The sequence below is a fragment of the Schistocerca americana genome, chromosome 5 (assembly GCF_021461395.2).
Source record: "Schistocerca americana isolate TAMUIC-IGC-003095 chromosome 5, iqSchAmer2.1, whole genome shotgun sequence".
Classification (NCBI taxonomy): Eukaryota; Metazoa; Arthropoda; class Insecta; order Orthoptera; family Acrididae; genus Schistocerca; species Schistocerca americana.
The window spans coordinates 639,920,984-640,065,162 of record NC_060123.1 but is presented as its reverse complement, the minus strand read 5'-3'; the positions used below and the strand labels follow the sequence as shown (position 1 = coordinate 640,065,162).

The window sequence follows — 144,179 nt, the reverse complement described above, 5'->3', positions numbered from 1 at the left end:
ATGAATAAACGAAGTGCTCGTCAAAATCAAGTGAAATTGTGCTAAATAACGAAAACAACTTCTGAAACAATACGATTTTCTCATTTACGATACTATGGATCCCAGCTCCTGTAACTCTGGAAGGTTATTATTATTTTAAGTTTGCATGGAGAATGTAGATGGAGGCGACGATCTTCACGACGGTGCTGCTCAACAATAGAGGTACGTGAATGCGTTCATCTCTTTTTCTTCGTGGCCGCCAATGTCAATTTCAGAACCTGCAGCCTTTCTTTTCATTTAATTACGAAGCCCGACTTGTTTCTTTGTCAGGTGAATAAATGCATTTTAACCACAATTCCTTGTTACCCAGCCCACGGGAAATGATAGACTGTACATACATCTATCCTGATCGTACGTTCGCATACATACCGACATAACTATACTTATGAGACATTTCCCTTACCGTATTAAGTTTTATTTTGAAGCCGTGAGGTCTAGGCGCCTTGGGCATAGGTGTGTGAGTTGTCCTTAGCGTAAGTTAGTTTAAGTTAGATTAAGTAGTGTGTAAGCTTAGGGACCGATGACGTCAGCAGTATGGTCCCATAAGACCTCCCCACCAATTTTCAATTTCTTATTTTTAACCACTCACTCGCGAATTGATGTGCCCTCCTATTGTGTGTAGTCAGACCGGCGTATTCCTTAATAACGTTACTTTTATTACTCAGTGGCTTAGTTTCCATAATTAACATTTGCCTCTGTCGCAACGGCGCTTCACGCGAAACATTTATTACTCGACATTCATACGAACTCTCATTTCAAAATTACGACACGGGCTGACTAAGTTTCTAACAATTTTAAAAGGACGGTTATACAGTGAACCTCAGAGAAACCAGTGATACAGATTTTCGTGAATGTTCTTGCATACAATATGGTACTACAGCACAGATTTCAGATGCATGAATAAATGTTACAGTCTCACAATCGACGGTGATGTGCTTTAGGCCCTTGTGATTCTCAGTGGCTAAATGCGTTACTGTATGATAAATGCATAACTTAACATACCATAACTCATTCAGAAACCCACAAAATAGGTTTACTGTCAGTACAACTTTAACGTATACTGATGTCTGACCTAATTTTACTACAGTATCTAGTGAGAGAATTAGCGTATCTGACAAGCGAAAGTCCCCATCTCACACACCGCCCTCCCCCCCCCCCCCCCTCACATTTGGCGGTAAGATGGCCCAGTGGATAGCCTGTCAAAAAATGAACACAGACCAAGCATGAAAAAGGGAAGACGGTGTACTGAACTGTGAAAAAAAGCAAAATACAGTGAACGGTCCAAGCTTAACAACTGCAATGTCAAAACCGTCTGAACAGCCACACCGACGTGGTTCAGTGGCCGCATTGTTAGACTGTAAGCCGAACGAGCTGAGTTCAAAACTCCCTCGTGTCATCTTCTTTTTTACAACATTATGAACTGTCCGTCCGGTGATTGAAATGTCCCTTCTCTTTCTGTAGTCTTGGCCGTTGTCATACTACACACTGGTAATAATAATGGCGTGTGACGAGGGCCTCCAGTCGGGTAGACCGCTCGCCTGGTGCAAGTCTTTCGATTTGACGCCACTTCGGCGACTTGCGCGTCGATGGGGATGAAATGATGATGATCAGGACAACACAACACCCAGTCCGTGAGCGAAGAAAACCCTGACCCAGCCGGGAATCGAACCCGGGCCCTTAGGAGTGACAGTCCGTCGCGCTGACCACTCAGCTACCGGGGACAGACTACACACTGGTTATAGAATATGAGTCATGTGGTAAGAATATGTTACCGTCGCAAATAAATGTGATGAATAGTGAGAGCAGGCGATGTACCACATACACGTCTCGCAGAAATGAAAACGACAAATAAACATATGCTACCGGGGACAGACTACACACTGGTTATAGAATATGAGTCATGTGGTAAGTATATGTTACCGTCGCAAATAAATGTGATGAATAGTGAGAGCAGGCGATGTACCACATACACGTCTCGCAGAAATGAAAACGACAAATAAACATATGTGAAATATGTTACAACAAAGGAATTCAAGAGTCAAAATTTCCAAAATGGAACGCGACTTCACAAACGTTAAAAACACAGGTTTTGACAGAGCACAGAGAAACTGTTGCGTTCATTTGTTCCAGCTTATGTGACAAACAATTATGTTTTCATCATTTCCTTGGGAGCGATCACATCCACATTCGTACGAACACCTAAATCAGGCGAGGAGGTATATCTCACTCACTTACAAGACATTCAAATTACGTTCGGCGTTAAGAGATTCCTATCATATGACTCTATTACTATCACTAATGTCATGTATGAGGAGTCAGATGACTTGTTCAAAATGGTTCAAACGTCTCTGAGCACTATGGGACTTAATATCAGTCCCCTAGAACTTAGAACTACTTAAACCTAACTAACCTAGGGACATCACACACATCCATGCCCAAGGCAGGATTCGTACCTGCGACCGTAGCGGTCCAGACTGAAGCTCCTAGAACCGCACGGCCACACCGGCCGGCCGAGATGACTTGTCACCCTGTCATCAAATACCCTGTCACCAACAACACGTCGGCCCACTGTCAACCTTCATCACAGCCAGCAACGAGACAGCAACTTCCTCATACAGTGGGAGGCGAAGCGGGGACTCAAATTCAGTGGCTTGGAGATGGAGGCTCTGGTCGTCGCTAGAAGACAGGTTCCTGTGGACATGATGCCAGTGAATGTCTGGGGGACAGCACTGTCTTGGGGAACCACTGCTAAATACCTAGGCGTCACTATCGATCTTCAGCTTTATGTGGCTTGATTTGCACAGGGAAACAAAACAACAGTGGTCTTAGTCCATTTTTGCCCAATCCTAAACTGACTTCATTGTCACTCTAGCAAAGCCAGCCAGTATGCTTACAGAGTAGTAGGAGACCCTTCATTTGTTCTTTTTTACACACAATTTCTTCAAGATTCGTGACCCGAATATTTTGTGTCTTTTTGCCATCAACACTGTGCACTGGAAGATTAAATGCGGTGCAGTTTCATCGTCCTTACCACACGATCTAAACTTTTTGTTTTCTTCGTCTCTATCCACCCCCTGCAGGGGTTACCTAAAGTTCACATGGCTACTCATTAATCCTCCTTTGAGTTTAATCTGATTCCTGCTCAAGCCTAGGATTGCACCATTTCTCTTAAAAAATTAACCTAAATCTAATATTCTATGTGCTGCCTACTGATCCAGCACCGTAATTTTGATTTTATCGTCATCTTAGGGATGGCTAGGACGGGTTTGGATCCAACAAATACAGCCATCGCTCCAGTCTTGGCCAACCTGTCAGCTTTTTCATTTCTACCGATTCCTGAGTTACCAGGGACTCACATCAGGTTTACGTGGTTGCTTTCCCATAACCTACCATGGGCTTCATGGCATTATGCAAAGATCTTTAAACTCATCACACAGATTTCAGATATGCTTCGTTGCCCGAGCTGCTGAGATGCTCCAATTCTTGTAGCAGGAACGCATATTCTCAGCTGCGCACACTCTGACAGCCAATATTTCCTCCTGGAATACCATGACTAGCTTCCCCAAGAGACTGCTCTCTCTAATCTAGGCTCTATTCCATATATGCTGCTCGCAGCACCTTCAGTTGTTTTCGACTCGTCAGTAAACCAGACGTCTTGTTCAAAAATGTTCAAATGTGAGTGAAATCTTATGGGACTTAACTGCTAAGGTCATCAGTCCCTACGCTTACACACTACTTAACCTAAATTATCCTAAGGACAAACACACACACCCATGTCCGAGGGAGGAGTCGAACCTCCGCCGGGACCAGCCGCACAGTTCATGACTGCAGCGCCCCAGACCGCTCGGCTAATCCCGCGCGGCATCAGACGTGTCTCCTGCATAATATTGTGGTTCGTTTTTCCATTGCTCCGTACTTCCAATTGTTACTCTGGAAAGTAAATAAAATGTCGTGTGACTAGGGCCTCCCGTCGGGTAGACCGTTAGCCGGGTGCAAGTCTTTCGATTTGACGCCACTTCGGCGACTTGCGATGGAAATGAAATGGTGATGATTAGGACACCACAACACCCAGTCCCTGCGCGGAGAAAATCTCCGACCCTGCCGGGAATCGAATCCGAGCCCTTGGGATTGCCATTCTGTCGTGCTGACCATTCAGCTACCGGGGGCGGACACTCTGGAAAGTTTATTGAAGCAGCTGGAAGTTGGTGTGGAATTCTGGAAATCCTAAAGGTTTCCAGTTGTTCTTAGTTTTTACATGTATGCCTCTGCCGCTGTTTCCATTGTAACCCAAAGGTGTATTGGTAGCATGTCTAGCATGACCTCCACCCTAATTCCGCCTATTAGGCTAAGGAGGCCAGTCTCTGTACTTTCTCAAGCTCCTTAGCAGCCATCTTCTCTTATATTTTATTCCACAATACTGTAGGTCTTACTACAGGGGTGTATATACACTACATACTGCTGGGGTTTCGACCCCAATTTTTGCCATAGGCCCCAGTAGTGCGCATAAGAACGCCCTTTGCCTTGGAATATACACTCTTTATGTAGGGAACCATGATAGCAAATTAGTTAGTTAGTTACATGTTCCATGGATCATTTTGCATGATACATCATGATGATGTGGAATGAGTCATTTTACAATCACATTGCAAATTAATTTGTACACTTGGTTACATTCTGAGCATTTACAAGTATTTTTTTACACAAAGGTATATAGATGCCAGTTAGTAACACGTTACAGTAACGGAAATTCTTCTATTATCATTGAGTAAGTGATCAAAAATTTTTGTTGGAGCATTGTGCACCCCTTTTTGTACTAAAGACAACCTTAATATGGAGTAATGAATATCATTTTTCCTTCTTGTATTGTAATTGCATATGCCAATGCTTATTTTGAACTGTAGTGGACTATTTACAACAAATTTCATGAGGGAATAAATGTACTGTGAAGCAGTAGTCAGAATGCCCAACTCCTTAAACAGAGGTGAACACCACATATTCTTACTGCACGTATTTGCTCAATGAAGACTTTCTTTCTTTAAGATGAGTTACCCCAGAACATTATTCCATCTGACATTACTGAATGAAAATATGTCAGCTTACTGATTTGCACTCTTCAAGATACACAATGACTTTAAGTGCAAATGTGGCTGAACTAAGTTGTTTTAGGAGTTCCAAAATGTGTTTTGCCAATTTAAATTCTCATCAATAAGGGCCCTAAGAATTTTGAAGTTTCCGCTCTATTATTTCCTCACCATGTGTTGCACTTATCGTTGGTGTAGTACCTCTAAATGTGCAGAACTGAATATGTGTCTTTTTAAAACTGAAGGTGAGGCCATTCGCAGAAAACCAATGATACTTTTAAGAACTTTGTTCACCATTTCTTCTGTTTCTGTATGTATGCTTGGTTTGAAAGAAATAATTCTGCTTGTTGTATACTAGACAGAAGATAGTTTACATACATGAGGAACAGTAGTGGACATGAGATTGAATCTTGTGGAGCCTCATATGTGATTTCCCCCAGTCAGAGTTACCTCCCTGGATTATATTGCTTGATACAGCTTTCTGCATGCTTTTGGTTAGATATGGCATTATCCTTTGGTTGGCTATACCACCAGTCCCATAAAACGTCACTTTACTTGGGAGAATGCCGTAATGTCATAGAGAGGTTGCAGAAAATATTAACGGTCGCTATTTTATTATTTAATGCTTGTAAAATCTGGTGAGTGAACGTGTAAATGGCATTCTCAGTAGGGCAACCCTTCTGGGACCCAAACTATTACTTGCTAAGAATACTATTGTTTCTAAGGTGAGGTGCTGTTCTTTAATACATCATCTTCTCAAAAAATTTAGAGAAAGATGTCATCAGTGAAACAGCTCAGTAGTTATTCACATCTCTCTTATCACCTTCCTTAAAGAGGGGTTTAACAACAGCTTTTAAATCTCTCTGGAAAAATGCATCGAGTTAGGGATGCATATCATATTTCTGATAAGATTGGGCTTATTACACGGGAACAAATTTTTAGTACACTATTGGAAACACCATCAAAACCAGGTGAGCTTTAATTTTTGAGAGAATGTATAATTTTCTTAATTTCAGCAGGAAAAGTTGGTGATACACTCAGATGATTGAATTTTATGGAAGTTACACTTTCAACATACTGCTATGACTTTGCTCTTGAACTGTTTGTCCCTATGCTTGCTACTACATTTAAGAAATGATTATTGAATGCATTTGCTACCTGTGACACATCATTTATAGCCCTTCCATTCAGTTCAGTAGCGTTGTTGTCTCGTTCTCTGGGTGGCTGTCCTGTCTCTTATTTCACTAAATTCCATACAGCCTTAACTCTGTTGTTAGAAGTACTGATTTATGACATTATGTGCATGTTACTTGATGTGTAATAACATTTCTTAGCAATTTTGAGTAGTTTTTGTAGTGTGCAACTGCTACAGAATACGTTGTTGTTCTTGCCAAAAGATACAGTTCGCATTTGCTTTCACAAGATACTTCAACCCCTCTAGTGAGCCATGGTTTTATACATGGCTTTTTAATTGTGTCTAGCTGTTTTCAAATAATGATATGAATTTCTCATGAAACAGATTGAGTTTTATGTTAGGATTTGGTTCATTATAAATTACATTCCATGTCACCTCCTGTAAGCTATTCTGTAGGAAATTTGTCCCGGAGTCTTTCATTATTTTAACTGATTCCCACTGATGAGTTTCTGTACTGTAAAGCGCTGTTATTTATCCTAACTAACCATTTGTTACTGAGTAAACATTTCTCTTTTTGCTTTGAGCTTCAACAAAGAAAACATTATCAATTAGTGTCCTACTGTCCTTATCCACCAGTGCTGGAAAGTTAATTACTGAGGCCGATGTGTAGGATCCAAATAAGGTTTCCAGATAGTTTTTCTTATTAGAATCCATTAGAAAATCTACATTGAAATCACCACAGACCATTAACTGTATACTGTTACAATTAAAAGTGAACTATTTTTCAGCATAAATTCACTAGCACACACATCTATGTGCTGATCACTAGAGAATCTACTTATCTCGATGTTTTTAACTTGTATTCTGTCTTAATGTATATAACAATTCCTCCTTTTCCCATGCTATTTCTGTATGTACAAGCTGCAGTAGTGTAATCTCTTACTTGTAGCTTATGTAATCCTGTGGTTATGCAGTGCTCAGACAGGCACAGGATGCTGTCTTTTCAGAGCTCTCGAAATTTTCCAAACAGACAAGAGGCTGCTCTATCTTATTGCTGTTCACATCTAGATACTTCACTACCCCCTCCCCCACGACACCGCAACCCCCCCCCCCCCTCCGGCCTCGCCCCCCCCCCCCCCCATCCCACGCCCTACTTGTAGAAATTTGTCGATGACATTCAGATTCCAGTACATGTCCTGGAGATGATTTTTCGTGAATGATACTACAACAGCATTCCTGGCTCTTAGATCCTGTTTTCTCCAGCATTTATGTACAGTGTTATGAGCGCACTGTGCCATTGTTCTGACGTTATTACTTGCAAATTTGCCAAGTATTGCTATGACTGTATCGTCTGCATGTCCTTGATAAAAGTAATCTCTAGTGAGTAGCTCTCTGATGATTTCATTCGCCACTAGGTTCTACAGTAGTGGAGCCAAAAACCCTCCTTGCAGACACGCTCTTGTGGTGTTGATCACCATTTTCTCATTCATCATGGCGGACTTTACCTTTCGTCTACTCAGCATGGTCTTAACCCACATCCAAACAGCTCCCCTGCGGCTCTAACCATGGATTGGTAGGTCGTATCGCTAAAAGCTCCTTCAATATCCAGGAAGATACAGAGAGTAATTTCCTGAAAGTTTTGATCATTTTCCACTTTCCCAACAAGTTGGTGAAGTGCTGTTTCACAAGATCTGCCTGATCGATGTGCGTGTTCGTTTTCATGCGGAGGAACCTCAGTGTTGCCAGCATGCCACTCTTTAACGTCCTTTTTCTGCCGGATATACTCGCCAGACGAAATTTTGTGACAGACATTTTTTTATCGCTGGCATGTGAGGAGTCGCACTGCGAAACCTGAGTTCGCGAATTCCGCTTCACCCTGTATAAATAATGTTAATATACATTGTGGAAAATAAATCACCGTCATTAAAATAATGTCATTACTTTTTTTCATTAACCTCACTACAGTAGTTTCCAAAGAGGTGTTTTATACTTCTTAAAATCACCCTGTATTGCAAACAAACTGAGAAGAACAACAGTAATATATATATATATATATATATATATATATATATATATATATATATATATATATATATATATATATATATATATAGCTTGGGAGGACACATTCGGAGGCATCAAGGGATCACCATTTTAGTACCGGAGGGAAGCGTCAAGGGTAAAAATCGTAGAGGGAGACCAAGAGGTGAACACACTAAGCAAATTCAGAAAGATGTAGGTTGCGATAGTTATTCGGAGATGAAGAGGCTTGCTCAGGATATAGGGTTGCATGGAGAGCTGCATCAAACCATCTCTGGACTGAAGACCATAACAATGTACAAAATTATTTTCCCTCTATCCTGTCATTTTTTACTTCTAATGTGATTTAAAAATTTATTACGATGTGCAGTCATTGTAGCTCAATCAGTAAGACGGTTTCAGAGGTTTATACAAAATAGAGTAGTCCCATTACGATCTAACCCCCACCTAGGTAAACTACAATGACTGCACCTTTTCTGTAAGAATTTTAAGAAAGAAAACCTCACATAATACAATGAAAAAAAATGTTTTATTTGTTCCCTTTTACAGTTATCAAAGCGGAATTTAATAGGAGGAGGTCCATCAATTTGATATTCTCCATCCAATTCCAACAATAATCGCACTGAGAAATAACCACATCACTCACAAACACTTTCGTTTCCATCACTTAAGATAACAAGTAATACTATCGATCTACACTTATCAGATTTGGCGTCAAGTATAATAGCCTAATTCATTTTCAGCAGCCTCTATGATGACAGCGCGAGCGATAGCTATGACCTAGCTGTAAAGCCCAGTGTATGTCTGTTTTACACCTGGAGGATAGTTGTACATTTCCTGTGTTTGAGAACTGCATATGCAGCTGCTACACAGGATGAGGCAGCGAAGTCAGGCCACCCCAGATAGACCCATGGAGAAGAACACCGCAACACCAAGAAAGAGCTGTGCAACATAAACGAAAGTCGGTAGCCGTGTTCCTACATCTGAAAGAAGATGTCTATTAAAATTTCGACCCAGTCGCATAAGAGTGGTGCTAGTAGCGCCAGTATGGGGATACAAATCAGGTTTGCTTTAAATACACACTGTAACGGTCGTGAGCGTTAGTTATCTATGAGATTGGACACAGTGGGTTGATATTAGTCAAGACTGCCTTTAAGGCGACAAAGGGGTCGTGTAGTAGGGCACGAGAAGCTGGATGTTCCTTCTGCGACAGTTCAGAAACACTTAGCAGGTATGTACATGATTGTGGCAGCTGTGGTCAAGAGAATGTACTGTCGCGAGAAGAACGGGCACCGAACGGCCACGTGGCACTACCTGAGCCATCGTGTTCGGCGTATGGCTCTGGCGCATCATACTGCATCTGCAGCAGTAATTTGAGCAGCACTTGGCACCATAGTGACACGACGAACTGTTACAAATCACTTGCTTCAAGGACAGATCCAAGCCAGATGCCATGTAGTGTGCATTTCAAACAACCGCCATTTATGTCTTCAGTAGTGTCAAGCAAGAGCTCATTGGAGGGCAGCGTCGAGGTCTCTTGTGTTTTCTGAGGAAAGCTGGTTATTCCAGGACCCTGACTGCAAATTTGTACGTCGGTGTGGTGATTCGACCTGATTTGTTGCCATTAATGAACAGCATTCCAGGGTTGTTTTCCAACAGGATAACTCTCGCCCACAAAATGGTTCAAGTGGCTCTGAGCTCTATGGGACTTAACTTCTGAGGCCATTAGTCCCCTAGAACTTAGAACTACTTAAGCCTAACTAACCTAAGGACATCACACACATCCATGCCCGAGGCAGGATTCGAACCTGCGACCGTAGCAGTCGCGCGGTTCCAGACTGTAGCGCCTAGAACCGCTCCGCCACCGCAGCCGGTGGACGAACATGGTCCTGTCGCATGACTCATCACGTAACACATTGTCACACAAGATGTCTGTGACATAATTTTTGCTGTTATTCTTCCCTAAAGCTCTACTACTCTTAACCTGAAGTCCTACCCGATGACTCCCCACACCATACGGCGTCTGTGCCTCTCCAATGAGACCTCACCTAGGCCGCCGCCGTGCTCGCCGACGATGATCATCTAGGGAATACGGGATCACGATTGGTCACTGAGCGCAGTGCGACGCCATTCATGAACAGTCTATGCTTTCCGGTCACGGCATCACACCAAAGGCGGCCGTTTGTGTTGTGATGTTAACAACATCCTACTCAAGGGACGGTAATTCCCCAGTCCAGGTTCTATTAGTCTCCAACCAGTGGTGCAGGATGACACAGAACGTCGCAGCGAGTCTATTACTTGTTCTCGGAAGGCAAGCGCAGATGTGAAGGTGTGACTCTGTGCTTGGACTGCGATAAGGCAATCCTCCTCGTGACGTGTTGAATACCCCATTTCCGCCCGCCATATACTTTAATCAAAACGTTGAGAGTTGTTCCACTGTGGCTGGCCAAGGGAGCCCAGGAACATTGCCACAGTCTTTGAACGAGATAGCAAAGCAACTTCGCGGCGCCTGGCGACAAACAGGGGAGAGTTCGCTCTTGACTACGTTACTGACCGAAGGCCAATGGCGACTGCGGGACAGGACTCCAAGACCTAACCAAATATGGTAGCGGAAGAGCACTGTGTACGTGATCAGTGGCTCGGAATGTTCGGGAAGCAGTCACACGAGCCAAATAAAAAGGGGCTCGTCAGTACTCAAGGTAGAGGAGGGCACCAGAGTCACCAGTAGACACCGTCTCATATCACAGGGCGCCGGTGGCCGATTAGCCTCGGTCCCAGCCGTTCCTGACGAGATGTCTTCTTTGAGCTGCTCATGAGCCATGCTTGCGGATTTTGCCTTCAATTCCACCGCCGGCCGATGTGACCGAGCGGTTCTAGGCGCTTCAGTCCGGAACCGCGCTGTTGCTACGGTCGCAGGTTCGAATCCTGCCTCAGGCAGGGATGTGTGTGATGTCCTTAGTTTAGTTAGGTTTAATTAGTTCTAAGTCTAGGGGACTGATGCCCTCAGATGTTAAGTCCCATAGTGCTCAGAGCCATTTGAACCATTTGAATTCCACCTTCAAACGTAGTTAAGCCATCTAAATCTCTCGTGGCTCCAGAGGATGTAATGTTTCCAAGTAGAAAAGGAATTAGCATATTTCATCAAAATACAAGAGGTATTAGAGGTAAAGTTAGTGAACTGCTAATAGATGTTGACTCTGAAATTATTGGTATATCAGAGCACCACTTAAATAATTTGATAATTCAGAGGCTTCCTCTACCAGGCTCCAGATCAGCTGGCTGTTTCTCAAGGAGTTCCTTGCGGGGTGGGGGAGTGGCTCTGTATGTAAAAAACAGTATTTCATTTGAGACCATAGACGTATCACGACACTGCACTGAACAGATATTTGAAAGTTGTGCAGCATTAGTTGAATTTAGTGAAACTAAACTTCTAATTGCTGTTGTTTATAGGTCCCCTAACTCCGACTTCAGAGCATTTTTGCTTAAGCTAGAGGGGGTTGTTGATTCACTTTGTAGGAAGTACCAGAAAGTAGTTATATGTGGTGACTTCAATATTGATTTTGTACATGATTGTGCAAGAAAAAGGATGTTGGTAGTGCATGGGGGCTTAATTAAATAAATTAGATTGAAAATGATTTATGTAGCTGTATGTCCAATACGCAGTGTCTCGTAATCGGCTGGCCCTGACTAGTATTATTACGCTATCTGACTGCAACAAACAATGTAAGAAGATTTTCGTAAACACAGTTAATTAATTAAGTCCCCAGCAACTATAAAACCTACAAAATCCAAGCACAAATGTAACTGTTCTGTATGTGGAGTGTGACTCAACGTACGCATCTGGCACGGTTCTTTTCCAACAAGACAAGAATTCTTAAATACCAACTATACTGACGTGACAAAAGAAATTTAGAAAAACTATAATTACGCAAGAAAACCAAAATTCACTCTAATACAAGAACACACGCCAGATGCTTTGTTGACTGAACCTGTAGTGACGCATTATTTCAGACACACAATCAATAAAAGAACATTGTATTTTTTTACCTTCATATATATTGACGAAATGCACACAATAACATCTGCTATCTCTCCCATCAAATAACTGCATAAAACATGGAACAACACTCTTTACTACAACATCTTACTCCAACTTCACGACAACCACGAGCTCTTAACACACACTGTCTTCAACGAGCTCTCAACAGGCACTGACTTCTACGATCTCTTCACAAGCACTGACAGCCATGAACTCTAAACACACACTGCCTGCTACGAACTCCCCACAAGCACTGAGGAGGCGGCTTAATAGTACTCTTTGGCGCACTCTCTGGCGCAGTGGCACAGTGTAGCCACCTTTCAGTAGATCTCCTAAATTCATATGATCTGATGCAAACTGTGTTTTTTTTTCAACTAGGGTGCAGGGGAACAGTAGCACAGTCATAGACAATATTTTTATTCATTCTTCATTACAAGATGGGCATTCTGTCAGTAAAAGGGTGAATGGCCTTTCAGACCATGATGCACAAATTTTAACACTAAAAGGTTTTTGTACTCAAACCAACGTCGTATTTAATTACAAACTACGTATGAAAGTTAATCCAACAGTAATAAAGAGTTTTTCAAAACTTGTTAAGGAACAAGAGTCGTAAGATGTTTATAGTGCCGATAATATAGATGATAAATACAATGCTTTCCATAACACATTTCTCATGCTCTTTGAGAGTTGCCTTCCATTAGAACGTTCTAAACGGGGTACTAGTAGTAATGGACAGCCCAGTTGACTGACTAGTGGGATAAGGATATCATGTAGAACAAAGCGGGAATTATATCTAAATGTTAGAAGTAGTCACAACCAAGCTACAGTAGCGCATTACAAACAGTATTGTAAGGTGCTTAAAATGTTATTAGCAAGGCAAAAAGTATGTGGTATGCAAATAGAATAGCTAATTCACAGGATAAAATTAAAGCCATATGGTCAGTTGTGAAGGAAGTGTCTGGTCAGCAGCACAAGGTTGATGATATAAAGTCGGTTCGGAGTAATAATATTTCTGTTACTGATAAATCAGATATATGGACAGTATTTAACAACCATTTTCTGAGCATTGCTGGTCAATTAAATAAAAATTTAGTTTCTACAGGAGACCATATAAATTTCTTAGCAAATGCCTTTCCGAAATTGACATCTGAAAGACTCCTCTGTGATACAGACAAGAGGGAGATTGAGTCAATAATTAAATCACTAAAGACTAAGGACTCTCATGGTTATGATGGAGTGTCTAGAAGAATATTAAAGCACTGTGCCGCACATGTTAGCTCTGTATTTAGCCATATTTGTAATTTTTCCTTTAGGAATGGTCAGTTTCCTGAGCGATTAAAGTACTCAGTAGTAAAGCCACTTTATAAAAAGGGAGAAAGGGATAATGTAGACAATTTTAGACCTATTTCTATGCCATCAGTGTTTGCAAAAGTTATCGAAAATGCTGTGTGTGTAAGGTTAATTGATCATTTTATATCACACGATTTGCTATCAAATGTACAGTTCGGCTTTAGAAGTAGTTTGACAACTGAAAATGCTATATTCTCTTTTCTCTGAGGTACTGGATGGGCTAAACAAAGAGTTTCGAACGCTTGGCGTATTTTTTGATTTAACAAAGGCATTTGACTGTGTTGATCTCACAATATTGCTCTAGAAGTTGGACCATTACGGAATAAGGGGAGTAGCTCACAATTGGTTCACCTCTTACTTTAGCAACAGGCAGCAAAAGGTCATTATTCACAATGCTGATAATTGCTGTGATGTGGGATCCGAGTGGGGTACTTTCAAGTGGGGGGGTGCCCCAGGGATCAGTGTTGGGGCCACTCCTGTTCGCTATTTATATAAATGATATGCCCTCTAGTATTATGGGTAACTCTAAAATATTTCTGTTTGCTGATGACACTAGCTTGCTAGTAAAGAATGTTGTGTGTAACATCGACTCATTTTCAAGTAGTGCAATACATGACCTCAGTTGAGCCGGCCGAAGTGGCCGTGCGGTTAAAGGCGCTGCAGTCTGGAACCGCAAGACCGCTACGGTCGCAGGTTCGAATCCTGCCTCGGGCATGGATGTTTGTGATGTCCTTAGGTTAGTTAGGTTTAACTAGTTCTAAGTTCTAGGGGACTAATGACCTCAGCAGTTGAGTCCCATAGTGCTCAGAGCCATTTGAACCATTTTGAACCTCAGTTGATCGCTTGTAGAAAATAAACTGAGGTTAAATTGAAGTCAGACTCAGTTTTTACAGTTTCTAAAACATAATTCAACAAAACCTGACGTTTTAATCTCACAGAACGGGCATATGGTTAGTGAAACTGAACAGTTCAAATTCCTAGGTGTTCAGATAGATTGTAAGGTGTCGTGGAAAGCCCACGTTCAGGATCTTGTTCAAAGACTTAATACTGCCATTTTCACTATTCTAACGGTATCGAAAGTGAGTGATACTTCGACAGGTAAATTAGTCTATTTTGCTTATTTTCATTCACTTATGTCGTATGGTATTATGTTTTGGGGTAACTCTTCCCATTCTAGAAGGATATTTTTGGCTCAGAAACGGGCGGTTCGGGCAATAAGTGGTGTGAGTCCACAAGCCTCTTGTCGACCTCTGTTCACGAGTCTGGGTATTTTGACATTGGCCTCTCAATATGTATATTCCTTATTGTCGTTTCTTGTTACCAATATTAGTTTATTTCCAACAATAAGCAGCTTTCACTCGGTTAATACTCGGCAGAAATCAAACCTCCATTTCTTGTGCAAAAAGGTGTGAAGTATACTGCTGCATTCATTTTCAATAAGCTGCCACTCGAATTCAAAAATCTTAGCAGTAATCCACGCGCTTTCAAATCGAAACTGAAGAGTTTCCTCATGGGTCACTGCTATTCTGTCGAGGAGTTCCTTGAAAAATTAAGCTGATTCTCATTGTACTGCTGATAGCGTTTGCTTAAATTTATGGACTGATTTTCTTTCAGGTTCATGAACTTTTATTTTTACCTGTTATTACTTTTATGTTGTAAGTTCTTGTACTGACACATTCCATGACCTTGGAGATTTGCTACTCAATTTGGTCCTACGGAACTTGAAATGTAAATAAAATAAATAAATTAAATCAGACCTTGAGTTTGGTAAGATCTGCCATCAACTCCGTGAGGGCAGCTTGACACGTCTTCTGTCTCCGAGCACTCGACTGACACTACTCTTCCACTCTCGCAGACAGACCTCATCTCACAACAATGCTTAGAATCGCGCTCCCATGTTCCGGTCTCAAATTGTTACTTTCGATACCCGAGTGCTTACACAATGCAAAGAATAGCGTTATGTTGGCTATATCGTTTTCATTGTAATGGAGAGTTGACACACTCCTTACATAGCCCCCTTGTCGCTTCTTTAAGAATTTGGACGGGCTTATGTACAAATAGGACAAAAGGCTAAATATTTTTATTTATGAAACATATACATCTATAAACATATAGGTCAGACAGTAAATATTCTTTTTACAAAAAGTACAGTAAAGCATTTCTCGCTTGCTAAAAATATTCAAATATTTAAGCAAAATACATAAAGATGTAGAAGTTTTATTAATGTTAGAAAGATTGTTCATTATTGGCTCAATTATCTTGAGACTATTTTGGGAGCCTTTTAAATTAAGTAATTAGACACTTTTTAATAAATAAAAATTTCAACCCGTAAAGTTTAGAAAAATAACAAGAAAAACATGTAGAGTATTATTGTTTTGTAAAATGGGAATGTTCACTGCACAGGGAGTTTTGTATTGTTTTGCACTTTGCACACCTGTAGAAATATGAGAGGAGGAGCAACGTCATAAACTGTGTGTAGAGGTGTGTTCAGTGTCTACATCACTAACATCTCAACATAGAAACGTAGAGTGTAGTAGAAGCATGCAGCAGTGTGTGCAGTGTTCATCTCACTGACACCTTTACTTGGAGAAACTGCATTTTTGGTGACATAGCGGCTTGTATTGTCAGTGTCCTTTCACTGAGACAGCACTGCGTAATTGTGGCTCTCTAAGCCACTCAAGAACAGGTATTTATTGCAGACATCCATAATTATGACGGACCTGCTTGGTTGCTGCCATCATTAGAAGTGACATCATTGTTGCAAACATTATGCATTCATGTGCATTTCGTAATTTGTTTGTGCCCTGGCAGATCCCAGTTACTTGGCGCTCTATGGACAGAAATACTTATCGTAACAACTTAACAAAAAATGTTGCATATTCCTGTAAACATAAGTAAAGATAGTCAAGTAATTAACTGCACATGCAGCTTATGTGAATGGAAGTTTATAAATTGTTTCATATGAGACACAAACATATTAACATGAATCTAAAATTATTGTACATAAAACTCATATGTGTGGCATTATGAGAACTGTTTGGTTACTAATTAAGATATCTGCTCATGAAGATTATCAAGGTAAACATAAAGTATAAACTGAATATTAAGTAATTCTGCACAGACAGTGTTTCCTTATTATGTATACATTAAACAAAGTGTGCTGCATTGTACAGTGTTATACACAAAAAAATTTATTTCCTAAGAAATGCTTTGCATATTGCAGCATCATATACAAAGTGACACAAAAAATATTATATTGCATGACAAATTCTTTGTATATATATATATATATATATATATATATATATATATATATATATATATATATATATATAGGGTACGCTGCTTGAGGCAGTTATATGCAAGAATGTTAAAAAAAAATATTGGTCTGCACAGGCAGTATTTGGCGCATATTGATTAAAAATCTTAACAATGACATATATTAGTGTTTTACCTAACTAACCTTAATGTCTTAATAATGATATATTGAATAATATATTTACGTTCTAGCTGTTATTTGTATGATCAGAAGTGCACTTTTGCGGGGAATGGAAGCACTATTCTACCATCAATCTAACTACCACAAAACACACAGGAATCTATATTCCACATAAACTGGATCCATCTTTCCACAGGATATGGGTTGTAATAAAGGGGATTGGTATGGTTGGCTTTTTCAAGGTTGTATTCACTATGGAATACTGTTCAATACAGTTTACAGTTACAGCCCTAACAGATATTTACTGCGTGCTGTATCCGTGGGCAGTAATAGAGGAATGTTTCCTCATTTTAACAAAGGAATGTGTACTCATTTGAGTGCATTCTGTACCGTCCGTAATAGCAAAGTTTACAGCAGAAAAGATGTTTTCCAAAGTAGCGAAGTGCTCATAGTTTTTAAGCTACGCATTTTAAGGCCCACATTTTCCTCGTTTTGGTCCATACTCTGATTCTCCAAATATGTAATACTTTTTCTAACGCGCTGAATAAAAAATACCGATTTGCATTCGATCATAATAAACTCCTTGTGAGCAGGTCCACACTTAAGAAGAGCTCAGATGAAATATTTGTCTAAATTTATTCAGGTAACACCACGTGTAAATGACTCATTTACAAAGTTGCAGTTCTTCTGTCTGAAGAGCACTGAAAACTTCAGCAATAGGATAAACAAATAATCTAACTAAGTTACTTTAATATTCAAATGCATGACTTTTAAGATAATAACGAAACAGCAATCCACTGTAAAGGTAATAGTTATTAGATACAACCCTTGATTCAATACACTCAGGGACGCGAGTCACACATTAACACGTATCATTTGTAAGGAGCTAATGGAATTCCTGCTAGGAGACGACGAGTAATTAACTAAATTAAATCTTGGACTTTTGCAACGTTTCAGTTGATTTCTAGCCGCAAAATAATTGAGATACCCATCGCGAAGGCAACTGTTGACATATAATTTACGCCCTTATCAATTAGAACTCTAATCCAATAAACAAAGTGATAAATAAAAGTAATAGACATATTCGTACAACTTCTTTTGTGAAGATTTAAAAGATCAGCTAATTTCATTTCAAGAAAAGGTTGTCAAAACTAATCACTTAAGTGCATTGTAGCTCAGTAGATTCTTGAACTATTTATCAGCGAGGCTCACAAGTGCCCTTTCCTCTGTTTCTGCACGCCATCGGGCATCCTCTACAACACCTGTCGCGTGACGCAGGAAGAACACGTGGCCATGATACATGTACGCATCGTCGTGGAAACACGAACAGCAAAACAAACACGGTGCTGATTGCTATCGCCGGCCGAAGTGACCGTGCGGTTAAAGGCGCTGCAGTCTGGAACCGCAAGACCGCTACGGTCGCAGGTTCGAATCCTGCCTCGGGCATGGATGTTTGTGATGTCCTTAGGTTAGTTAGGTTTAACTAGTTCTAAGTTCTAGGGGACTAATGACCTCAGCAGTTGAGTCCCATAGTGCTCAGAGCCATTTGAACCATTTTTTTGATTGCTATCCGACGTCCAGTGCGGCCCGGTACTAAATATTAGACAGTCTAGTTTCCACAAAATGTATTTTGAGATTAAAACTAATGAAATATATTTATTAAACGGCTACATCTGTACAGGAAGGAGGGGTCGATGAGTCGGTTTACAGACTATTAACCCTAAATCTTAAATAAATAGGGCTGCATGCTGGCAATATGTGGATTAGTTTTTATCCTAGCGTTACCCCATGTCTTCGTGGGGTCGACATGTTAATCTGGATTCGGTAATGGTAATAGTAGAGGGTGCAGGATTCCCCTCCCTGTCGCCACCCTGCCACCCCTCCCCCCTCTCCCCCCCCCCCCCCCCCCCCCCCCCCCTCCGGACGGACGGAACTTGCGTATAGCATCTTTCTGCATCTAGTGTTATCCCACGTGAAATTGTGAGGAAGAGGGTGGTCGTGGCTACCAGCCACCTATACGAGGTCTGTTCAGAAATTTCCCGAACATTCGTAATTTTGCGCCAATAGTGTGTTGGAACACAATGTGGTTGTGGTTGGCATCCCTGCACATGCCTCCATTTAATGGCCAACTGCCGGAGCTTTCATTGTTGTATGTCTGTTAGTTATTGTTCAGTGCTGTATTGGGTAGAACGTTATGTCGCACGGTTTGCGAATTTCCAAATAACCGAGTTAGAGGAGCAACGCGTCGGTATTAAATTTTGCGTGAAACTCAGGGAAACTTTTACGAAGACACACCAAACGATGCAGGGAGCCTACGGTGATGCGTGCTTGAGCCGTACTTGGTGTTAGGAATGGTTCACACGGTTTAAAATGACCGGACGGAAGTTAAAGATGACCCTCGTTCAGAAAGCCCTTCGACGTCTACCGACGACGCTCACGTCAGAAACGATATCGAAATTGGGCGTGCCAGTTGAAGACTGACTGTAAATGAGAGATTGCAATAGAATATAACATTTCAGTTGGATCATGTCACGAAATCCTATGAGAAGGAAACGGCCTGAAATGTGGCGTGACAATCTCTTGCATCACGCTAACGCAACCGGACATTCATCCCTGTTGGTGGGCAACTACTGCACTGCCTCACCCTCCGTACTCTCCAGACTTGGCTCCTGCGGACTTCTTTTTAGTTCCATAAAAGAACGAAGATTTGCAACGATAGACAAAGTAAAAGTAAATTGCAGACGGCGCTCCGCGCGATCCAGCAAGAGGCGTGCCGAGACTGTTTCCGGAAGTGGAAACGGCGTTGAGGGCGGTGTATAAGTTGTGAAGGAGACTATTTGGACAGATTAATAACTAGAAGGTAAATGTAGAAAAATTTTGTGGACAAAGTTTCGGAATTTTTTGTGCAGACCTCGTAAGTTCATTAACGGAGACGAGACAGCGGAGGTAAACTGTCTGAATCACGTGCTAGCGACGTCACATTAGCGGCTGTTGCCAGCAGTAGACACAAGCGCGATTCTTTCAGTACAGGCTGTTATCACCGTGCGGTTTACTGCTAAACTTCTAGGCGAAACTGCAGAAGTGTAATTTGTACATTGTAAATAAGGAAATGTGAGTATAATTATCTACGTTTAACACATGTCTTTTTTGTTTTCGCGTTCTGTCTTCTACTTCTAGGCGCTACATTCTGGAACCGCGCGACTGCTACGGTCGCAGGTTCGAATCTTGCCTCGGGCATGGATGTGTGTGATGTCCTTAGGTTAGTTAGGTTTAAGTAGTTCTAAGTTCTAGGGGACTGATGGCCTCCGAAGTTAAGTCCCATAATGCTCAGAGCCATTTGAACCATTTTTTCTACTTATTTTCTGATTCCCCGAGTGTTAAACATCAAAATGTCAAGTTCTACCGAAACTGCAGCATATGATGGCATTCTCGGTTCACCTAAGAAACGAGTGAAAAGATTAGCATTAAGCTGTTCGGAGAAGAAAATTATCCTGAATGTGTGCAAGACGGTATGTGATTTACATCCAACAATAATAACATCAGAAATCGTTGCTGAAACTGCCCATTCCATTGGGGTCAGCGGCTCGTCGGTATCTCGAGTGCTTTACGAACATAAAGCTAAACTCACCTTGAAATCACCAAAGAAAGACAGAGCCACGCAAAAAAATAATTCAAAATGTTGACGACTTCGACATAAACCTCATCAGGAGGAAAGAGTGCACCAGGTGTTCTTTCGCAGTGAGCTGCCTATCATTGATAAAGTCCTTGCATCTGTTAACGAAGATCTTCATCCGCCGTGTTTCAGAACAACAACATTTCACTATTTACTGAAGGAGATAAATTTCAGGTACGTTAATCGTGGACGTTAAAGCATGCCAATCGAGAAAGAAGAGAACATTCTACGGAGAAGGCGATATTTAAGGACAAAGAAATCAGCACGCCGGTAGGTAGGAAAATTTATTATTTGAACGAGACCTGGCTAAATGAAGGCGATGCGCGGAATAAAATCTGGATAGATGATTCAGTAACAACAGCTACGGAAGCCCGGGTTGTCTACAGGAAACAAAGGGCCTTCTGGGAAAGGAAAACGACTAATAATAACGCATATTGGGAGCGAGACAGGTTTTGCGGACGAGTTTTTGTGGACTTTAGAGTCGGAAAAGACCGGTGGCTATAACGAAGAAACGAACGCCAAGTCTTTCAGATCTTGGTTTCCTAAAGTTCTTCCTTGCCTTGAATATACTAGTGTATGATAATGTACCATACCACTTCTGAACACAAGCTCCAGTAAACAGAATATTATAGACTTACTTTCGTCCAAAAAAATGTTACCCTGACCTGACCTGACCTAGCCTGACCTGACCTGACCTAGCCTGACCTGGTCTGACCTAGCCTGACCTGACCTAGCCTGACCTGATCTGACCTAGCCTGACCTGACCTAGCCTGACCTGATCTGACCTAGCCTGACCTGACCTGACCTAGCTTGACCTGATCTGATCTGGCCTGACCTGACCTAGCCTGACCTGATTTGACCTAGCCTGACCTGGTCTGACCTAGCCTGACCTGACCTGACCTAGCCTGACCTGATCTGATCTAGCCTGACCTGACCTAGCCTGACCTGATCTGACCTAGCCTGACCTGGTCTGACCTATCCTGACCTGACCTAGCCTGACCTGATCTGACCTAGCCTGTCCTGATCTGACCTAGCCTGACCTGACCTACCCTGACCTGACCTGACCTAGCCTGACCTGATCTGATCTAGCCTGACCTGACCTAGCCTGACCTGATCTGACCTAGCCTGACCTGATCTGACATAGCCTGACCTGACCTAGCCTGACCTGATCTGACCTAGCCTGACCTGACCTAGCCTGACCTCATCTGACCTAGTCTGACCTGACCTAGCCTGCCCTGATCTGACCTAGTCTGACCTGACCTAGCCTGACCTAAACTATCTCACATCACAAGACCTGATTTGACCTCACCACACGTCCCCTCACCTCACCTCACCTCACGTCACATCACCCAACCCAACCTAACCCATCCCAACACAACCTGTGTAGTTTAACAGTAACGTATACCTATATTATTTCTCTCCTGATTCGTTTCTGCGGAAAACGCTCAAAAGACTTTACACACACTTGAAACCGTGCGGCTCTGTTCTTAAACGTATGATGATATTCCTTGCGAGATGTGTCCCATATTTCAGTGTATTTTTTCACCTCTTCAATGATCAGTTGCACGTCCAAACCGGCTGCATCCGTAGCAGCCTGCTGCTAAGGCAGGCTGCTGCTAAGGTTGGGAACGCGTGCTCATCTACCTCGACTGCTGTTCCGCGGCGATCGGCGAGATCACTGCGGCGCAGCCAGAGGTTGGCGAGCGCGTTCTCTCGGCTATACTCTGTTCTGTCACAAGAATAAGCCTGATGTAATCAAACACAAACGCGATGATTGGTCAGAAGCCGTAGCATACGTACACTGGTGTTGTTACACTCTGGGAAGTAGGTCGTACTTATGTATTAGATAAACAGTATTACTAAGTTGCTTTAAATGATACTTTAATATATTCTAACGTATTAAAAGCCATCAACGTTTTTCTTAACCGCGCTTTAGCTCTGTAGTTTTTATTTCAAAAGTAGTGTACAATCACAGTATGTGTACTGTTGTGCTCTGATTATCGCGCTGTTAGTCCGCAGTTTGAAAATGGTTGAGGCTGCTTCCTGCTCCGTAGTGACACACGCGTGTGGAACACGGTAAAAAGTGCCGAGAAATAAGTTGTTCTTCATGTTTTTCATGAATTTACAGAAAAAACCGGCTTTGATGTTTTCCGAGGGACTGTATTTAATGCAGCTGAGGTACAGCTACACATGGTAGAGCAAACCAAAGACCGCGATTCATTGGCAGAACACTTAGAAGGTGCAACAAGGCTACCAAAGAGACTGCTTACACCACGCTTGTCCGCCCTATTCTGGAGTATTGCTGTGCGGTGTGGGATCCGCGTCAGGTGGGACTGCCGGATGACATCGAAAAAGTACAAAGAAGGACAGCTCGTTTTGTATTATCGCGAAATAGGGGGGATAGTGTCACAGACATGATACGTGTAGAGGCAATCATTAAAACAAAGTCGTTTTTCGTTGCGACGGGATCTTCTCATGAAATTTCAATCACCAGTTTTCTCCTCCGATTGCGAAAACATTCTGTTGCCACCCACCTCCATATGGAGAAATGATCATCACGATAAAATAAGAGAAATCAGGGCTCACAAAGAAAAATTTAAGTGCTCGTTTTTCCCGCATGCCGTCCGAGAGTGGAACGGTAGAGAGACAGATTGAAGGTGGTTCACTGAACCCTCTGCCAGGCACTTTACTGTGAATAGCAGAGTAATCACGTAGATATAGACGTAGATAGCATGCATTGCGGAACCGGTAGCGTATTAGGCCGTTAAAGCAGTGCAGTTAATAGACCGCTGGTTCAACGTTGGTTTTCGTTCAGTTTGAAATACCTACATCTCGTAATTGTGAAATTTTTCGTGAATAATGTACGGTTCTTGTATCTAATTACATATTGCACGAGGATTTCTGTTTTAATTTCAAATATAAATTGTTAATTATCGATGTTTTATGAAAGATGATTAATAAAGTTTCTTTAAATAAAACATAGCGATTTAATTTTTAGGTCAAAATGGTAATCCAAATACACTTTAGAACGAGATTATCACTCTGCAGCGGAGTGTAAGCTGATGTGAAACTTCCTTGCAGATTAAAATTGTGTGCCGGACCGAGATTCGAACTCGCGGCCTTTGCCTTTCGCGGGCAAGTGCTCTACCATCTGAGCTATCCAAGCACGACTCATCACCCGTCCTCACACCTTTAATTCCGCCAGTACCTCGACTCCTATCTTCCAAACTTCACAGAAGCTCTCCTCTGCCCAAGAAAGGCAGTCACTAGCGTGATTATCTCCCAAGCACTCTGACTGCAAATTTCTACGTCATTCTGGTGATTAGATCCGTTGCGCTGCCATTCATGAACAGCATTCCAGGGGGTGTTTTCCAACAGGATAACGCTCACTCACATACAGCTTTAGTTCCCCAACATGCACTACAGATTTTCGATATGTTGCCTTGGCCTGCTCGATCAGCAGATCTGTCTACAATCGAGCAATCACCGGACGACAACTGCAGCGTGATCCACAACCAACATTAACTGTCGCTGTATTGACCGACCAAGTACAACAGGCTCGTAACTCCATGCCACAAACTGGCATACGGCAGCTGTACAATACAATACATGCACATCTGCGTGCTTAAATTCAACATTCTGGTGATTACAGCGGTTATTAATGCACCAGCATTTCACAGATTTAATGGATTATCTCACGCTTACATTAACCAGTAATCTTGCAATGTTAATCACTTAACATGTAACCTGGACAAAAGTACTTTTGAAATTTCATTACTAGACATTAATTATTTTTTGGTGTTGCGATTTTTTTGCATCAGTGTAAAAGCGTTCCTGAAGAAGAGAAATTGCTTGGTAGAAAGTCTTGTCTGGAGATATTTGTCTGGAGTGTAGCTATAAATGGAAGTGAAATGTGGGCGATAAACAGTTTAGACAAGAAGATAATAGAAGTTTTTGAAATGTGGTGCTACAGAAGAATGGTGAAGATTAGATGGGTAGATCATGTAACTAATGAGGAGGCAATGAACAGAACTGATTAAAAACGAAATTTGTGGCACAACCTGACTAGAAGAAGGGGTCGGTTGATAGGAAACACTCTGAGACATGAAGGGATCAGTATTGGAGTGTAGTCTGGGGGATAAAAAGCATAGAGGAAGACCAAGAGATTCAGAAGGATGTAAGTTGCAGTAGTAATTCGAAGATGAAGACGCCTGCACAGGATAGAGCAGCATGAAAGCAGTCTTGGAACTGAAGACGGCAACAACAACAACAACAACAACAACAACAATAGTTAACACGCTGGCCAAATATTGAAATATATCTACATTTATCTGATCCAGAAAATATGTGGCACAAACACGTCAAACAGTATTTGAAAGGCAGCAATCGGCGCCATTTTACTTTATCCTTTGTATCTTGTGTTCTTTCTAAGTGCCGAATAAAATCGAAAGCTATCTTCCTCGTTAAATATTTCTGACTTTCTCACTATTGATACTATTTTCGTTAAAAAATGTTAATCTGTTTACATTCTTGTTCATGCACTACGTTGACTTTTTCTTAATCCAGATACCGATATTGTAAAATGTAAATACCAGTACCTTTTTGTTCTCAGACATTTCGTCTTTCTTGTGTGAGAACACTAGTAGGAAAAATACCAGGCCTTTGCGGTGTGTACGAAATCAAATAACAAAGTAATTTTTTTTTTTCGGATGTGCTGGCTGCAGTGTATAATCCACCCACGATGTTGTTTGCTGCTGATTTACACGCAAGGAAGTAGTTGATTATGAGCGGAAATTCAGTTGTGTAAAACAGAATTATTAATTAGCCTCACCTCCAGCATCGCAGTACGACGTGTGGTGATTTCCGTTGATTGCGTTGATGTATATTCCTTGGGTTAGTTATATTTACATTAATAAACGGCTCAGGCACTTCGTGGTTCATGGTGCACAGTAGCAGATGAAAATTGCCTGACTGAAGGCTTTCAGGGGCAACAAATATTTTATTTTCATTACGTCTTATAACTACAGACCGAATTCAAGAATTTGAAGTGTGTCATAACCTACTCATTAAGCGGTGTAATGCTAATGGTTTGAGACAATAAGAAAAGAATTATGCGTAGATGTACGTATATGTATGTATGTATTTAACCGGGAACCTACAGACGACGGAGAGGCTTCGTTCCTCCCTCAGTGGTTCACAACCCCCTCAACAAGCCATAGCAGTCCACCCACCCCACCGCCGCCCCACACCGAACCCAGGGTTATTGTGCAGTTCGGCCCCCAGTGCCCCCCAGCCCCCCACACACACACCCCACCCCACCCCACCGGGAACTTCTCTTATCAGACCAGTGCAACCCCAAATGTTTGCATAGAATAATTATGGTGAACACGCATGTGGAATCCGCCGGGCGGATTCTTGCCGGGGACCTGCACGCCTTCTCGCTCGGGAAGCAGCGCGTTAGACCGCGCGGCTAGCAGGGGCGGCTGTTATGGGTAGATACTGAGTATACGTATGTCTCGCAAATATCCAGACTATATTCATCTAATACTTGAAAATAAGAGCGCTTAGTGACTTGCGAGAAACTCTGTGCATATTTCAAATCTTTGCGAAACATTTTCTCAGCAACACTCCCCAAAAAATGATGAAAGGAAAAACGTTTATCGCTTACTATATTTCCGCTGTTGATCCAGTAAAACAGCAGCATCAGGCATGACCTTCTAATTTATTTATTTTAATTTAATTTAATTTATTATTTCCTTACTGCTCACTCCAATTCCAACACATTTTACTGACAGTATTCACATAAACCACTGAATGTACCTGCAAAATTATGCCATTGTACGACACATAGTTCAAGAGATATGACGTCATAAACAGTGGGATGCGTAAAAACTAGCTTTTCTGGCTATACACATCCAGTGTTTGATAGAACTTAATCGCATGTAACAAACTTAAAATGTACAGAATACGAGGTGTCTGAGAAAAGTGTTGAGACTGACAAGACAGCGAGCGATATGGCAACACTGTTTTGTTCCATTCGTTTGTTCATCCCTGGCAGATACTCAGTCCGAGTTTCAGCTCCGTGCAGCCATCACGTGATTTTTGAAAGCGAGCGCCTTCAGTTATCATCGGATCTGTGATATTTCCATACCGGGGCAAAAGATTGATAGCGGCGCCCCCTCCTCCCCCCCCCCCCCTATCCAATTGTTTGAGATAGGACATTCAAAATTTAAGAAAAGTCGATATTTCAAAAGAAAATGTTCATTTTGCAGCGCACATAAATTTGGAATCGTCATATTCTTCCATACAAATTGTGGGAAGTCCCCATTTCTTCTCCTGCCTCATTCTAACAAACAATCTTGTCATCACTAATTCTGTAACTATTCCTGCCATTGTCAGAGCTTATTCTCCGGTTATCTTCACTAACCCCTCCAGTATCACCAGTTTAGTTACCCCGCGTTTATTCTCCGGTTAGGCGTTATTACGTTATCGTACAATGCGTTTTCCGCGCTATTTCGAGAATAGAACTTATGCGGCAGTTAACCGGGGACTGTCCAACTGTCCCTTAGTAGTTCGGCAATCTGACAAAAATTTTCTGTCAAAATTTCATTTTCTTGGATACACCGAGAAGGTAGTATGTAATGTTATCTGTTATTCCTGTTAGTCTTTTATGTCCACTCTGGTAGTCTGAATCTATGGATTTCGCTGATAATTATAACAACGCTGATCAATCACACGCCCAGTCAACCACATAAACAAACAGCGATTGGCATTCACCCGTTCCGGTTTATTCAGCTCAGGTCGTATAGGCCCGTTCTCTTTTGTCTGCGAGAAAGTTTTCATTTCTAGTTGCGACGGGGATTCCCGCAGCAGAGATATCAAAAAAATGGCTCTAAGCACTATAGAACTTAACTGCTGAGGTCATCAGTCCCCTAGAACTTAGAATTACTCAAACCTAACTAACCTAAGGACATCACACACATCCATGCCCCAGGCAGGATTCGAACCTGCGACCGTAGCGGTCGCGCGGTTCCAGACTGTAGCGCCTAGAACCGCTCGGCCACCGCGGCACGCATTCAAAAGTCAACCTAAGATTCGTTCAGAAATCAACTTAGAATGTGTTCAAAAGTGTTCAGAAAACAACAGTGATGCTTTTCGAAATCGTGTAAATCACATGAATAATCGATAAAGTGCGGTGGATGCTAGGCCCTTTGTGAAACAAGGTTTCTTTTCTTTAAGAGTATCATTTGGCGCCCGATGAAATTGCCGCCCGGAGCAAATACCCTGGTTTGTCCCCCCCTCCCCGTAATTCCTAGATCCGGTCCTGCCTTCAGTGAAGCTGTGTTTTTGGTTTTTGTTGTGTGTTACGAAAATGGAACAGTGATTTTTGGGGCAACGTTATGCAATCAAGTTTTGTGTTAAACTTGGGGAATCCGTGAGTGTGACCTTTGAAAAGTTGAAACAGGCCTATGGGGAACATTCTTCATCAAGAGCACACTTTTTTCGCTGGCACAAATCATTTTTGGAAGGCCGAGAACACGCTGAAGATGAGCCTCGCTCAGCGAAATCTTCAAAAATCGACGAAAACTTCGTATGCGTCCGTCCTCTTGTGAAATCAGACCGATGATTAACAGTAAATATGGTGGGTGACCTGTTAAACACTTTCAGAGTACATCAAATTCGAGAATTTGCACACGCTATAGGTTTGTGCCAAAAGGGTACCAAAAAACCTTCCAGCAGACAGGATTGCCAATTACCACAAATTTTTCACTCGTGTGACCACAAGTGATGAACGCTGGAGTACGATCCTAAGAAAAAGCGAGAAAGTGAAGAGTGGCACACTGTAACATCTCCTTGACCGAAAAAAAGCTCGAATGAGCAAATCGAAGATCAAAACAATGCCGATTTGCTTTTTTGTCAGTAAGGGTATCGTACATAAAGAATTTGTGCCTCCAGAACAAACTGTCAACCAAGTCCTTTACAAACATGCCCTTGAAAGGCTCAGCAAAAGGATGAATCGAGTGAGACCGGACATTGCAGACAAGTGAATGCTGCATCATGACAACGCCCCGTGTCACACGGCCACTTTTATCCCGGAATTTTTAAACTCAGAAGGCATGCTCGTAGTTCCACAACCTCTCCATTCACTTGATCTGAGTCACTGTGCCTTTTTTCTTTTCCCGAAACTGAAAAATCATTTTGGGACATTGGGGAACATTGAAAAAATTGTGACCGGCATGTGGAAGGCCATACCAGTTGAAGCCTAAATATTGTTGGTAGAATAGAATAAAAACTTTGACAGACAAGTAATCAGTCTGATTACTTTTCTCACAATCCTCGCAATTTCAAACCTTTTCTAAACTTTTTCTCGCTTACATACTTAACGTCAAATACTTAAGACATTAACTGATTTGTAAAGTAATCAGAAGTTTGAAGCTGTTTTTATACATCAGAGTTACATCGGATTTATAGAAACGCAGGCTTATTGGTTGCTTACTAATTTCTGTATTCCATCTATTGTTATCACATTGGCTCTGAGCACTATGGGACTTAACATCTATGGTCATCGGTCCCCTAGAACTTAGAACTACTTAAACCTAACTAACCCAAGGACAGCACACAACACCCAGTCATCACGAGGCAGAGGAAATCCCTGACCCCGCCGGGAATCGAACCCGGGAACCCGGGCGTGGGAAGCGAGAACGCTACCGCACGACCACGAGCTGCGGACTGTTAACACATTTAGTGGAAAATGAAACACTCCCATGCATGTCTGAGAAGCATGTTGCCACTCATTCACTCATTTAAAAGGTCGCTGTTGAAGTGCCGGTGTAACACTGGAAAACACGTAGGTTTTTTTTTTTTTTTTTTTTTTTTTTTTTTTTTTTTTTTTTTTTTTTGACGTGGTTGGTTAGGGAGAGTGTAAGACTCGCCTTCTCACTCTGTAGTGTACATGCGAGCGAGGAGACGCAATGGTCAGCGCGCTGGATTCGGGAGGACGACGGTTCAAATGCGCATCCAGTCATCCAGATTAACGTTCCATGATTTTCCCAAATCGCTCCAGGCAAATGTCGGGATGGTCCCTTTGGAAATGGCACAGCTGAGATCCTTCCACATCCTTCGTAATCCGAGCTTGTGCTCTAATGACCGCGCTGTCGACGGAACGTTAAACTCTGATCTGCCTTCTACTATTCTTTTATCATCAGTTCTATCTACTACCTCCCCTCCTCATTAGCTATATGATCTACCCATCTAATTTTCAGCATTCTTCTGTAACACCAGATTTCAAAAGCTTCTATTATCTTCTTCTCTAAACTGTTTATCATCCACATTTCACTTCCATCCATAGCTGCACTCCAGACAAATATCTTCAGACAAGACTTCGTAACACTTAAATCTGTAATCGATATTTACAATTTCTACTCATCAGCAGCGCTTTTACACTGATGCAAAAAAGATCGCAACACCAAAAATAATTAATGTAGAGTAATGAAATTTCTAGTTTTGTCAAGGTAACATGTTTAAGTGATTACTTAACAGTGTAAGATCACAGGTTAATGCAAGCGCGAGATAAGCCATCGCAAACGTGAAATGCTTATGCATGAATAACTGCTGTAACCACCAGACTGTTGAATGCGAGCATGCAGACGTGCTTTCATTGTGGTGTATAGGTGCCGGATGTCAGTTTGTAGCATGGAGTTCCAAGTCTGTTGCACTTGATCGGTCAATACAGGGACGGTTAATGCTGGCTGTGGATGATGCTGGACTTGTCGTCCGATGATGCCCCAAATGTGCTCGATTGGAGACAGATCAGCTGATCGAGCGGGGCAAAGCAATCGAAACTCTGCAGAGCATGTTGGTAAACAAAATCGGTATGTGGACGAGCGTTATCCTGTTGGGAAACGCCCCCTGAACTACTGTTCGCGAATGGCAACATAACAGATTGAATCACCAGAATGACGAAGAAATATGCAGTCAGGATGCTTGGGACAACCACGAAAGTGCTCCTGCTGTCATAAGAAACTGCATCCCCCCCCCCCCTCCCAGGCGTATTTATCCCCAGTATGATCTCTTGTTTGAGCCTCTGATATCGATCATTCGCGGGTGGCTTCATTGTCACGTCACTTACTTCGAGGGTCACAATGTCACTATAGAGGTACATGTGTATGCGCGCGCGAGGGGGGGCGGGGGGAGGAGGGGTAAGGGGGCGGCAAACCGGAATATCTGCCCCGGGCGGCAATTTCAGGGATTTCAGGGGGGCGCCAAATTCATATTCTTGAAGAATACGAGCAGAGGCACCACATGTCATTTTAATTTCCACTGTCCTGAATATAGGTTACATTTGTTCCAGTACAAAATACACAGAGCGATATACGGTGACGTGCGATAGAAGAATGCTGGGTGAAGAGGCGTGGCACTGCACTTTGACACACGAAAGACCAAATAAAATGTCTTATATTTCCTCGAACATACATATTTTATATATCAAATTCTTCAGAAAGATGTGGGCTACAAAATGGATATATTTTTGAAAAATCGATTTTTTACGTTTCTGACGTCTTATATCAAACACTCGAGGGAGAGGGAGGGGAGGGGAGTCGCCACTATCAACTTTTTGACACGATTCGGAAATATCGTAGATCCAGGGCTGCGACTATATTTCGTGGCAACCTGCAACCGGATTTCCACAGGCGTGAATTTCTTGCACGTGAATTTCCCCACCACTGCTCGTATAAGTCAACTTGCATGTGGAAACACCTAACTTGCACACTGTCATGCCAACAAACGTGTCAGTTACGATAGTTAAAAGGCGTTCTGTTTTTGTTCACGATGTCACATCCCTCATTACCGCCTACGTGCTTCACCAGCTGCCGCTAGTTGTGTCTGCTCTCAGTCTGCTCTTGTTCGTTCGACAGCACAGACCTAGAATCGTTTGTTTATGTATGTGGAATGTTAGCGTCATGCCAAAATAATGGGCTTAGTCGTCAACTAAGTAAATGAATATTTTCTAAAATTGCAAAATGTTCTTAAACAGTCCAACAGGAATATCATTCTAGCATTCAATAACTCCCTATACTTTGTGACAGACTAACGCACCATCGTTTGGAGTGACGCAGTGCATTAAAAAGTATTGAAACAGTGTTAACTTGCTGAGGTTCATATTACTGCAGAACAGTCTAAACTGTAAAGTACAGTACATTGATGAGTGTAAATATTATCTTGAAATAGACATTTATTTGTGGCTTTAGAGATTTAAACCGACTATTGACCCTCATTTAAATCTTATGTATTTGTTACGTCATCGTCAAGGCAGCGCCTGCGGGCTGGCAGTACATCTAACACCACACCGGACCAAGGTTGTCTATGCCCAAGGCGTAAGCAATGGTAAACATCGGATATTTTGGAAACAGACATTCCGCATACTACTTCCTGCAGAGGGAGTTCGAGATTTCCTGCAGGAAGTATTACTACAGCAACATCTGATTGGCTGGCCAATACTGTTTAAAGGCTAGAACCAGCACCGGGCGTCAGTTTCGCCGAATACCGACCTCAAGGGCGCCTCCACGGAAGACTACGTCTTCGCCATTGGAATAGGACTTGGAATTAAGTGTATGTGTGTTACCTCGGACTCTTGTGGGAAACTTAGAAGTTATCTTTTGTTGCCTCTAGCAGGAAATTCTTACTGGCTTTGTGATTGTGACTTTTAGTTGTTGTTCCGTCATTTCCATGTAGACTCACATAAATAAAAGTTGTGTTGTAAAACTTTCAAATTGTCAGTTACAACACAAGTGGCGACAAGTTTGTGCCTGTGTGTCTTCATCATGACGGAAACAGTGCTTCAGCAGCTGATTCAAAAGAGTGCATGACTTACTACAAGGTTTTCAACAGTTTTGCCAAAAATCTCAGGATACACAGGAAGATTTCTTTACGGAACTCTTGAAAAACCAACCGGTTCCGCCGCCCCCGCCGTTTCCCGCTTTCAACAAGGATACTGAAGATTGGGTAACATATGAGAAGCGGCTCCTGCAGCATTTTCACATCCACCAGGTTGTCCAACAGGTTGCTCGTCGTTCCCACTTTTCGTCCTGGAACCAGTCCAAAGTGTATGTTCTCTTGACGAAACTACAACCTCGACCTCCGGATTCTTTGACTTTCTTCCAGATTTGTGAGGTTCTCATGGCTTACTACCGACGATGGTTCCACATGTTGGCTGCCCGGGTCGAATTCTACCAGTGTCGCAACAAGGCAGGTCAATCTCATCGCCAGTGGGCAGCAGAACGGCAGGGTCTCAGCCGGAAGTGTCACTTAACCACATGGGTCTCCAACGAATCCTACATGGATGAGATGGTCTGCGACCACCTCATCCAGGCCGGCCCTGATGCGACTTTCCGATGCGACGCCCTAACACTCGATGATCCTACTCTGGACCAGATCATTGATCTGGCATTCAAGTATAAAGTCTCTACAGCGGCCGACAAACGTTTGGAATCCTGGCCGGAAGTGGTGTCCCTACGAGACCACGACCCATTGGAGCCCGTCGCATTGCTGGCGGAGGTCGAAGACGTTGCCACCGTTCGTTCCGATGACCAGCGCCGGCCACCAGGTTCAGCACAGTGTCAGCAGGGCAACCGCCCTGTCCAGGACTTTGCACCCTTGGCCAGCTCTGTGGGTCCGGCAGGGACCATCAGTGCACAGAGGCTCCAGTGCTATCAGCCCCTCCGGCTGCCGTACTGCCCAGGATGCTTACATTACCATGCACGGGAAGTGTGCCCTGACAGGTGGGTGTATTGTACATTGTGTACCCATAACAGACCTGTCAGTTCAGTCTGCCACTCTCGGCAGCCTCCTACTCCTCCTTCTTCTCTTCCTCCTCCTCCTCTGACCAAAGACCATTGGGAGCTGCTGCCCATGGACATCAACCAGGTACAGTCTTCGGGTTCTTCCAATCTGATGATCAATGTTCAGGTCGATGGTCGGCCACTGCAAATGCAGGTGGATACCGGAACAGCGGTCTCACTGATAAACTATTCCTCTTGTGTGAAGATAGGGGACCCTGCTTACAATAAGCAAGCAATCGCTCTCTTGGGTCAGTTCATGTCTTTTGACCTGTATAAATCGGTTCGCTGGGAGGTTACCTTCCTTGTGGTCAACAATGCAGCCACTGTGGACCTCTTTGGGTTGGATGCCTTCCATGCCTTTTGCTTCACCATCGACAACAGTGCTCATCTGGTGTCTTCCCGGGCTCCATTTCTGGCAGTCGATATCTTGTGCACAGAATACCAGGACCTCTTCTCACCAGGTGTCGGCTGTGCTCAGGATTTTCAGGTGTCACTCCAGTTGAAACTGTGTGCCCGCCCAAAATATTTCCAGGCTTGGCAGGTTCCTCACGCCCTCCAGCATCACTTACAGGAACTTGACCATCTCACCACAGAAGGAGTCATCACTCTGATCCGTTATAGTTTGTGGGCGACACCCTTGGTCATCCTCAAGAGACTGGATGGGCGTCTTCAGGTTTGTGGCGACTTCAAGGCTACACTAAACCCTCAGCTACAGCTTCAAGACTATCTCCCTCCCTGTCCCGAGGACCTGTTCTCCAAGCTCGCTGGGAGACAATTTTTTCGGACATCGATCTTGCCGAGGGCTACCTCCAAATACCTTTTTATGAGCCTTCTACTCACTTGGCCATCGTCAACACACTGTTTGGGCTGTTCCGGTTGAACCACCTCATGTATGGCATCGCTAGTGCACTGGCCATCTTTCAGCATTACTTGGAACAGCTCTTGCAGGATGTGCCCAGATGTATCAACTACCTCGACAACATCATCACCAGCCATACCACAGATGAACATCTCAGTATTCTGTGACAATTGTTCCTGCGGCTGCAGACTGGGACTGTGGGCCTAAAATGCAACCTTGCTAAATGCTCCTTTTTTCAACCTGCTATCTCCTACCTGGGTCACATCATTTCCCGAAGTGGCATACCTCCACTGCCTCCCATGTCGCCACTATAGAGGCCCTTCCTTGTCCGAGCAATGTCCACCAATTGTGGTCTTTCCTGGGTAAAATTGAGTACTATCAAAAGTTCATTCCCTCCGTCACTCACATTGCGGTGCCCCTCCATTGCCTATGCCGAAAGACCGTGCCTTTTCATTGGTCCCCAGCTTGTGAATCGGCTTTCCGAACCTTAAAGTGGGGGTTGCTCTCGGCAGAGTGTCTCAAGCTGTATACCCACTCTCTTCCCCTTCTCTTGGCTACAGATGCCTCAGACTATGGTGTTGGGGCTGTCCTTTCACATCGTCTATAGGATGGATCAGAACACCCAGTGGTGTACATATCTAAATCCCTTACATAGGCCCAATGCAAGTATTCCCAAACTGAGGAGGAGGCCCTCGCCATCATGTTTGCCGGTACCAAATTCCTCCCGTACCTTTATGGTGCATCTTTTCGTTTAATCACTGACCATAAGCCCCTCGTCGCATTATTTTCACCAGCAGCCCAGTTACCCACGAAAACTTCTCACCACCTGCAGTGATGAGCCCTATTCCTTTCACGTTTTAGGTACACCATCCATTTCTGGCCCACTGCCCAGCATGCCAACACCAATGCCTTGTCTTGGCTCCCCTCTGGCCAGGATTTGGCATTCGATTCATTGGACATAATAATTTTTCAGGTCGATTAAGACATACAGGCGGCGTTAGCGGTATTCCCCATTACAGCTGCGCAGGTGGCCGCCGCGATGACCACAGATCCACTCCTGCAACCGGTGCACCACTATGTTCTCTGTGGCTGGCCGACGCTTCCTCTGCTTCGCGCCCAGGCTGACCTCCGATTCTTTTTCTCTATCTGCCATCAACTGGTGGCCATTGACGGGGTGCTCCTCTGTGAGGAACATGACGCCAGTCCACGAGTCATCGTACCAACTTCCCTGTGGTCATAGATTCACAAACGTCTTACATTAAGGTCACTGGGGTGTTGCCCAGACGAAAACTCTCGCATGTCGCCATGTCTTCTAGGCAGGCAAGATGGTGGACATGGAGCGCATGGTCCGATGTTGTCAGCAGTGTACCCAGGCCCTTCCCGCCCCATGCCAGCTGCTTCCCTCCCATGGGAACACATCCATGTGGATTTTGCGGAACCTGTCCTCGGCACTTGCTAGTTGCTCATCACGGATGCCTACTCCCACTTCCCTTTCATTGTCTGATGCCCCTCTATCACCACGGAGACTACTGTCATGGACTTGTCCAAAATATTTTCAATTGAAGGTCTCCCCATCGCCTTGATCACCTATAACAGCCCGCAATTTCACAGTCAAGAGTTCGTCAAATTCTGCCACGATAATGGTATCCTCCATGTCTTTACCCTGCCTTTTCACCCACAATCCAATGGTGGGGCGGAGGGCCTTATTTGCACATTTAAAACTCAGATGCAGAAGTACACGGAGGACTGTTCTCCGGAAGATGCTCTTACATTATTTCTCAGTTCCTACGGGACCACACTGGTGGGTGACAAGAGTCTAGCTGAACGGCTCCATGGTCGCCAGCCTCAGACCCCACTCCATCTCCTCCTCCCACAGGTGGCACCTCGCGCCCAACACGGCGCTTCCAGATATTCATCCAGCTCCATGGTGTGGGCTCACTGTTTCGGGTCGCAGCCCTGCTGGCTGCCAGGGATCGTTCTCTGGCCCCATGCTTGACAACTGTTCGACGTTCGCCTGGACGCCAGGGTGGTTTCTCTTCACCGCAACCAACTCCATCCACGTTTTCTTGACCAGCCGCAGCCCCAAACGCCGGTTTCTCTCTCTCTCCCGTTGCCGGCCTATTCCGTGGGGCCTATGTTGCTGTCCTATCCTCCGTTAGTGGGGGATCTTCCAGGAAAGGGCCAACAGCTGCCAGTTGCTCCAGACCTGGGGCAACCTTGGAAGCTTTCCTGGGATCCGCTTCCTCGCCCCTCTTCGGCGCCGCCCCAGTTGGACGACGCAGACATTCCCATGCCGCTTGCCCAGCCCACTGTGGCCTCGCAACCACCACCGTTTCGACGTTCCCTCCGCATTGCGCGGAAGGCGGAGCCTCCTTCAGGACGACAGCTCCAGATTGGCCTACGGTACCGGGCTACATTGGTGCTCTCTCCCCCGCAGTCGCCCGTGCCGCTCCAGCTCTTCCAACAAGGCGGGAGGGGTGTTATGCCGTCGCCAAGGTAGCCCCTGCGAGCCAGCAGCACGTCTAACACCTCACCTATGCTCAAAGCGTAAGCAATGGTAAACATCTGATATTTTGGAAACAGCTGTTCCGCATACTACTTCCCGCAGAGGGAGTTCGTGATTTCCTGCAGGAAGTATTACTACACCAACATCTGATTGGCTGGCCAATACTGTTTAAAGGCTAGAACCAGCACCGGGCGTCAGTTCCGCCGAATACCGACCTCAAGGACGCCTCCATGGAAGACTACGTCTTCGCCATTGGAATAGACTTGGAATTAAGTGTATGTGTGTTACCTCGGACTCTTGTGGGAAACTTAGAAGCTATCTTTTGTTGCCCCTAGCAGGAAATTCTTACTGGCTTTGTGATTGCGACTTTAAGTTGTTATTCAGTCATTTCCATGCAGACTCACATAAATACAAGTTGTGTTGTAAAACTTTCAAATTGTCAGTTACACCAGTATTTAACAGTATTCGTCTGGGAGCTATCATTAAGTAATGACTGTTTTGCACAATAGTACAAAGTTTGGCAACAAAATTAGGCACGGTGCCATACTGCTAAAACAAACTTTTGTTTAAAGCACCTGTGAACTATCAGAACATTGACTAGCTTCGAAAATAAAAACCAAGCTGATTTGTTGAGGCAAGAGCCTTACTTTCGAATGTACTTTCAGTGTAAAAATTAAAAATAATGCTCTTCAGAATGCAGTACTTATCGACGGTTCAGATCAATGCTATCATAACTAGCATTTCTTAAACTTTATAGTATGACAAACTGAAAGTTCCAATACTCGTATTTCCTAGAAATCATCCTGGAAACGTTCATTAGCGAATGCTGCTTAGAATGTCCTGTTGGTCCATTGTTACTATGTATTATATAGCAAAAAGTGATCCAAAGGTTATTTTAGAGAAGGAATTATTAATAAATTCATTTTCTGGCAAAGTGTAGTTCGTCGACGCTATTGCTCTGAATCGGCGGTATACCGCAGTGACTACTGAGCCAGATACTTCAGTATTACTTGTAATGTAATGTGAGCTGGGAAAGCTTGTCGCATGCGTGTATTAGACTTTTGTACAGAGCCAGAAATATGGCTCAAAAAGATGTCAAAGCTCATTCGAAAATTATTTTCGATGGAAACTACATCCTCGTCATAAAACTCCCTTATTACCGCCTTTAATGTTCCCAAACGGTTCCTGCGAGACACCCATTTCCATATTCAACATCTGTAGGTACGTGCTTTCTTCATCAAAGTCACCCTAAGCTCTACGGCTACAAGCTGCGCAATTCCCGTACGAATAATTTCATCTGTCGCCATCTTGAAAGTCACGTAAGTATCCTTCCTTCATAATAAGAATAAAGCTGATGTGAAACAACACAAACGCGATGACTGATCAGCAGCCGTAGCATACATGGACTGGTGTGTTGTTACGCCCTTGGAAGTAGGTCTTACTTATGTAGAAGATATCTTGTTACTACGTTTCGGGAAATGAAACTTTAAGATATTCTAATGTGTTAACAGGCATCAACGTTCTCTTTAATCATCCTTTAGCTATGTATTTTTTATTTCAAAAATGGTATACAGTTGCATCTCTGAAGTGTTGTGCTCTGATTATCGCGCTATGAAAACGTAGTATGAAAAAGGCTGACGTTGCTTCCTCCTCGGTAGTGAAAAACGAGTGTGGAACACCGTTATAAAGTGTCGAGAAACAGATTGTCGTCAATGTTTTTCACAATTTTACAGAAATTATCGCCTCTGAAGTTTTCCGAAAATTTTAATGCATAGAGACATTTCAGTACAAGGAATGCATTGTTGAATTGATGGCGTCGTAGAGCCGTCAGGTGCCACCCATAGATCGCTGATTCAGACATCAGTTTGGTCATCATATTTTCTTCATTCAATTTGAAATACGTATATCTTTTAAATCTAAAACTTATCAGATAGGCTATACGCTATGAAAACATATGTAAGCACATTTTTTGTGAAAAATGCACGTCTTCTTGCTTCTAATTACATACTGCACACAATACTCTAGTTTACACTGTAAATATAAACTCTTAAACGTCGATATTTTATAAAAGATTGTTATAAAAGACTGTTAATAAAGATTGTTTAAGTTAATAAAGCATCATAAAAATTAAATTTGTGGGACAAAGATGAAAAATCAGATACTCTTTATTTGGACACAATCTTGTTTTCTTTGTTTTTATATTTCTAAATTTGTATTGTGGTTTGTGTTTTGTAGTGTTGCCGACATAACTTTACCACTAGTTTGTACTATTTTTAATTCTTTAGTTTACTGTATGTGTGTAATTCTCGTTCGTTAACAAGTGGCAATATTATGTTGGCAACACTACAACACACAAACCACAATACATACTCAGAAGTATAAAAATAAACAGAAAAAAGTGGTGTGTGGAAAAGTGTACCGAATAAAACATAAAAAACTGCATAGTTCTGCAGAGCAACTAAAAATTGGACTACAACTATCAGTGTCTAAAGAAGGAAAACATCAACGATGTGCTAGCAAACGGCATTTACCGATGTAGTAGGCATAAATCAAGCTGAAATCAGCGTAAGTAAAAACCAACATATTGTTAACGAAATGTTTTTCGATCTAAAAGCAACTCAAAACGTAAATAACTTGATTACAGACCACTGATGATGTTTTATCTCAAAAACTGAAACGCCTCTCGTGAAAAAAAAACAGGAGTTTTTGTAGTTGCAACGACAGAACGAAAATACTCTCAAGAATTGTTAAGCAACTACGGACAATATGGCCGCACAAATGAAGATTACTTGAAACAGCTATACTTCGCTTCCATGTGAAACGAAATCCAATGAGATTCCACCAAACGCGGAAGAATACGTGGTGTAATGTTTACATCAGGTTTAATCTGGTAATGAACACAGTATGGAGCTTCCAACTCGTGTGGAAACGCTGACATGCATGTAAGAGCAGCAGTGGTTGCGATGGGGCGGCGTTGGGGGGGGGGGGGGGGGTAGTGGTGACGCACGTGTAACTAATTCATACCCAGCTTTACGCCATCGGCAGCGAAATAGCTCTCGACGTGTATGAGTCATACGACTGGGCAGTCTGTCCAGGGTGGCGGTACTCTTGAAAGCTAAGCGATGCACTTCCGCCGCTGGATTCCGCGAACAGTGCGACTGCGGTAGACAGGCCTTATCGCAGCGGACACCGTAGCGGCTGACTCACGCTTCCTTTGATACCTGCTGCCGCTCTTAGTATTTCTTATTTTAGAAAAGGCGGTGGTCTGCTCCTCGCGCTGTCGCTCTCGCCACAGGAGGAATTGTCGCTGCTGGCTCAGCAGCTGTTGCCGCTCTTCTAGCTGACGATTCTGAAGCTGCCACCAGAACAGTATTTCGTATCTCTAGACCCCAAAGCTGAACCTCTGGTGCACGTCCTACCAGGCGAAACTCCATTATAACTAACAAGCAAAAATACCATTTTACAGCAATTTCCTGATTCAAAGACTATAACGCCGCACTTGAGGTTTTTCAACCACATAAAATTTTGTTATAAATCATCATCTTGAGGGTAAAGCTCTTCTGCCCCTGTTTGCTCACTTTTTTTTTTAAGTGCTCAACCTCGAGTAAAACACAATTTTTTACTTTTCTTCTGTTACCTAGACATGTTTCGACGAAATTTCGGCGTCATTAGTAGGCTTTTATTTTCTTTCTGTTAAACAAAAAAAAAAAAATGCTCTTTACTACTTCTATTAATATAAATCCGAGTTTTTAAGGAAGTGTTTACAAATTTGAAAAACAAAATTTGTATATATGCCTTGTTACCGCATTCTGTGATTTTCCAGGTTTTTTTTTGTTTTGCAATACATTTGTTTTTCTTTCACAGTTGTCATCTGCAACCATATAGAATGTAATAAATAAACCTATCCCAAACGACCAGGGTTCACCTACACTTCACACTAATGAGGCAGCTTATATCCATAATTGTCTCAACATATTACTTCCAATAGTGAGCAAGCCAAAGAGTTGTGTCTCTTCTAACATGAACCTATTTTTTATGTTTCAATTTTAAAAGCGATCTCTTTACACCGCTGTTTGTAACAAGTACTAGGTACTACATTCTAAGAGCAACGACGATATTAGGAAAACAATTTTTCACTTTTTTTTTCAAAAAGCACTTTGTACATCCATCACAACTAACTGATTACTTTTTCATTTCTCTGACCATGTTTCTGAAACTAGAAGAAAAAAGCCCTTGAATTAACTCCATTTCCTAATTGATAGTCAGGGATGGTCAAGAATTTGACACGTGAGCCGTGTTCTGGCAGAAGTGCCATTGTGCTCAGGTGAAAGCGCCACATTCAAATAGCAGTGCAGTCTCACTGCATACGACTCGGTTTCATATTTCACAATTCTCAGCAACATAGATCACAAACAAACAAAATTTTTAGTATTATTTATTTCGGGCGCACTGAAGACAAATTTTACCTGGTACAGACTGTCGGCATACGGACGGACGCAGACAATTTCCCAGATTTTCGCACTCAGGATGCCATGTAATCAACACTTATTTATTGTCATAATCGGGAACAGTCTTTGACCCACATATGTTTATCGAAATATTTTATCACGTCTGCAACCACATTATGGAGACGTGGAACCTCCTCCAGAGGAAAACAACGTAGACCTTTCAATCGAACTGATCACCTCACTTCTTTTTTTTTTTTTTTTTACGCGAACTATCGAAGAACACGACACACCTTCTATTAAAGTTAAGACGTATATTGTGATTCACTATTGTAGTCATTCTAATTGTTTTCCATAATTATTCAAAAAGATAAAAGTTATAGAAAAATGCCTTTGTTTATAAAGTATTAGCTGAGTGTAACTCTTCGGTTATGAAACATCAATTATATCCGCCTGCTCTGCCACGGCCGATTTCTCCACCTGCCCCAATCTGCAATTCCGCTTATGTTCTATGTTCCTGGTATGGATTGCTCGTGCAGTCATTCCAACGTTGACTTTCCGCAGGTACGTGGTATGCGATATATTCCCAATAATGCAAGTGGGTCCCTTTCCTCTTTTGTCGATCTGAGACACGCGCTGTGTGAGACCGATCACCTTGAAAAATTCGTCGACAAAGAAGTTCTTGCTGTAGGGAAGAGCTATCGCACCCACTTGTTCAGAGAAGCTATAGAAATACACAAACATGAGAACAGCTTCAACAAAAAGGAATAAAGCCTGATGGTGAACGTATCCTGGATTGTCGTGCTACAGCGAACGACTGCTGCAGAAAGCAAGAAGAGAGCCGCACCGGAAATGACCACGAAAGAGCCCTTGGACGTTGGCGCACCAGGTACATGTAATCTGCAGCCGCAAGCTCAACTCAAGTCCACCACCAACAATGAAGAGTGAAGCTCTGATAATACCAACCACTCGTGTTGGGGAAACGTTAGAAAAATCATCAAACTAACGTCGGCTGAAAAATCCAATAGGCAGTTTATCAACCATTTCCATTTGCACATTCAATGAAACAGTAAACAGTCTCGAAAACAGCTCGAAAACAAATGTAAGATGAGCAATGTCCTCAAAACCTTTAGAAATCTGTCCTTGTAATTCTTTCAAGGTGACAATGAATTCTTCAGACCTCGTGTTTTCTTTAAAACCAATGAGCTTCGGGAAATGGATGGTGTTTCTTGTCAAAATTTGAGCCTTCCACAATGTGATTTTCTTTTCAAATGCATCCCTCATCAAATGTCTTACTACAGTGTTTTACATGCAATATTTTACTATGTGTAGTGGTCAGTCGGTCCACTTAAAATGCGAGGTGTGCAATCCATTGCAGATGTTCTAATTCTCGTTACTCCTTTTCATTTTTCTTCATAAACTCAGAAATAGCGGGTTTAAAATAGAAAAATCGTTCTTGATGTACTGAGCCGTAAATCCCGTGCGTCGATCGTTGTATTTTTTTGCTCTTCATCATCAACTGCATATTCTAATTCCTTCTGCGTGGTGTTTTAATATCGTTCCATAGCAAATCTGCGGTGGACTCTTTCATAGGAGATAACAGCAACCAGCCACTTTTTACAATGGTTTTTATTTATTTCAATAGCGCCATTACCGTTCTAGAACATTATAGGTTCATCTTCAGCCGCCGCAAATGAGGGAAAATTCCTTGGGCTCAGAATGTCAGTTTTCGACAAATTACCATATTATCAAAATGCATTTATTTCTAAATGTACCCCTCATGCCAAGACTGCCGTCTTGGAACCGAGAGAAAATGAGAAGTATTGTTCAATTATTATTGACCAAATCCTGATTCAAGTCACACTGAACGAGCAACATGTATCCTGCATTATATTAACTTCAAGAAAGAAATTGATAAATATGAAACAAATGAACGGCTTTTGGAATTCGTAAAATGTAACCAGAAAACGAGACTTCCTATTGCATATTTAGTTCGATCAACACTTAAGAAACAGTCAGTTCCTATCTTTGAACCCCGGGGACTAGGTTATGATAGCGGAAGTAATGTCAGAGGGTCTTATAGAGCAGCTCAGACACATTTTCTTCTTGTAATCCTCTTGCAAAATTTGTATGTGTCTGTCATAGCCTTAGGTGAAGTACATGCAGCTGAGACTTGTCATGAAACAGATACTTTATCGACGTGATTCAACTTCTTAATGACCTGTTCAGTAGCAGTTCACAACGATGGGAAATTCTGAAACAACATGCTGGAAGTTCTTTGTATAAATAGTGTGATATCCGTAGGAGTATTCGGGTTGTCGATGCAATACCAGTTTCAGCTCACTTGGATAACATTGCCGTTGCTACGGAAACTGTCAGTAAGTTAAATTTGTCAGCTGGAACTCGTTTTGTGGTAAGGATGTTTTGGTTGTGTGAAATCATTCAAGTGTTCAGTTTAGCTAAAGCTGTTAATACCAAATACAGAAGCAAATTCCTACACGTTCGAAATATCACAAGTGATGTTAAGGTAAGACACTTTGAGGGATTATTAAATAACTTATAATGTCTTCGCGAAAATTGTGACACCATTCTCTTTGACCTAAGTTGGTGCCAGCGCAATTAATATCGACCCTGAAATTCCGGAGGTGCGCATTAAGGAGAGGAAATCATTTCATGAGGAAACCAGGAGCGAAGTGACAAATGTGAATTAAGGAAATTTATTCAAGGTAAATGTATTTTATGTTATTATTGACAATGTAGAGTCTAACTTGAAAATCGGATATGAAAATATGAAGATTTTTAGATGAAACATTTGGTTTTTATTGAAATACTCAAAGATAACTGACTATCAGGTCGCTAAACCATTCGTTATTTATTGATGAATACCATAATGATGTCACAACAGATTTAGAAGAAGAAATTAGATATTCGAAAACAATTCATGCTTAAAGAATTGAATGCATTGGTTTGGAACCCTCTAGAACAAGATGCACGAGCTTAAAATTTAGAGCTTATTTGCGAATGTATGTGTAGCTTTGCGCATCTTTTACACCCTTCCTGTGATTGTAGCTGAAGCAAAAAGGTTTTTCAACACTCTGGGTCGTGCTAAAAACTGTCTCGATCAACTATGCATCAACAACGTCTCACAGTTTCGGGGATTTTGACAACTGAATGTAATTTAGCAACACATGTAGACTTTGATGCTGCGATTCAAAATTTGCTAAACAAACGGCTCTCAAAGCACCATATACGCAAGGCCGTTGCACGACCAACTGCCGTTCACATGCGAGTGCGCTTATGTCTGCTTCCTAAAATGTATGGGCACGCCAGGGAACGAACAGCGACAGAACACACCATTACGCAGCGTTACTGGCACCAGACATTTCGCCAGTGTACCGATCCGTATAATACTTAGCATTTTGTTTTAAAGTGAAGTAAAAGTAAATTAAAGCAATTTAAAAAATAAAATTAAATGAAGCGTACTTACATTTGCCAATAATTCATTATTGAGTAACATCTAAAGATGAACTTGGAAGTTTTTCAGTTGTGTCAGTCTCCCTTGTCGTGTAGGTCATGGCTGACCTATTATCTAGTTCCTTAGCTATGGTGGTCTTAGGCTCCTGATAACTGTCTTCGTTAGTACTTTTCAAACCAATTTATTAGTATTCCTTTTGTTTTCCCCTACTGCATGAAAGCATCATAGCGCTGTTATTCTTTCTCAGTAAATTTAACCTTTGCACATTCATTCATGATTCATACGATTCGCATGTTAGGTCTTTCAAAGGCGCAGTGGAAACAGGAGGTATGGATAGCGATTTTTTGTTTTACTACATTCAAAATAATGTTGACTGTAATATAACTTCGTGTCATAGCCTTAGGTGGAGTACGTGCAGCTAAAACTTGTCATGAAGCAGATACTTTTTTCGGAGTTATTCAACAACAAGGTGTATAATAATAACTATTAACAGTTTTATGAAATAACAGAGGGCATGAAATTAAACATTGTCCTTAATAAACAGTAATGCGTCGCTTTGAACGTGCATGGGATGTAAGAAAGTGTATATTGTAATAAAAGTGCTGCCAGGACTGCACTGCAAGACGAGTGAGAAATTTATAGCATGATCTTAGCAAAGGCACGTCACGCAGGTGTGCTACCAACTGATTTCTTCCTATAAAGCTATTATAATTAAATACACTGAAAATTGCAAATATATTTATAAATGTTATTTAAATTTGTAGCTACTGCAATTCCCCCTAATTCTGACTGAAAATGTGTATGGAAATCAGAAACGAGACTGCAGAAAGTGTGCTCGGAAAAAAATTACGTTTTGGAGGCATCAAATATAATTTTTCAGTGTCAGTTCTGTAATTAGGAAGACCCGCCAGTGTAGCCGAGAGCGCTAATGTGCTGCTTCCTGGACTCGGGTAGGCGCGCTGGCCCTGGATAGAATCCGCCGGCGGCCTAACGACGAAGGCCGGTGTCTCAGCCAGCCTGGATGTGCTTTTTAGGCGGTTTTCCACACCCCGCTATGTGAATACCGGGCTGGTCCCCACGTTCTGCCTCAGTTACACGACTCGCAGACATTTGAAGCACGTTCACTCTATTCCATAGCTTACACTAGACGCAGACAGCTGGGGTACACTGATTCAGTCTTGGGGGAGGTATGTGGTGGCGACAGGAAGGGCATCTGGCCAGCCCTCAACATTAACGTGCCATGTCCGTTTAACCATAACAGCAGACCCCGCAAGTTGGGATTGATGTTTGGACAGAAAGAGAGTTCTGTAATTAGGAAGCCTCTCCCCACTTTTATAGGAAAATGATGTTACATATTTTTATACCCAGAACTCAATAAACAATTTTCAAAGAATATATTGTGGCCTGGCCCATACTAAGAAACTACTGTGTTGGTGCATAAGTTTGTAGCGTTTTTCAGCAAGTTTAATAAATACAACAGATACACATAACAGAGAAATAAACACAACAGATACACGTGACAGAGACTTTAGTCATCAATAATACACTGAGGAGCCAAAGAAATTGATACACCTGCCTACTGTGGTATAGCCCCCCTCCCCCCCAGCATTCAGAAGAGCCGCAACACGACGTGGCACGGACTCGACTAATGTCTGAAGTAGTGCTGGAGGGAAGTGACACCATGAATCCTGCAGGGCTATCCATAAACCCGTAAGATTACAAGGAGGTGGAGATCTGTTCTGAACAGCACGTTGCAAGCCATCCCGGATATGCTCAATAATGTTCTTGTCTGAGGAGTTTGGTAGCCATTAGAAGTGATTAAACTCAGAAGAGCGTTCCTGGAGGGGAACTGCATCAATTCTCGACGTTTGAGGTGTCGTATTGTCCTGCTGAAATTGCCCAAGTCCGTCGGAATGTACAATGGACATGAATGGATGCACGTGATCAGCAGGATGCTTACGTACGTGTCACCTGTCACAGTCGTGTCCAGACGTATCAGGGGTTCCCATATCACTTCAATTGCACACGCTGCATGGGGGCTTAATTAAATAAAATGCAAATAAAAATAATTTTAATAACTGTGTGTCCGGTTACGAAGTCTCGTAACCGGTTGGCCCTGAGTAGTGTTAGTACGCAATCTGACTGCTTAGAATAACAACAAAGAATGAAAGGAAATTTCCGTTAACACCATTGATTAATTAAGTCCCCAGCAACTATAAAAGCTACGAAACAACAAAGCGCAAGTGTAACTGTTCTGTGTGTGGAAGCGTGATTCAATGTACACGTATCTGGCACAGTTCTTCCTCAATATGACAAAATATTTTAAACACCATTTTCAATTAAGTAATTAAAAAAACCAGAAATACCATAATTGCACATAGAAACCAGAATTACAGTCTAATACATGAACACAAGCCAGATACTTTGTTGGCTGAACCTGTGACCAAGAGGCATTGTTATTTAGGAAATTGGAAATAAAAAATTATTTGTTACCTTTATATATATTGAAAAATACACTGTGATCATTGCAACATCCACAATCGAACACCATCTGCTGTCTCGCCCAACATAACAACTGCACACGACATACCCTCAACTAGTACTGCTATCGACATCCTCTCAACAAGCACTGCCCACGGCAACCTCTGAACTACTACAGCCCACGGCAACTTCTGAACTACAACTGCCCCAGTGGAGGCGGCACAATAATACTTTTTGGCGCAATCTCTGGCGCTGTAACTCAGTGTAGCCACCTTTCATATGCCCCTCCTCCACGGGCTAGAATTTGATGGTATTTTTGCCAGCATTGGTGGTGAAAGTACCACCAAATTCGTCCAAAAAAATACAGACAAAAATAAAAGATAGTATTAATAAGTAAATATCACATAACTAAATAAATTTTGTCTTTGCACTGACCCTTCAATAACCTAATATGTAAAATACAGTAAGGAATACAAATGCTTGCATACATGTGATTTTACATAATAATTTACACAAGTATCATTCAATCAATGGCACCAGCAATGACGAATAGGTGTAGGTAAGCGTCTCATAACATTTCATAAACAGTAAATACACAAAAAATCAGTTTATACAAATATTCACACAAAAATCTTTTCAATAGTTCAATAAACAAGTAGCACTCCACAGAGTAGTTGACAGTTCCAACAGTAGCACCCAGCAATGGTCAACAGGTGCAAATAGCAGTCTCATAACATTTCATCACCAGTATTTAAAAAGCTCCAACAGTGGCACCCAGAAATGGCGAGCAGGCGCAGACACCAACAAGTGACATTATCTTAGTAGCAGCAGTTCCATCAGTGGCACCCAGCAATGTTGAACAGGTGCATACACCAACAAGTGACATTATTTCAGTAGAAGCAGTTCCATCAGTGGCACCCAGCAATGTTGAACAGGTGCAGACACCAACAAGTGACATCGTCCCATCAGTGGCACCCAGCAATGTTGAACAGGTGCAGGTGCAGGTAACAGTCCATAATATTCACTATCACTAATCAGACAGTTCATCAGAGTTTATCAGCAGAAATTAAACATTTCCAGTGGCACTCATCAATGATGATAGGTGAAAGCACGAATAACAGTTTGAATGCGCACACAATTGCTTTTACAAAATTATTTTCAATGCTCTTACACCAATCATAGAAATTATAATAAACTCACAAATGATATCAGATAATTGTCATATTAACTATTACAAATACACAAATATCAGTAAACCTATAATATTTATGAGTGTCAGTGCAAGCCACAACAAACAAGTAAAATAATATTTAGGAGGTAGGTCGGTACCAATTATTTGGGATTAGGAAAGGAAAACACACAAAACACACTCACTCATCTTTCTAATTGTATAGTGTTAACTGTGTAAATGCACTTCTGTCAAAGATTTGATGTTCAACATGTGCATCAAGTAGTAGTGGCAGCAGTGTATAACAGTCAATAACAGTTAGTCAATGTCATAGTCATCATGTCAAGACCAATGTTTGCCAAGCCAAATCAAATGTACAGTTGCTGAACAACTGTCAGTGTGCCAAGATATGCAAATACTTCCTCCCTCCAAAAAAAAGTATATACTGCTTATTGATTTAACAAAGTGTGTGTGTAGACAATCTTCCTTCCACTTGAGTGTTTTAGTCTGCCATCTTCATCCTCCTTATTCCACATAAACCAACAAAAAAAATATGCTTTTCACTTACTTTACCTCTTATCCACCAAAACTCCAATAATCATCAGCATCACATAATCCTAATACTTCAATAATACCTCTTACGTCGATACATATAAACCTTATCATCAATATCATTTACCTTACCTCTTGTCCACCAAAACTCCAATAATCATCAGCTTCACACAATCTCAATACCTCAATAATACCTCTTCAATACGTTGATACATATAAACCGTATCGCCAATATCATTTCACTTCCATAACAACTCTTTCCTCTAGTCAGTCTCCTCGAACAAGTACAGATAAAATCCTAGTGCAAACTTCAATTCATCATCCCATACAATCCGAAGACACAATGTCCACACACAACCTCTGTGTAATCCATCTGACCCAAATCTTCTACTCATTACGAATTATAAAATACATTTTGGTTACCTTGTCCATCACTAAATAAAAGAAATGCATACATGACCTCTAACAGCCTCTAGTTTGAATAACTTTCAGTAAGTAAGTATGAGTAGGGAGTGTGAATGATCGTAATATTTTACAGTGTGTACACCACTTTAAGAATCATGGCAAAACAGAAGCAAACATGTGGAGTATTTCTTGTGTCAAGTGTCACTTACTATTTCAATTGCTCACGAAGAATGCAGTGTAATAACTGTCAATGGTCTAAATCTAGTGTTGGTATTTCATGTCGTTATCTTCCTTTCTATTAGCATAAATTTATACAGCTTCCATAAAACCTACAGCTCATGGCAGTTCATTTTCTTATCTTAAAATATAAAGCACTGAGCGTAAGCAAAACATGCAATAGCGAGTAAATATACCAGTAGAGAACAGAATGTCAACAAATGGATGTAGCACAATCCCTACAACGAGCCTCTGCCAAGGGAACAATCTATAATCAATACCATAGCGTGACCTAAACTCCATGTTCGTACACCGTATATCAGCATTTCTAAATACCAAATTAAAAAGTAGTTATGACAACAAAACAGAAATGTGTAAATATGCAATCCATACGCAAAGCAGCAAATATATATCTTACATAATAAACAGGTCATTAGCATCATATCAGCATAAGCAAATAAATGTTCATATGTAATCTTAATAAGTAAACATGAAGGCGCAAGCAGATAAATCACAAAGTATAACTTACATACATAACCATATCAGCACAACTAATCAGGTGACAGTTATAATTTAAATAAATAAGCACAGCAGGCACATAATAAAAAAAGTGACATCAGTGAAAAAGCAGTGTAGCCAAGCGATGCATAATGTACATAAGTAACAACCCTGTTCATTAATCAATCATTGTCGAAATAAGTTAAGACAAAGTATAAATCACGTAATCACGAGCAGCAAATTACGTCTAAAGTACGTACCTAAGTGGAAATACGTTACCTGAAAAATAAACTCAATTAATAGTTAACTTTTTAGTTTATTACTTTCTTCTTCGAAATTACATTCTTCCTGAAATTTTCTCGATAGCAAGTCCTCTTAACTTCGGACACACACAGAATTTACCTGAAGTTCTTAAATATTTTATACAACTGTATCCTGAAAAAAACTGACCGTTAATAACATAATTTATCAAGTCACTATAGCTTTATACTGAATTTAATCGGAGAAATTAGACTGTGTATTTGTTTACGGCTGTAAGTGCATTCGCACTGAGCGCTCGATCAGCTGTAGGTACGCGTGACGTAGGAAGTAATTGTTTGCGGTCAACGACTGCCTTGTGCGGCGCACAGACTTGACTGTTGCTTTAAGTATGTGCCGCCGCCAGAACACGGCGCGGTATCCTTGTATTCTCTGCGTGCTCACGTATAACTGCTAGTTTCTCAAAAGTATGTCATTCCACAAAAATTTTAACGTTCGATATATGATGTATTTCCTTAGAGCGCCGAGATTTAAGAGTTTCTACTTAGACAGTGTTATCATGAATAATTTTGCGAACTCTATATGGACCGTTATAAAGCAGAAAAAATTTGCGACACAAGCCTTTTCCTTTGTGAGACAAACGGTGAGACTTAATTAACACCTCTTGACTAACTGACAAGGTTTTTAAACGACCAGGACGTTTAGCTGATTTCTCTCTTCTAGCAGCCGCAGATGCAATAGTTTGTAGAGCCAGGTTGACAACTTCAGAATGCCGCAGTTTCCATGAAGGCGGAAAAGGAACGATTTCAGAAATGCGATTTGTCGGTGTTTTATTTTTTAATGTCAATATAGGCAGTAAAGAAGTTGAATCATTAGGGAGTGCATTCAGAATGTTTTGAAAAATATGAAAATACTAATCCCACGTTCTGTGATTCTGATGACAATAAAGTCGACACAATTTATAGATTTCCTTCATCCATCTCTCTGCCGTGTTAGATTGAGGGTGAAAAAGTGAAATGAAAATTGGTTTAATCTTACGACGCCGTAGAGTATGAAGCCAAATTTTAGAACGAAACTGTAATCCATTATCTGATATAACCTTATCAACATGACCCACTTCTTTAAGAAAATGTTTGATGAAAGCATTAGATATTGAACGAGCTGTTGCTTTGCGTAAAGGTGTAAAACACACATATTTTGATGTCAATTCCACTGCTACCAAAATGTACGCAAAACCATTAGTAGAACGAACCACTGGACCAAACAAATCGACTGCAGCCATCTCCTTTAATTTCGCTGGAATGATAGGAAACAACGGTGCTCTGTGAGAAATAGTTGGCGGCTTAGCCTTTTAACATAATTTGCATTTGGCAAGAACAGATCGAATACGTTTTTCCATATTACTGAAGAAGCAATTTTCTCGTAATTTATGAAAGCATTTTCTGGGACGAAAGTGTGCATAACTGAAATGTGTATACCAAATCAATTTATTAACTCACTCATCAGGAAGGCAAACTAATCAAACAGAGTTGTCGACCGATTTTCGTTTAAAAAGAATATCATTACGAACTAAATAATACTGTCTAATCACTACGCTTTCCTTTCTCCTCCACTTCTCCTTAATGTCCTTCCAGATTGGATCCTTATTTTGCTCCTTAGCGATGTCCTGGAGCGAAGACGAAATAAAATTTTCAAACGCAACACCTTGAATATACATCAAACAATAACTGTTTTCTTTGCAGTCCTCCTCAGCACTTTGTTTCAAACCCATAGGTGCACGTGATAAAGCATCAGCAATAATATTTGAAGAACCCTGCATGGAAACAATACTAAAATCAAATTCCTGTAGATACAGCGCTCATCGTGACAATTTTCCATGTGTTAATTTTGTTGACATAAGAAATTCCAGAGCTCGATGATCGGTGTAAACCTTAGTATGTTTGCCATACAAAAATATACGAAATTTTGTGAAAGCCCAAACAACAGCCAAAGCTTCAAGTTCCGTAATCGAATAATTCTTTTCTGATTTAGAGAGAACACGACTTCCAAATAAAATAGTTTTCTGTACTACAACGCCGTTTTCTTCTATCTCTTGAAATAAGTGTGCACCTAGGCCTTTGTATGATGAGTCCGTCGCCAAACAAAAATCTTTAAATAAATCCGGATGTGAAAGAAGTGGAGCAGCAACTAAAGCATCGCGCAGTTGTTCAAATTCTGATTGAGCTTCCTCATCCCAACACCAATTAGAATTCTTTCCAGATAGTTCACATAAACGAGGTGTGGCCAAATTGTCCAATCTATCAAAGCGTCCAAGAAAATTACAGACACCAAAGAAACTACGAACATCACGTTCTGTTGTAGGAACAGCATAATTACGAATAGCGTCTACTTTCTCTGGATCAGGAAGAATACCTTCTGTAGAAATAATATGACCAAGAAATTTCACCTGAGAACGACCAAATTCAGATTTTTTCAAGTTCACTGTAATGCCAACCCTTGCAAAAATACGTAATAATGAATCCAAAATTTTGTTATGCTCACTCCAAGAACGTTTAGCAATAAGAATATTGTCGACATATGAAGTAATATTGCCACGAAGATAAACAGGTAAAATTTCGTTTTAACCACGAATGAATGCTGCTGAAGATACAGTAAGTCCAAACGGTGATTTCCGAAATCACTTTCGGGTAAAATAGTCATATCCGGTTATTCTTTACCGACTCTCTAGATAGATTGATAGTTGAAGAGTTGTTTTGATAGATACAAAGAATAGTAAAAGAGTAGGCAGCGGTACAGAAAACTAAAAGGGAAATAGCACCACTACAGCTGGGTGCCCTGTGCACGCTACGACACATATTCATTTAGTGTAGCGAATCCCCTGAGGACTTTAATAGCCGCACATAAATTCCAGTTTGTGACTTAGTGGCCAATTTGGTGGACGTGCGTACATAAATTGATCTAACCATGAACATGGATGTATGTCATTCTTAGAATTGCGAAAGATCTTAAATTTCCGAACAGTTAAAAAGTGTTTATAGTCAACGTTTTCGCCTCGTGGCGACAAAGACCTACCGCGTCTGTCCAAGTCCGAATGTCGAATATTGCCAAGTTCGCGCGCCTGGCGCTCTCTTGTTGCATCTCGTAAATGAAATAAATTATTTTCTTCAAAACCCGCTGCTATCTGTGATTCTAAAGTTCTTCTACTGTCTTTTCCCACGATTTCGCTTTCAATTTGTTTGACTTGCTTTCGTAACGCCTCAAATTCCCTTTTAACGCGTTCATTAAATTTTCCCTGATTTTCTACATGTTTATTTATGTTCTGGTACTCTTCGGTTTCTACAAATGGCAATGGAGTTGTATCATCTGAATCTCTGTCCCCATTTAAAGACTTGTCAATTTATCTGAAATCTCCTCAACTCTTTCCGATAACTCACCTATTTGTTTTTTCTGTTTATTTACGTCTTCCGTAAGTGTCGCGACTCGGGTTTCAGTATTGTCACATTTAGTAGTTAACTGTTCACATTGTTACGTTAGGTTATTTATTCTGTCATTTGGTACGGATTCCTCGATTCTTTCAAATATTTCTTCCTTATCATGTGCACGTTGTAAATTTAACTATGAAAATTTTTGTACTATCACGCGATCTCTTTCTTCCTGTACTCTATCCTGTTCTTCTTGTCTGATTTCTATTGAAATTAATCTATTATTGTGAGCATTCAAAATCGGTTGTACTTCTTCTCTAATTTCTTTCTTTAATTTATCTTTCATGTTTTTGAAACATGTCCCGATTCGAAAGTCTAACCGTGTTGCCAGTGTTCCCATCTCTGATTTTAACCGTGTTGCCAATGTTTCCATCTCTGTTTCTAATTCAGATCTTAACTGTGTTTCCATTGTTCCCATACCAGTTTTAATTGTTCCTATTTGTGATCCCAAATTTAATATTGCACTCATCAACTGCTCCATATTAACTGGTTCGAAATTCTTTTCGCCCCTAACATTTCCCGTAAAACTAACTTCCTTCGGCACAGCCGTAAAGCTATCTGTATTCGAAAATATTTCAGAATCTTCTATCGTTAATCTCGTATTCTGTGAATTTTTTGATTGTGAAAAATTTTGAACTGGTTCCGGACTATTTTCCCAGCTTATCAAATTGTTTTCTACTTCATTATACATCATACTGTTCTCCTGTGTTAGCGAGTTCGCCATGTAAACAATTTCGTCATTCTGACTATACATCATTTTTGCCTTTTTCATCGATCGCGTAATCACTTACAAAACATACAAAACTCGCCACTATACGAAAATTACACACAATATAACAGTTTATCACCAACAATCCATTCACACGAAATGCTTCCCGACAAACACCCCTAACAAACAATTAAAACCTTCATAATTGCACAAAATTGTCAACCTGTATACGACTCATCAAAATTTAAATTCCACAAAAATACCATCAGAAGAATGACAAGACAACTAAAATGTTCAATTACAAAATCTATACGTGCAGTATAGACTACAATTACTAAACTACAAATCACCACAACAATCCTACTGTCTGCTATTTTTACTATCAAAAGAATTCCAAGGGACGATCTGAAGCAGCGGTCGCCACGTGCATGGGAGCTCAATTATAATACAATAAAAATAATTTTAGTTGCTGTGTGTCTGGTTGCGAAGTCTCGTAACCGGTTGGCCCTGAATAGTTAGTACGCAATCTGACTGCTTAGAATAAGAATAAAGAATGAAAGGAAATTACCGTTAACACCATTGATTAATTAAGTCCCCAGCAACTATAAAAGCTACGAAACAACAAAGCGCAAGTGTAACTGTTCTGTGTGTGGAAGTGTGATTCAACGTACTCGTGTCTGGCACAGTTCTTCCTCAATATGACAAGATATTTTAAACACCATTTTCAATTAAGTAATTAAAAAAACCAGAAATACCATAATTGCACATAGAAACCAGAATTACAGTCTAATACATGAACACAAGCCAGATACTTTGTTGACTGAACCTGTGACCAAGAGGCATTGTTATTTAGGAAATTGGAAATAAAAAATTTTTTGTTACCTTTATATATATTGACGAAAAATACACTGTGATCATTGCAACATCCACAATCGAACACCATCTGCTGTCTCGCCCAACATAACAACTGCACACGACATACCCTCAACTAGTACTGCTATCGACATCCTCTCAACAAGCACTGCCCACGGCAACCTCTGAACTACTACAGCCCACGGCAACTTCTGAACTACAACTGCCCCAGTGGAGGCGGCACAATAATACTCTTTGGTGCAACCTCTGGCGCTGTGACTCAGTGTAGCCACCTTTCAACGCTCCACACCATTACAGAGCCTCCACTAACTTGAACAGTCCCCTGCTGACATGCAGGGTTCATGGATTCATGAAATTCTCTCCATACCCGTGCAACGGCCTTGCCGCAGTGGATACACCGGTTCCCGTCAGATCACCAAAGTTAAGCGCTGTCGGGCGTGGCCGGCACTTGGATGGGTGACCATCCGGGCCGCCACGCGCTGTTGCCATTTTTCGGGGTGCACTCAGCCTCGTGATACCAACTGAGTAGCTACTCGACCGAATTGTAGCGGCTCCGGTCAAGGAAAAACATCATAACGACCTGGAGAGCTGTGTGCTGACCACATGCCACTCCTATCCGCATCCTCAGCTGAGGATGACACGGCGGTCGGATGGTCCCGATGGGCCACTTGTGGCCTGAAGACGGAGTGCTTTCTCCATACTCGTACACGTCTATCCGCTCAATACACTTTGAAACGAGACTCGTCCGACCAGGCAGCATGTTTCCAGTCATCGACAGTCCAATGTCGATGTTGATGGGTCCAGGTGAGGCATAAACCTTTGTGTCTTGCAGTGCACAAGAGTGTACCTTCGGCTCCAAAAGCCCATATATATATATATATATATATATATATATATATATATATATATATATATATATTGTGTACGTATCTCTGCAATTGAATACGGATGCAGCATGTCTATACCAGTTTACTTGGCGCTTCAGTATAGATTTGTAGATTTAGAAGAAGCTTTTAACAATGTTAAATGGTCTCTAGTTTTTGAAATTAATGAGATAGCGGAGATAAAATAAAGCGTATGAAAGGTTATCTACGACTTTTACAGAAACCACATTCCAGTTATAAGAGTCAAAGAGCATGAAAAGGCATTAGTAGTTGTGGCGGGAATGTGACATGGCTATAGCCTCTTCCGAATGTTATCCGATCTCGACACTGAGCAAGCATTAAAGAAAAGTAAGAAAAAAACTGGAAAAGGACTTAAAGGTCAGGGAGAAGAAATAAAAATTTTGGGGTTTGCCTGTCACATTGTACGAGTGTCGTTTAATAAGTAAGGCAACAATTTTTTTTCTCGGTAAAATTCGGTTGAAAAAATGCGAAATTTGTTGTGAGACATCGTGGAACATTCCCGCTTCGACCCCTGTAGTTTCATGAAGTTCCGACTGGTGGTGGCGCTATACGTAATGTACGGAGGTGCGTTCCAAGCAGAGAGCTGTCATTGGGTTTCCTTTGGTGGAGAATCAGAGCATCGCGGAGACCTGGCAGTGAACAAAAGCACGGCGAGCCGTTGGGCGAGGCGTCTGTCTTCATCACAACAACATCATCGCGTCTGTCATCGCATCGCAACACAAACTTGTCCGGTCTACCGCGTGCTGGGCGGCCGCACATAGCTGTGACTCCTGCAATGTTCGAACGCCGTCACAAGAATGAAAACGAACTTCTCCTTCTCCACGACAACGCAAGGCTGTTCACCTGAGAGTCACAAAGCTTCATGGGATTGTTCTTCCTCATCCACCTTACAGCCCGGGTATCGCACCTTCCGACTTCCATCTGTTTGACCCAATGACGAATACACTCCACAGGAAGCACTACGTGGATGATGGGGCGGTTATTGATGAAGCAAGACATTTTCTACGACATTGACGAATAGAGTGGTACCATGCGGCCATACGAGCCCTCCCAGTAAGGTGGCTTAAGGCCGTCGCATTGAGCGGAGAATAATATTGAAAATAGGGCTTTGTAGCCAAAAGAGTGGGGGAATAATGTCGTTTATTGGAATCCTGAATAAAACCAACACACTTTCAGAAAAAAATGTGCTGCATTACTTGTATGTATTGTATTGTATGTTAACCGGAGATCTAGAAACGACGGAGAGGCTCCGTCCCTGCCGCAGCCGCAGTGGTCCACAACCCCACGACGACTACTGCAGTCCACTTAGCCCCTCCGCCGCCCAACACCGAACCCAGGATTATTGTGCGTTTCGGCCCCCGGCGGACCCCCTAGGGAACGTCTCATTCCAGACGAGTGTAACGCCTATGTTTGCGTGGTAGAGTAATGGTGGTGTACGCGTACGTGGAGAACTTGTTTGCGCAGCAATCGCCGACATACTGTAACTGAGGCGGAATAAGGGGAACCAGCCCGCATTCGCCGAGGCAGATGGAAAACCGCCTAAAAACCATCCACAGACTGGCCGGTTCACCGGACCTCGACACAAATCCGCCGGGCGGATTCTTGCCGGGGACCGACGCTCCTTCCTGCCCGGAAAGCCGTGCGTTAGACCGTACGGCCAACTGAAACACCTCGTAGGCCTAAACCTGTCAGAGATGGCAAAGGACTTGGAAGATCAGTTCAACAGAACGGATAATGTCTTGAAAAGAAACTATAAGCTGAACATCAATAAAAGTAACTCAAGGTAATGCAATGCAGACGAATTAAATAAGGCAGTCTTGAAGGAATTGGATTAAGATATGAGACACTAATAGTGTAGTGGGTGAGATTTATTCTTCGGGCAAGAAAATAGCTGGCGATGGTCGAAATAGAGAGAATATAAAATGCAGAATGCCAACACCAAGGAAAGAATTTCTGTAAGAGATAGATTTGTTCACATCGAATGTAAATTTAAATGTGATGAAGTTGTAAGTGGGCCGCTTCTGTGTTGGCAGCTCTGTGTAGCGCTTTGCATTGGATATCTGACTACGCTTTCTTTGTAAGAGACTCTGTGGCTGGTTGGACTCGTTGTCGGAAGTTAATCTCCAGTAGTGTTGGGCAGTTGGAAGTTAGTCGCCAGCAGTGATGGAGGTACTGTTGGGCAGTTGGAAGTGAACAGCCAGCAGTGATAGATGATGAATGTGAGAAGTTACCATTGATGGAGGGTAGAGGTCTGAAGTGTTAGCGTAGGGTAACGATCTGGAAGTATCCGACTTGGAGACTGAAAATTATTCATAGTTATTTATCTTTGTACTGGATGTCAATGCCGATTTATATTCTAGTTTCAACTGGATGTCACATTATGAAGGTAAAAAATAGATTATTTGGTTTGCAACAAAATCTTTCCTTTGCTAACCACATGCCTATTACTAGTTAGTGGATTTAGTAGTTAGAATCTTTTATTTAGCTGGCAATATCGACGCTCGCTCCATTGCAGTAGTTCGCGTAATGAAGATTTTTGTGAGGTAAGGCCGGCCGGTGTGGCCGTGTGGTTCTAGGCGCTTCAGTCTGGAACCGCAGGTTCGAGTCCTGCTTCGGGCATGGATGTGTGTAATGTCCTTAGGTTAGTTAGGTTTAATTAGTCCTAAGTTCTAGGCGACTGATGACCTCAGAAGTTAAGTCGCATAGTGCTCAGAGCCATTTGAACCATTTTTTTTTTTTTTTTTTTTTTTGTGAGGTAAGTGCTTTTTATTCAGGACCATTCTTTTGTATTAGTTATTTGATGTTAGGTTGTAATTTTTTTTGAGCAGTCAGATTGCGTTGCGCTAGAATATTGTGAGTCAGTGTTGACGTGATAAGAAAAATTAAAAAGAAAGTAGGCTCAGTATGTTCAGTTTTACTCAGCTGTTTCAGAATAAAATAACGTAGAAGTTTCATCTTCTCAGTCACTCAGCAATTTAAGTACAAATTCACGCATTTAAATAAAGAAGTTTCAAAGTCTTTCTAAAAGGTATTTGCCTAAGTTGCACCTTCTACATATGTGAAATATGGACGATGAACAGATGAGACTGGAAGAGAACAGAAGGTTTTGGAATGCACTGTTGCTGAAGAATGTTGAAGATTATATTGATAGCTCGGGTAACTAATGACGAGGTATTGATTCCAAATGGGGAGAAAAGTAATTTATGCCACAACGGTTTCGTTGGTAGGACACATCCTGAAGTAACAAAGAATCATCGGTTTGCTGGTAATAGAGGGAACAAGTGCGGGGGATAAAAACTGAAAAGACAGAGCAGGGCCTGCAGGTGGATGTAGGGTGCAACTGGCAATTTGTCAGCAGAAGCGCACAAAGCGACACAAAGGGTTGTGGACGCAGCAGCTGGTTCAATTTGGCTCACGCGCAGGTTCGAAAATGGAGCGGCACAAACCGGCACGTAGCATCATTTACTGTGATGTGGCATCATTTAAAAAAAGATAAGGGAAAACCGTTGACAATGCCAGCGTTAAAAAGTGGGGAAACGAATGATTGAGATAAATTTTTCAGTGAACCGCTTGCAGGCAATGACAAGCAGTTCGAAATTTGTTACTGAATGTCATTCGAGGTTTTTCATAGAGAGGTAAGCAATATCTCTGCAGTTTTTGGCAACTCTTGCTTTCTTAATGACTAACTGTTTTAAATAACCAAGCAAAGCAAACGGATGATAACGTCAGAAAAATCATGAAACAAACGTCGGCCGAAGAACACGAGACAGAAGTCGACAGGCAAAGTTTGCCAACAAGTGGTCATGAACACCTTAACAATTGTTTATAAGAGAAAGTGTTGCACCATGAGGCACCCGTCCTATATTTATCACATTTTATAGAGATACTAATTACGGAACGGATATTAAATGAATAGATATTCGTTCCATTAGAAACTAATACTGTTCATCGACACCAGTATGTAGTGTGGCCCCCACAGACACGAATGCACTCTTTTATTCGTTGTGACACGGAATGAAACTGTTGAATTCAGTTTCGTAAACAACGGTAAGGAGAGGTAGGCTACAGAGTGGAGAGGCAGCTGTCGTTGTAGGAAAGCTGGGCAGGAGCAGATGTGATTAGCGAACAAGTTAAGCTCTCAGAGTCAACAAGAAAGAGACTCTCTGAACAAAAGCACGACCTATGGTGTTGAAGCTACGACTAGGCGGCGTCTGCGTAGCTTCACGTAGTGGCTCCGAGTGCAAGTGGGCGAATAGCTACTGCCGTCCATTCTATATTGCCGAAGCAAAGGCTGCTCATAGTCCATATCCGCTGCAGACGTAGCTCAGCAAGAGTGCACCATTGGATCCGCCAGATCCCGCACAACCGCTGTTGGTGTCAGATGGAAACTTATATTTCCATTGCCAACTGTGACTCCCATGGGGTGGTACTGATATGTGATACCTCACAAACGACCTCCCACTCTCTTCTTTCCACACTCGAAACACATGCTGCATGACGTCATGAAGACTGCTAATTGGAGGTTGGTATGACATTCTGTCTTCCCACCGCATCCCAGATGGTGACAAATTAGATTTGGCAGTTCAGTCAAATATATGTGCCTTCCTCAAAGCGTTTGTGGTGTGAACTTGTAATGGTACTTGAATTACGTAACCATTATGGTACCTCACCTGAACCTCTCGATACCAGTAATACTCTACTGTGTTTCTGTTAACTACTTAACATATTTCTGAGACAACATTCAGATTTGATTTCATTTTTGATACATCGATATGTTTATATTGCAATGATATTATTCTTATGCGTATTATTTCTTTTGTCACTATGATATTTGACGTACTTGTAACTCTGATTTTTGGGCGTGTAAGCGATAGTTAGTTAGTTGTTAAGTTGTTAGAGAGTCGGACCTTGAGAAAGTCAAGTCTTGGACGTCATGTTGGAAAGGCGCGTATTGTAGTCAGCTTATAAAATGTGACTCTTAACAGTTACTGTGAGGAAGACGTTTTCAAGTATGTTTTGTATTGTGAAGTGATGTTTTGTGTTTACATGATATTGCAATAAAAGCAATTAAAAGGAAGTGTAACTTAAATTCGGAGTGCTGATTATTTTTTTACATCACCATTGTCCATCAAAAGTGTAATCTTCAAGGATGGTTTGTGAAGCGCATCTACAAAACTTTTGAATATAGCAGAATAAAACCTAGGTCTCTTTGCATCCGAGCTTGGAATCATAACTACATGGATTTTCAACGATTGAGCCATGATTTTACGACGAGACCAGCGTGGGAAACACAAAAAGATGAGTGCCTAGTTTTTTGATTATTACATGAAATGACTTTATTAACTGTGCTCTAATGACACCTGCCACATAATATGACTGTTGTTGCCCGAAAATGCAGTATTTAGCAGCGTGAGCAACACCACAATCATTATTAAAATGCTGACCTTTGTTGTGGTAGGGTTGTTAGAAACTTCAGTCTGGGGTATTGCATTATCCTGCTGAAATTTGCCATGTACTACCCTGGTCATGAAGGTATGACCGTAGGGTTTGGAATTCCTGCCACAGTATTGTGAGCACTCAGCCTTCCTTCAAAAATTACCAAAACAGTCCTGTTATTACATCCATTAGCTCCATAATCAATGATTTGAAGCATCTTGAGTAATAACCGCCTGGATGCTCTTGCAAATAATTTATTTAATGAGCGACTTCGAAACCTAGGACCCACATCATCAGGTTGAATTACTAAATTAGTAAAAAGGTTTCCTACTATTGTGGGCCAATTATAGTTTCAATCAATAGTGGTAAATAGAACAAATTATTTATGTGGTGAATCACAACATTAAAGTTGCAACACGGACGGGATTTAACATTCCTTGACTATGAATAAATGACGCAATTAGCGGATCGCAAGTACGCGGAAAATATGACTCTACAGTTCCTCAATCCTCCCAACGTAAAGCGATAAAAGACCAATAATGAACATCCAGCCAAAAGTTAAAAATACCTACCATGAACGAATCCAGAATGGGCGACAGTACGCCAAACATTACCGGTTAACCATTACACATAGGGACACAATCCATCCAGAGTTCCTAAAAATTTATGAAAATGTGGGAAGAATCAACAAGAACCGACTTGTAATTAAAAGTGTATAAAGACGATAACTGAGCAGAAATTTTGTGTGAAAATTACATATCATAAAAGCAGCACACCGTAATGCATGGAGATGCAGACAGGAAAGTGCCCACCTATGGACTGAGCGATAAACATTGTAGATGGCAAAAATGGGGTCAACGTAGGCGCTGTGGGGCAATATAGCGTATAGAAATTCGTATGGCGTGGTCACATTCGTAGGCAAAAAAAGTTAGATTCCTTTCTGTCTACGAATGTGCACGGCAGGCAAATTTCTGTAGGTCATACTGCCCCACCGCGCATGTGTAGACCCGATTTCCGCCACCTACACGGTTTATCGCTCAGTGCCTCTGCTATATTTATGGCATGTCATTTTCACACAGGTTTCTCCATCAGTTACCGTCTCCATACGGTTTTTATTACTACTCATTAATTTATAGGTACTCTGGATGGATTGTGCCCCTATATCCAAAGGTTAAACAGTTTTGATTATGTGGAGGTGATACTCGATTTCATGGAGTTTGTAGATTACGCCGTCGTGTCATACTCGCTCGAAGGCCTTCTCTATATCTCAGAAGACCGCTCCTTACAGATTTGCTCAACGACTTGGGTGGCCTGAGTTGTTATGCCACGTCCAGCACGAAAGCCAAACTGTTTGGGGATGGTGCGAGGATTAAGCGTTCCAGGATTTTACTCAGGAAGCTTAGGAGGGATAGTGGTCTATAATTTTTTGGGAAGGGAGGATTTTTTCTCAGTTTTGGAATGGTGATGACTTTGGTTGTCTTCCAGGGTGTAAGTAATGTAAATTGAGACAGGAATTGTAGATGAAGTAAAGGATGGCTGAGGGTGGAAGATTTTTGAGTCGAAGTGGCTTAACGCCATCGGGACCGAGTGAATTGGAGTTGCCGAACCCATTGATGGCTGAGCTGACCATTTTGGAAGAGAACTGGCGTTCGAGAAATTTACTATTGCTTCGGCTTTGTCAGGGGTCGCGTAGACTATGCCGTTTTCGCCATGAAGTGCTTGAATGGTTTTTGGTAGTTCTCGCCGGGATTTTACAATCCGCCAGAACTTTTGCGGGTTGTGCTGCGTTTCGTGAAGCGTTTGCACCCAACGCGCGCTTCTGTATTCAGTCAGGTGGTTCCTGACTTCTTGGGCAAGACTGTTGAGGATCCTCCTGTCTACTGGATCCCTGTAAGTCTGCCAGCGTGTCCTGAAATGTCGCTTGGATCTCAGTAGTTGCTGTATTTCGTCGGGAAGGTTGTCGTCTGTTGTGGTGCGTCGGCCTCGTCGTTGACCTCTTATAACATTCATTTAGTGCACTAGTGAAGTGCTCCACTTTTTCATCGTTTTGCCTTCTGTTGTTCATGCTTGGAAGATGGTCGATGTGGAGACCTACTAGGTGTACATAACTCTCCCAGTCGGTCGAGAAGGTTGCGCTTTTCCCGATGTGGTTGGCACCAGCTATTTCCAGGCAGACTGTAATACGATTAGCCGAGTTCGTTTATTGTCCTTGGATCATACGCCCACGGGAAGTTTTTTACTGGAAATATGTCTAGTATATCAGGGCGATAGTGTTGGGCCGGCCGCTGTGGCCGAGCGGTTCTAGACGCTTCCGTCCGGAACCGCGCTGTTGCTACGGTCGCCGGTTCGAGTCCTGCCTCGAGCATGAAAGTGTGTGATGTCCTTGGGTTAGTTAGGTTTAAGTAGTTCTAAGTCTAGGGGACTGATGACCTCAGATGTTAAGTCTCATAGTGCTTACAGTCATTTGAACAATTTTTTGATAATGTTGGTTGCGGTGGTAGTATGTTGCCTCTTCTGTTACTAAGATGGTGACATCGTTCCTTGCCTCTATCAGGATGTGCAAGATTCTGCCACTTGCGTTTCCCGTTCGACAACCCCATTCCATGTGTTTCGAGTTTAGGTTCCCTCCAATAATCACTCTCTGACCTAAACCTAATAGTGCTTCTACATCTTTTTTTTTTTTTGTTTATTTGGCCTTTGAGTGTGTACTCAATTTAGCCATCGGCAACACATAGTGACAATGTACACATAATTGAAGAAACAAATACAGAAATGCACATTTACAAGAATAAAAAGCTTAACTGTTACAGTTTTGTACATAATGTTTTAAAAATTGAATTGAATTGAATTGGAAAATAATTAAAAGTGTCTTGGCTTACAATTCACACCAATTCTGAAATATCTTCATCAGCAAGACATATTTATAATTTACGTACACCATTAAAACCTACAGATTGTAACCACTACTCTTGATGAAGTTAACTATCACTTTATATAGACGAACGTCTTTAGTATTCAAAAGAAAAGAAGCTGATTGAGGAAAATGGTAGCCCATACTCAGCAATGTCTTCAGAAAGACCAACCGTTCACGGTCAAATTTGGGGCACATAAATAAGATGTGGTTGACATCAGCTTCCGACTCAGGATCACACTCACATGCTGGTGCACTGTAAACGTTGATCTGATGTAGATGTTGTGGGAAAGAGGCATGATTGAAGCGGAGTCTTATGATGGTTGAAATCGTGGATCGGTCCAGATGTGTCCTTATGAACCACGGCTGTGAAGGAATCCGAGGTTGTAGCACTGCGTAATAACAGCCTTTTGTCTGTTGAGAAACGTTCCACATTTCCTGCCATTGTTGTCTTGCGTGATCCTTGACTTCACGTAAGTAGTCTGTATAAGGAAGGTGCAGATCCAGGACGGTGCGTAAGGTTGCCACTTGTTTGGCTAATGCATCAGCTTCATCATTATAGAGGATACCAGAGTGGGAAGGTACCCACAACAAATGGATCATCTACTGGGGAAATAGTCCCACAGGGAGATTGGCAGGCTGCCACTAATATGACAGTCGACCTGTTTACTTCTATTTCTGTCCCAGTGGCCTCGATTCTCCCTACTGGGGGAATGTCTATGAACTGCTCTCTACGGACGACCTGGCCCAACCGCCCGACTGCGAGCTACTACTACTACTACTACTGCTGCCGACACGGCTCTCTGGTCTGCGATTCTATTGAAGTTATGGGGTAACCTATTTTTGACTAGTACTAGCGTCCCTCCTTGGGGACAGTTTACCCTATAGTTTGTATACATAATGTAGTTTCTAATTCTAAGGTTGTTGCTGGGCTTAAGGTGAGTCTCTCCTATTAGCCCGATGTCAACCCCATGGTCATCTAAGAAAGTTCTAGGGAGTATTTCTGGTGTAAGATGCCATCGGCAAAAAAAAATGGTTCAAATGGCTCTGAGCACTATGGGACTCAACTTCTGAGGTCATTAGTCCCCTAGAACTTAGAACTGCTTAAACCTAACTAACCTAAGGACATCACACACATCCATGCCCGAGGCAGGATTCGAACCTGCGACCGTAGCGGTCTCGCGGTTCCAAACTGCAGCGCCCAGAACCGCGCGGTCACTTCGGCCGGCTTGCCATCGGCATTCCAGTTTATTATGGCAAGGGAGTCCTTAAGATTAGGGTCCATTACAGAATGACATCACTGCTGAGGCAATAATCGAGAATTTCGACAGGTTGTCTGGGGCAGTCAGTAGCTGCTCCACCGTAGTTTTCACCGTGGTGACTATTTTGCTGATGTTGAAGTTGCCTAGCAGAGGGGCAATGTCGTGAAAGTGGTTGAGCTTGGCCGCTCCATCTGGTTGCGTGATTGTGCGTTCTGTCTGCTGGGGGGGGGGGGGGGGAGGGGGGGGGAGCAGTGGTGGGGATGGTGGCGGCGGGTTGGGCAGCAGATTGCCCTGCAGATGCCACTTGTTGTACTGATATCTGTTTCTCAGCAGCGGATAGTTATGCGCAACCCAGCCACAAAGCGCCGAGTAAACTGACTGCAACGAGAAATAAGGGTAGCAGTAGAAAAACACGAGAACCAAGTTTGGGCGGATAAGATCGCGCTGCTACAGATAAGACCAATCAGCCTGAAAGATGACGAAGTCTCTACTAAGGAAGAGACAGAAGTTACCCCCACTACACGTGGGCAACAATATTGTCAGCGAACCAGACTCCAAAGCTAATGCCCTGACAGATGCATTCGAAAAAAATTTCTCGCCCATAAACAACCCTTCCGACGCAGCCCACATTCGTCTAGTTAACGGGTGCCTTCCAAGATTCATCGCCGGCCGAGCTGAAGACGACCACATCCAACCGATTTCCACAGCAGAAGTAACAAAACAGCTCGAAGAACTAAATGGAAAAAAAGCAGGAGGGCCAGGCTCCTAACAAATGAGCTGCTGAAGCAACTGCCACCCACCGCAGCACCACTAATAGCGGCGGCTTTCAATGGGATCTTGGCAACAGGCGACTTCCCCCTCACATGGAAATATGCTGAAGTCGTCGCCATACCGAAGGCAGGAAAGGACCCTCGATCGCCAGCAAATTACAGACCAATCAGTCTCTTACCTGCTATATCGAAACTCTTTGAACGTCTGTACATAAAGAGACTTCAGCAGCATGTGGAAACAGAACACCTGATACCAGACGTCCAGTTCGGCTTTCGCCGAGGCCACTCCACCACCCAGCAGCTATTACGCCTAGTTGAGGAAGCATTAGGCGCCATGGAAAGGAAGGAATTCTTCGGGGCTGTATTTCTGGATGTCTCACGCGCCTTTGATTGCGTGTGGCACGAGGGCTTCCTGTATAAACTTCTAGATAGGGGGTCCCCGTGTCACATGCGACACTCCTGAAAAGCTACCTCGAAAACAGGACATTTCATGTCAGCACGCAAGATGGTACATCGTCCACCAGACTCATCATAGCGGGAGTACCTCAGGGCAGTGGGACCACTGTTATACACATTGTACACATCTGACCTGCCAGAACACACCTGTCTCTACATGCCGATGACACGGCCATCTACTCCCGGCGTATGAATGCTGCACACCTCCAGGCAAAACTGCAACAAGCGTGTAATACGCTGAGCGAATCGGCAACGAATTGGCGATTGTCCTTCAATGCCACGAAGACGCAGGCAATAGCTATTTGCAGAAGACCTTTTCCACCTAACATCCAGCCCATCGAGATAAGGGGCACTCCAGTCCCAAACAGCGAAATACCTGGGTGTGACCGTCGACAGGCGTCTGACATGGCGTCCCCATACAGAGAACATCCGAGAGAAAGCCAGGAGAAGATTGGTAGTGCTTTATTCACTACTAAATCCATCATCGACACTACCATCAAGACTGGGGGTGATATTGTACCTTACATTGGTGCGGCCAATCCTAGACTACGCTGCTGTTGTGTGGCTCAATGCTGCTCCAACCCACATACAATGACTACAAAAGATTTCAAAACCGTGCTCTGAAAAGGGCACTCCACCCGCCACACCGGTTCCCAACGAACGAGCTTCACCAGCTCGCAGGGGTTCCCTACCTGAGGGACCGATTCAGAACCACTGCCGAAGCCTTCTACAAAAGAACACAAAACTCAGAAAACAACCTTGTACGAGAACTTGGACACAGGGTCCACTACCAGGTCTCCACCAGATGGCCAGACGACCTACGAGAATAACAAGACCATACACCTCGTGTACATATATTTTAAAAATAAAAAAATAAATAAATAAAATAAAAGATGTATGAATGTGTGTGAATGTGTTTACCGTAAGATGTATAAATGTGTGCAATGTACAGGGTGTTTCAAAAATGACCAGTATATTTGAAACGGCAATAAAAACTAAACGAGCAGCGATAGAAATACACCGTTTGTTGCAATATGCTTGGGACAACAGTACATTTTCAGGCGGACAAACTTTCGAAATTACAGTAGTTACAATTTTCAACAACAGATGGCGCTGCAAGTGATGTGAAAGATATAGAAGACAACGCAGTCTGTGGGTGCGCCATTCTGTACGTCGTCTTTCTGCTGTAAGCGTGTGCTGTTCACAACGTGCAAGTGTGCTGTAGACAACATGGTTTATTCCTTAGAGCAGAGGATTTTTCTGGTGTTGGAATTCCACCGCCTAGAACACAGTGTTGTTGCAACAAGACGAAGTTTTCAACGGAGGTTTAATGTAACCAAAGGACCGAAAAGCGATGCAATAAAGGATCTGTTTGAACAATTTCAACGGACTGGGAACGTGACGGATGAACGTGCTGGAAAGATAGGGCGACCGCGTACGGCAACCACAGAGGGCAACGCGCAGCTAGTGCAGCAGGTGATCCAACAGCGGCCTCGGGTTTCCATTCGCCGTGTTGCAGCTGCGGTCCAAATGACGCCAACGTCCACGTATCGTCTCATGCGCCAGAGTTTACACCTCTATCCATACAAAATTCAAACGCGGCAACCCCTCAGCGCCGCTACCATTGCTGCACGAGAGACATTCGCTAACGATATGGTGCACAGGATTGATGACGGCGATATGCATGTGGGCAGCTTATTTTTACCTGGATGGCTTCGTCAATAAACAGAACTGGCGCATATGGGGAACCGAAAAGCCCCATGTTGCAGTCCCATCGTCCCTGCATCCTCAAAAAGTACTGGTCTGGGCCGCCATTTCTTCCAAAGGAATCATTGGCCCATTTTTCAGATCCGAAACGATTACTGCATCACGCTATCTGGACATTCTTCGTGAATCTGTGGCGGTACAAACTGCCTTAGACGACACTGCGAACACCTCGTGGTTTATGCAAGATGGAGCCCGGCCACATCGCACGGCCGACGTCTTTAATTTCCTGAATGAATATTTCGATGATCGTGTGATTGCTTTGGGCTATCCGAAACACACAGGAGGCGGCGTGGATTGGCCTCCCTATTCGCCAGACATGAACCCCTGTGACTTCTTTCTGTGGGGACACTTGAAAGACCAGGTGTACCGCCAGAATCCAGAAACAATTGAACAGCTGAAGCAGTACATCTCATCTGCATGTGAAGCCATTCCGCCAGACACGTTGTCAAAGGTTTCGGGTAATTTCATTCAAAGACTACGCCATATTATTGCTACGCATGGTGGATATGTGGAAAATATCGTACTATAGAGTTTCCCAGACCGCAGCGCCATCTGTTGTTGAAAATTCTAACTACTGTAATTTCGAAAGTTTGTCTGCCTGAAAATGTACTGTTGTCCCAAGCATATTGCAACGAACGGTGTATTTCTATCGCTGTTCGTTCAGTTTTTATTGCCGTTTCAAATATACCGGTCATTTTTGAAACACCCTGTATATATCGTGTGAATGTGTGAGCGAATGGAACAAAAATCCAGCCAGTGTCTTGAAATCATTTTAATGTAGGAAAAAAATAAGCCCACCAAAAAGCCAATGTTTTATTTCCAATATATGTTATTATTGAAGGCGTAGCCGCAAGGCTTGTACTTCTATCTTTCAGACTGGGCAAACCAAGATTCCTCAACAACTCCTGCAGCGTGGATAGTTTTGCGCATTACTAGCAGGGGCTGGTCTGGGTGCAGCATCCGCTTTCGATCTCTGTTTGGCTACATGGACTTTGCCATTTCGATCCAGGATGGACATTGTACCTGGCTGTGTGCGTTCCTTTGCAGTTCACGCACTTAGGAGGGCCTGCTGTCGCTTTCAGGCAAAGGCTGTTGAGATGGTTGCCGCCGCGTTTTACACAGCGGGGGTCTGAGTGGCAGTTTCGTGAACTGTGGTAGAACCTTTGGCACCAGGAGCACTGGGTCGGGCAGTTTCTTTTTTCTGTATGATTCCACGGTTACCTTATGGAACAGGAGGTGTGTGACTTTGTAGACATCTGCAAAATTGTCGTCCTTGACGATGTTTGCGACGAATACAGGTGTTCTAAATTTGTTCTCTGATTTGACTTTTTCCGCTGCCTCGGCTTCGTGCATCTTGACGACGACCTGGACGTTGAATCCTAATTCTTTTGGTTCTTGCTGGATGTCTGCCTCCTTGCCACGGGAGGAAGCTTTTTGATCTCCACCTTGAGGATTTTGTTGGCCTCGAGATCATAGGTGTGATGTTGCATGCTTCTGTTTTCCATGCTTTTCAGTACAAATCTAAAGTCCTCTGGGTTGTATAGCTGGTATTTCACTGTGTCACCTCTGTAAATGCACACTACTTTGCCCTTTAGGGACGGCTTGATGTCTTCAAGGAACTTTAGATATCCCTCAGTTTGGTAGCTTTTAACTGGGGGAATGCTTTTTGCTTTGTGTTGCCCCGTAAGGGGGAGCATCAGCGGCATCTAGTGTGAGTCCTGCGAATTTGTTGGACGTAGTCACGGAATAATCCATGTTGATATCCTCCGTGTCGGAAAGAGGCAGGAGCAAGGCTGCTTCTTCTTCGGTATTGACCTGGCAGACGATTCCTGTGATCGTTATGGTAGCCCAGAGGCTGCCACACCTGGGTAGAGTGGGAAACTGTTGAGGAGCAGTTTGGTTAGACGTCAGGCGAGAGGCAAGTCCGCCAGACACCACGTCGGGAACGTCATATGCACCTTGGTTAACACCGCAGCAGCATCACTGACATGTGTGGAGCGGCCTTTATATGCTCCGTTACCTGCACTGCCGAACTAGGGACCGACCACAGACAAACATTACGAATGTCTGTGGAACCGGTAACATGGTGTATTATCTGTGACACACGACACCACACAATTATTAGGGCTCGACGAGTTGCTTACAAAATACAACCAGAAATTATTCAGAGAAGGAGAATAAAGTTCGAGAAGTTATCTGTGAACATTTCTATGGACCGTGGGCTTTTCAAACAATGACAGCCTTCATCTGTGAATCACAACAAGAATTAATCATAAATTAAACAAGTGAACAGTACAATTTATCCTGTATAAATGCTAATTTCTATTTATTCATCTGCTGTAACTACAGTCGCAAATGAAATAAAACAATTATGCCAATTGAAAGCTTTCATGATCTCGTGTTTGTACTGTGACAACTGTTGCAAGAAAAATAAATACTGGACAGCTGACCTGATCTTATTTGTCACTACTGAGAATTGCTACAACTGGAGTACACATTTCTGTTTGCCGTCCTGACACCCTGATCTGTAGTTCCCTCTCCATTTGTGGACAACGGATACCAAAAGTTACCTGATCAATCCGAAACTTCATTTGTTCAAAGTGCGAGATGGTACTTTCATACACATCCTCCAGCTCACTTCTGCATGTTTTGTCATTTGCTTTTGTTCAGCTCTTTGCTGAAATTCGTTCGGAGAGAACTGAACTACGTCGGTGTCGGTAAGAACTGACGTGTTTTGCGCAATACCGCCCTTAAGCGGCTACCATCCACCCAATATTTGTTGCGCAATACTGAGTACTGCGCAATAAAATCGACTGTCTGAGATCGTTATTGGCAGTTTGCACAGCACATGCCCCTTCAGTATATTGTGTAATATATTGCAAAAAATAAAGTGTATCGTTGATATTGCGCAAGACACGGCAGTTCCTGACGACGCCGAGAGAAATTCAATTCGCTCCAAACGAAATTTCGCGAAGACGTGAAAAAAGTAAAGCCTAGTTTACACGACGACATTGGGTTGCGCCACTCGTTGTGTGGAATGAGTTGCGCAATTGGTTTCATATTTGACTATAGACACGGCGAACCCAGTATACACTTCAGTTTCGTCGTTTTTTGGGTTCCTGAGTCGTGTCAGTCAGGAATGAAAGTTTTGGCAGCTGCACGTCACATGAGTTGTGCTGGAGATAAAGCTTGTTACGTGGAATCGCTGCATAAGAAAAAAATAAGAAACGTGTATCGATTCGTGACTGGATGAAGAAAAAACATCAGCTTGGTTGCTCAGCATCCTTGCTGAAATAATTTATAATGGAAGACCTAAGAAGTTCTTTTAATTATAATGTCACCAGAACTGTTCACGTTTCTTCTAAATAGAGTTAATTATGCGATAAGGCATAAAGATAGTGTAACGCATGAACCACTGCCGCCAGAACTGAAATTACATATCACATTGCGTGCATGACAATCGAGAACACTCAGCATGCTATAAGAAGCGGTTTTAGCTGCTGATGGCGCTTTTTCATTTACATCAATAATTATTAACATTAACAGTAACAGTTAGTAACATTGACAGCAGTAACTATTCGAAGCAGGCCGCATTAGAAGAGAATGGTTTGCAAACTACTTCAGTGGCAATATTTCAAAATTCAAATATACGTCAATGGGGAGCACTGTTGCGACGTTTTAAATAGATAAATATTGAATAAAGAATGCAGCTTCTTAATTTCTGTAGCCTTCCCTCCTGTCAACAATACCCCTTTTCAACAAAAAAAAAAAAAAAAAAAAAAAAAAAGAGTCGACCATCTCGAACGATGGGATTTTAGTCTTGTAGACGAGAGCATTTCCACAGCTACAATTAAATTTGCTTGTATTTTTCTTAATTCAGTTGTGTATGTGTTCCTACTTCAATAAATTTTGCCCTGCAGATATTGTCAAAACCATCTGTGTTCTGATCACACATGAGGGTAATCAATTGGAAGATGGTTGTTGCAGAATTTTTTTGTAAATCAGCGTCACTGAAATCAGCGGCACTGAAATCCCACAAACACCTATGCAAAGCATAGATATCCAAAAAGCGAACATTATTCTCCATTCCCCACTTCATATTTCAGTTTGTCTACACTCTGCGAACACACATAACCTCAAAACCCATGCAACTAGTGTCGTCGCCAAAGTTGGAACACGCCGAAAGTGTTTAGTTACACGTATGAGCTGCACAGCCGCGCAGCGCGCATGCGCAGTGCTTGTTGGCGCAGTTGCCTGCAACCTAGTGTCGTCATATAAACTAGGCTTAAGTGACACAAGTTCGGGACGTGAGCTGGAAGCTGTATACACTGAGAGAAAAAAAAATCCCAACACCAAGAAGGTATTGTGCGAGATAAATGTAAGTTGTTAGGCGTGTTTCTGCATCTGAATGATGATGTCTATTCAGATTTCGCGTTAGTCGCATTAGAGTGGCGTTAGTAGCGCCACTATGAGGATCCAAATCACGTTTGACTTAAATGCATGCCTTAACGGTCGTGAGCGTTAGTTATCTTTGAGATTGGACGTGTTGAGGTAATGTTAGTCAAGAATGCCTCTCAGGCGACAAAGATGCAATTATCAACAAGTCACTTAGTTTGAACGAGGTCATTTAATGGGGTACGAGAAGATGGATATTCCTTCTGCGATACTGCAAAAAGATGTGGCAGGAATGTAGCCACTGTGTATGACTGCTGGCAGTGGTGCTCACGAGAATGTACGGTAGCAAGAAGAATGTGCTCAGGTGAGGGAATACCATGGTGGTCGGCATATGACTCTGGCTCTTCGACTGAGCAGCAGTTCGCACCTCAGTAACACAACGAACTATTACAAAGCAGTTACTTCGAGGACAGTTCCGAGCCAGATGCCCTGTAGCGTGCATCCCACTGACCCTAAACCACCGTCAATATATTGCGACTTCAGTGGTGCCAAGCGAGAGCTCATTGGAGGGCAGGGTGGACGTCTGTTGTGTTTTTTGAAGAAAGCCGCTCCTGCCTCGGGGCCAGTGAGGGCCGTGTGTTGGTTAAGAGGAGGCCAGGTGAGCGACTGCAACCAACCTATCAGCAGCCTAGCCACATTGGACCTACACCTGGAGTCTGGGATGCGATTTTGTATCACGACAGGAGCACTCTGACTGCAAATCTGCGCGTCAGCCTGTTGATTCGAGCTGTTGTGCTGCCGTTCATGAACAGCATTTGAGGTGGAGTTTTCCAACGGGATAACGCTCGCCCACATACTGCTGTTGTAACCCAACATGTTATACATAGTGTAGACATGTTAGCTTGGCCTGCTCGATCATCAGATCTGTCCCCAATCGAGCACGTATGGACCAACAGACATGGAACTACATCCAACAAACTGACATGGTGCACCTGCACAATGTATGCACTTTTCCATGCTTGCAGTCAACATTCTGGTTGTATCGCCGGTTATTAATGTACTAGAATTTCACATTTTCAATGGCTTTTCTCAAGCTTACATTAACCAGTGGTATTACAACGTTACCTATACAAATGTTTTCTCGAAATTTCGTTACTTTATATTAACTATTTGTTGGTGTTTGTAATCTCCTCCCTCCTTCCTTCTTCCACCCATTGTCCACATTAAACAATGCCCAGTCCAAGTAATTAATAAGCAAAGTCTTTTATGAAGATTTGAGAGGAGCGACGATTACAATAAACTTTCAGGCTTACTTAGCTTGTCATGTTGACATGGCTCCATTTCTTCTTGTCTAGGAGTCTGATTCTTGAAACTGTAAATCTCAGGTACTCACGGTTGTTTTGAACTAAATCAATTGGAAGATGGTTGTTGCAGAATTTTTCTTAGGTAAATATGTTTTCCTCAGATTTTCTCACATTTTACTATGTCATGCAGTATCTTGATTTCTCACATTAACAAAGCCGAAATTACATTGTTCGCACCTATTATCCAAGAATACGTCCGATCACATCAGAGGCAAGCTTACGACTTTCACACTCTGCGAAAATAACAATATTCCAAAGGGTTTACAATTTTTCTTAACAAATGAATTTCGTTACGTTTTTAATTTCGATTATTATTTCATAAATGAATCCAGAAATGAACTTAATAAACAGTACAGGATTGCGTAATTAATAATAGAAATTTTGAGTGTACAAACAATTCGTAATTTCAAATGTTTCTAAAAAACAATTTTAACTGTACGTTCAGAACTAGTACTTATCGATATAATATCGAAACTTAAATATTTTATAAAGTAATTACTTTTCATGAATTTTAGCCTGAAATATAACATACCGTGTATAATATTATATGAAAGTTTTCAGAAAAGCAACTGAGATAATATTGACCTGTTCAAAATTCGAAAAATAATACTGGTATCGACAACTACTATTTAGGAAAAGTAATGATAGAGGAGGATGTCCCGTTACGTGTTGGAATTTTTTCAAACAGTGTATGAAAGCACCGTGTTATAGAAATTAAGTTCCTGATTGATCAGTTAACTCTAGATGCCTTGCTATCCTCAGCAGCAGAAGAAACTGAAGATCATGGCGTGAGGACGGCGAGCAGGAACGTGTATTCTACTTACAGCAGGTCGCATAACTGAGAAATAACATCAGATCAGCTTTCCAGTCAGCATACATATTTAATTTTCTTGCGATAGTTGTCACGGCACAAACACGAGATCATGTAAGCTTTCAGTTGGCACAATTGTTTTATTTCATTTGCAAGTGTGATTACAGTAGTGAAATAATTAGAAATTAGCGTATGTACATGATAAATTGTTCTGTTCACTTATTTAATTTTTAATTAATTCTTGCTGTGATTTACGAATTTATGCTGCCATGAAAGGGCCCATGTTGCATCAAATATTACAGAAAACTGCTGTGAGTCTCTTTGCCCGTTCAGCAAATTTCTGCTTGTGTATTGCAGGTCAAGCAACTTAACCGCAATACACATACACATTTCCGAGAGCCGACATGTTCACTATGAACGCAACAGTTCTTTACTGACGCGTCCCGGACTTCAATATTACGCAATAATATTACGATGTTCATAGCCTCGCACATTCCAGCAATATACTGACGCATTCTTGTTTTCTGGGATGTTCTGGGACTTCTTATTCAGCGAGTATTATAATTTAGGTCGAAAATTCTATGTCTGTAAAAATTGGAGCACTTTCTATTGAGGCAAACATTCAGCTCCACCTATACTTTAGCTTCTGTCGAATAAACATGCTTCTTATGGTAAGTGTTGACGATTCCGCTCTCACAACTGCCACCTGATCGACATCCAATTAAACCACACTATGCAGTTCATAACTGGGACAATCCGACCAACGCCCATTTGATGGCTTCCTCTGTTGAGCAACAACCATCGACCCGTAATCATAGAAGCGAGGCCTTGCTTAGGGAATACCACAAGCTACAGGCGAACCTGGAGTTACCCATACAAAAAGACATACACTATATGATCAAAAGTACTCGGACACCAGGCTGAAAGCCAGCCGGAGTAGCCGAGCGGTTAAAGGCGCTACAGTCGGGAACCGCACGACCGCTACGGTCGCAGGTTCGAATCCTGCCTCGGGCGTGGATGTGTGTGATGTCCTTAGGTTAGTTAGGTTTAAGTAGTTCTAAGTTCTAGGGGACTTACGACCACAGCAGTTGAGTCCCATAGTGCTCAGAGCCATTTGAACCATTTTTGAAACAGGCTGAAAAGGACTTCCAAGTTCGTGGCGCCCTCCATCGGTAATGCTGGGATTCAGTATGGTGTTGGCCCACCTTTAGCCTCAGCTTCCACTCTCGCAGGCATACGTTCAATCAGGTGCTGGAAGGTTTCTTGGGGAATGGCAGCCCATTCTTCACGGAGTGCTGCACTGAGGAGAGGTATCGATGTCGGTCGGTGCGGCCTGGCACGAAATTGGCGTTCCAAAACATTCCAAAGGTGTTCTATAGGATTCAAGTCAGGACTCTGTGCAGGCCAGACCATTACAGAGATGTTATTGTCGTGTAACCACTCCGCCACAGGCTGTACATTATGAACAGGTGATCGATCGTCTTGAAAGATGCAGTCGCCATCCCCGAATTGCTCTTCAACAGTGGGAAGCAAGAAGGTGCTTAAAACATCAATGTAGGCCTGTGCTCTGATAGTGCCACGCAAAACAAAAAGGGGTGCAAGCACCCTCCATGAAAAAAACGACCACATCATAACACCACCGTCTCCGAATTTTACTGTTGGCACTTAACACGCTGGCAGATGACGTTCACTGGGCATTCGCCATACCCACATCCTGCCATCGGATCGCCACATTGTGTACCGTGATTCGTCACTCCACACAACGTTTTTCCACTGGTCATTGGTCCAATGTTAACGCTCCGTACACCAAGTGAGGCGTCGCTTGGCATTTACCGGCGTGATGTGTGGCTTATGAGCAGCCGCTCGACCATGAAATCCATGTTTTCTCACCTCCCGTCTGACTGTCGTAGTACTTACCGTGGATCCTGATGCAGTTTGGAATTCCTGTGTGATGGTCTGGACAGATGTCTGCCTATTACACATTACGACCCTCTTCAGCTGTCGGCGGTCACTGTCAGTCAACAGACGATGTCGGCCCGTACGCTTTTGTGCTGTACATGTCCCTTCAGGTTTCCACTTCATTATCACATCAGAAATAGTGGATCTAGGAATGTTTAGGAGTGTGGAAATCTCGCATACAGTCGTATGACACAAGTGACACCCATCTCCTGACGAAGTTCGAAGTCCAAGAGTTCCGCGGAGCGCCCCACTCTGCTCTCACGATTTCTAATGACTGCTGAAGTCGCTGATGTGAAGTACCTGGCAGTAGGTGACAGCACAATGCACCTAATTTGAAAAACGTAGGTTTTTGGGGGTGTCCGGATACTTTTGATCACACAGTGTACGTAGCGGTCTACGACGAAATACAAACCCACCGTTATGGCAAACAGAACAGCTAGATGCCAGTAATATCGAGGCGAGAGACCTGTGGGATCAGAATTGTCACCCTGCTGAGAAGGAGCGAAGTGGTTCCGAGAGCATAACTGTGTTACTGCTCGCACAGAACTCGAAGGGAAACTATGGGTCAAACCGAACAGAGCTCGCAATGGCCATGGTCGACGCGCAGACGCACTTTGCAAATCAAGCATATTAGTGATGTATGCCCCTTGCGCTCCAATCAGCGTAGTTGGAGCGGCCTGATGAAAGCTGACAATACAGCTCTTATATGGATTAGGGGATCTTAGACATTGACATGTAGTTATTTTTATATGTAGTTCCGTCTATCTGTATTCTTGTTATATTCATATAGTAACGTTAATCCCGTATTTCTACACTGCATGTGAGCCATATGAATAAATATGGGGCGTCGTTCACACTGGACAAGAACAGAAAAGAAACTGTCAGCTGTCTCGTTGAAGTTAGCATCCCATTAATTCAGAAGTGACAACTGCTTTGGGAGCTGTCTTACTTCTCAATAATACAATGGGGAGAGACAGACGCTAGGAAAAACAGTCTCGACGCGCTCCCTCTAACGCTTAGTGTGATCTCCAGATGTGGAGTGTTAATCAAACTTGCGGTCACAGGCTGTTTGGAATAAGTGTGTTTTGCAAGCCTTAAATTTCTTTTAAAATATTGTCGGGTTTCCAGCCTCGTCAAGTGTTTTACTGTCCATGAGCTTTCGGCAGAGATCTCAGCCATTGTCAAGTGGTTAGAAAATGGTTTAAAAATCGGTATTACGCAGGTTGTTAACAGGGTCGGAATTGGAACTTTTTATTGGCTACTTAAAAGTCATCTTACGCTTCCAAAATATTAAAAATACTCCGAACCCCCCATGTCTAGTCCCCGCCCCGGTACAAACTATCATACGGGCGCCCTTGAACTACGATGCATCACAAAAATGCATTAAAATAACAGTGACCATTTTAGACTACCATGAGTATCGTACATTATACAGACGACAAGAAAGTAGGTCCTATTCCTGTAGAGGGTAGTCACAATATCCATTACATGGGAATCTTGCCAAGAAATTTTCACAAAGTCATTTACTGTACATGTTAATAGATGGCAAGCGGATATTGTGGATACTTATTTGTTGCCTAAGCTCCTGCCCTTAATTCTTCAAAATTGCGTAGGCCTTTCTTATGACATAAAACGTGAATATCTAAAAATGGTTGTAGTCTCTTGCTCCTCTCCGCCTGTCAACGAACAGAGATGTTGATATAGGGCAGTAATGATTACTATGAACACTGCCACGAATGAAGCTATGAAAATGGACTGTCGTGTCTCTTTGTCATGTGTGCTTTGGTCGATAACCTTCAAGTGCTGATGAATAGTAGACGTAAATACTGCGTTGCTAGGTAACAGGACAGCAAAACAACGACCACTATGTACACGTGTCTGAATTCGCCGCGACAGTCACAGTTAATTCATACGACAAGAAGACGATCAAAATTACAGTACCATGAGTTTTTATACGGTTTTCTGATCTCAGATACAGCTAGTCTAAGCTTTCTCCTTCCGACGGTAAAAAGCAATAACACCGTTACTTAGCAACTGTAAGCGTAAACAATGGCAATGACGCATCGCAACGTCAATGATACCACTTTAGCAGCTGTTGAGAGCTACAAGTCGGAATACGACGTTTCTGTGATGAAAAGAAACTGTGTCGCTGATATGATGAAGCGACATCGGCTACCTCATACACTCAATCAAGCAGAATGTTTACGAGAGCGCAAGTCAAAGCTGGAGAGCGTAGGTTGTCACCTGTTACTTGTCGAATCTTGCGTCTGCGCAGTCGTTCCGTAGGGGAAGTCGCGTCGCCGCCCCACATTCCAATTGACGGCGCGGAACAGAAAGTACGTTGACGCGAAAAGTGTGCGCATAAGCCCCTTCGCGACATGAGTGACGCGGAAATTCTGGCTCTGACGGCCAACCTAGGGGAGTCGCGTTACGGAAGCTTAAATCAGTTTAACGTTGAGCGACAGATCGGCAAAGGACAATTTAGCGTCGTTTATAGAGCACGTAGCAAAGTGGACGGATCAGTCGTTGCCTTGAAAAAAGTGCAAATCTTCGAGATGATGGACGCAAAGGCTCGCCTTGATTGTATGAAAGAAATCAAACTGTTGCAGGTAAAGGATTTATATATTTTAACGAAACATGAATGCAACTATTTGAAAACACTGATTCTGTCACGGGTAGCAGCAGCACCAGCAGCTTGACCCAGCAACATCGTAGCAGTAGTAGTAGTAGTAATAATAATAATAATAATAATAATAATAATAATAATAGTATTAGCACTACTAATAATATTATAATAATAGTAAACACTTTTGCTCCCCCCCCCCTTACCCACAGCACGTAGGTTAGTTCATGTAAGTCTTGCTGTGAGCAACCATTGTTCGCGTAATATGTAGCCCCCTAGCACGTATGGACGTATCAAACGATGAAAACTTACACATTCACTGTTTGATTAGTGAGAGTTTCATTCCCCACAGGTTTGTTGTAGCGTTTTGTAGTAAATTATTCACAGTAATAGTGCAATCAGTATGTTAGAAGAGTTATTTACTGCAGCTGTGAGATAGTTCTGGCAGTTACATTTGGTGGGATTCGTATTGGCTAATTTTGTACAACAATAGCTTCCTCACCATTGACGGGAGCGACACGCCGATGTATCTTGTTGAACATATGGTGTTCAGAAAGATATCGGTGAAACATTATAAAAACCGACTTGTGCATGTTACGTAAATACGAATCGATGATAGTGGTAAATATTTTCATCGCATTTGCTATTTATTTATTTATCGGGTCGCATAATCCGGGAGAATGGTAGCGTCAGTTGAACACACGGAAGCCCTACGTTTGCATTATCAGCACACGTCTCGTAAGTTCTAAAATACCTCCTGGCGTGAAACAAGGGTTTCTTACTCTGGATTATTACTATCGGTTAGCTACTTTCATCGCTCATTCGTTTTATGAGCAGTTAATTTGCCCGAAACAAAAATTTCCGAAAACTTGAAAAGATAGTTCCACCTTCAGTCCGTGTTTTTAATGAGAGGCAAATAAACAAGAAACGTCACGTGCAGCAGCATCCAGAATAATGTAACCAATACTTCATTGATTTACCAGTATATTTTCGCCTCACACTCGTTGAACTTTGGTTGGGTCAATCGAAAGTTTTGGTTCCACCCCCTCACCCTAGATAGTGACATAAACTGTGTTGCGTTGTGAGACTTTATGTTTACTACACTGGCATTTATATATTTACGTGTTCCGTCATTCATTCGTAGACAAACTTACACAATTTCCATTGTATTTGTACATCCCAGTACAAAATTACACAAATTTATCACAATACAGTTAAAACTTAATTAAATCACTCTAAAATATGTAACATACCTTCTACTCTCCCCTTAATCGTACATAAAGTTTCTGGTTTCTTGGACTTGTGTTGGTGGGTGCCACACTGTAGTTGTAACAAAGTCGACACAACAAAAATAGCAGTGTACAGTTTTCCTTTCTACACAATGTTATAAAATCAAATGGGGATGTACATTTGAACTGCTGGGTGTGGGTCTGGAGTTAGGTCTTGGTGATGGAGGGGAGGTGCTAAATTGATGGTTCCTTCATGTCTCAGGAAGTGTCCTAGCGACTGACCCCTTCTTTTATTCAAGTTAAGCTACACATTTCTTTTCCTCTCAGTTCTGTTCAGCACTGCATTGGTTACGCTGCTCACCCATCTAGTTCTTAACTTCAATATGTTTATGGTATCCTTATTAGTAGAATAGCTTAAATAGCAGTATTCCGTTCATTTGATTGTAGTAATATTATTGTATCTTGATGCTGTCTGCTTAGATATAGCTGGTGGATGCCATAGAACTGGTAATAAATTAGTAATAAGTAAAAAACTGGCAACCAATCTTCAGCATTTTCTGTACTATCATATTTCAGACGCTTCTATATTCTTGTCTGAACTGCTTGTTGTCCACAATTCTCTTCCCTGTAAGGCTATACTGAACACAAATATCTTCAGAAAAGAGTTCATAACACTTAAATTTATATTTTATGTTAACAAATTTCTCTTCTTCAGAAACGCTTTCCTTCCTAGTCTGCATATTAGCCTATACCTTCTCTACTTCAACCACCACCAGTTATATTACTACAAAAATAGCAAAACTCATCTACTACTTTTACTGTCTCATTTCCTAATATAATTACCTAGGAATTACCTGATTTAATTCTCTACATCCCATCACCTTTGTTTCGCTTTTGTTGATGTTAATCATATATCCTCCTTTCAACACATTGACCATTAGGCCTACATTCAGCTACTCTTCCAAGTGACTTGCAAATTACAATGTCATGGGCAAACATCAAATTTTTATTCCTTCTCCCTGAACTTTACCCCTTTCTACTTATTTTTAGGCACCATGTCACGAATCGGGCGGCCACTCCCCGCCGGAGGTTCGAGTCCTCCCTCGGGTTTGGGTGTGTGTGTGTTGTCTTTAGCGTAGGCCCTAAGTTAGTTTAAGTAGTGTGTAAGTCTAGGGACTGATGACCTCAGCAGTTTGGTCCCATAGGAATTCACACACATTTGAACATCTACTTTTTTTCATTTCCTGTACTGCCTGTTCAGCTTAAAAAACAAATAACATCAGGGATAGGTAGCAACCCTGTCTCACTCTCTTCTCAACTACTGCTTTCCTTTCATGCCCTTCAATTGTTATAACTGCCGTGTGGTTTCTGTACATGTTTATATAACCTTTCTCTCCCTGTATTGTATCCCTGCTGCCTTCGACGCTCAAAATGTTTATTCCAGTCAACATAGTCAAAATTTTTCTCTACATCTGTTATTGTGGTCTTCAGTTCAGAGATTAGTTTGATGCAGATATCCATGCTACTCTATCCTTGCAAGCTTCTTCATCTCTGAGTAACTGCTGCAACCTACATTCCTCTGAATCTGCTTAGTGTACTCGTCTCTTGGTCTCCCTCTACAAGTTTCACCTTCCACACTTCCCTCCAGTACTAAATTGGTGATTCCTTGATGCCTCAGAACGTGTCCTACCAACTGACCCCTTAAAGTCAAGTTGTGCCACAAATTCCTCTTCCCCCCACTTCTATTCAGTACCTCATCATTAGTTAAGTGATCTACCCATCTAATCTTCAACATTCTTCCTTAGTACCACATTTTGAAAGTGTCTATTCTTGTCTTGTCTAAACTGTTTATTGTCCATTTTTAACTTCCATACAGGGCTACAGTCCATACAAATATTTTCAGGAAAGACTTCCTGGCACTTACATCTCTACTTGACTTTAACAAATTTCTCTTCTTCAGAAATGCTTTCTTTGCCATTGCCAGTCTACATTTTATATCCTCTCTACTTCGACCATGATCAGTTATTTTGCTCCCCAAATAGCAGAACTCATCCACTACGGTTCTTTAAGTGTCTCATTTCCTAATCTGATTCCCTCAGCATCACCTGGTTTAATTCGACTACATTCCATTAGCCTCGTTTTGCTTTTGTTTATGTTCATCTTATATCCTCCTTTCAAGACACTGTCCATTCCATTCAACAGCTCTTACAATGTCGTCAGCAAACCTCAAAGTTTTTATTTGTTCTCCATTGATTTTAATTCCTACTCCAAATTTTTCTTTTGTTTACTTTACTGCTTGCTCAGTATACAGATGAAATAACATTGGAGACAGACTACAACCCTGTCTCACTCCATTCTCAACCACTGCTTCCCTTTCATGCCCAGCGACTCTTATAACTGCCATCTGGTTTCTGTACAAATTGTAAATAGCCTTTCATTCCCTATATTTGACCCCTGCCACCTTCAGAATTTGAAAGAGGGTATTCCAGTCAACACTGTCAAAAGCTTTCTGTAAGTCTACAAATGTTAGAAACATAGGTTTGCCTTTCCTTAATCTATCTTCTAAGACAAGTCATAGGGTCAGTATTACCTCACGTGCTTCTGCATTTCTACGGAATCCAAATTGATCTTCCCCGAGGTCAGCTTCTACCAGTTTTTCAGTTCGTCTGTAAAGAATTTGTGTTAGTATTTTGCAGCCGTGATTTATTAAACTGATAGTTCGATAATTTTCCCACCTGTCAACACTTGCTTTCTTTGGGATTGGAATTATTATATTCTTCTTGAAATCTGAGGGTATTTCACCTGTCTCGTACATCTTGCTCACCAGATGGTAGAGTTTTGTCAGGGCTGGCTCTCCCAAGGCTATCAGTAGTTCCAATTGAATGTTGTCTACACCCGGGGCCTTGTTACGATTTAGGTGTTTCAGCGCTATGTCAAATTCTTCAAACAGTATCATATCTCCTATTTCATCTTTGTCTACATCCTCTTCCATTTCCATAATATTGCACTCTAGTACACTGCCCTTTTATAGACCCTCTATACGCTCCTTCCACCTTTCTGTTTTCCCCTCTTTGCTTAGGATTGGTTTTCCATCTGAGCTCTTGATATTCGTACAGGTGGTTCTCTTTCCTCTAAAGGTCTCTTTAATTTTCCTGTAGGCAGTATCTATCTTACCTCTAGTCATATACGCCTCTACATCCTTGCATTTGTCCTCTGGCCTCCCCTGCATCGCCATTTTGCACTTCCTGTCAATCTCATTTTTGAGATGTTTGTATTCCTTTTCACCTACTTCATTTACTGCATTTTTATGTTTCCTCCATTCATCAGTTAAATTCAATATCTCTTCTGTTATCCAAGGATTTCTACTAGCCCTTGTCTTTTTACCTACTTGATTCTCTGCTGCCTTCACTATTTCATCTCTCAAAGCTACTCATTCTCCTTCTATATTCCGTTTCCCTGTTCTTGTCAATTGTTCCCTAATGCTCCCTCTGAAACCCTCTAAAACCTCTGTTTCTTTCAGTTTACCTGGGTCCCATCTGCTTAAGTTCCCACCTTTTTGCAATTTCTTCAGTTTTAATCTACTGTTCATAATAAATAAATTGTGGCCTGAGTCCACATCTGCCCCTGGAAATGTCTTACAATTTAAAACCTGGTTCCTAAAACTCTGTGTTACCATTATATATTCTATGTGAAACCTTCCAGTGTCTCCAGGCCTCTTCCACATATACAACCTTCTTTCATGATTCTTAAACAAAGTATTAGCTATGATTAGGTTATGCTCTGTGCAAAGTTCTAACAGGCAGCTTCCTCTTTCATTCCTTATCCCCAGTCCATATTCACCTACTACTATTCCTTCTCTTCCTTTTCCTGCTATCGAATTCCAGTCCCACATGACTATTAAATTTTCCTCTCCCTGAACTATGTGAATAATTTCTTTTATCACAACATAAATTTATTCAATCTCTTCATCATCTGCAGAGCTAGTTGGCATATAAACTTGTACTACTGTGGTAGGTATGGGCTTCATGTCTGTCTTGGCTACACTAATGCATTCACTGTGCTGTTTGTAGTAGCTTATCCACACTTTTTTTTTAAATTCATTATTAAACCAACTGCTGAATTGCCCCTATTTGATTTTGTATTTATAACCCTGAATTTACCTGACCAGAAGTCTTATTCCTCCTGCCATCGAACTGCACTAACTTCAACTTTAACCTTTTAAAATTTTCTAACCTACCTGCCTGATTCAGAGATCTCACATTCCACGATCCGATCCATAGAACGCCTGTTTTGTTTCTCCTGATAACAACATCCTCCCGAGTAGTCCCCACCCAGAGATCCGAATGGGGAACTATTTTACTTCTGAAATACAACCCAAGAGGGCACCATCATTATTTAACCATACAGTAAAGCTGCATGCCGTTGGGAAAAATTAGGGCTATCCTGGCTGTCGGCCATTTGCAGTACCAGCACAGCAAGGCCGTTTTGGTTACAAGGCCAGATCAATCATCCAGACTGTTGCCCCTGCAACTACTGAAAAGGCTGCTGCCCCTCTTCAGGAACCACATGTATGTTTGGCCTTTCAACAGAAACCCCACCATTGTGGTTGCACCTATGGTATGGCTATCTGTATCGCTGAGGCATGTAAGCCTCCCCAACAATGGCAAGGTCCATGGCTCATGGCTCTACATCTACAAATTATATAAATGTAGGTTTGCCTTTCCTCAGCGTTTCATAGCACCATTATTGCCTTGCATGTTCCTACATTTCTCCGCAACCCAAACTGATCTTCCCCACAGTTCGCTTCTACCAATTTATCCAGTCTTTTATTTTGAACTAGAATATTAAAGTGATAGTTCAGTATTAATCATACCTGTCAGTGCCTGCTTTCTTTGGGATTGCAATTATTACATTCTTCTTGAAGCCTGAAGGTGTTTCATCTATCTCACACACCTTGCACACCAGGTGGAATAGTTTTGTCATGACTGGCTGTCACAAAATGACAGTAGTTCTGAAGGAATGTCATCTACTCTTGGGGGCTTGTTTCAGTTGGGTCTTTTAGTGCTTTGTCATATTCTTCTGACAGTATCATGTTTCCCATCTCATCTTCATTTACTTCCTCTTCCCTTTCTGTAGTATTTCCTTGAAGGTCATGTCCCTTGTATAGCCCCTCTATATATGCCTTATATCTTTCGTCTTTCCCTTCTTTGCTTAATACTGGTTTTCTGTCTGAGCTATTCATGCAACTACTTCTTTTTCTGCAAAGGCTTCTTTGAATCTCTTATAGGCAGTATTTATCTTTCCCCTGGTTCTATATGCCTCTGTAGACTTGCATTTGTCATGTAGGCATTCCTGCATAGCCATTTTGCACTTTGTGTCAATCTAATTTTATTAGATGTCCATATTCCCTTTCACTTTCATCATTTTCTGCATTTTTATATTTTCTCCTTTCCTCAATTAGGCCCCAAATTCAATATCACCTGTGATTTTCAAGGATTTCTACTGGGCCTTCTTTTACCTATTTGATCATCTGCTCCTTCCCCATCTCCTCTCGCAAAGCTGTCCAGTTATCTGTTATTGTATTCCTTTCCCCTGTTTCAGTCCAACATTGGCTAGTGCTCACTTTGGTTCCTTGAACTTATCCAGGTTCCATCTCCTTAATTTCCCACCTTTTGCAATTTCTTCAGTTTTAGTTTTACAGTTTGCTACCAATAAATTACAGTCAGAGCCCACATTTGTCCATGGAAATGTTAACAGTTTAAAATCTGATTCCCAAATCTCTGTGTTACCATCATATATCCAATATGAAATTTTCTTGTCCCCATGTCTCTTCCTCATATACAGTCTTCTTTTGTGATTCTTACACCAAGTGTTGATGATTAAATTATGCTCTGCGAAAAATTCTACCAGGTGGTTTTCTCCTTCATTCTTTTTCCCTGAGTACATATTCTCCTACTATTTTTCCTTCTCTTCCTTTTCCTACTGTTGTATTACAGGACCCCATCACAACTAAACTTTCCTCACACTTAACTACCTGAATAATTTGTTTTATCTCATAATTCATCCTTTCAATCTCATAATCTGTGGAACTCGTTGGCTTATCAACTTGTACTGCTGTGGTAGGTGTTGCCTTTGAGCCAGTCGTGGCTACAATAAAATTTTCACTCTGCTGTTCATAGTAGCTAACCTGCATCCCCATTTTTCATTCATTATATTTAGACCTGCATTACCCCTGTTTGATTTGGTATTTATAACCCTGTACTCATCTAGCCAGAATTCCTGTCCATCCTGTTACTGAACAGCACTAGTTCCCACTGCATCTAACTTCAACCTATTCATTTCCCTTTTTAAATTTTCTAACCTACCTTCCTGATTAAGGGATCTAACATTCTATGCTCCAGCCTGTAGAAATAAAGTTTTTTTAGTGATGATATTCCCCAGGGTAGTCCCCACCTGGATTTTACCTCTAGAATATTTTACCCAAGCAGATGCCATCATTATTTAACTGTACAGTAGAGCTGCATGGCCTAAAAAAAATGTGACAGCTGTAGTTTCCCCTTGCTTTCGGCCATTCACAGTACCAGCATAGCAAGGCCGTATTAGTTGATGTTGCAAGGCCAGATTAGTCAATCATCCAGACTGTTGCCCCTGCAGCTATGGAAAAGGTTCCTGCCTCTCTTCAGGAACCACATATTTGTCTGGCATCTCCCACAGACATACATCAGTTGTGCTCGCACCTACAGTATAGCTATCTGTATTGTTGAGACATGCAAGCCACCTGACCTTGGCAAGGTCTGTGGTTCATTGGGGAAAGAATAATGATGAAATACACTCCTGGAAATTGAAATAAGAACACTGTGAATTCATTGTCCCAGGAAGGGGAAACTTTATTGACACATTCCTGGGGTCAGATACATCACATGATCACACTGACAGAACCACAGGCACATAGACACAGGCAACAGAGCATGCACAATGTCGGCACTAGTACAGTGTATATCCACCTTTAGCAGCAATGCAGGCTGCTATTCTCCCATGGAGACGATCGTAGAGATGCTGGATGTAGTCCTGTGGAACGGCTTGCCATGCCATTTCCACCTGGCTCCTCAGTTGGACCAGTGTTCGTGCTGGACGTGCAGACCACGTGAGACGACGCTTCATCCAGTCCCAAACATGCTCAATGGGGGACAGATCCGGAGATCTTGCTGGCCAGGGTAGTTGACTTACACCTTCTAGAGCACCTTGGGTGGCACGGGATACATGCGGACGTGCATTGTCCTGTTGGAACAGCAAGTTCCCTTGCCGGTCTAGGAATGGTAGAACGATGGGTTCGATGACGGTTTGGATGTACCGTGCACTATTCAGTGTCCCCTTGACGATCACCAGTGGTGTACGGCCAGTGTAGGAGATCGCTCCCCACACCATGATGCCGGGTGTTGGCCCTGTGTGCCTCGGTCGTATGCAGTCCTGATTGTGGCGCTCACCTGCACGGCGCCAAACACGCATACGACCATCATTGGCACCAAGGCAGAAGCGACTCTCATCGCTGAAGATGACACGTCTCCATTCGTCCCTCCATTCACGCCTGTCGCGACACCACTGGAGGCGGGCTGCACGATGTTGGGGCGTGAGCGGAAGACGGCCTAACGGTGCGCGGGACCGTAGCCCAGCTTCATGGAGACGGTTGCGAATGGTCCTCGCCGATACCCCAGGAGCAACAGTGTCCCTAATTTGCTGGGAAGTGGCGGTGCGGTCCCCTACGGCACTGCGTAGGATCCTACGGTCTTGGCGTGCGTCGCTGCGGTCCGGTCCCAGGTCGACGGGCACGTGCACCTTCCGCCGACCACTGGCGACAACATCGATGTACTGTGGAGACCTCACGCCCCACGTGTTGAGCAATTCAGCGGTACGTCCACCCGGCCTCCCGCATGCCCACTATATGCCCTCGCTCAAAGTCCGTCAACTGCGCATACGGTTCACGTCCACGCTGTCGCGGCATGCTACCAGTGTTAAAGACTGCGATGGAGCTCCGTATGCCACGGCAAACTGGCTGACACTGACGGCGGCAGTGCACAAATGCTGCGCAGCTAGCGCCATTCGACGGCCAACACCGCGGTTCCTGGTGTGTCCGCTGTGCCGTGCGTGTGATCATTGCTTGTACAGCCCTCTCACAGTGTCCAGAGCAAGTATGGTGGGTCTGACACACCGGTGTCAATGTGTTCTTTTTTCCATTTCCAGGAGTGTATATAAAATGTTTCACTGTATAATTTTAAATCTGTACTGTATCTCACTTACGCATAATTTTCAAGAAACTGCAATTAAGGTGATTACATCATTTGAAAAGCACTATGCCAACAACCTGGTAAGTACATACACCAAGCAGTTAATTGAAGAAAGGACTACAACACAATAAACTCTCAAACTTTTGATGTCATAATTTATAATGTATAAAATCAGAATATACAGTACTTATTAATAGTGGCATCACACTCACAGGTGCCATTACCATTTCTCTTGGCAATAAGATTGTGAACAAAGGTCTACAGAGTGTGGCTTTATGAACAGGTAGACAGAAGTACTATGTTAAAGGGTTATTCATCCATACATTTAGGAATGTCCACAATTATTATTATTATTATTATTATTATTATTATTATTATTATTATTATTTCAGTGAGGGTCTTTTCCTATATTGCTTTACTCAACTTCCTGTGGTGTGCATGTTCTGCCTGTGGACTCATGAACTTTGCTAGCAATAGATGCAGTCAGCCTGTGAATGGGCACCTTTCTCTGGCTGAAAACTTTTCTGCAGCCAGTCAGTCTGCAAGCCCATCCACATAAGTCTCTATCTGTAAATTATACAAGTAGGTTCCAACTATTAGAGTTAGTTAGTCCTTTGCAGACAGACTAGGTGGTCAGTGTGAGGGTGACACATTATAATATAAGTAATGATTTGTCAGCAAAGGTCATACTTGATTGGCTTTAGAGCTCTCTGACACAATTTAATGACATTATTCCTATGTTGTTGTTGTTGTTGTGGTCTTCAGTCCTGAGACTGGTTTGATGCAGCTCTCCATGCTACTCTATCCTGTGCAAGCTTCTTCATCTCCCAGTACCTACTGCAACCTACATCCTTCTGAATCTGCTTAGTGTATTCATCTCTTGGTCTTCCCCTAAGATTTTTACCCTCCACGCTGCCCTCCAATACTAAATTGGTGATCCCTTGATGCCTCAGAACATGTCCTACCAACCGATCCCTTCTTCTGGTCAAGTTGTGCCACAAACTTCTCTTCTCCCCAATCCTATTCAATACTTCCTCATTAGTTATGTGATCTACCCATCTAATCTTCAGCATTCTTCTGTAGCACCACATTTCAAAAGCTTCTATTCTCTTCTTGTCCAAACTATTTATCGTCCATGTTTCACTTCCATACATGGCTACACTCCATACAAATACTTTCAGAAATGACTTCCTGACTCTTAAATCTATACTTGATGTTAACAAATTTCTCTTCTTCAGAAACGATTTCCTTGCCATTGCCAGTCTACATTTTATATCCTCTCTACTTCGGTCATCATCAGTTATTTTGCTCCCCTAATAGCAAAACTCCTTTACTACTTTAAGTGTCTCATTTCCTAATCTAATACCCTCAACATCACCCCGACTTAATTCGACTACATTCCATTATCCTCGTTTTGCTTTTGTTGATGGTCATCTTATATCCTCCCTTCAAGACACCATCCATTCAGTTCAACTGCTCTTCCAAGTCCTTTGCTGTCTCTGACAGAATTACAATTCATCAGCGAACCTCAAAGTTTTTATTTCTTCTCCATGGATTTTAATACCTACTCCGAATTTTTCTTTTGTTTCGTTTACTGCTTGCTCAATATACAGATTGAATAACATCGGGGAGAGGCTACAACCCTGTCTTACTCCCTTGCCAAACTGATCTTCCCCGAGGTTGGCTTCTACTAGTTTTTCCATTCGTCTGTAAAGAATTCGTGTTAGTATTTTGCAGCTGTGGCTTATTAAACTGATTGTTCGGTAATTTTCACATCTGTCAACACCTGCTTTCTTTGGGATTGGAATTATTATATTCTTCTTGAAGTCTGAGGGTATTTCGCCTGTTTCATACATCTTGCTCACCAGATGGTAGAGTTTTGTCAGGACTGGCTCTCCCAAGGCCGTCAGTAGTTCCAATGGAATGTTGTCTACTCCGGGGGCCTTGTTTCGACTCAGGTTTTTCATCCTATAAAGAATGCAAAATAATTCACAAAGGTTTTAAAACTAATGTTCCAAACAGAAAAGTCCATGGTATGCTAAACTTCCAACTAATCTGGTATGACCTCCTCAATGGAATTGATAACATGCTTGTGCAGTAGTGCTTGACCCTGGGAAACCTAGTTAGAATCCTGGTGGTGGAAATAATTTTAATTGTCAGTATTTGGCCAGCAAGGGGAGGAGAGGTGGTGGGATAAAGTTCCTGATCACTAGACTTTATGCCAATGTTCTGATTTAAATACCAAAGCTCTCCACAGTGTCTCATGAAATAAGAGAGTGTGACTGTTAATGGTGATCTGTCCATCAGATGGGGATGTGAAGCTTAACTGCCCCCTTGGTGCTGTTTGCGAGCAGTAGGCAGTGGTCAGCACCAGGTTTCACCCTCTCCCTTCCGTCATCACCATCATTATCATTGTCAAACACAAACACTCATTACACTTAACACACACACACACACACACACACACACACACACACAGTACTGCAAATATTTGTAATGGAGCATGTTGTAAATAAATAAAAAAGAGGTAGTATTGAGAATTCACCAAATAAATGGAAAAGTGGAAAGCTGTATGGAAACTAATAAATAGTGGTGTTAAAAATACAAGAAATAACAAAATTAATCTCTCACCCCAAGAATTCAGTGATTTTTTTTCATTAAATCAGCTGAAGTAGGAAGTGCTACTATCAAATCTGGTATCAGTTCATCAGAGTTAGATCATAAGGAAATACAAGTAAGTTTTGTTTCTTTGAGGTCTCATGTGGTTTCGTATAATAATAGATTGTATTCAAGACCCAAGACCTGTTCAAATATCATATAAACAACTGTATATTAGAGGGATATTTTCATATGTAGCTTAAATTCTCTAGGATAGTTCCAGTACATAAAAAGGGAGATAATAATGTAAATAATGCCATCATTCATTGGATCTAGTGTGATACTACCAGCAAAAAACTGCACCTGCTGGAGTGGGTCTGACTAATTTTTTCTCCTATACTCTCGTGTATAAAATGTCTGTCCAAAATGAATTCTTCCCTATACCTCCATCTTAAAGTTGGTCTCCGCTCATGTGTGTTTCTTGTTTCTACTGTCTCTCCTCTCATTCGTTCACACTGCTTGTATCTCCATCCACCTCTCTCTTTCTTTTATTGCCACCGTCTCTCACTGACCATCAGTATCTCCTATCTCTTTGGCTTGCATTGTTATTATCTTCATCCATCCCTTGTTTTCTGTCACTGCAACTTCCTGTCTCCTACCATCATTGTCTCCTCTCTCTTCCACCATCACTGTCTCTTGGCTACTCTCTTTAAGCACAAAAAAGTGTGAATATGTTTGCGTGCCAAAATTTTTGGTGAGGAAAGCAGAATGAGGATTGAGACAGCTGGTTCCCCACTTCTCTGTCAGAGTCTTTTAAAGAGGATCATATTTACCTTTTTTGTGCTCTGTCAGGAGCACTGTTCCACTGGGGGCCACTTGTATAGAATGAATTCTATAGGTCAGTAAAGTTTTGACATTTCATTTACATACTTCAACATATTTATATATCTTGTCACACAAACACAACAAAAAATTTGTTTAATAGAAGATTAAGACAGTCATTTGCTTTACATTTATTCTGGATACTTTCCTCATCTGTCTCAGTTCACCGAAAATGCACAGCTTGCGATTCATATCTTGAAAGAGTACAAATGAAATAAGAAATATTTTACTGAATTTTCACTGCTTCCAGTTTTATGTAATTTTTGGCAGTCATTTTAAGTTCTTTTCCGGCATGTTAATACTGTTTTTAGCCCATTTTCTGTTACTGTGGTACCACTTTGGGCATATTTGTGTAGGCATGAAGTGCCCATTAGACAGATATAGCACATCATAAAGTTTTTTTGATGAAAAAATGCTGCCTAAAGACATAGTTTGATGATCCCAGAATCCTTGCAAGGATGTAAGAAACCTCGCTATGTGTTCATATGTCAGTTAAAACTACATTTACAGTGGTGGCTCTGACTGGGTATTACATTCATATTTTTTATGCTTATGTGTGGTAACTTTGAACCTCTGGATCTTGATAACATACTCATATAATGATATCAAAAAGTTTCAAGATTCCACAAGAAAATGTTCTTAGGAACATTTGGTAAAAATTTTGACAATCTGCTATGAACAGAAGTTATAGAAGGGGCCATCCTTACAGTTGGTACTTTCAGTACCCAAAAACCATAGTTTATCAGGGTTTTCTCAGGAACCAACCATGAACAAGTGGTGCTTTTATAAGCTGCCTAAGGTCCACCCTAGACCACACCTAACGCAAAAGAGCCAACCAATTTACTCAATTTGCCTGGACTGGAGGAAGTGTGTATTGTTTAAATTTTGACACTATGCTGTAGGATAGCTAGACTCTGTCTGTTCTTCTGATAGGTATACAAATGGTCTCTAGGCTACCCAAAACATTTGACCTCTTATCTCTGCGATGAATAGTGCCTGAGATATGAACCCCTCCTACATGCACCATCACCCCAGGGGGTCAACAACTCTTTTGTGGATACATGCGTGGCTATCACGGGGCCCCGAGCTATTGCAGCCTTCTTTCTTTCCAGGGCTGCATTTCCTTCCCCTTCCCCACCTTTCCCCTCCTTGCTCCTTTCTCGTTGCCCTCTCCTCTCCCTCTCTTGGTGTCCTTGCTTATGTTGGCCTCGCAATCCTCCTGGTTCTGTTGGTTTTACAATTTGGCTTTGTTGTGTAATCATCTCCTCCTTTTGGCACTCCCTGGTCCCCCTCTGGGGTTTGACCTCCATTACTAAATTTCTCTTCCATAGTGTGAGCCATTTGGGGAAGAGCACCTTACCTAGTGTCTCCGACGTGTGCCCTCCTAGTACATTCCACCTTTTCTTTCACGCCGTTGTCTGGTGCTAGGGTGCATAGCCAGGACGGTAGCCAGCCCGTGTGGTTGGGTCACTATGTACCCTTTTGGTTGAGCCCCCTGAACACACAGGGATCACATTTCTGATACCTGAGCTGTGACCTCCTCATGCAAGCCTTGGAGTGGTTGCTCGTCATCCTGGAGCATCGGAACTCCTGGCAATGGCCGCCGTGCCAGACGGCCCTTGCTGTGGCTGGGTGGCGCCCGTGAGGAGAGCCCCTGATCGGAGTGGGTGGTATCAGGGCGGACGCTATGCAAATGAAACGCATACGGATCCAGAACTCTGGCCGTTCTTCTGCGGCCGTCTCTCTGCGTGGAACTGATTCTTCGAGTGCTGCTTCTCTTGCCCCTTCGGCCTTCCCTTCCACGGCTACTCCCTAGGAAGAGGGTCAGGCCTGTTGGCTTGGGGCAAAACGTTTCCCCCATTATCTGGTTTGCACCAGGACTGATGGGGATACTTTCACCAATACCAAACCTTTATTCTTTGTGAAACACATTGAAGACGAGTTTGGCGAAGTGGACTCCCTGAGCAAGATGCGGTCGCGTTCGTTGCTGATAAAAACTGCTTCAGCTGCCCAGTCTGCGGCCCTTCATGCCTGTACCCATCTTGGCACAATCCCTGTGTCCATTACCCCCCACCAGTCTCTAAATATGGTTCAAGGTGTGATATTTCACGGGGATCTCATCCTTCAAACTGATGAGGAACTTCGGGCCAATCTCGCACGGCGGGGTGTTCACTTTGTTCCGCGTGTTCAGAAGGGTCCTAAGGACAATCGCATTGATACTGGTGCCTTTATCCTGGCCTTTGAAGGGGATACCCTCCCTGAGAAGGTAAAGATTATGGTTTATCGATGTGGTGTGAAGCCGTACATCCCACCTCCTATGAGGTGTTTTAAGCGCTTGCGTTTTGGACACGTGTCTTCCCACTGTTCACAGGCCCCTATCTGTGGTGACTGTGGACGTCCACTCCATGTGTGTGTTAAGTGTCAGGGCAATCATTCTCCACATTCACCAGAGTGCCCAGTATATAAGAAGGAAAAGAAGATACAGGAGTATAAGTCACTCGATCGTTTAACGTACACAGAGGCCCGTAAGAAGTATACATGTCTTCACCCTGTGTCCATGAAATCTAGTTACTCTTTGGTTACATCTTCACCCCTTCCTCTCCCTTCCTTACCCCAGTCCCGGACCCCTCACCTCCACCCCTCCCTGCGGCTCCCACACCTTCTCCTCCGGGCGCTGCTCCCACTCCCCAGCTGGAGAAGTGTCCCACATCTTCGGCGTCTGCCAGTCAAGGGCGCTCCTTCTGGGATACCCCTTCCTGGCACCTTCCAGGCCAAAGGTCTCCTGCCACGCGACGACCACGAGAACCATGGTCTATTGGCCCCCAGGTCGCCCGATCTCTTTCTGTTCCCGATCTTGCTGCAGCTGGCTCTTTTATGCTGCTTAGCCCTCCTCGATCTCAAACAGAAAAGAAGAAGAAACATAAGTCCCCAGACAAGGAGCCTCTGGTGTCACTAGAGGTCCCATCCCCAGCTTCACAACCAGATTCTGACCTGTTGTTCATGGATGTCGCCCCCTCCTTGTCGGTGACGGGTGGTGACCCGACAGCATGACTGGCTTTAGCCTGTTCAACCCCCATTTGAATCATCGTTCTGTGGTTTTCCAATGGAATTGTAATGGATATTACCGTCTCCTTCTGGAGTTGAAATCCCTTATTTTGTCTTACTCTACAGCTTGTGTGGTTCTACAGGAATCTCATTTTACTGATGATCACTCACCGACACTCTGTGGGTTCCGTGTTTTCTGTCGAAATCGGGTCGGCCCCCTGCAGGCTTCTGGTGTCGTTTGTACGTTGGTCCGTACAGACGTTGCTAGCACGTGGATTCCTCTTCAAACTACATTGGAAGCGGTTGCTGTTAGGGTCCACCTGGACTCTGAGGTCATGGTTTGCAGTCTTTATCTCCCTCCTGACGGGAATCTTATACCTGCTGCCTTAACTGCCCTTCTCTAGCAACTTTCTCCTCCCTTCCTCCTCCTTGGAGATTTTAATGCTCATCATCCCTTGTGGGGCAGTGCCTTTCCATCTAGACGAGGTCTTCTCATAGACCAGTTTATTGCAGACCACGACTTGTGCCTTCTTAATGATGGCTCCCCTACTCATTTCAGTGCCGGTCATGGTACCTTTTCTGCCATTGATCTTTCTCTTTCTTCTCCCTCTCTCCTCCCTTCATTACATTGGTCGCCACACCTTTGTGATAGTGACCATTTCCCGTTGATTCTCTCTCTCCCTTCCCGCTCCCCGATGGACAGGTTGCCTCGTTGATCTTTCCAATGCGCCGATTGGCCTTTATACACTGCACTGGTCATGTTTTCTCCCTCTTTGTCGGGTTGTATTGATGATGTCCTACGTGACGTGTCTGACACGATTGTTCACGCTGCTAGCCTTGCTGTCCCACGCTCATCTGGACCATTTCGTCGCCGGCAAGTCCCGTGGTGGAGTATAGCCATTCCCATTGCCATCCGTGATCGCTGTCGAGCTGTGCAACACTTTAAGAGGCACCCTTCCGTAGCCAGCCTTACTAACTTTAAAGGCCTTTGCGCTAAAGCCCGTTATTTAATCAAACAGAGCAAGTGGATATGTTGGGAACGATTTGTTTCTTCCCTCGGTTCTACTGTCCCTCTGTCACGGGTATGGGCTAATTTCGCTCTCTCCAAGGTTGCCATCAGCAGTCCACCCTCCCAGGCCTTCACCTCCCAGATGGCCTTTGTACGGACCCGTTTGCTCTTGCGGAACATCTTGCGACCCATTTTGCAGTGGCATCAGCATCAGCCTCCTATCCGGCTGCTTTCCTTCACCAGAAACAGCGGGCCAAAGCTTCCACCTTATGTTTTACCCCTTGTGAGTCAGAATCTTACAATGAACCTTTTACTGAATGGGAATTTCTTTCTGCTCTATCTTCTTATCATGATACAGCCCCTGGCCCAGACTCCATTCATAACCAACTGCTTCAACATCTCAATGCTCCACAACGGCAACATCTTCTTTGGGTATTTAACCGTATCTGGCTCCAGGGTGACTTCCCTTCTCAGTGGAGGGATAGCATCGTGGTTCGTGTCCTTAAGCCTGGTAAGAACCCCCTATCTGTTGACAGCTATCGGCTAATTAGTCTGACCAATGTTGTTTGTAAGTTACTTCAATGGATGGTAGCCCATCGGCTCAATTGGGTCCTCGAATCTCGGGATCTATTGTTCCCTTACCAGTGTGGCTTCCGAGAGGGATGGTCTCCAATCGATAATTTACTTCGCTTGGAATCTGCAGTTCGGCAGGCTTTTTCCCAGGGCCGCCATTTGGTTACAGTATTTTTTGACCTTCGCAAGGCCTATGACACGGCCTGGCGCCATCACATCTTACTTACCCTTCATCAGTGGGGTCTTCGGGGCCCACTCCCGATTTTTATCCACCAGTTCCTGTTCCATCGGTCATTCAGGGTTCGGGTTAGTACTGTTTTTAGTTCATCTGCTGCCACCTACATGTGGGGTGTTTACTGCGGAATTGATGGCCATTTTCCAGACCCTTATCTTTATTAAACAGTCCCAACACAACCGCATTTTGTTATGTATGGACTCAATGAGTGGCCTTCTGGCTATTGACCGGTGTTTTTCGCGCCATACCTTGGTCTCTGCCATCCATGACCATCTCGCTGATATTCACCGTGGTGCTTGTTCCATTGACATCCTTTGGGTCTCTGGCCATGTGGGTATCCCGGGTAATGAGCTCGCTGATCGTTTGGCTGGGGGAGCAGTCACTTACCCCCCGTTTTGTGTAACCCCTCCTGCAGCGGATTTACGGCTTCACATCAAATCCCACTTCGCACAGTCATGGGCCAATTCTTGGGAGGCTACTCCCCTGTCTAATAAACTTTGTGCAATTAAGGTGACACCAGGCCCGTGGCGTTCTTCCTTTCGCCTCTCCCGAAAGGACTCGACCACACTGTGTCGTCTCCGCATTGGCCATACCAGGCTGACCCATGGTTTTCTTTTGCGTAATGAGCCACCCCCACTATGTGGTTGTGGAGCCTTCCAGTCAGTAGCCCACATTTTGGTTGAATGCCCGCTTCTTTTGGCTCTGCGTACTAAGTACAGGCTCTACCGCACTTTACCTTTGATGTTGGCTGACGATTCCTGGGTGGTCTCTCTGGTTCTCGGTTTCCTCCGGGAAAGTGGTTTTTATTCTCAGTTTTAAGGTTTTTAATCTCTCTCTGGTGTTGGGGCAGGGCGCTGAGACCTCATTTTGTTTTTACCATTGACAACATGACTGCCCTTTTACATTTTTAGTCTTTTCCCTTTTATTGTTCTGACTTTCCTGAGGTGTCACACTAGCGGAATGGGCCACATTTGAAACAAGGGACTGATGACCTTGCTGTTTGGTCCCTTAAACCCCAAACAACCGACTAACTACATGCACCATCTGATATATAGGTAATACAGTTTTTCTTTGCAGTAGTGATGACTTCAGTAGCCTCAAAACTTGTGTTGCTAAGACAGTTACTTAATATTGACATAAAGCAAACTGATTCTTGCTGAATGGAAACGAAAGTCAGCAGATCATTTTTAGTCTAACTGACAAGCTTCTGTCAGATGATCCAAGTTATTTCAAGTTTTTGGAAATAAATCTAGATGATGAAATATGATATATTATGTTGGAGTCAGTATATGAAATATATTAGTGTTAAGTTGTTCAGAGTAATTTATTTGTCAAAGTGACTTACAGATTGTGTACCTGAAATATACAGATATTAGAATATCCTGTGTTTAAAATTTTTCCAAAGCATAATATTGTAAAAAATAGTATTATTTTACAGTGTTAAGTCCAGATGTAAGCATGACAACTTAATACTCAAGAAGAAAGCCATTAGCACAATTGCTGGTTTTTCACGTAGTCCACACAGTAAACCTCTGTTTGTAAATGAGGTACCAGAAGTAAAATGCTGAAATGTACATTGTTACACTGTAAGAAGCAATAGATGTGTTATACTCCATACCACAGACTGTCTATGAACTCATGGAACACTATAATTTAGTAGTAAGCTTTAAAACATTGTAAATGATTATCAGAACAAGCATTCTAATAAACACTACACAACTAGGATTACATTGCTCTTTCTGCCCAACCCAGGATATATATTTGAAATTACTTAAAAATCTAAAGTGTTCACTGAAACATTAAACTTTATTTATTCAGTTGCACTTTTCACTAGATATAACCATAATTGCTTTGATTCTGGTTCTGGCTGGAAAATTTTCAGTCACATAACTTTTTAAGTAGTTTAGATAAGCAGTTTGATGTTTTGAAACTGGCTGTAAGTTCATGTCTAGTAGTTTGGTAGGAAAATGTAGCCTCTTTAGTAGCACACTTCAGATCACTGTTATTGCCATATTTGGCTTCTCTTGGTGAAGCACTAGCATTAATAGCACTCCTATGTTTAGCTGTTTTCACATGGTCTTTAATATCACCATTTCCTGTGTGTACAACAGAAAATTCTCCAGTATAGAGTGTGCAATAAACACATTAAATGTTACTTTCAACGCATAATAAATCTCAAAAATTTGTATTCATGTTGCAGGTTAACATTAAACACACACTTTCTTTTATCCATTGCCAAACAATAAGATAAAAAACAAATTGAAGTAAAATGATCAAAAGTGTGTAGATGAATTTCTTTGCACATGAAAACAACATAAACACATTGCCCCTGTTGTGTTGCCAAATGGCTAAGTGAAAAGTTGTGGTGGAATTGGTAGCCATGTCGCCCCATTGACATCAGTGCTTGCTCAAAGGCCAACTGAGAGAGGTATATGGTCGTAAGAATATGTTTAAAAAGGCAAACTCGAACATAATATGTCTAAAAGTCAAAAAGATCTTCACCAGGCCATAAAATCTCAAATCCTAGACATTTTTGTAACCCTGCACACCACTAAAAAATCAGGAATCTCCGGGCTAATCCTGGATGTATGCTAAGCCTATAGATGACTGGTTAGTTGCTCATTCAGTCTATGATATAAAGGCATTTATCAATTGTAACGTAATTTTATAATGCTGACAACTAGTGCACTGTTATTTTAAATTACCAGTTGCATTGTATTATGTGTGTCACATTGTGCATTACCATAATTGCCTCATCATCATTATTATTTCTTTCTTTTCTCAGACGTTATGTCTGGTCAAAAATGGAAAGTGACGCGGACCTTGATCAAGCGTGACTTCCTTTTAACTGTACGGTATATGTTATATTGCATTTAGGAACTTTCGGGTGATTGAACATGTATCAATAATTACGGATTTCTGTAGTTGTATATATAAGTTTGGATGTAGCTGTATTGCATTGATGTACTGGTGGATATTGTGTGGTATGACTCCTGTAGTCGATAGTATAATTGGTATAATGTCAACTTTATCCTGATGCCACATGTCCTTGACTTCCTCAGCCAGTTGGATATATTTTTCAATTTTTTCTCCTGTTTTCTTTTGTATATTTGTTGTATTGGGTATGGATATTTCGATTAGTTGTGTTAATTTCTTCTTTTTATTGGTGAGTATGATGTCAGGTTTGTTATGTGGTGTTGTTTTATCTGTTATAATGGTTCTGTTCCAGTATAATTTGTATTCATCATTCTCCAGTACATTTTGTGGTGCATACTCGTATATGGGAACGTGTTGTTTTATAAGTTTATGTTGTAAGGCAAGCTGTTGATGTATTATTTTTGCTACATTGTCATGTCTTCTGGGGTATTCTGTATTTGCTAGTATTGTACATCCGCTTGTGATGTGATCTACTGTTTCTATTTGTTGTTTGCAAAGTCTGCATTTATCTGTTGTGGTATTGGGATCTTTAATAATATGCTTGCTGTATCTGGTGTTTATTGTTTGATCCTGTATTGCAATCATGAATCCTTCCATCTCACTGTATATATTGCCTTTTCTTAGCCATGTGTTGGATGCGTCTTGATCGATGTGTGGCTGTGTTAGATGATACGGGTGCTTGCCATGTAGTGTTTTCTTTTTCCAATTTACTTTCTTCGTATCTGTTGATGTTATGTGATCTAGAGGGTTGTAGAAGTGGTTATGAAATTGCAGTGGTGTAGCCGATGTATTTATATGAGTGATTGCTTTGTGTATTTTGCTAGTTTCTGCTCGTTCTAGAAAGAATTTTCTTAAATTGTCTACCTGTCCATAATGTAGGTTTTTTATGTCGATAAATCCCCTTCCTCCTTCCTTTCTGCTTAATGTGAATCTTTCTGTTGCTGAATGTATGTGATGTATTCTATATTTGTGGCATTATGATCGTGGCATTATGATTGTGTAATTGTATTGAGTGCTTCTAGGTCTGTGTTACTCCATTTCACTACTCCAAATGAGTAGGTCAATATTGTTATAGCATAAGTATTTATAGCTTTTGTCTTGTTTCTTGCTGTCAATTCTGTTTTCAGTATTTTTGTTAGTCTTTGTCTATATTTTTCTTTTAGTTCTTCTTTAATATCTGTATTATCTATTCCTATTTTCTGTCTGTATCCTAGATATTTATAGGCATCTGTTTTTTCCATCGCTTCTATGCAGTCGCTGTGGTTATCCAATATATAATCTTCTTGTTTAGTGTGTTTTCCCTTGACTATGCTATTTTTATTACATTTGTCTGTTCCAAAAGCCATATTTATATCATTACTGAATACTTCTGTTATCTTTAGTAATTGATTGAGTTGTTGATTTGTTGCTGCCAGTAGTTTTAGATCAGCCATGTATAGCAAATGTGTGATTTTGTGTGGGTATGTTCCAGTAATATTGTATCCATAATTTGTATTATTTAGCATGTTGGATAGTGGGTTCAGAGCAAGGCAGAACCAGAAAGGACTTAATGAGTCTCCTTGGTGTATTCCACGCTTAATCTGTATTGGCCGTGATGTGATATTATTTGAATTTGTTTGGATATTAAGTGTGGTTTTCCAATTTTTCATTACTATGTTTAGGAACTGTATCAATTTAGGATCTACTTTGTATATTTCCAATATTTGTAGTAACCATGAGTGGGGTACACCATCAAAAGCTTTTTGGTAATCAATGTATGCGTAGTGTAGCGACCTTTGTTTAGTTTTAGCTTGATATGTCACCTCTGCATCTGTTATCAGTTGCTCTTTACATCCTCGTGCTCTTTTGCAACAGCCTTTTTGTTCTTCATTTATAATTTTGTTCGGTGTTGTATGTGTCATTAATTTCTGTGTAATGACTGAAGTTAATATTTTGTATATTGTTGGTAGGCATGTTATGGGGCGATATTTAGCTGGGTTTGCTGTGTCTGCTTGATCTTTAGGTTTCAGATAAGTTATTCCATGTGTAAGTGTATCAGGGAATGTGTATGGGTCTGCAATGGAGTGACTCCTTGCCCTCTCCCTTGGAACCCGAATCCTTTCGTCTTTCCCTCTCCTTCCCTCTTTCCTGGCGGGGCAGCTGTTGGTTGCGAGAGCTAGAATTTTGTGTGTATGTTTGTGTTTGTTTGTGTGTGTATCGACGTGCCAGCGCTTTTGTTTGGTAAGTCACATCATCTTTGTTTTTAGATATGTTAACTAATTTAGTTAGATGTGAATGTGTTGAGATGAACTTCTTTAGCCAGAAATTTGCTATTTTATCTTTTCCAGGGGCTTTCCAATTGTGAGTAGAATTAATTGCTTGGGTGACTTCATGTTGCAAAATTATCACTTCAGGCATTTGTGGTATCATCTTGTATGTATCTGTTTCTGCTTGTATCCACCGTGCATGCCTGTTATGTTGTACCGGGTTTGACCATATGTTGCTCTAGAAGTGTTCCATGTCTGTTATGTTTGGTGGATTGTCTATTTTAATGTGTGTGTTATCTATTGTCTGGTAAAATTTCTTTTGGTTTGTATTGAATGTCTGGTTTTGTTTCCTTCTATTTTCACTTTTTTTGTATCTTCTAAGTCGTTTGGCCAATGCTTGTAATTTCTGCTTCTTCTCATCTAATTGCTCTATCGCTTCTTGTTGTGAGATTTTACCTAACCTTTTTCGTTTTTTTTCTGACATTTCATTTCCTATAAATTGTGTTAGCTGTCTGATGTCTTTTCTCAGTTTTTCTATTCTGATCTGCAGCCTGTGTTGCCATGCTGGTTTTGTGGGTTTCTTCTGTGTGTTGGTTGGTTTTGATCTCTGCATAGTGTGTATATTTAGTGTAGTGAGTGCTCTTATATAAACCAGTAGTTGTAACTCTTCCATAGTTGTGTTTTCATTTATTTTGTTGTGTATGATTGTGTTGATAGTTTTTATTGTTGTTTCGACTTGTGGGTTATTTGGCGGTCTATGCAAGAATGGTTTAATGTCTGTATTTGTGTCTTTGTATTCTATATATGTCAGCTGAAATTTTTCTTCTATATCTAACACATGTGTCACTTCGTGTTCTATTTGTGCTTGTTCTGGTGGCTGTCTTAAGATTTCGTTTTCCTCTGATTGTTTAATTGATGCGTGTTGTTCTTTGTTTGTTTGCTCTGGGATGTTTGAGTCCATTACTGTATTTTCTTCTTCTTCTTCTGATTGCACATCATTTTGTTCCAGTATTTGTTGTACTTGTTGTTTGATGTGTTCTAATTCTGACTGGGGTATCCTGTTAATTTTTATTATTACACGGATCTGATAAGCTAGACGTTGTTCTGTTAAAAATTTTAATTCTGGGTATCTGATGATAAATGTTGTGTATACTTGTGATCTGTATCCAGTTGTGTTGGTTCCTAGGTTTGTTGCTTGGTAATAACAGAGCATGAGGTGTCGATTAACTTCATCTGACCATCTCATCCTCTGCCTTTGTTTTGCTTCTAGGGTGGTTGCAGGAAGCATATCCTGCAAAACACCTCTATTTGGATTTAAATCATTTTCCAGTTGGCTAGCAGTGTCGTTACCATTGTGGGCGGGCATAGGGTTCAAGCGTCGTCCCCGACCATGATGGCGCTTGTCCGAGGCTTCTTTAGTTCTGTCCTGAACCAACTAATCACACTAAAAGGGGTTTAGCCCTATTAGTGGTTTGTTCTTTTCGTCGCCTTTTACAACTGGCAGAACATACCGAAGGCCTATTCTTTTCCCGGGCCTCCACGGGAATCATTATTTAAACATAGCTTTTAGCTTTCTAAAATTCATTGCCTTTTTTTCTTCAAACCCTCATGCTACGTTATTGACCAAAAGTTACCTGAAAACTTAAGAAATTAATATATGTAAAAATATAAACACGGTACAACCCTTGTTAACCAAACCAAAGGGGGAAGCTGTTTGAGATAAGTTTTTTCTGGTTATTTCATGGACACCTAAATACATACTGTAGCGTTTTGTATTGTAATTACAGTATGTATTTTTGAAAGGATCTCTTTGTAGGCAACACTTACTTACTTACTTACTTACTTACTTTACTAAAGATGAAATTACATTTTTAGGATCATATTACATAGGTATACAATATACTGTACTTAGTAGTTTGTAGCTTATAAATTACTCATTCAAAAAAATCTGTAATTTCTGTCAAGCAATGGGAAATCTATGATGGAATGTAACAATACCAGAGAAGGAAAGTCTCGCTCGCGGGGTGGAATCTGAGCTAACTGTTTGTAGTATCGTTCACAGAACCGATCGCGGTCTTCTGGTTTGGACCCGAGTGGAATGCTTAAACCAGAGGCTCAGATGCTTCTGCGGGGATCTGGGGTGCAAATTTCTCGACCTCCGCTATCGGGTGGAGAAATGTAGGGTCCCCCTGAATAGGTCAGGTGTGCACTACAGGCAGGAAGCAGCTACAAGGGTAGCGGAGTACGTGTGGAGTGAACATGTGGGTTTTTTAGGTTAGAGAATTCCCTCCCTAGGCCTGACAAGATGCCTCCTGAGACACGGCAAGGTAGGAGCAGGCAAAATGCAACAGGGAATAACAATATTAATGTGGTAATAGAAAACTGCAGGAGCGTCTACAGAAAGGTCCCAGAACTGCTCTCATTAATAAACGGTCACAATGCCCACATAGTCCTAGGGACAGAAAGTTGGCTGAAACCAGATGTAAACAGTAATGAAACTTTAAACTCAAGTTGGAATGTATACCGCAGAGACAGGCTGGACAGTGAAGGGGGAGGCGTGTTTATAGCGACAAGAAGTGTAATAGTATTGAAGGAAATTGATGGAGATTCAAAATGTGAAATAATTTGGGTGAAGGTCACGGTTAAAGCAGGCCAGACATGGTAATTGGATGTCTCTATAGGCCCTCTGGCTCAGCAGCTGTTGTGGCTGAGCACCTGAAGGATAATTTGGAAAATATTTCGAGTAGATTTCCCCACCATGTTATAGTTCTGGGTGGAGATTTTAATTTGCCGGATATAGACTGGGAGACTCAAACATTCATAACCGGTGGGTGCTTTATCTGAAAACTACCTTGAGCAGTTAAACAGAGAACCAACTCATGGCAATAACATATTAGACCTTCTGGTGACAAACAGACCCAAACTATTTGAAACAGTTAATGCAGAACAGGGAATCAGCAGTCATAAAGTGATTACTGCATCGATGATTTCAGCTGTAAATAGAAATATTAAAAGAGGTAGGAAGATTTTTCTGTTGAGCAAAAGTGACAAAAAGCAGATTTCAGAGTACCTGATGGCTCAACACAAAAGTTTTGTCTCAAGTTCAGATAGTGTTGAGGATCAGTGGACAAAGTTCAAAACCATCGTACAATATGCATTAGATGAGAATGTGCCAAGCAAGACTGTAAGAGATGGAAAAGAGCCACTCTGGTACAACAACCGAGTTAGAAAACTGCTGCGGAAGCAAAGGGAACTACACAGCAAACATAAATATAGCCAAAGCCTTGCAGACAAACAAAAATTACGCGAAGCGAAATGTAGTGTGAGGAGGGCTATGCGAGAGGCGTTCAATGAATTCGAAACTAAAGTTCTATGTACTGACATGGCAGAAAATCCTAAGAAATTTTGGTCTTAATGTCAAAGCGGTAGGTGGATCAAAACAAAATGTCCAGACACTCTGTGACCAAAATGGTACTGAAACAGAGGATGACAGACTAAAGGCCAAATACTAAATGTCTTTTTCCAAAGCTGTTTCACAGAGGAAGACTGCACTGTAGTTCCTTCTCTAGATTGTTGCACAAATGACAAAATGGTAGATATCGAAATAGATGACAGAGGGATAGAGAAACAATTAAAATCGCTCAAAAGAGGAAAGGCTACTGGACCTGACGGGATTCCAGTTCGATTTTACACAGAGTATGTGAAGGAACTTGCCCCCTTCTTGCAGCGGTGTACCATAGGTCTCTAGAAGAGCGTAGCGTTTCCAAGGATTGGAAAAGGGCACAGGTCATTTCCGTTTTCAAGAAGGGATGTCGAACAGATGTGCAGAACTGTAGACCTATATCTCTAACGTCGATCAGTTGTAGAATTTTGGAACATGTATTATGTTCGAGTATAATGACTTTTCTGGAGACTAGAAATCTACTCTGTAGGAATCAGCATGGGTTTCAAAAAAGACAATTGTGTGAAACCCAGCTCGCGCTATTCGTCCACGAGGCTCAGAGGACCATAGACACAGGTTCTCAGGTAGATGCAGTGTTTCTCGACTTCCGCAAGGCATTCGATACAGTTCCCCACAGTCATTTAATGAACAAAGTAAGATCATATGGACTATCAGACCAATTATGTGATTGGATTGAAGAGTTCCTAGATAACTGAACACAGCATGTCATTCTCAATGGAGAGAAGTCTTCCGAAGTAAGAGTGATTTCAGGTCTGCCGCAGGGGAGTGTCGTAGGACCGTTGCTATTCACAATATACATAAATGACCTTGTGGATGACATCGGAAGTTTACTGAGGCTTTTTGTGGATGATGCTGTGGTATATCGAGAGGTCGTAACAATGGAAAATTGTACTGAAATGCAGAAGGATCTGCAGCGAATTGACGCATGGTGCAGGGAATGGCAATTGAATCTCAATGTCGACAAGTGTAATGTGCTGCGAATACATAGAAAGAAAGATCCCTTATCATTTAGCTACAATATAGCAGGTCAGCAACTGGAAGCAGTTAATTCCATAAATTATCTGGGAATACGCATTAGGAGTGATTTAAAACGGAATGATCATGTAAAGTTGATCGTCAGTAAAGCAGATGCCAGACTGAGATTCATTGGAAGAATCCTAAGGAAATGCAATCCGAAAACAAAGGAAGTAGGTTACAGTACACTTGTTCACCCACTGCTTGAATACTGCTCAGCAGTGTGGGATCTGTACCGGATAGGGTTGATAGAAGAGAGAGAGAAGATCCAACAGAGAGCAGCGCGCTTCGTTACAGGATCACTTAGTAATCGCGAAAGCATTACGGAGATGATAGATAAACTCGAGTGGAATACTCTGCAGGAGAGATGCTCAGTAGCTCAGTATGGGCTTTTGTTGAAGTTTCGAGAACATACCTTCACCGAGGAGTCAAGCAGTATATTGCTCCCTCCTATGTATATCTCGCGAAGAGACCATGAGGATAAAATCAGAGAGATTAGAGCCCACACAGAGGCATACCGACAATCCTTCTTTCCACGAACAATACGAGACTGGAACAGAAGGGAGAACCGATAGAGGTACTCGAGGTACCCACCGCCACACACCGTCAGGTGGCTTGCGGAGTATGGATGTAGATGTAGATGCTACTCACCATATAGTAGAGATGCTGAGTCATGATAGGCACTATAAAAAGATACACACAAATGTAGTTTCAGCTCTCTGAGACTGCAGAGAGGTGTGTGTGTGTGTGTGTGTGTGTGTGTGTGTGTGCGTGCCTACTGCTGACAAAAGGCCTGAATGGCCGAAAGCTATGATTGTATGTATTGTTTTATTGTGCATATCACGACTCAGCATCTCCGCTATATGGTGAGTAGCAACTTTCCTTGTCGGTAATTTGTGTTTGTTTCTTGCATCCCTCGAAACATTTCCAAGCAACCATGGCCTGCTGTCTTTTCAGTAGAAGGACGCCAGCCGGCGTTGACTCCCTCCATTGTTCAATAAATTTTAGGATACCCTAAAAGATAACAACATAGGTATAGCAAATCATCCACAACCCATTCATCCACCTCACACACAATCCCTCTTCGCATCTGGGAATCTTTTTACCATTGGTGCCCAGTTTTTAAAATTATCTGAGCAATCTCTTTCGAGCCCCCTCATACAGTTTCCTCCGGCACATTTAAAGAGTTTCTGCTTTCACATTAACCCAGGTTTGTGCACACCAATAAATATGTGCTTCATATTTACTACCTTCAGCGCTTTGTTCATGTTTTTGTTTCATAAGATACTATTTTGCAGGTTGAGTCTCAAAAATAGCACACTGCATTTCAATTTAAATATAGCTATTATGCCCCAATCCATTGGTTGAATTAGACTGAAAACATCTTGGGGAAGGAAACATACAGCAGTAGTGCCACTTTTTAAATCACAGGGATGTGTTGGCACATTGTCAATTAATAAGATTTTTTTTTTTTTTTTTTTTTGACAGACCTTTGTCAGTTAAAAACTTTCAGTACAAACTGATCACTAAACCATGTTGAGATCGTAAGACAAATCAAGAATTTTTTTGGGTCCTATAAAAAAAGGTTAGCACATTTCAGGCAACATCCTTCAAGGCTCATGATTTTTTGACATCCTGATACACATTGTGGGAGCTGGGGGTTGGCAATCTGTATGTGTCAGTGGCAATTAATACCAAAAGAACAGTTATCAATACTTTTTTCATTTTGTGCCCTGGAGCAGATGTTTCTTTTGAGGAAATTAGGGATTTTGTAGGCAACCTCTTGAAATTAATACTCATTTCATCAGCGTTGTAAATTTGGTCCTTAATCTGGTCTTGAGTGTAATCTTAAAACTCAGTTTTGAAAACACAAACCACAGTTGGGTCTGCAGATAACTTTTCTCCTCATACATTCAGTTGCTGAATGCTATATCCATTTTTAAACCTGTCTAAACACAAATAGCATGGAAAAAATTTTTTTCTTTCTCAGCTAACAACTCAGCTAACATCTTAGCTTTTTCTTGCACTATCAGCCCCATCAGAGGCATGCCTTTTCCTCATTTCTGGATGAACCAAAGATAAAAAGCTTCACACACTTTTTTCAAAGTCAGATGGTTTCAGTGTTTTTATTTGATAATTTTTGCAGCTTGTTCTAGAAATGTAGATTAAGACTTCACCCATTCAGAACAAAGGAAACAGCAACTCTGTAACTAGCTACAGCAGTTTTCAATAAACTTCCTTCTTCAACTTCTTTGATAACAGCTAATTTATCAGTGAAAGTAATCACAACATCTTTCCCCTTAGTCACAATAGCACAAAAACATACAGTCACTGGAAATAAACAACTTAAATGCTGTATTGTTGAAAATGAGCTGCATGTAGACGGTTGAGTTGGTGGCTGGGAAAGAAATCAAGGTCGGACATTCACCTCTCCCTGCTGGCCAGAGCCCCACACAATCTTGGCTTTTGAATTATTTCTGTGCAGTACAGTGTTATTTGTGGTCTTGCAATTTTTAGAGGTGTTTTGTATAACTTGGGCTCCACTTCATAATGTACGTGTATTACGTTCAGGTTTGTCTGTAGGTACTCAAGAGAGCCATTTAAGTGTTTAGCATCCACACTTGTTTAATATCGTGTTCGAAATTGATTGTGGATATGTGTAGAATATGACGTAGAACACAACTGATGCTGGAGTAATGTAACATATTATATTGCTTCTCTTTAAATTTAAATATAATATTTCTTTGGATAACTGTACATATTCATTTACTTGGTTGTCCATAAAGTTAGGTTTGTCATAGATAAGAAAATTTCATCCTCCTCCATTTCAAATTATTTAAATCTTCAGACACTTCAAATATACTAACAGTGTTCTACCTGTCTAGTGTCCCTGGATTGTGATAAGCATGGACATAATGCAACAAAAAAGAAGTGCTCTCGTATGTGATGGTTGGCTGTCATTAATATTTTATAGGAACATTTCATCAGGAACCACCATGCCCACAGTCACAATACTCCTGTATTGATGTGGTTTTACTGCTACACAGTCCAGTTGGGCCACAGTGACTGCTGCAGTCCCCCAGACATCGTAAGCTTTTTCAACTTCATTGTATGACTCCTGCTTAAAATGAAGGATTCAAGTGAATTACTGTATGTTTCAGAATAGTGTCATTGATTTAAAACCATTATACATCAATTTCAAAAACATTCTTCATGCAGCCTCAGAATGTCATCATCAGTCAAACTGTCCCCATTTTACGACAAAACTTTTGTGACAACAAATGTGTGGGAACTGATTGTGCATGTAATATGTTTTTTGAGTCACGTAGCACTTTATGGAAGCAGGAATATCCATTTAGGGGCTCTCCAAAGTACTAAAAGAGTGAACAACTGACTTAACCCACCAATGGTCAGAAATAACGCATCATGAGGTAATGATCGGGAAAGCCACACTCAGAGGTTCTTTGAGTGCAGACTGTTGGGAAAGTCACAACGTACATATGGGTAGCGACTGGAATGTGTTAATTAACTAGGTTCCAGAATGAATTTTAACTCTGCAGTGGTGTGTGTGTGTGTGTGTGTGTGTGTGTGTGTGTGTGTGTGTGAGACAGTTTGAAACTTCCTAGTACATTAAGACTGCTCTACTAACTGAGCTATCCAAGCACAACTCATTTATTTATTTATTTATTTATTTACTTGGCCATCCGTGGACATTTTAAAATGTATGGATGTTGTCAGTTGCATACGTTCATATATTTATACAGTTTGTTGGTACATGTAGTTAAACATTGTGACATATGAGTTATTTACAATCATTTTTGCTCCTTATCAAAATATTGTGAAACAAAAGCTATTTACAATCTTTTATACTAAGGAATTCACTTATAGTGTAAAAGCAGTGTTCCTGCAAAAACAGTTTAAGATTCTTCCTAAAGCGGTACATGTTATGTGCTGCTTTTATTTTCTGTGGCAGTTTTTTATACAGTTTTACGCCTTCATACAAGAAGCTATTTTGAGTCTTATGTTTATTCTTCCTGTCTAGGTGAAGACAGTGACTTGTTCTTGTACTATAGTTATGAAAACTGCTATTTGTGCTATAATTTTCTATATTTTTCTTGATGTACGCTATGGTTTGGAATATAAATTCACAAGAAACAGTTAGAATTTCTAACATTTTGAAAAGTTCTCTGCAGTGGGCCCGCTTACTGCTTTTTGTTATAATTCATATTGCTTTCTTTTGCATTTTAAATACTGTTTGTAAATTCTGAGCACTGTTTCCCCAGATCAGATATATGTTTCTCAATGTACTTTGATCCACTAGAGACATGTGTGATCTCTACTGACTGTACTCTGTTTCTCTGTTTTCTAGATATAAATGAAACCACTCCCCTTACTCCTAGTGCCTCTAATTTATGCGACAGCTTCTGGTGGTCAACTGTATCAAATACCTTACACAGGTCTAGGAAAAGGCCAGTTACATAGCTGTTCTCATCTAGTGCTTCTAAAACTGTTTTTGTAAATTGTGCTATTGCAGATTCTGTGCCTCTACCAGGCCTGAAATTTTGCTGGTCATTGCAGGGGTGGTTGAATTTACTTAGATAGCTCAAAAACCTGTTTTTCATTATTGTTTCTATCACTTTGGAAAAGCATGACAATAGGGCTATTGGTCTGTAGTTCTCAACGTTTTCTACGTCATCTTTCTTGTGAACTGGTAAAATTTTGGTATGCTTCAGATAGTCAGGGAGGCAACCAGTTTTGAAGGATTCATTTATGATTTCTGTTAGTGGAGCTTTGATACGATTTATACATTTTTTCAGCACATACATTAGGATTTCATCTAAACCTGCCGAGTTTTTGTTCTTTAATTGCCTTACAACATTGCATACTTCCTCCTCAGTAGTTGGAAGCAATGCCATTGAGTTTGCTATATGCTTCTGTATTGGTTGATTAGCACCTTTTGGAAAATTTTTCTGTAAGTTCATTGCAGTGCTGCTAAAGTAGGTATTCACGTAATTTATTAATTCTTTCGGGTTACTTTCTAAGTTTTCCTTGTTCCTGATTTGTGTGTTTGTACCTCTCTGCTTCACAGTTCCTGTTTCTTGTTTCACTACAGCCCATGTAGCTTTACTTTTATTATTGGCTAAATTTATGAACCTGACTTTTTATTTTTTATTTTTTTTTATTTTTTTTTTTTTTTTTGCTGTGTTGAGTACCTTCCTGTAGATTCTTTTGTAGCTTTTGTAGTAGTGCAAAAAAACTGGATCACTATTGTCCTTTTTAATGGAGTTTAGGTATTTACAAGTTTGAGCATTTTTTCTAATTCCTTTAGTAATCCATTTATTGTTGGTGGGTGTTCCAGTGGGAATTAATGCTTTGGGGAATGTTTCTTCAAATTTTAATTTAAACTCAGACATAAAATTGGAGAACTTGCTATTCACTTTAGTTTCTATGTATACTCCTTCCCAACTTTCATGTGCTAACTTTAAGGAATTCATCCTCACAGCTTCACTTGCCAGTTGTCGCAGGTTTGTGACCCAGTCTGGCGCACAGATTTAATCTGTTAGGAAGGTTCAGTTTACTCAGTTACTCTTCAAATAACTACTAAAAATAAACAGTATGCTAAAATATTCTGAATAACCTAAAATACTCTTTGAGGTATGATGGAGATGATGACGATGACAATGACGATGAGGAGGAGGAGGAAGAAAATATGATTATGTGGTAGATCTGTTGGCAACTTGCATGTTTTTGGAGATTTGGGGAGGGGGGGGGGGAGAAGGGAGGAAGTATCTGGGGAAAGGTGATTACAACATAATGATGGCAAATGGAAAAATGACGAGTGTGTGTGTGTTAGCAAAGAAATGAGATAACAACTAATGTACCTTAAAGCTACAGCAATTGTGAAAATGGAGGGTGTGCTGAAAAGGCAATTTTGCTTTGTGCAGTACAAAGAAGCTGGTGATGGGTGAATATCCAAATGGCTCAGTTGAGGTTATTGGCTATGGTGTACAGTATGTTCGGCAAGCAGCTGGTAATCTGCAGTTAACCAGTTTAACAATAGACCTACATGTGAGAGGATAGTTGCCCTGTGTGTGTGTGTGTGTGTGTGTGTGTGTGTGTGTGTGTGTGTGTGTGTGTAAGTGGGGGGGGGGGGGGGGGGGGGGAGACGTGCCTATTAAGTAGTGTTCTCTTCAGGAAAATGATTACTTTCAAGAAATTTAATGTTGGTGTGGAACCAAGCATAGAGTTTATCTTAAACATTGTATGAACTCATAATATTTAATTCTGTTTTCAGCAATTGGACCATCCAAATATCATCAAATATCTGGGATCTTTTATTGAAGACAATGAGCTCAACATTGTTCTAGAGCTTGCAGATGCTGGGGATCTTTCACGCATGATAAAACATTTCCGTAAACACAGACGCCTCATACCTGAAAGGACTATATGGAAATATTTTGTTCAGTTGTGTAGTGCTGTTGAGCATATGCACTCAAAACGCATAATGCACAGGGGTTAGTATAACTATTTAATAATTTAATTTGCAGAAAAGTCGAGTGCAGGCATTTATGGCAACAACCATATAAAATAACAATGATAAACAATGCAAGGTGTTTAAATGGTAGAACAAAAGTCAAAGATCTATTGCTTAAATAAAATTGTTGCATTACTTGTTTCTAGAGTATGACATGTAAGACAAAGATTGGAGCTGTAATTAAAAACAAATGTGAGATTAAATATTATCAACATCTTTGACTCACAAGAGTAGATCAGAAGCTGTGGGTAATAGACAGAGATTCAAGTCTGCATTCCAATTTTAACATTTGTTATTAATTAAATTTACCCTATTTGTTGAAATAAGCATTTGAATATTATAAACTGTCTCACTTATTTGAAGAATTTGTGAATATTAAAAAATGCTTATTTATTTCATCTGTTGTAGTATATTAGGATAAGTCTAAGCTGCATTATTCTCTAACAGTAACTTAAGATTATACTAATCTGCACTTGAAATTTTTTCCCAGGTGCAAGATGTAAGTAAATTGAAACATTCATTGCCTGATATAAAGGGTGAGTCAGGAGGAAAGGTGCAAGCTTTGAGGGATGATACTAGGGGTGATTCTGAACAAAAAACTCCTAATAAACATATGCCCTTTTTTTAACCATTTCCGGGTAAACCAATGAAAACAACTAGGAATGGGAAACATATAGTGTCGTCCTTACTAACCGTGTCAGTACGCAGTTCACTTGCGCACGGTACAGTTATTTACATCAAGTATCAGTCTGACAGTGCTTGTTGTAGTGCGTGGTGCTACAGTGTTGTTACGTGAACAACAAATACAGTTTTGTGCAGTGAAAATGCCATGGATCTTCACGCATACAGAGTATGCTGACATGGTGTTTGTCCATGGTTTGTCCAATGGGAGTTCCAGAGCTGCTGTGCGAGAATACCAACAACGATTTCCGAATTGCAGAGTGCCAGACAACAAAGTGTTTAGCAGGGTGTTTCACGGATTGCTTGAGTATGGTATGCTTCCCAGCATAAATGTTGTCTCTGAACATCTTGTACAACAAACTCTTAATGAAGTCTAGAACATTCTTCAAGTAGTGGAACACAACCGTACCACTAGCTCTAGAAGAATTGCTGCCCAACTGGTATTCCACAAACACGAGTGATACGCACAGTACACGAGTACGGTCTGTATCCCTTTCATCGGCAGATTGTACAACATCTGCATCAAAGAGATGCTGCCGCCCGGCAAGAATTCTGTCAATAGATCATTGCCAATGAGCAATTAATTCCACGTATTCCATTCACTGATAACTCAACATTTGCCCACAGCAGAATCAACAACACACACATAACTCTCATGTATGAGCAAATGAAAATGTGCGCACTACTGTGGAAATTAATTTTCAGTGATGTTTCTCAGTCAATGTGTAGTGCAGTATTATTGGTGACTAACTCATCAGTCCAGTTGTTTTAGATAACCATCTTACTGGGACACACTATCTTGAGTTTCTTCAAAATTTGTTACCAGAATATGTTCGGATATCCCTTTGGCAACACGAGCTCATATGTACTTTCACCATGACGGAGCTCCTACACATTCTGCACGGTCAGTGACACCGTATCTCAACACAACATATCCTGGTCACTGGATCGGTTGCCATGGAGTCATTACTTGGCCACCGAGGTCACCCCATTGGACTACTGTTTGCGGGGGCGGCTGAAGAGTGACGTCTACAAGCGCAGAGTGGACATGAGAGGACCTTCTCAGTTGTATTTCACATGCTTGTGCCCAGGTATAGGAATGCAAAACTGAGCTCCAATCGGTGACAAAACACTTGTCTACCTTTGGTTTACTCAGAGATGGTTAAGAAAAAGGCATATGTTTATTAGAAGTTTTTTTGTCCAGAATCACCAGTAGTACCACCCGTCAAAGCATGTACCTTTCCTCCTGACACACGCTGTATATTGCATGTTCACTGCCTTCACCCATAGCTGAAGGATTTCATTCTTACTTCTTTTGCACAATTTCTAACTTTAATGAAGTTGCCATATATCTTTTTATCAGTACCAGCCAAGTTGTGTATCCTGGTGCCTCCTGTTTGGTAATGCCTGCAGACTCCAGATGTAATGTAATTTTGCCTATACCATCACATTTACTTTCACATTCAGTGGTACTGCAAACCATGGCTTCTGCTTTTTTCTCTTTGATACATCGTAACTTCACCCTGTTGTCCAGATTTCACGAGTGACAATGAAACTGGGAGATAACTTGCTGACTCATCCTCAGTTTCAGAAACTTCACCGAGAATTTTAAACAGCTGTAAGTGCTGACACTTCCTTTGCAGATATTAAACCAGCAAATGTTTTCATGACATCACAAGGTGTTGTAAAACTTGGTGACTTGGGCCTCAGTAGATTTTTCAGTTCCAAAACAACAGCTGCTCATTCACTTGTTGGTACTCCTTATTATATGAGTCCAGAAAGAATGTATGAACAAGGATACAACTTTAAAAGTGATATTTGGTCCATGGGATGCCTCCTTTATGAGGTAAGTTGCTGCAGAAGTTTATAACCACATGATACACTAGACTGTAGTCGAATTGCTTCCCAGTAACAGTATCTGAAAAAATGTTTCAGCTGGCAGCCCTACAGTCACCATTCTATGGTGAAAAAATGAATCTCTATACCTTGTGCAAAAAAATTGAGAAATGCTGTGTCCCACCTATACCATCTGACATTTACTCGTTACAGGTAAGTGTGTGTGTGTGTGTGTGTGTGTGTGTGTGTGTGTGTGTGGACGCGTGCGTGCATGTTCTAATGTCTAATAGAGATGAGTGGCTAGCACAGTAAAACTGAAACAAAAATTAAGGAAATAAATATGTAGAGACTAATAAAAACCAGTATTAAACTGAGTCAAATCTGATTTTACTGCTTCTTGTGATTTTGAATTTATTCATTCATTCGCAAATCGTGTTCTTTAAATCCTTTCACGAAGGAGAACCTTAACGAATGTGGAACAAGTCGAGTTGTATATTAACAGGCATAAGCCACCACGGCTGGCTACTTCTGTGAAGTACCCTAGCAACTGATTGACTAGTGCTAATGTACTCAAACTGGTAATTATGTTAATTATTTTGAGATTATATTATAGATATATGTTATGAGATTTGAAGAAGACCGCTTCTTATGCTAGCAGACAAAGTAATAAAGAACAGTGAAAGATACATAGATTCCTCGTTTGCTGACATGATTAACATGTCATTTAGCACAGGAATCTTCCCAGAAAAAACTAAAGAAATCAATTGTCAAACCTATTTACAAGAAGGGTGACCAGTCTTATGTTATCAGTTACCAGCCTATATCATTGTTATCTGGATTTTCAAAAGTAATTGAAAGAGTAATGCATGAAAGACTGTCTCATTTTCTTAATAAAAATCAAATTTTAGTTAAAAGGCAAAACGGTTTTTGGAAAAATTGGTCAACTGACACAGCAATTTATAACTTTTTAAAACTGTTCATAAATTCTGTAGACAAAAATTAACTAAACTGCGGACTGTTTTTGGACCTATCTAAGGCTTTCGATGTCATTAACCATAATTTACTGCTCAGAAAACTATATTGCTACGGGGTTCGTGGAGTAGCACATGATTGGTTCAGATCATATCTTTCTAATAGGTATCAGAAGGTAGAGATACAGCATGCGGGTAAAGTGTACTCATCGACATACCAAATAGTCAGGTATGGTGTGCTGCAGAGGTCTGTACTGGGGCCATTGCTGTTCTTAACATTTATAGTGATTTGCCAAGCCATTTATCAACAGCAGATGCAGTATTGTTTGCTGACGACACCAGTCTATTTGTCAAAGCTAAAAATGAAACTGACTTACTGGAGAGAGTCAAAGTAGCCACAGAAGAAGCAAACATGTGGTTTACAAACAACAAATTAATTGTTAATGACAAAAAAACAGTTTGGATGAACATCAGACCTATAACAAACAAAGTAAAAACTCACCTAACTGTAAAACTTGAGCAGTGTAAGACAAAGCAACCCCCCCCCCCCCCCCCCACACACACACTAAATTTTTAGGATTATGGCTAGATGGATATTTAATGTGAGAGAAACACACAGAAATGTTAAACAAAAAATTAAGTCAGTATTGTTATGTTCTTAGAATACTAAAAAATTCCTGTAGTGTTGATGCAGTGTTGTGTTCATACTTTGCACTCATACATAGCACACTAAGATATGGTATCATATTTTGGGGGAATACCAGTTTGGCCAAACACTCATTTGTACTTCAAAAGAAGGCAATAAGGATAATCAGAGGTATGACACACAGAAAATCATCTAAAAAAAGTTTTCAAGGAACTACAAATGATGACTCTACCATGTATCTATATTTATGAAAGTATATGTTTTATCAAGGCACACCAGGAACTTTCTTTGTTAAACAGTCAAGTTCATAACTACAAAACGAGAAATAGAGACGACTTTCATAGATAAAGTCACACAAAAGCTATGTATCAAAAAAGTGTTGTTTATCTGCCAAAAATCTTATTTAGTGCACTACCAAAGGAAATTAAAAGTATACCAAAATTCCACATATTCAAAAACGAACTTTAAAAAAATGTTAATTAGTAAGAATTTTTATAGTGTCAAGGAATACTTAAGTCACCAGCATTCAATATACAGTAGCTTATTTCCTTCATCGTAATGACCCAAAATGCTCATTAAACACTAAATTTTATTCATCTATTATTCTAATTTAGCATGTTATGAATGTTGTTACGCATATGGCTTTATGTTATATGTAAAAACGTTTTATTTATGGGCATATAATGTATGAGAAATCCTATATCATTTTTATAATGATGAGATACAAGGATGCTAAATAAAGTATTTATATTTAAGTATTTAAATTAAAAGGTGGTGCTACCAAGTCTGCAAAAAATTTTAGTACTATAGCCGAGATATCATTGTAGACAGAAAAGTTACTCTCTTTTAATGACCCAGTGATTTGTAATCTCTCTAGCAGATGAGTACCAAACCTGCTTTTTGGTTGTGGAATAGGTATTGCCTTTGTAAGCAAGTTTATTGGATCTGCTCTTGTGGACCATTTGTATACCCTTGTTTTCATCTACAGTTAGAAACACTTCATTGAATTTAGTAGTTAATGTCATGAATTCCATATCACTTGCATGACTACTGCAGTTATATGAGAGTTCAGTATCATTTTCCTTTCTGAGTTTATGACTACATATCAATAATGCTCCAAATTATCCTTAGCTGGTTTGTAATTTTGAATTTCTTGTCTGATGTATGTAGGAGACACAACACACCCTGAGGAATTTTGCAATACTGCTTATAACACATTTTAAGTCTTGATTAGAACTATTTCTTTGTGTTAAATAAAGATCTCTCTTCCTAGAAAAATATGTTTTGATGTCCTATGGCCTTCATTTGTTGCTGGGAATTTTGCTACAGGCATCAAACCAAAGAGGGCCCTCTAGTTGGCCCTCTATCAGAACTACACAAAATTAAATTAATATTGAAATTTTCACATACAGTTATATTATTTCTACTCAGTATTACAAGTACAAAATCTAACTTCCAATGAAGTTTTAAAAAATTGCTGTTGGGGTCCTGTATCTGCACTCTGCGGAACTGTTATCGGTATGTTTCGAAATTTGTTATTGAAATACAGCACTGTAAGAGCTGCTCAATGGAGTATTCATTCACGTCTATGGCCTGGTACTTTATTCACATTTTGTGCATACAGCCACTTCCTTTTCCTTGTATTAGGCTTAGAGCAATACAATACTGAGATGTTTCCATTTTGGTTCGTCTGTTCATTTTCTGTTATTTCCAAATGACATTCTGTTATGTATAGCACATCTGTAGAAATACCTTTAGGGTTTTAAGTTTCCTGTAGTATGAGGTTTCTTCTGTAACAAGATTCTTATGGAAAAGCACAAATGCATGATTATCCTCTGTGCTGTCTGAGTTAACATTTGTTGTTTCTCCAGTAATTGCTGCAGCTGTGTCTATTGCTATTAGGCATCTTCTACAATTTATTAGAACATTTCAGCTCAGGGATGTTAACTCTAATGTTTATGCTAAACAGTTATTGATCCTGTGAGTATATAGACAGATGATAGTGGAATGTACAATGTTACATATATTCTTTGTTTGAAGCATTATATCAAACAAGCAGCTGAGCAGAAGAAGATGAGGTGATGTGGCTTTTTCAGTGTAAATTTTTTTTCCCTACTGTGCATAACATGTGTAAAGTGGAGTTTCAGTTGTTTGATTTCATATATAAGGTGGTTTACATATAATTATCTGTGTGAGTAAATTAGAGCAAGTCATTATTTGTTGTTAATGCACTATACAGTAGCAGCTTGCAGTGGCTGCTTCTGTCTATTGATGTGTAACTTGACTTGGTCCACGTACCCAAAGTCTGTCCTTGTTTATGAGATTTACAGAACATGTGAATGAACGAATGTATAAATGCAGAGGCTGGAAGTAATGAGAGGAAATACTGGCAAGTTGAAGCTTTGAGTCAGACCATGCAAGCAGTTTACGAAAATGAGTCCACATAACATATGATTTTCCAACTCAGTAGGTTAGGGAAAAATACCACAATAACAAATATTTTAGAAGTAGTTAATAAGATGTCAAGTGTGCTTTGTCATGCTACAGAGGTCATACCTCTGTTGGCCAAGAAGTACATGTTGTTTAGAGAATCAGCATGAAATCTGCTGTCATTGAAGCTGCGCCATTGCAAGCCAAGCTGGAGATTTCATAGAACAAGGAAGTGTCCCAAATGTAACTAGAATCCAGAGAGAAAATTCAGATAATGTACTTGGGGTACTCAGTATGGGAGATTCCCAGATTTTGGAAACGTCTCAAAGAAAGTGCCCTAGGACAAGAAGAGCAACTGTTTTGAGTGGTGATTCTTTTTGGCATCATCCAACAAAGAGGAAAGCACAGATTGTGGGCAGTATTTAAATGGTGCAATCCCGAGATTATATAGTTCCTACATCAGTATACTTACTAGTACTGTACTCAATTGAAGTGTACTGGGAGGTGTTACGTTAACAAAGTATAGCAACAAGATGAAAAATGGCATAAGAAAAAACTGTATGTGTTCCACCAAAGTATCAGTGGTCTCATAAACCAATTGGAGTTTCTAAATTTGAGACAAAAGCTACAGTATCTATAAGCTGTGCCCAAATAATATGTCTCACAAAGTGTCTTGTAAGGGGTGGAACTGAAATTCCTAGAATTTAAGGCAACACATTAGCAGCGAGCTATTGTAGCACTATTAAGGAGAAAGATGGAGCTGCAATTTATGTCAAAACTAATTTAATATTTAAATCTGTTGACTCAAGTACTTACTGTGTAGATTTCCAATGTGAAGCCTGTGGAACTGAAATTACCACACATCATATGTCAGTGGTAGTGTACAGGGTTCCTCAAGGAAAAATGGGCATTTTTTAAACAAACTGGAACAGTGTTTGAGCTAAACACATTCCAAAATTAAGGATTTAATTATAATGTGTGATTTCAGTATGAATTTCTTAGATAAAAATAACATTAGGGAAGAATTAAAGCACCTGATGGAGTAGCTCAACCTAGGTGCAGTAGGTAACTTCCCTACTAGCATAACTGTAACACCCTAATTGACACTATATTCACTGAAAGTGGCTAGAGCAGCTGTGTCATTGTAAGTTAAATTGTCAAGAGACTGTCAAATCATGGTGGACAACTACTTACAGTGAATGACATCAGCCGGTGTAATAAAACCAAACATTCCTTTAAATCTCACAGGCTAGCCACTGATGACACCCTAGAAACTCTCAGCCTGTATTTGCAACATATTGACTGCAGCTCTATGTATGTGTTCATATGGAAAGGAAAGTTAATGACAAATGTAACATTCTCATGAGTTTGTGTCATTGCTTAAAACTGTATTTAAAAAAAAGAAAGAAAAGTTCTAAAAACTATTCTCAAGCGACTGAAGGAAACTATGGATTACCGGAGGGGTCAAAATTTTGTATAGAACAAAATAGGTTTTATGAATCGTGTAGGTATCTGATGACCCATAAAAAAGAGAATTATAAGTGTATTAATAGTACTGTAATATTAGAAAAAGTGTCAATAAAAATACAAAATTTTGTAGATCACATCTGAAATCCAACAACAAAGCAAAAAGCATCTGGCAAGTTATAAAAAGGAAGAATGGGGGAAAAAGTAGAGTACATATCATACACAGAAATAAGCCATGCTGGAAATACAGTAAAATCGTTGAGGAAATTGCTAAAAATCTTCAATATGCATTTTTTCAACAGCTGTAGAGAAGTGGCTTAGTGAATGCTGTGACAGCTTGTCTGCATAAAGCTAGCAGCAGCAGCAGCAGCAGCAGCAGCAGAGTCAATCAGATGCACATAACTCCCATCACATTGAAATAAAGAAGACAATCAAACAAATGAAAATAAAAAGTTAGTTGGTAGTGTTTCCACAAGGATAATCAGGCATTGTCATGAATATATAACTACAGTTTTGTGTCAGTTAATGAATCCTTACATTAAGGTACTGTCCCACTGCAATTCAAATATGCATGTGTGAAAGCATTTTTCAAGAAGGGTTAAGGAAACTTGATGTCACAAACTTCCGCCTAATCTTCCTGCTAAAAAATTTTTCCAAGGTCCTAGAGAAGCTGGTGTTCAGGATAATTGTTTGTTTATTCATTCCATGTTCCATGGACTCTTTACAGTGATGAGTTTATGGGAGTCACCAGAACATCATCCGTGAATGCACAGTGAAGCACAGCATTATTCTGTGGCGATGAGCACATGGAAAATCTTCTTTACTCTTTGATTTTTAGTACTGTTTTCTGTGTTGACTTAGATTTCTCAGTTCTTTGTGTTTGAGCTTAAAAATAAGAAGTTATTGCCTTACTACTTCATTGAATCTCTTTAGTGAACAGAGATAAGCTGTAGTTGGCCATGTAATTGGCCATGTAGTTCACCATGGATGCGAGTCATTCCAAGATAAAGATTACAATACATTAAATTACATTTTACTGCTTAACAGATGTTACAGCATTAAGAAAAACAGTGCTTGAATGAAAATAACAAGATTTATATAAAAAAGTTATATTAACATTTGAACAGTTTGTTATATTCACTTTTCAGTACTGACGTGTTCTGAACAGTAATGCAGGCATACTGTCATACTGTTGAGCAGTCAATTCAACAACCCATGTACTATAAAAATACTCAGTCACATTACACAGTGACTGAATGAAATAAGCTAATCTACATTAACTACATTTATTAACATTTGACAGACGTGAAACAGTTAAGTTATATTTTATTTTAGGTTAGCTCTCTTTCACAAATTCCTCTACGGAGTAGAATGAGCAATTCAGAGAAGTTGCCATAGATTTGTTTTGAACAGGGATGCACTATTTCTTATGTTTCTGAGTTCAGTGGGAAGAAGGTTGAAAATTTTTGCACCAGTGTACTTGGGGTCTCTCTGTACCTACAAAAGATTTTTAATTGGTAGTGAATGTGATTCTAATGCCTAGTGTTGACTGCTGAGTTGAACACAAAGAGAAGGAAAAAATGAATTCAGAAGCCATGATACGTATTCCTAGCTGGATAAATAATTTACTTCAGGATGGTCTTTGGATTATGCTATATATCACTCCCTTTTGGGCAATAAAGATTTTTTGAGCAAGAGGAGAATATCTCCAGAAGATAATTCCATAATACATGATAGAGTGCAAATAAGCAAAATTAGCTACCTTCATGACTGTTTGGTCTCCAATACAAGAGAGCATTCTTAATGCAAAAGCTGCTGACTTCACTCCCTTCACAGGTTGGTGAGTGTGATGTTCCCAGTTTAGTTTGAAGGTTAAGTGAATGTCCACGAACTTGGTGCTATCAGCCCTCTGTAACTGCTTGTTACTGAGTGCCATTGCATACTCCTCTACGTTTTTGTCACTTGATCTAAACTGCAAAAATTTGCTTGCATAAATTGGCAGAAAGAGACTGAAGAATAAACCAGTTAAAATTTTTTGATAAAAGGTTTTTGGTGCTTGACAGATTTTCAACTATAATGCTGGTGTCGTCTGCAAACATGGTAAATCTGCACTCAACACTGTTCACAGCTGCAGGTAGATCATTGGCATAAATCAAAAACAATAAAGGATCCAGGACAGAAACCTGCAAGACTCTGCGATGAATAATGTCCCAGTCTGACAGAACATGTAATACCGATTTGCAATCAACAGCTTGCAAAATTATGTCCTCCTTCCTGCTAATAAGATAGGATTTCAGTAGGTTATGTGATGGGCCCCTGATCCCGTACTGCTGGGCTTTCTCTAATACACTATGTGATCAAAAGTATCCGGACACCTGGCTGAAAATGACTTAAAAGTTCGTGGCACCCTCCATTGGTAATGCTGGAATGCTATATGGTGTTGGCCAACCCTTAGCCTTGATGACAGCTTCCACTCTCACAAGCATATGTTCATTCAGGCGTTGGATGGTTTCTTGGTGAATGACAGCTCATTCTTCACAGAGTGCTGCACTGAGGAGAGGTATTGATGTCAGTCAGTGAGGCCTGGCATGAAGTCGGCATTCCAAAACATCCCAAAGGTGTTCTATAGGACTCAGGTCAGGACTCTGTGCAGGCCAGACCATTACAGGCCGTGCATTATGAACAGGTGTTTGATCATGTTGAAAGATGCAATTGCCATGCCATTATTGCTCTTCAACAATAGGGAGCAAGAAGGTGCTTAAAACATTAATATAGGCCTGTGCTGTGATAATGCCATACAAAACAACAAGGGGTGCAAGCCCCCTCCATGAAAAACATGACCACACCATAACACCACTGCCTCCGAATTTTACTGTTTGCTCTACACATGCAGGCAGATGATGTTCACCAGGCATTCGCCATACCCACACCCTGCCATCAAATCGCCACATTGTGTACCATGATTTATCACCCCACACAATGTTTTTCCACTGTTCAGTCGTCCAATGTTTATGCTCCTTACACCAAGCGAGGGGACGTTCGGCATTTACAGGCATGATGTGTGGCTTGTAAGCAGCCGCTCAAGCATGAAATCCAAGTTTTCTCACCTCCTGCCTTGCTGTCATAGTACTTGCAGTGGATTCAGATGCAGTTTGGAATTCCTGTGTGATGGTCTGGATAGATGTCTGCGTATTACACGTCACAGCCCTCTTCAACTGTCGGTGGTCTCTGTCAGTCAACAGATGAGGTCAGCCTGTACGGTTTTGTGCTGTACGTGTCCCTTCACATTTCTATTTCTCTATCACATTGGAAACAGTGTACCTAGGGATGTTTAGGAGTGTGGTAATCTCACTTGCAGACATATGACCCAAGTGACACCCAACCACCTGACCAGGTTTGAAGTCCATGAGTTCCGCAGAGTGCCCCATTCTGCTCTCTCACAATGTCTAATGACTACTGAGGTCACTGATATGGAGTACCTGGCAGTAGGTGGCAGCACAAGGCACCTAATATGAAAAACGTGTGTTTTTGGGGGTGTCCGGATACTTTTGATCACATAGTGTAGTAATTGGTAATCCTCACGATGATTAGATTGTATTAGATTAGATGTGTTTTTGTTCCAATTGATCCATAATGATGAGATTGTCTGGGATGTAGAAAATGTCAGAAGAACAGAAGAACAAAACACACAATAAATATTTACAATATAAAACAAATATGCTAATGTACCATTACACACACACACGCGCACGCACACACACACACACACACACACACACACACACACACACACACACACACACACACACACACACAGCAGTTGATTTTGTGGTGTCACCGCCAGACACCACACTTGCTAGGTGGTAGCTTAAATCGGCCGCGGTCCATTTAGTACATGTCGGACCCGCGTGTCGCCACTGTGTAATCGCAGACCTAGCGCCACCACCAAGGCAGGTCTCGTGATACGAGAGAGCACTCGCCCCAGTTGTACGAGAACCTAGCTACCGACCAGATGTACGAAGCCTTTCTCTCTCATTAGCCGAGAGACAGAATAGCCATCAGCTAAGTTAATGGCTACGAACTAGCAAGGTGCCATTAGCCATACAGTGATTGTACTTAAAGTCTCCTGTGTATCGTCAAGATCGATGTACCACCATGATAGAGTAAAGTTAAGTATTAAACCTGCTCCGTACTTTTCTTCCTAACATTAATTACGTATCCTGTTCCAGTACTTCACGCCCGTCTGCGTTAGTCTATCTTGCCTTTTCAGCCATCTCAACTTCACGGTGTCGGCCCAGCTACCGACACAACAGATTTTACTAAGAAATTCATCACTGGGCTAAAAGGTGTTGGCCACCAATAAATCCTTTAGGCTCCTCTTAAACTGAACTTTGATTGGTAGTTAAACTTTTTATGGCTGCCGGCAAGTTATTGAAAATGTGTGTTTCTGATTAATGGAAACCTTTTTGGACCAAAGTAAGTTACTTTACATCTTTTGAAGATTATTATTATTTATAGTATTGATTTCACAAACTGGTTTGAATAAGGGATACATTTTAATAACAAATTTCATTAAGAAATAAATATATGGTGAAATGGTAGTTATTGTCCCTAGTTCCCTAAACAGGCCTCTGCAGGATGGTATTGTGTTCACACCACAAATAATTCTAATTAGACATTTTTGTACCTGAAAAACTTTCACTTGGCTTGATGAATTATCCCTATAAAATAATCTCATATGACATTATGGAATGAAAGTAAGCACGGTATGTCAGTTTTTTCATTTTTATATCCCCTATGTCTGACAACATTCCCATTGCTAACAGAGATTTGCTTAGGTGCTGCAGCAGCCCTGTGGTGTACCCAAATTGAATTTATTGTCAATGTGTAAGCACACAAATTTAATACTGTCCACTTCTTTTATCTGTTTTAGGCATCTTCTTGTGCGAAATCTTTTAAAAGTTCTGAATTGCGTGTAGTGTGTTTAGCCAAGATTTAGTGACAAAGAATTGGCAAGGAACCATTTGTTAAGGTCCAGGAAAATTTCATTAACTGATCTTTCTGAGACTACACTTCATTTGCTATTTATTGCAATGTTTGTATCAGCTGCAACAAAACAAATTTGGTGTCTTTACTCATATCACAGAAGATACCCTCTGGTAGTTTGTTCTTGTTTAGGGACCCTAAGATATCTTCCACAAATGTGAAGATTGACTTATCAGTCAATATTTTCTTTTGAAATCCAAATTGTCATTTATTTGAAATATTGAAGTGTTAAAATTGTTTAACAATCTTAGCATACAACAACTTATCAAATACTTTTGAAAACACAAGAAGAAGTCAAACTGTTCTATAGTTATTCATATTTGAGGCATGACCTTTTTTGGAAGAGTTTTACTGTGACACCTTTCATCCTCTCTGCAAACATACCTAGGTGCATTGATGAGTTAAGGCTGTGGGTCAGTATTCCAGATAATTCTTGCTTAAGATATTGTCAAAGCCAAATTAAGGTTTATTTTTTAATGAGTCAGTGGCATTATTAATTTCTGTAATGATTATAACAGATAACATTATTTCACCAAAAATGTTTGCAACTTGTTGTTTGAGAATATCCATTACCTGAAAGCCACAACATTTTGAATGTCAGTTTGGTTTATAGCAAGACCTATCAATAGATAATGTTATTTTCTCCTTCACAGATCAAATTCTGCAATCTGTTGACAAAAAACTGGCACCATTCAGAATCCTATATGACATATCCAAGGCTTTTGAATGTACCAACCATGAAATTCTCCCAAATAAAATGGGATTCTATGGGTCAAGCAAAGTAATGGTTTATGTGGTTTAAGTTTTATCGAAGAATAGGAAGCAGGTGGTAATCATTACTGTCAGTAATAGAATTACAGCTTCATCTAAGTGGCACACAGTTAAGAGTTAAGTACCACACGGATTGATACAGAGGCTCTTATTGTTTCTTATATTTATGGTGACATCCCACTCTGTTCTACTACAGTGAGCAACTTGAGCCTCTTTGGAGATGATACGTCCCTCTCAGTGGATAAAACAGCAGGCAAAAACTTGTGCTGTGTATCCTCCACTGGTTTAGCTGCAGTGGACTCTCTTTGAATGTCAAAAAACTAATTGTTTGGATGTTGATTCACAATAGACACAACACATAATTACCAAACAATTTTATTCATATTCAGTGCGTGGAGAATAACATAGAACTACTACCCGTTAAACTCTATAAACACCAAAGATATTACATGACAGCAGAATTTGAATCTCAACATGCCCCTTCAATTTTTACAGACAGTTATAAATAAAGACTTGAGTCTTAAGTTTGTGGTTCTAGGATTGAAGTCAAATTTGTACAACACATTTCTTGTGCTTTGGTGCAGGAAAGAGCTTTCATCAGTACATTTGCTGTCATACCTTCTGTTGGCTGATATTCCAGTTTCAGCAGATACTCTTGTAGAGTGTGATGTGTGGAGTGTTATTTTATATGAATATGCTTAAACTTTGAATGAAGAACTGTGCTACATGCTAACTTTCCAGCTGGCCGACCGTCATTGAACAGGGTGTTGTGTAACAATTTTTCTAAATCTAGGTCTTTCATGAATGTTGATGATTGAGTCACTTCCTTTGCTGCATTGTTGAGGCTCATGTATTCAGCTTTTGTTGATGAAAGATCAACTGCTCTCTCTACTTGCTTGAACACCATGAGTTTACTGACCTGAATAAGTTGAAGCTATAGCCAGTATACGAGTTTGTATCAACATCGGAACTTCCCCAACCAGGATCTAGAAAACCAACAGTTCCTTCCTTATCCTTGATGTAGGTCAGTTTCTTGTATTTGGTTCCTTTGAGGTATCTAAGGATTCGGTTAGTTGCTTGCCAGTGAATGAAGTCATGGCTGTCATTGTACTGGCATTGACTGCATAGCATATGTCAGGTCAAGTACCAGTAGTGATGTACATCAATGCTCCAACTAATTCTCTGAATTGATAGTGAGTGCCATCTCCTGTATTCATAGCTGTCACATCCTACATCTTCCCTATTGCCAGTGGATACTTACTGGCTTGCAGTCACTCATATTGAATTGGTGTAAAACTTACCTGATACAGCCACTTTGACATAATGTAATTTTGTCAACAGATTGATTTACTTAGACATCCAGATAGTACCTTAATGGCACCAAGGTCCCTGACATTAAGTCTGGTTTATAACTGATTCTTGATTTATTCTATCATTTCTGGTACCACTAAAGCAATTATAATGTTATCTACATAAAAAAGTAGGAAGACTGGACGTTTTCCTACAGTGTCTACAAAGATGCATGGCTCTGAATGTGTAGGTTACAGTCCAATTGATGTTAGGGTTGCATTCAACTTGGCATACCACTATCAACCAGTTTGGTGCTGTCCATAAATGGCTTTACACACTTTATCACTAGATTTAAATGTTTGGGGCATCTCACTTGCCTTCTTGACTATATGATTGTCACTCTCCACATCTTTGATCTTTCATAAGAATTCAACAAGTGAGTACTGCTGTTCTGTGAATATGTGTGTGTCAGTTTCATCATTGAGAAATGAAATGGTGATATCCAGCTGTGCAACACAAAGGTCAAATTTGACTAACAAAGCCATGAGTAGTCTAAACAATCCAAGTCTTGCAACTGTAGAGAATGTTTCCATAAAGTTAAGTTCAGACTGCTGGTTGAATTGTCATTCTTTTTTCCGTGGCAAAGGTCCATCACTTGTGTATTTATTTCTCAAAACAGACCTACAGTCTGTTATCCTTTTATTTGTTGGCCTGTCTGCTATGCCCCAGTTTTTTTTACCAGTGACCTGATTTCATCACATATAGTCTCAAACCACTCTTGATGATCTGAACCACACAATTGAGATTGATCTCTGTTGAATGTGAAATTAAATTAGCATCATTAATTGAAACATCTGATGAATCCATACCTGGCACAAACTTTTGGGGAGGTATGGCACTTGAAAAATTGTCTTGCCACATGGTAATTCATTGTCCGTATTGAATTCTTGGTCTGTAGTGATTGGAAGTCCCTCATCTTCAAAGCCATAAAATAGATCATTGTCAGACAATGGCTCTGATTCAGTGTTTGCATCACCATTGAAATCTCCTCGAGTGGAATTCATGATGATGCCCCCTCTTTGCTGATGATTTAGTCCATCTTCGCGGAAGTTCATACAAGTTCTATTGGGCTCAAAATTGCCATAATCCTGACATGTGAATCCTGTGATCTCATGCTACTCATAATCTCATGATACTCATAATCTTGACAGGTGAATACTGTGATCTCATGATACACACACACAATAGGCTTCCAGACAGTCAGAATAGCCTTCAAAAATCCCTTCTTTCCCCTTACGATCAAACTTTCATTTGTTTGATGATGTATGCAGGATGACAAACTTTTGACCAAATGTACAAGGTGAAATAGGACAAGTTTTCTCTTCAACCACTTCTCATATGGAGTTCCATCAGACAGTTCTTTAGTTAAGCAACAGTTTCAAATGTAATCAGATGTCATGATGGTTTCAGCTGAAAATGATGGTGGTAGTCCCAACTCGAGCTGCACACAATGAGCCATTTTGACCAGTGAACAGTTATATTGTTCGGTAACACCAGTCTGCTGTGGTGTGTATGGAACTGTTAGAAGTTGCTGTATTCTTGTCATTCTGAAGATGGAGTCCATTCTTCTGTTGCAGTATGCCTTACCTTGTCTGACTGAAAGGATTTAATTTATGACCAGTCTGATTGTTAGCCAGGTTTTTGAATTCAACAAATGTTGAAGAAAATAGCCTTAATGCCATTTGATGTGGTCATCCATAGAGATCACAAAAAATATTGCGCCACCTTGAGATGTCTCTTTCATTGTTCCACAGACATCAGAGTGGATTAACTGTAGAGGTTAATCTGAGTTGCCTTCTCACTTAGTGAAGAGAGTGGGTGTGTCTCTTTCTTTAAGACACACAGTTCATGCGGAGATATCAACATCACTGAATTGCAGATGTGTCACATTTTCATTTTTGACCACTTTGGTGATATTTCACGAGTTCCAGAGGCCTAATTGAGCGTGCCAGATTTACATACCACTTTTTGTACACTATGTGATCACCTGGCTGAAAATAACTTAAAAGTTCGGTAATGCTGGAATTCAGTATGGCGTTGGCCCACCCTTGGCCTTGATGACAGCTTCCACTCTCTCAAACATAGATTCAATCAGGTGCTGGGAGGTTTCTTGGGGAATGGCAGCCCGTTCTTCGTGGAGTGCTGCACTGAGGAGAGCTATTGATGTCAGTCAGTGAGGCCTGGCGTGAAGTTGGCATTCCAAAACATCCCAAAGATGTTCTGTAGGATTTAGGTATGGACTCTGTACAGGCCAGTCCATTATAGGGATGTTATTGTCATGTAACCACTCTGCCAGAGGCCGTGCTTTATGAACAGATGTTTGATCGTGTTGAAAGATGCAATCAACAGTGGGAAGCAAGATGATGCTTAAAACATCAATGTAGGCCTGTGCTGTGATAGTGCCATCCAAAACAACAAGGGGTGCAAGCTCCTCCCTGAAAAACATGACCACACCATAACACCACCGTCTCCGAATTTTACTGTTGACACTACACACACTGGCAGATGACGTTCACCGGGCATTCATCATACCCACACCCTGCTGTCACATCGACACATTGTGTGCCGTGATTCATCACTCCACACAATGTTTTTTCCACTGTTCAATTGTCCAATATTTGCGCTCCTTACACCAAGCAAGGAATTGATTGGCAATTACCGGCGTGATGTGTGGCTTATGAGCAGCCGCTCGACCATAAAATCCAAGTTTTCTCACTTCCCACTTAACTATCATAGTACTGGAACCTGATGCAGATTGGAATTTGTGTAAGATGTTCTGGATAGATGTTTGCCTATTACACATTGCAACCCTCTTCAACCGTCAGTGGTCTCTGTCAGGCAACAGGTGAGTTTGGCCTGTACAGTTTTCACGCAATCACCTGACCAGGTTTGAAGTCTGTGACTTCCGTGGAGCACCCCATTCTGCTCTCTCACGATGTCTAATGACTACTGAGGTCAGTATATGGGGTACCTGGCAGGAGGTGACAGCACAATGCACCTAATATGAAAAATGTGTGTTTTTGGGGGTGTCCAGATACTTTTGATCATATAGTGTAACTTCTGACTTGACAACGATTAATGCTTCTGGACCATTTACTTGTAAATAAGAGAGGTTACCAAAACTGTTTGCAATCATGTTGATTTTACCATTATTATCTTGTATAACTGCATGAGCTTCCTAAAATGTCACTGTATGCTTGTTGTCCAAAACCTTTACCACTGAAATGAGATTGGTTCAGGCTGTCGTTGCCATCACCTATACTGTTACTTGTGTAACACTGTTGTCCGCAATCATTAAATTCTCTCGTGTTTCTGTCATTTGTGAATGCTTTTGGATCATTGCACATATGTGATATGCGACCACTGCCTATGCACCAAAAAATAGTCGCAAAACTTCAGAGGAGGCTCATTCATAGAGAAACAGCAAGGAGATTGGTCAACATTGCTTGCAGCTTGCACAATTAGCTTCTTCTTGAAAACATACTCATCTTCTTTGTGTCGCTTCTTACAAAAACTGCATTTTTATGCTTATTTTTCTGTTTTTTGGTTTTGTTCTGATTTTCATTCCACTTTGTCTCTGCCACTTGCAGTATGTTTTGGCTTGTTCATGAAATGCTTACATGGTTTAACAAACATTGTGGCACTTGCAATTTCACTGTCTTTCTGAATCCTTGCTTTTTTTCCCCCAAGATTTTACCGTTACTCCCTCTACAGCTGGTAGATTGTCACAGGAATCGATAGCACACCTAAAACTGTCATAGCTAACTGGAAGACTGTAGAGCAGTATTATTGACATCATATCACAATTTATGTCAATATCTATTGGTTGTAACTTATCCACAGCATCGAAGAATTCATTGTCACATTATCAGTAGGTTGCAATTTGTGAAGTGTGAGGTGTTTTAGCAGTACTGCTCTGCGAGCAGGTCCTTTGGCTGCGTGGATTGACTAGAGTTTAAGCCATACCTGACACGATGTAGTGCAGTTCTGTACCTGCTTCAGCTTGATGGGATTGATGATGGATAAAATAAAGCCTGCTTTTGCTTTTCAACGTGCCACTAGCCGTGCTTTGTATGCAGCTTCTGCAGCAGCAAGCACTTCACATTCACCAGACACCGTGAGTTACGATATGTCTCCAGATACATATCCCCAAATGTCGTTTTTGAGGAGTAGTGATTTGACTTGTACCGTCCATGTGTCATAATTATTGCACAACAGCATTTCTAGTTGAACGCAATTTTGCAGCAATCATTTGTGCTGTACCACACTTTTAACTTACAAATTTCAGTTTTCTCTCATGAAAAACTTTATTTTTGCTGCTTGTGTAACCTGAGCCCATGACCTGTTGGGACACGGTTTGGCAGTACAAGTATGACACATAATTATCAAACAACTTTAGTCATGACTCATTGTATGGAGAATAACACAGAGCTACTAACAGTTAACTTAAAGAACATGTCCTTGGTGACATCTACAGATACCAAAGAAGTTAAATGATGGTAAAAATCTGGATCTCAGCACTAATTATGTGCAGATTCAAGTGACATAGACGGAACAAGAGGATATAAATATAAAATGTAATGGATAATAAATACAGGAAGTCGGGCCCTAAATTCTTGGATGGGTACATTGCTAACAAATTAAATATATCTTCTACCTTCTGTGTTTCATTAATAAAAATCACTCTTTTTTTTTTCCAAAACCAGTAGTGGATATCAGGGCCACAATGTGAGGTCAAAACAGCACTTACATAGTAACCAGAAAAACTTCACCCTTTAGCAGAACGGACTGCATTACTCAGGTGTGAAAGTATCCAAAGCTCTATCTAAAGAAATATAAGACATGCTCTTGAAATGCCAAAGCATAAAAACAAATTGAAAGAATGCCCGTTGAAAAATTTATTTTACCCAATAAATGAATTTTTTAGCATAAATGAGTGTGCATGTTTGTAGCTTTATTGTGTAATTTTGTGTATTATGATGCACCATTAGTTGATACAAGTATTACCATTAGTCTGCCATATCCTATGAATCATACCATATCCTAGCAATTCTTTTGCTATTAGGATCAACAGGACTCGTAATAAATAAATAACAAGATGTTCTGGTGTGCTTCATTTGGTAAAGCAGTGCTTTTGAAAGGAGAGTAGTTCCTTGCTAGACAAAGTCTAGAACAGTTGTAACTTCTCATGTACAGTCAACACAGTGTGTGTTCTTAAAAGAAGAAAAAAAATTTATCTATCATTATGCTTTTAATTTCAGTTGTGAATAACATATTTGAATTAATTTTATAGTTTAATATGAGTGAGGAGAGAGATTTAAGTGAAGTAATATTGATTAATCACCCTTTGGTCACTATAATCCAAACTTGTCAGTTTTCCCTTTTTTCATTAATTTCTTGTTCTTTTTCTTAATTTTAACCATCCACACTTTTTTTATCATGTGATCATAGATGACCCAATCTTTCTTTTGAAAAAGTACCACATTTGTTTTTTTACATTCTTTGTAGTTTCTGAATCATGATATTGTCAGTATCTGCACATTTTCCATGGCCTAACATTGCTCTTTGGAATTTGTTAAATATGGAACCTTAGCATTTACAAAAAATGTTGAAATGCTTTTCAAAATAAATAGAAAATACTGATAAAGAATGTGGTGTGAATATTTGTGTAATTACAGACTATATCATAGTAAGATGCGCATTTTTTTAATATGAATTGCCCATACACAGTGTGAGTTTTGGTGTTTCATTATCAGCTGCGTGAACTTGTGGCTGTTTGTATCAGACCTGATCCTGATGAACGGCCAGATATACAACATGTTAAAAATATAGCTGAACAAATGCATTCTCAGCTGCAGGCAGCTGCAAGTGGATATTCATCAGACCAACAGAATTTAGCTTCCTGGCAATGTTCAAGACCTTCATCTTCTGACCAGTGACTGGTAAGGTACAAGTTGTGATTCATATTAATGTTGTTGTTGTTGTTGTTAGCATTTCAGTATAGTGTACATCTTATGAACTACTTTAGACTTAAAGGGCAGGTTTTCATACTGCAAATAAACAAAAATTTACACTCACTGTGGGACTGTAAGGACTGGCCCTCTTCAGTTTCCTTCCTATTTACGGGATTTAGAGGTTGGCATCCAAACATCAATTTCCTAAAAGAGTATGATATAGCTCTCAGAAAATGGAAAAAGATACTTTTGAAGAATAGAATATTTTTGAGCACTGTTAAGTACAATACCTTACCAGCTCATTTCAGTAACTGATAATCAAATTGAATATTAAATCATAATTTTAAATAAAGTAATTTTTAATTAATGGTTCCACGAAAGTAAATTAAAATTTGACTCAGATAAGTGAAACGCCTTACTGTCAAGCAAAAAAGATTCTGTATATTAATAATACTGTTAAATATCTACAAGGAAAAAAGGCCTTTATTTTCTGTTTCATGTTTCTCATTTTTGTACCAAAATTTAATTAATTCTGGAGCACTCAAATTTCTGCATTGATCAGTAATTAAAATCAAAAGATCATATTTTATTTAAAAACATGATTCAGTAATAGTCAATTAATTAACATTATGGCAAAAGAATCATACACAAGAACAGAATCACCTTCATGTTATTGTCAGAGTCAGTTGAAGACACAGACATCTTACGCACCTTTACGTGTCCGATCATGTCGCTGTCACTGGAGTCACCCTAAGAACATAAAAACATGCAGTTGCATATTCATCTGGATCTTCATTTTCATGAGAAACATCTGAATAATCAGGACAAAACCCTCCCAACATATTTCAGATTTGTTCATTTCCTTCTGTTTTCTAAATAGGGCCATCTCTAAAAGTAGGAGAAACTTCGATACAAAAATAGTAACTGCTTGAAAGCAAAGGCAATCAAGTTTGATACATTCACTACTGGTGTAAAACCTAACAATATGAAGTAGTTAAAATCTACCACAGAAGATGGCATCTACAAACAGAGTGAGTTATCTTGAGATTCACCCACAATGGATGGCACGTGAAACATGAGTAAACCCGAGATCCATTCACAGTATGTTAACATTTCCATTTCTCAATAAATATAGAATTTAAATGAAATAAAGAGATGCTGCTAATAGCAAAGATTCAAACATTTAATTTTACAGTTACAAGACTTGAGCACTATGCATTCAGTTATATCAATAACTTGAAATAGTGTTTGCTTAGCAGCACTCATTTTCAAAGGTGATTATTTTATTTTTTAATGTATTGAGAATTTCAGCAGTAAGGATGTAACTAACACACAAATATTTATGAGTGATGTCTTGCGGCCAAACCTTTCATAGAATATGTTCAGAAAGGAGAAATTTCAGTCTCTGCTGCATTCGGTCATTGAAAGAATTCATTGGCAACAAATGAAAATTTGTAATAAAGTTGGGATTTGAACATGTGCCTTCTGCTCACTAGGCAGATGAATCAACTATCTACGCCACATTTGCAACAGTGGTTACACACAACTGCGTGGGCTACCCAAGCACGCCTCACCCTCAGTGCATATTGCTATTTGCTGAACACTGCTACAGTAGTTCCACACAAGATCAGGTGAAGAGTGCTATTCACTGGATGATCATGTTCGCCTTCACCGCACAAATGACATACTCGAGATATAACTGTGACATTTTTTGTTCCTTTTTTCGCATTCTCATCACAAGTGCTTCTCCTTTCATGTTACCAGAAGGTGGAATATAGCTTGCACTGCAATTATTCATCTCTCTGATTTTCTTTGTAGCTTTTGAGTCCTATTTTTCGGTCAGTGTGAAAGATTTACTTTCACAGTTTACTTTTCTGATTTGAAACCTAAGTTATTCGCAGCTCACGAAATTTCTTAGTGGATGTTCGTGATTTGTTAGATGTGTTAGAGGTGATGCCAGCAAAAGCAGTTACAACGAAACATGTTTACAGGTATATAATATTAAAGTGAATGTTATTTACCCATAATGTTAATAGTATCTGGTGGTGATAAATAAGTGAGTCACCTCTAGTGAATGAGTTTTTTTAATTTGCACTTCACTCGAGGCAGAAAAATGAAAATAGCTATGACAGCTACTGAAGAGAACAGCAGCTCAAATAATTTATCCTGTTCGTTGTTTATGATGTTAGTCACAGTTGGTGCATCTGGATATTATTCGTAACCGTGCTTTAGACCCAAAATGTAGTTACATAAATGCAAACACAATGCATTGGCCTTCACTAGGTATTTCTGTTCCCAATCAATGTAGTGGCAGTTGGTGCTACTGTGTCTTTGAAGCATGAGCCTCCCAAGTGCTAGCTAGCTCCAGAAACACATTGGCTAAGCAAACGTATTCTGCCTGTCGCTAGTATAATAGAGAATTGGCAACATTGTAGAATGCTTTTGGCAACTATGTGACCATCAGTTTACTTCCTGGAGTGGATCAGAATTATCGTAGTAAATTAAGTCAATATTTATCGTCATTTAGATGAAATATTCTGAATGATACTCATTTAAGGGCTGACACACAGGTAGCAAATTTGTATTTTTGAGTCCAGAATGCCTGTTCCAACAGGAACTGCAGCTTACTTCACCATGTTGTTGTTGTGGTCTTCAGTCCAGAGACTGGTTTGATGCAGCTCTCCATGCTACTCTATTCTGTGCAAGCTTCTTCATCTCCAGTACCTACTGCAACCTACATCCTTCTGAATCTGTTTAGTGTATTCATCTCTTGGTCTCCATCTACATCACCATATACATTGTGAATTCTATATCTTAGCCATCACTGTGACAACAAGGGAGTGATATGTGCTACAGTTATATGCTAGCTTCGTGGTAAAGAGTTCGTCCTTCCAGGCGAAGACTGCATAAGTTTTTGGTTCTAATCTTGCTGGAGAGAAGAGGCAGATCACAATTAGTAAAGAAGTCTTAAGACAACTTATCCCTCATAAGTTTTGTCCCTACCTTAATTTCCGTACCCTGTAGATCTAAAAGTGAAAAACCTGCAGAATTGCACACTTGCTAATGCCTACTTTTTCTGCACTGTCAAATGTATTGACTTAATGATGATTTGTTAACTGGATTTTGTTATCTGTCTACACTTATTGTTACATTTTCATACTTTCATTGTAGTCCCTCTTGTAACACTATTTCAATGCAACTGTGGACTGAATGTAGACACCGACCATTTTGAAGGCGTAAATGCGTATTTTCCTGCTAATTCGGGACAATTTGGGATACTTTATTTCATGAAAAAGACTTTTTTTTGTAATGTTATTTTGATAAGATATAACTGATTTGTATTAGTACAATGCATGATAAATATCACGTTATCATTTGTTTATGAACACAATGACTTACAATATACAACGTACACAGCTCTGCTGCGGATGTTTTAGGCACTGGTCCCACATCTGTTGGAGCAAACATGTCTTATAGGAATGTTTTTAGTTATTTTATGCTTTTATGATGGCATCTGTGTAAAAAGTACGTTTATTTATTTATTTTGGTCCAACATCAACTGATTACAAATTTATTAATGTATTTATTTTTGTTCCAGTCTTCTTGATAAGTCAGAGCCTTACTTGCAAGAGTTACATATTATTTCCTAGTATTATTATCTACACAATTTTTTCCAAATTTACTCAAGAGAACAATATTACATATATGGACTACACATAAAAACAATTTGCTATTGCAATACGCTACATGCAGTACGTACATATGTACTGAATCTAGAAACTCACCTATTGAATACACAGGACTGTTTAGGAACCATAATTTTAATTTCTTTTTTAGTTCTGTGATGGACAATTTGGAGATATTCAGGTGGAAACTGTTTGGTAGTTTTTAGTCTGCATAGTGAGGGCTTCTCTTATAAAGTATGATTCTATGAGAGATATTGTGGAGTCTCTGTCTAGTGTTGTGGTCATGTATTTCTTTATTGAGTGTTTTGTTGCTGTTAACTGGCATAATGATTGTCTTAAGTACACACAGGTTATGGACAGTTAGTATTTTAAATTCTTGACACATATTTCTTTCCCATAATTCTAACTGCCTTCTTCTACCGATAAATACTTTTTTCACATTACCCTTACTGCTGGATCCCCATACCTCTATCCCATAGTGCAAAATAATTTGCCTCACAGTGGTAATGTTACAAAAAGGTATCAGTTTTATTGGGGCATAGATGGTAGTAGATAGCTTTTTGCAAATACCATTTACATGATCAGACCAATTTAGGTCTACATCAAGTGCCAAGCCGAGACACTTGGTCGAGTATTCTTTTTTAATGTATTTGTCACCCATTAAAAATTGTTTTTTAAGAGTTTTATTGCCTCCCAAGATCAACTTCAATATAGAACGATGTATTTGTATTTAATTTTAGTTTTCATTGAAATACTGCGGAATTATGCCTGCTGCAATTTTGTATTGCTCTTCAAGTTGTGAATAGCTAGGACTATGGCATTTTAATGTGGTATCATCTGCATAGAAGATAGCTGTAGCAGGGTTTGTTATAGACTGAATATCATTAACATAAATAATAAAAAGAAGTGGTCCTAATATTGACCCCGGTGGAGCACCAAAATTAATGTAAGTGGTGGTTGATTTGTATGCTCCCTCTCTAGTGCTAATAGACACAAACAGCTTCCTATTTATCAAATAGAACCTAATCAGATTATGGGCTGTGCCTCTAATGCCATATTTCTACAGTTTGTTCAGCAGTATGGTCATATCAATGAAGTCAAGTGCTTTTTGTAAGTCTAGATAGATGCCACATATATGTTCTTTATTGTCTATTGCTTGTTTGATGTCTTTGATTAAGTTGGATGCTGCTGTAATGGTGGATGACTCCTTAACAAACCCATACTGCCCCTTAGAAATCACTTTTGTGGTTACCAGGAAGTTCCAGCTTCTTATGTACAGGGTTATTACAAATGATTGAAGCGATTTCATAACTCTACAATAACTTTATTATTTGAGATATTTTCACAATGCTTTGCACAAACATACAAAAACTCAAAAAGTTTTTTTAGGCATTCACAAATGTTCGATATGTGCCCCTTTAGTGATTCGGCAGACATCAAGCCGATAATCAAGTTCCTCCCACACTCGGCGCAGCATGTCCCCATTAATGAGTTGGAAAGCATCGTTGATGCGAGCTCGCAGTTCTGGCACGTTTCTTGGTAGAGGAGGTTTAAACACTGAATCTTTCACATAACCCCACAGAAAGAAATTGCATGGGGTTAAGTCGGGAGAGCGTGGAGGCCATGACATGAATTGCTCATCATAATCTCCACCACAACCGATCCATCGGTTTTCCAATCTCCTGTTTAAGAAGTGCCGAACATCATGATGGAAGTGCGGTGGAGCACCATCCTGTTGAAAGATGAAGTCAGCGCTGTTGGTCTCCAGTTGTGGCATGAGCCAATTTTCCAGCATGTCCAGATACACGTATCCTGTAACGTTTTTTTTTGCAGAAGAAAAAGGGGCCGTAAACTTTAAACAGTGAGATTGCACAAAACACGTTAACTTTTGGTGAATTGCGAATTTGCTGCGCGAATGCATGAGGATTCTCTACCGCCCAGATTCGCACATTGTGTCTGTTCACTTCACCATTAAGAAAAACTGTTGCTTCATCACTGAAAACAAGTTTTGCACTGAACGCATCCTCTTCCATGAGCTGTTGCAACCGCGCCAAAAATTCAAAGCGTTTGACTTTGTCATCGGATGTCAGGGCTTGTAGCAATTGTAAATGTTAAGGCTTCTGCTTTAGCCTTTTCCGTAAGATTTTCCAAACCATCGGCTGTGGTACTTTTAGCTCCCTGCTTGCTTTACTCGTCGACTTCCGCGGGCTACGCATGAAACTTGCCCGCACGCGTTCAACCGTTTCTTCGCTCACTGCAGGCTGACCCGTTGATTTCCCCTTACAGAGGCATCCAGAAGCTTTAAACTGTGCATACAGTCGCCGAATGGAGTTAGCAGTTGGTGGATCTTTGTTGAACTTCATCCTGAAGTGTCGTTGCACTGTTATGACTGCCTGATGTGAGTGCATTTCAAGCATGACATACGCTTTCTCGGCTCCTGTTGCCATTTTGTCTCACTGCGCTCTCGAGCGCTCTGACAGCAGAAACCTGAAGTGCGGCTTCAGCCGAACAAAACTTTATGAGTTTTTCTACGTATCTGTAGTGTGTCGTGACCATATGTCAATGAATGGAGCTACAGTGAATTTATGAAATCGCTTCAATCATTTGTAATAGCCCTGTGTATTGCTTTCTCAAAGATTTGGGATGTTGCTAGAAGAACAGATATGAGTTGAAAGTTTTCTTGTTTCCTTTTTTAAAAATAGGCAGAACTTGAGCAATTTTCAACTCACCTGGAAACAGACCATCTTCTGTACCAAAATGATAATTGCTAATAAAGTGGTGCAGTTTTATGAAAACATTTCGAGAGTGTCCAGACTAAGACCATTGTATACTGCTGCATGAGAATTCATCAAGCTACTCACTATTTTAATAATTTCTTCTTCACTTGTTGATGTCAAAACTATACTTTATGACACTGGTGTTCCTCTGAATTTGCATTTGTTTTTTTTAAGCTGATTGTTTATGCTGGAGCCAACACAGGCAAAACAATTGTTAAATAGATCTGCTACCTTATTGTGATCACTTTCTATTTTACCATTCATCAGCAAGTGATTTTCAGTTGTATATTTTCCCAGATTTACCTATTTCTCAATTTACTAGTGACCATGATGTTTTGTAAATATTGTTTGAGTTTTGAATGCCACTTTCAAAATGTTTGTTTTACAGGATTTAGAGGCCTATGTAGTATTTCTAATATTTTTTGAGTTTTTCTGTATCCCCAGTGACTGAAGTTGATATCCAGTTTCGGGTTACAGCATGTGACTGAGTTCTCTTTCTTTTTAATGGGCATGCTTGATTGAGAATGTGATATCAATTTTGCATGATTTGTGTTATGAAACTCGCATTGAATGAATGTTTGTCAATGTGAAATTCTAGTACAGCACCACCAATGACCAGTTATTAGCATTGGCGTAGTAAACAGTTGCTGTTTTAACATTAGCTTAATGGTATTATCACCCCCTGTGTCCAATTAGACATTCATCTACTGGTGCTTAATGCCAATTTCACTATTAACAACTGTCTATAATAGATTAACATTTTTTATGTTCAGCAGAAATATGAGACATCGTAACTTCCTCATTGTTTAAGAGTTAATCATTCCACCAAATGAGGATACACCTATAATGGTGTAAACCAGTATTGTTTCCAATAAAGGACTAAAAAACAGCGGAAGGGGCTTGAAGAGTCATCATTTACTGTGAATTCCATCAATTTGTAAGACATTTCTTAATAAAAAATAGTTTGGAGTTCTTAAATGTTAACAGCAAGTAAACATATGCAAGAAATTAATCAGCAGCAGTATAGCCCCCACATTATAAGAACAGTCTGACAAAGCTCAGATAGCTTTTCACACCTGTAGACAATGTGTTATTTGTGCATTGTGCTGCTGTATCAGGGTCAGCAAAGCTGTGCAGTTTGGCGTAATGATAAGACAAAGAATCTCATGAATTCTGTCACTGACTGTACCTGCAAGTCATTTTACTTAGATAACTGTGAAAGACACACTTAGCACATAAATGTAAACATCAATCATAATCTCTGGTAAAAATTTAGAAACTATTACTACTTAATTTGTAATGTCGTGTGTTTACATTTTGTGATTATTTCTTCATTTTAAGAATTTCACTTGCTTTCAGGTGCTGAGAAACAAGATATGTACTTGGTTTTCCAGTATTCTTCCCGTACCAAAGAATAGAGGAACATTTAATTATGGAGCTGTTTTAATTATTATTGTTTTACAAATTTAAAAACTGTCACAATGTATTCTTTTAAGATAACTAGATTCTCATTTATTATTGACTGAAGTTAGAACATATCTGTACTGCAGTGAAGAGTCAAATTTTAAAAAACTGGATTAGTATTCTCATCAGAATACCATATGAAAGATAGTGGACTGTGTATGCAATTTTAACCCGACCTCCCTACTTTGTAGAAAATTTAAAGAGTAATATTCTGTGTTTTGTACTTTTTTGCATACCATTAATTCTTTCTGTTAAATATGTCATACAAGATGTGACACAGTTCTGTGATTTTTTAATTCAGTTTTATACAAGACATTTAGTGTCAGCAAAACTATATTGAAGCATGCAGTTTTAATTATTATGGGAATAATGTGTGATAAAATATCATGAAAATTTTGTGATTCAGTATCTTGATGGAATTTGCATGTTATAGCATGAGTTATGTAATTATAATATTCTTTTAAAAGTGTTTTAACATTAAATGAAAACTCTTATAACTTGTTCACAAACCTCCCCATTTGTATGTCACGAAACTGGAAAAATAAATATCACAATCAGTTCTTAGACAATTAAATTTGACTGCTGTTCATGTTTCCTTAAGTGAATTGGCATTTCTGCTCATTAATTTGCATAATACTCTTAATGTTTGTGTCAGTGAGATTGCACATAGCATGTTACTAATGAAAAAGCTGACTAAGCAAAATGTCCTCTGAAAGAATGATTTTTGTAAACTGTGAAAATTCTTAACAATGAACAATAATAACAGAAAAAGAGCTTATAGCATTAATGTTATTAACTATTATTTTTAAATTTATCTTTCTGATAAATGGA

General features: G+C 40.9%; 1 protein-coding gene and 1 pseudogene across 1 annotated transcript; both read left to right on the top strand.

The window, feature by feature from the left end:
- The first annotated feature begins 55,932 nt into the window (after positions 1–55,932).
- LOC124616982 lies at positions 55,933–56,050 on the top strand (annotated as a pseudogene).
- A 23,632-nt stretch (positions 56,051–79,682) lies between these two features.
- LOC124615867 (serine/threonine-protein kinase Nek7-like) lies at positions 79,683–143,714 on the top strand. The gene is made up of 6 exons (XM_047144027.1): positions 79,683–80,207; positions 114,030–114,249; positions 116,594–116,796; positions 116,886–116,999; positions 135,224–135,409; positions 143,244–143,714. Exons 1-5 carry the CDS (start codon positions 79,977–79,979, stop codon positions 135,404–135,406), a joined length of 951 nt encoding a protein of 316 aa, XP_046999983.1. The 5' UTR covers positions 79,683–79,976; the 3' UTR covers positions 135,407–135,409; positions 143,244–143,714.
- The last annotated feature ends 465 nt before the right edge of the window (positions 143,715–144,179 follow it).

Excerpts from the sequence above, each read along its gene's own strand:
- LOC124615867 (XM_047144027.1), top strand. The coding sequence starts at position 79,977 with ATGAGTGACGCGGAAATTCTGGCTCTGACGGCCAACCTAGGGGAGTCG. Across the intron at positions 114,250-116,593 it reads AAAACGCATAATGCACAGGG|ATATTAAACCAGCAAATGTT; the intron begins GTTAGTATAACT and ends CTTCCTTTGCAG. Across the intron at positions 116,797-116,885 it reads TGGGATGCCTCCTTTATGAG|CTGGCAGCCCTACAGTCACC; the intron begins GTAAGTTGCTGC and ends AAAATGTTTCAG.